Source organism: Cherax quadricarinatus, chromosome 62, assembly GCF_038502225.1.
Source record: "Cherax quadricarinatus isolate ZL_2023a chromosome 62, ASM3850222v1, whole genome shotgun sequence".
In the NCBI taxonomy this organism is placed as follows: Eukaryota; Metazoa; Arthropoda; class Malacostraca; order Decapoda; family Parastacidae; genus Cherax; species Cherax quadricarinatus.
The window spans coordinates 5,049,780-5,193,958 of NC_091353.1; the positions used below are offsets into that span (position 1 = coordinate 5,049,780).

A 144,179-nucleotide genomic window follows, 5' to 3' on the forward strand; every position below is an offset into this window, starting at 1 on the left:
CCGAGGCAACGCGACCACCGAGGCAAAGCGACCACCGAGGCAAAGCGACCACCGAGGCAAAGCGACCACCGAGGCAGGGCGACCACCGAGGCAAAGTGACCACCGAGGCAAAGCGACCACCGAGGCAAAGCGAGCACCGAGGCAAAGTGACCACCGAGGCAAAGCGACCACCGAGGCAAAGCGAGCACCGAGGCAAAGCGAGCACCGAGGCAAAGCGACCACCGAGGCAAAGCGAGCACCGAGGCAAAGCGAGCACCGAGGCAAAGCGACCACCGAGGCAAAGCGACCACCGAGGCAAAGCGACCACCGAGGCAAAGCGACCACCGAGGCAGGGCAAAGATGAAACTCAAGATAATTACCCACCATGAAGGCAGGAAGTCCACTAATATGTATTTACTTACTTTCCAACAATGGTATTTAGTTACAGTAATTATTTCTTAATTTACTTATTCAGTGACAGTAGTTATTAATTTACCAATTTATTTATCATATCATATTAACATTTGGGTTATGGCAGGTTTGTCAGAACATAACCCAAACGTAAGTTGAGGAGTACTTGTATTCATATAAATAAAAGGAGTTTTAAAAAGACTGACCCAATCATAATACATATTGCTTTGAAATTGGGTCCTTCTTTTTAAAACACCCTGTGTTATATTCAATTAGTGTTAGGGATAAAAAAAAACTCGGAATACAGAGTACATCCAGTAATTATTTCTTCCTGGTTTCACTCTTAAGGAGACTTATTGTAAAATCTTCACAAACTTCATCATCGGAAATTTTCCTGGTGGGAATTTCATCAAGGTTCATATTTAACAGCATTCCGCTATAAAAATCGGCATCATTCAATTCAGCGACTGGGGCCAAATTTTCCAGAGATGAAACCTCTGCACGACATCCAGTGGTAGTCCCGGGGTTGTTGGTGGAGCAACTTGCCAGGGCGCGGGTCTCTTGTGTCATGTAGTCTGTGATCCAGTGTTCATTGTTTAGTCTATTCATGTGCTTCCTGGTCTTCTGGCTTAATCTGTTGGACAAGTGTTGGCTTGGAGTCGGAATGGCGGGGTTGAAGCGCATTTCTGATGGATCATAATCCTCAAAGAGATCCTCAATTGATCTGGTGGAGAAAAAGGAGAGGTAAATAAATGGTCAATATTCTTGTGAAGATTAAATTTATTTTGAACACGAATAGGAATTTTTTTTTAAGACACTGGCAGTCTCCCACCGAAGCAGTGATCAGAAAAAGAAGAAACACTTTCATCTTCTTACAATTAGTAATGTATACAGGAGACAGGGTTACTTGCCCCTTGCTCCCAGCATTTTAGTCACCTCTTACGACATACATGGATGACAGAGGAAGAATTTTGCTCCACTTCCCCATGGAGAAAAAAAATTGGAATTATGCTGGGTAACAAGACACAGATGCAACTAATGTGACATCTTATTGTGGTAATGTTTTGCTCTCCAGGAGCTTTGTTAAGCTGTTACAAACAATACAGCTTTGTTAAGCTGTTACAAACAATACAGCTTTGTTAAGCTGTTACAAACAATACATCTTTGTTAAGCTGTTACAAAAAATACAGCTTTGTTAAGCTGTTACAAACAATACAGCTTTGTTAAGCTGTTACAAACAATACAGCTTTGTTAAGCTGTACTGTTTGTAACACCTCAACAAAGCTCTTTTTACCCACCATTTTGTCAATAATTCTACCATTATTTCCAAATAGAAATTTTGCATAGAAAAGAGACTGTTGGGTGAGCATCATGGATGGGACAAGTAAATGAGGAGAGCATTCTAAGTGAAAGTAAGAGAGCATTCTAATAGTGAAAGTGAGAGAGCATTCTAAGAGTGAAGGTGAGAGAGCTTATCCCATCAGATAAGCCCTTTCAAAGATGTGCAATGGCAGATTACGTCAAGGCCTGGTCTAAGCGGGTGGTAAGGTCAATAAAAATCAAAAATCAATTTCATCACAAACTTCCCACTACCTGAGTCATGGCATTCATAATTTCAAACAATTCAGTGTGTTCTCACCTCTTAGTAAGAGTATAGGGCAAGGTATAGTCACCCTGGAGGGGTGCTCCACGCACTACATGCTCGGACATCTGCCGTACGGTGCTGTGGTAGTGTCGCTGAAATGAGACACATGACATTAATACTGCAATCCAGGATGAATTTTTTTTTTTTAACACATCAGCCATCTCTCATTGTGGCAGGGTGACCCAAAAAAGGAGAAACACTTTCATCATCACTCACTCCATCACTGTCTTGCCAGAGGTACTGATACTACAGCTCAAAACTGCAAATATCCCCACCTTTCCTTCAGAGTGCAAACACTGTACTTCCCACCTCCAGGACTCAAGTCCAGCTAACTGGTTTCCCTGAATTCCTTCATAAATGTTACCTTGCTCATACTCCAACAACACATCAAGACATAAAAACTGCTTGCTTCCACTCACTCCTATCTAACACGCTCACACAAGTCAGAACTTACCATCAGGTAATGAAGTTCCCATAAGGAGGAGGCAGAGGCATTACAATGCTCTGGATCTTCTATCTCAGGTGAGAAAACACCGCTTGTTCCCTCCGAGTCTGTTTCTAGCAAGGTCTCAGTGCTGGGGTGGACCTAAAAGGCAAGAATAAAGTTACAATACGGTGGTAGGAACAAAATACAGTTGTGACGTGGCAATTGTCCAGTGCAGACTAAAATGTCACTAAGTTTCCTCTCTTAGGAACAGGTTATTTGTAATAGGTAATTAACAAATTACACTTCTCGTTTAGTATGAGTTTGCGGCTGTAGAATCAAGAGGAACACATACTTGACTAATTCTTGAGTATGCAAAGCAACCACTGTGAAAAAATTGTGAACTTTCAAGTGATTTCGTGATTTTTCACATTATCAACAACCTTTAAAAATAAGAGAACAGCAGAAGGCTTATAAGGTTGCGATATCACCTCACATACGACCTTTCACCTGAGCTAGTATGATATAGGTGGGACTGTCAGGATACACGTCAAGTGAAATTCACCAAGGACCTGTCACGCATAGCTTAAACTTCTCACAAATTCTATTAATTGTAAATGAATCAGCATGGAAACCTCACTATTCAAACAAAACAAAATATGAGAAGGTTGGCAGATATGCATCCAGACTAGTCATGAGCTGAGAGGACTGTGCTATGAGCATGAGACTGAATGAGCCACTCTCCTGGCCTTGGAGGAATGCCAATACAGGTACTCGACTTACAATGGGGTTACATCAAATGGGGTTAATTCAAAAAATCCTATCGAATATGAATATGATGTGCTAAATAAAAAAATCAATAAATAACTACTGTCATTGAGTAAGAAAATAAAGAAATAATTACTATAACTAAATACCAGTACTGAAAAGTAAATGAATAAATACAAGTTACAGACTTGCTGCCTTCGTAGATTTCGTCTCCAAAGTACATACAGTGGAACTTCGGTTTTCATATGCCCTAGTTTGTATGTAAAACTATAGTTTTTTTTTTTTTCAACAAGTCGGCCATCTTCCACCGAGGTAGGGCGACCCAAAAAGGAAGAAAATCCCCAAAAAGAAATTACTTTCATCATCATTCAACACTTTCACCTCACTCACACGTAATCACTGTTTTTGCAGAGGTGCTCAGAATACAACAGTTTAGAAGCATATACGTATAAAGATACACAACACATCCCTCCAAACTTCCAATAACCCAAACCCCTCCTTTAGAGTGCAGGCATTGTACTTCCCATTTCCAGTACTCAAGTCCAGCTATATAAAAATAACAGGTTTCCCTGAATCCATTCACTAAATATTACCCTGCTCACAGTCCAACAGCTCGTCAGGTCCCAAATACCATTCATCTCCATTCACTCCTATCTAACACGCTCATGCATGCTTGCTGGAAGTCCAAGCCCCTCGCCCACATAACCTTTACCCCCTCCCTCCAACTTTTTCGAGGACGACCGTACCCCGCTTTCCTTCCCCTACAGATTTATACGCTCTCCATGTCATTCTACTTTGATCCATTCTCTCTAAATGACCAAACCACCTCAACAACCCCTCTTCAGCCCTCTGACTAATACTTATATTAACTCCACACCTTCTAATTTCCACACTCCGAATTCTCTGCATAATATTTACACCGCACATTGCCCTTAGCCAGGACACCTCCACCGCCTCCATGTTGCAGCATTTACAACCCAAGCTTCACACCCATATAAGAGTGTTGGTACCACTATACTTTCATACATTCCCTTCTTGGCCTCCAAAGATAATGTTTTTTGACTCGACATATACCTCAATGCACAACTCACCTTTTTTTCTTCATCAATTCTATGGTTAATCTCATCCTTCATAAATCCATCCGCCTACCTACTTGCTGCTTGGTGAATAGGAACAGCAGGTGTCTTTAGGAAACACGCTGCAATGTTTCCACCCATTCTGGGGATCAAACAATGGACACTCAGTGTGAACTACTAACTGAGTTATGGGAACAAAATCCTTACCAGCAAAATGCTACGAAGAACAGCGAGAGAGGCGATGGTGCCACTGTGGAGGAGGGTGAGGCTGAGTGAAGCAATACGTTTACTGAAGGCTTGAACACGCACCAGACTAACTCGCTTGTGTCGCTCCACCAGCATTTGTTTCACAGACTCCAGGGCAGATAAGACGTCATTATGGTTTGTGCCTGTTAGGTTGAAAAATGGATAAAATACCAACAGGTTGATAAGACATATGTGTAAGTTAGGTATCTTTATTCCCAAACATTTCGCCTACACAGTAGGCTCCTTCAGACGAATACAGCCTCTCCTCACTTAGCGATGAATTTGTTTACCGACGTGGTCTTAGGAAGAGAACTCCATCATTAAGTGAAGAGAGGCTGGACAGAAAAGCTGGCAAAGGCAGTAGAGATGTGAAGATGATGTAATCAGTCCAACACCCTTGGTGACATAGTTTTGGTTCAGACTCGGAACAAAATATTTTCTCCAGGCTGAGGGACTGACCACCTCAGTGCATAATTTGTGTAATAATAAGTTCTGTATAATTTCCTACAAATGAGGTTGATAAAAAGGCACAACATACAAACCTGCACTCAACTCGAACATGTTGGCATACAAGTATTTGTAGAATCTGTGTGGGTCAAGGGTGAGCACCTCTCCCTGACCAGAGAGAATGGTAAACACCACCTGGATGCAATGCAGAGACTCACGGAACTTGAGGGTATCTTCAGCCATCAGCTCTCCCAGAACATTGAGTAAGTCCGCAAAGAATTCTATGTTGATCAGGTGTGCAAATCTGCCAAAGGAGGAATTTTTTTTTTAAATACACGTTGGACGTCTCCCATCGAGGCAGGATGATACCTTTACCTTTGATGAGTTGCGAGGGTTTTTCTACTCCTGGATTCCGGCCATGGACCAGGCTTGTCTAGTGCTTACCTGGTCAACCAGGATGCTGCTGTTGGTGACCTGCTGCCCCACATATCCATCACAGCCTGGTTGGTACACAGTAGGTTGGTAGACAGCAACCACCCAGGGACGTACTACCGTCCTGCCGAGTGAGTGTAAATAAAGAAACTTATGATGATGTTTCAGTCCAACTTAGACCATTGGTTAGTTAATGGTCCAAGCTGGACCAGACATCGTCATGAGTTTCATTTTCCCGTGTGCGGGTTATTTGTGTATTGTTCCAGTCACGGTATTGTGCCTTTTCATTCTTTCTGAGAATTTTAATTATACCAGTCCTCATGGTGGATCAGGGCCTGATCAACCAGTCTGTTACTACCATACACTTGAGGGTAAAACAATTTAAATACACCAGCTGTGGCCAGCAGTAACAGCCTGGTTGACCAGGCAAGCACCAGACAAGCCTGGTCCATGGCCAGGCTCCAGGAGTAGATAGACTCTCGCAATTCAGTCAAAGGTACAAGAAGGTCCCGCTTATACAGCAGATTAAGTTCCAGGTTACTGCTGTACACCAAAAATCACTGTAAAGTGAAACATAGACTTTTTTAACTTTCAAATGCATATAAAAGCCGGATAACGTATTTACACTATTATATATATTAACCCTTTGAGGGTCCGTCCCGTAGATCTACGGCTTTACGTTCAGGGTCCAAACCGTAGATCTACGTCATGAGCTCAGCTCACTCTGATAAACTGTGAGTGGTACATTTGGGCCTAGATATGAGAGAATACATCTATGTGATATGTGTGCACCACATAAAACAGATCCTGCAGCACGCTGTGTATGAGAGAAAAAAACTGAAATCATGATTTTTCGATTAAAACAGCGACTTTGCAGTGTTTTTTCGTATGTTTTTTATAGCTCTATTTGCGATTGCTTGGTCTCATTTGATAGAATGGAAGACATATTACAGAAATAAAGATGATTTTGATTGGTTTTAGCACTGGAAATGGCTTGAAACTAAGCTCAAAGTAGCAGAAATGTTAAATTTTTGCCGATATTCAAGAGTAAACAAACGACCTCACACGTCTAATACATGTCAGCTGGTGGGTCTAATATACATTCACAAATATGGTGATGATATTTATACAATTATTACAGTATTGCATAACAGTAAATCTTCTATTTTTTGGTGTGAATAAAAATTCATTATGTGAATAAAAAATCAAAATGGAATTTATTTGTAAAGCCTCAAAACGTAACTAATGAACAGAGAAAATGTTAGTTTAGTTCCAGGAATACCTACATTGTTTATTCTGGACCCTATTTTGAAATTGGAATATTTTGAACTTTGTGTAAAATTGGCCAAATTAACAATTTCTGATCACTTTATTTTGTAGTTGAAACAGTTGACTTGGTGATTTCTTGTGCTCAATCGATAGAATAGAAGTAATACTAGTGAAATAGCTAAGAATTTGGTTGACTGGAATAATGTAATTGGCCTAAAATGGGAGTCAAAGTCAGCAAAATCGCTGATTCGTAAATATCGCTGACACATCAAAATTCGCGAGAGCATAATTTCGTCAATTTTCCATCAAATTTCGTACTTTTTGTTTTATTACCTTCACAAAAAGATTCTCTACCATTTCACAAGAAAAAATAACAATTTTTTTTTTTTTAAATTCTTGGACACTGGGGCACCACTTCAGATTTGGGCCTTGGACCCTGAAGGGGTTAAGTCAGCAGTATAGTTAGGCCTAAAAAATGCATATACAATACATACATTACTTACCTTAAAGTATCTTCGTCCTTAGCTCCGAGTGAGTGGTGAATATATTTACTGTAGGAAGTCTTGAATAAATAAAGACTGGGTATAACTGAAAACTGCTGCATTAGCATAACACCATCAAGCAAAGTGCTGTAAAGCAGTGACCTTCTTTGTAAGATATACATATGAAATGGAACAAAATAGAGGATGAAGCTGCAAAGTGTGCAGTTAACTACTTTGCAAAACCTTCCAGAACAAATGCAGTTACTTTGCAAGACCTTCCAGGATGATTGCAGTTACATACTTTGCAAGACCTTCCAGGATTACTGCAGTTATATACTTTGCAAGACCTTCCAGGATGATTGCAGTTACATACTTTGCAAGACCTTCCAGGATGATTGCAGTTACTTACTTTGCAAGACCTTCCAGGATGATTGCAGTTACTTTGCAAGACCTTCCAGGATGATTGCAGTTACTTACTTTGCAAGACCTTCCAGGATGACTCCCATGAGTTTATTATTGGTTCGCCTCTTTAACACATGGATAAACAAGCCAAACACCAACTGAATCACGCTAGTGTGGTGAGTCTTGCGGATTTTTGTCTCCTTCTCTTTGTGTATTCCCTTCATCTTCTCCTCTAGCTTTCTCTTCTTACGGAAAATCTGAAAGAGATTATCAAGAGTACTGTTACTAACACTGGAGAAATAATACATAATTTTTGTAACAAGCTGACTGTTTCCCACAAAGACAGGGTGACCTGAAAAAGAAATGCTTTCACCCATCATTCATACTGCTGTCTTGCCAGAGGCATGTAGATACAACAGTTTAGACGTCCTCCAAACAGCAAATATTCTAAACCCGTCCTTTCGAGTGCAGGCACTGTACTTACCACCTCCAGGACTCAAGTCCAGCATGATACAATGTTTGTACAGAGATGAGTGACATTTGGTTGAGCATGCAGAGAAACCATAGTTATGCAGAACATTTATGGTGTGACATATAAACATGATGGAAAAACACAGACAAATGCAGTACAATGTGATCTTTTATTGACGTTTCACCCATATATGCTTTATTGACACTTCACCCACATAGTAGGCTTTATTGAAGTTTCACCCACATAGTATTCTTTACTGACAAGATTTCACCCACCTAAATTTGCAACCTGATAAAGCTCACTATAAGGGCAAGACGTACTCAATAAATGGCTGCATTATATTAAATTTGTATTTTTACATTAGCCTCTCAGGCATTTTAGGGCTGGCTTGCTGTGGGTCCACAACCCCACACATGTTCTGTGGTTTATAGCACACATTAAATTTAAGTTAAGTTCTCGAGGTTTGAGTAGGTGGCATTAGTAATATGGTTGCTCCTCGACTTACGATGGTTCGACTTACAATATTTCAACCTTACAATGTAGGAAAAGCAATTACTTTGGAGATGGAAATTAAGATAGTTATCCAGCATGAAGGCGACAAGTCCGTAACTGTATTCCTTTATTTACTCTTCAATACTGGTATTCAGTTGGTTATAGTAATTATTTATATACTCAAGTGACAGTAGTTATTTATTTATTTATCTATCATATCATATTTATATTCAATTTATAATAACTTCAACTTGAGATGAGTTTGTTGGAACGTAACCCCCACTGTAGGTCGAGCAGAGCATGTACTGCAATCACAACACCAACCTTAGCCTCCTTGATGGATTTCTTGGGTCGATTCTTCTCTGCAAGCTTTTTTAAAAGCTTCTCGGTATGGGTTAGTTTGCGTTTGGCAGTGAGGTTGGCTTCTATATCGACGTCTATACTCTGGGCCTCCTTGACCCTCAGCACCAGCAACACCTTGAGCACCTCAGGCCGCACCCGGAACGACAGGCCTCGCACGTACCTGTCAATCTGCTGCACCACCTGGCAACCAAGACTATATTTAGCTGAGCTGCACAAACAACTAAATACAGCTAGGTTGCGATTAGTGTGAATGACAAATCCCGTGAGGCGGTCGCATTATTTGAATTTGCATTGTTCAAATATGTAATTTTTGCACACAGTTTAAAGAGTTTAGGAGAAAAACTAGCACTGATTTATTTTGCAATAAATTGAAATTAGCACTGTTTGAATTATACATAATTTTTGCACATGATTTGAAGAGTTTAGGGGAAAAAATTAGCACTAATTTTTGAATCAAATTGAAACTTGCACTACTTGAATTAGTATATATAATTTTTAAGCACAATTTAAAGAATTTGAGGAAAAACAAGCAATGATTAATTTCGCACAAAACTGAAATTTACACTGTTCAAACTCGCACTAATAAAGACCTGACTGCAGTTTGAATTATGGGGAAGCACTCAATGCACAGAGATCATACAACACCAGGGAAATGGAAAGCAATCATGTTTGATCTAAGGGAAAGGTGGCTGCCCTTGCTGGGATCACCAGGTCTTCACTGACATCAAGGCAACACTTGTTAGGAAGTCATTCTAGAAATCTTAATTATCAATTAATTTTTTCACAATTCGATATCTTGTTATCAATAGGAATTAATAACCTATTATCTTTTTTAATTTATCAAATGGTTGGAGAAAACTTGTATAAATATCATAATGTAAAACTTAGTAATTTATTATTATTACTCTTTTTTCTTTCAACAAACCGGCTATCTCCCACCAAGGCAGGTTAACCCAAAAAAAGAAGAAACACTTTCATCATCATTCACTCCATCACTGTCTTGCCAGCAGCACACCTACACTACAGTTGAAGGAGAGATATTATCTTCACAAAATTATTTTGAACACACACTTAAGATGCATAGAGCAAAAGCGACTAACTTCCAAAGAGATGCGACCATCTTTATCTGCCTTGAAGAGCTGGGCGAGGTAACTGGTGACCAATGAGCATATTTCATCATCGACGTGGTTGAGGTAAGGCACAAAAGCACGGATGATGTTGCTGGTAAAGTTGAAGTGGCTGTGTTGCGTCAGTAAGCTCCCAAAACACTTAAGTGCCACCATTACCATATGCTGCCAAGGAATAAAATAAAGTGGACGTAAGAATAGAGGAACACTGCAGCAGGCCTACTGGCCCAAACTAGGCAGGTGACTGATGGAAAAGTGTTGGTGACCTGTAAACCAACCACTCCCACCCACCCACTTATCTAACCTTTTCCCAAAGCTACTCAAGAACTGTCCAATCTCTTTTTAACCCTTTCCAGGTCCAGACCCAAAATCTGAAACATGTCTACAGGGTCTAAGAATTTAAAAAACAAAATTATTATTTTTTCTTATGAAATGCTAAAGAATCTTTTTCTGAAGGTAATAAAAAAAAAGTTTGAAATTTGATGGAAAATTGACGAAATTATGTTCTTGGGAATTTTGATGTGTCAGCGATATTTACGCATCGGCAATTTTGCCGACTTTGACTCCCATTTTAAGCCAATTACATTATTCCAGTCGACCAAATTCTTAGCCATTGCGTTAGCATTACTTCTATTTTATCGACTGAGTACAAGAAATCACCAAGTCAACTGTTTCAACTACCCAATAAAGTGATCGGAAATTGGTAATTTGGCCAATTTAACACAAAGTTCAAAATATTCCTATTTCAAAATAGGGTCCAGAATAAACAATGCAGGCATTCCTGGCACTAAATTAACATTTCCTCTGTTCATTAGTTACGTTTTCAGGCTTTACTAATAAATTCCATTTTGATTTTTTATTCACATGATGAATTTTTATTCAAACCATAGTTCTACGCCGTGAGCTCAGCTCACTCAGATAAGCTGTGAGTGGTAAATTTGGGCCTAGATATGAGAGAATACATCTGTGTGGTAAGTGTATTAGCCTCTATTACCCTACTCGGAAGTTTCTTCCACACATCAACAATTCTGTTTGCAAACCAGTATCTAAGTCCTTTCTAAATCTAAATTTATCCAACTTAAACCCATTCTATACGCATTACTTCACCGCTTCACAAAGCCAATATTACATTCAGCATTTTAGACAAAACACAAACAACCTGCACACAGAAGACTCAAACTTACAACGACATTTTGGTCCAATTTGGAATAGTGGCTAGTACTGTGTTACTAGTTATTGGTCCAGGCCGAGCCAAAATGTCACTGCAGTTTCTTTCTCCAAAATTTTAATTTAGTATATGTATTCAAAGGTACACATGATGAAATCAAGTATTTAACTAAATGAGCAAATGAAAGTCTTAGATACAAAAAATTATAAGTTTTACAGCTCAAAATCATCACAATATCAAAATAAAATTACAGTACTGATAGTTCACATACTAGCAAAAAACATCCTTCTAGATACATTTAAAATAACTATAAATTTCTAAAAGCCACAAATATATTTAGTCTGCCAAATGATTTAAGTCTTAATATACACACTCAGGTACACAGGTGTTCCTCAACTTAAGTTGGGGTTACGTTTTGACAAATCCATAGGTAAAAATATTTTAAGTCAAATATGAATGCATGATAAGTAAATAAATAAGACTGTCACTGAATAAGTAAACAAATAATTACTGTAACTTAATATCAGTAACGAAAAGTAAATAAATACAAGTTACAGACTTGCCACCTTCATGCTGGGTAATTTTCCTAAGTTTTATCTCCAAAGTAATTTGCTCTGGCACCATCATAAAGTCGAAATATTGTAAGTTGAACCCCCATTGTGGAGGAGCACCTGTATGCCGATATAAGTCAAGACATACCTTAATTGCTGGATTTTTACCACCTGTCTTCATCTTCTCTCTCCTCTTCTCTGATTTCAACATATCTTCCAGACCTTTAAGGTAGAGCTGGTAGGCTGATAACATTTGGTTTTCATAAAAATACATCTTCTTTGTTACTTTCTTTACTGAAACATAAACAAAATACCTATATCCATATTGCTGTAAAAAATTATTATTGTATACAAAGTTTAATTTTTTACTGAAAATAAAACTCACTACAACTTCAACAGTGTAATAATGTTGGTATTGCAACTGCTCAACAAAGCTCCTGGAGAGCCAAGCGTTGCCACAATGAAATGTTGCATTAGTTGCACGTGTCCTTTTACATAACAATAATTTTTTTTTTTTTTTTTTTTTTTTTTTCAACAAGTCGGCCGTCTCCCACCGAGGCAGGGTGACCCAAAAAAGAAAGAAAATCCCCAAAAAGAAAATACTTTCATCATCATTCAACACTTTCACCACACTCGCACATTATCACTGTTTTTGCAGAGGTGCTCAGAATACAACAGTCTAGAAGCATAAACATATAAAGATACACAACATATCCCTCCAAACTGCCAATATAACTAACAATAATAATAACCTTTATTTCTACAAGTACATGTACAAAGTATACAGACTATTGCTGACATCAATGACATACTACTATATAGAAAGCCCTTTGTTATACAGAGCATTTTGGGTAAATTAGGTCAATTTTGTCCCCAGGATGTGACCTATATCAGTTTACTAACACTAGGGTACCTATTTTACTGCTGGGTAAATGTGGACAGCAGGTGTCTTGAAACCCATCCTATTGTTTCCACCCGTACTGGGGATCAAACCACAGACTTCAGTGTGAGCTGAGTAGTGTGCTAGCAAGCCAGTAGGCCTGCTGCAGTGCTACTTCTTTTTTTATGTATGGCTGTGAGCTGACAATGCTGGAAAACACACAATGTGCACCGAGGGAGACCTATGATTGTTATCACAACTTACGAACATGATGCATTATCCAGTACAGTAAACCCTCACTATAATGCATTAATAGGAAAGATTCTCCGAGTGCCCACTAAATCAGAAATCCTTTAAAAATATTCCGATTAGCCAGACTTGAATCCTGGAGGTGGGAAGTATAATGCCTGCACTGTAAAGGAAGGGTTAGAGATATTTAATATTGGAGGGACAACTAACCTGTCATATCTGTGTACCTCTGGCAAGACAGTGATAGTGTGAATGATGGTGAAAGCTTCTTTTTTAAGTTATCTAACCTAAGTGGAAGATGGCCCAAGCGTTAAAGAAAAAAATATGCATGAGTATTTCTCAAAACAGTACAAATGATGAACAAACTGTTGCACTTCATCTGTGGTTGTCTACTGAAGATGGCACTAATTACAATGCTATAAAAGACAGTCGTCATTCTTACATTTCCTCTCCATGTCGTGGGCGACGATGTAATATGAGGGGATAATGCTGTGGAAGACCTCCAGCAGGCTGAGAGCTGCGTACTTCTTGACAGTGACTGCAACATCTGGGTCAGACTCGTCCATGAAGTTCACTAAACTGGACAGCCCAGACAACTGAAAATATGACAACACAAGAACATAAGGAGCACTGCAGCAGGCCCACTGGCCCACGCTAGGCAGGCCCAAGTCACCTACTGGCCCAAGCTAGTCAGATCCAAGTCACACCCACTCACATACACAAAGTGAAAGTGTATAAACTAAGGGAGGAGGAAGTTCGGGTGAGATATAAGCAACTATTGGCAGTAAGGTAGCATCAAGTATGAGTAGTGGGGGCAGCAAGGTGGCAGCAAGTATGAGTAGTAGGGGGGGCAGGTTGAAGAGGGTTGGAATAGTTTTAAAAATGCAGTATTAGAATGTGGGGCAGAAGTTTGTGGTTATAGGAAGGTGGGTGCAGGAGGAAAGAGGAGTGATTGGTGGAATGATGAAGTAAAGGGTGTGATAAAAGAGAAAAAGGTAGCTTATGAGAGGTTTTTACAAAGCAGAAGTGTTATAAGAAGAGCAGAGTATATGGAGAGTAAAAGAAAGGTGAAGAGAATGGTGAGAGAGTGCAAAAGGAGAGCAGATGATAGAGTGGGAGAGGCACTGTCAAGAAATTTTAATGAAAATAAGAAAAAATTTTGGAGTGAGTTAAACAGGTTAAGAAAGCCTAGGGAAAGTATGGGGAGTTAGTAGATGGGGAGATGGAGGTTTTAGGTAGATGGCGAGAATATTTTGAGGAACTTTTAAATGTTGAGGAAGAAAGGGAGGTGGTAATTTCATGCACTGGCCAGGCAGGTATACCATCTTTTAGGAGTGAAGAAGAGCAGAATGTAAGTGTGGGGGAGGTACGTGAGGCATTACGTAGAATGAAAGGGGGTAAAGCAGCTGGAACTGATGGGATCATCACAGAAATGTTAAAAGCAGGGGGGATATAGTGTTAGAGTGGTTGGTACTTTTGTTTAATAAATGTATGAAAGAGGGGAAGGTACCTAGGGATTGGCGGAGAGCACGTATAGTCCCTTTATATAAAGGGAAAGGGGACAAAAGATATTGTAAAAATTATAGAGGAATAAGTTTACTGAGTATACCAGGAAAAGTGTACGGTAGGGTTATAATTGAAAGAATTAGAGGTAAGACAGAATGTAGGATTGCAGATGAGGAAGGAGGTTTCACAGTGGGTAGGGGATGTGTAGATCAAGTGTTTACATTGAAGCATATATGTGAACAGTATTTAGATAAAGGTAGGGAAGTTTTATTCCATTTATGGATTTAGAAAAGGCATATCATAGAGTGGATAGAGGAGCAATGTGGCAGATGTTGCAAGTATATGGAATAGGTGGTACGTTACTAAATGCTGTTAAGAGTTTTTAAGAGGATAGTGAGGCTCAGGTTAGGGTGTGTAGAAGAGAGGGAGAATACTTCCCAGTAAAAGTAGGTCTTAGACAGGGATGTGTAATGTCACCATGGCTGTTTAATATATTTATAGATGGGGTTGTAAAAGAAGTAAATGCTAGGGTGTTCGGGAGAGGAGTGGGATTAAATTATGGGGAATCAAATTCAAAATGGGAATTGACACAGTTACTTTTTGCTGATGATACTGTGCTTATGGGAGATTCTAAAGAAAAATTGCAAAGGTTAGTGGATGAGTTTGGGAATGTGTGTAAAGGTAGAAAGTTGAAAGTGAACATAGAAAGGAGTAAGGTGATGAGGGTATCAAATGATTTAAATAAAGAAAAATTGGATATCAAATTGGGGAGGAGGAGTATGGAAGAAGTGAATGTTTTCAGATACTTGGGAGTTGACGTGTCGGCGGATGGATTTATGAAGGATGAGGTTAATCATAGAATTGATGAGGGAAAAAAGGTGAGTGGTGCATTGAGGTATATGTGGAGTCAAAAAACGTTATCTATGGAGGCAAAGAAGGGAATGTATGAAAGTATAGTAGTACCAACACTCTTATATGGGTGTGAAGCTTGGGTGGTAAATGCAGCAGCGAGGAGACGGTTGGAGGCAGTGGAGATGTCCTGTCTAAGGGCAATGTGTGGTGTAAATATTATGAAGAAAATTCGGAGTGTGGAAATTAGGAGAAGGTGTGGAGTTAATAAAAGTATTAGTCAGAGGGCAGAAGAGGGGTTGTTGAGGTGGTTTGGTCATTTAGAGAGAATGGATCAAAGTAGAATGACATGGAAAGCATATAAATCTATAGGGGAAGGAAGGCGAGGTAGGGGTCGTCCTCGAAAGGGTTGAAGAGAGGGGGTAAAGGAGGTTTTGTGGGCAAGGGGCTTGGACTTCCAGCAAGCGTGCGTGAGCGTGTTAGATAGGAGTGAATGGAGACAAATGGTACTTGGGACCTGACGATCTGTTGGAGTGTGAGCAGGGTAATATTTAGTGAAGGGATTCAGGGAAACCGGTTATTTTCATATAGTCGGACTTGAGTCTTGGAAATGGGAAGAACAATGCCTGGACTTTAAAGGAGGGGTTTGGGATATTGGCAGTTTGGAGGGATGTGTTGTGTATCTTTATACGTATATGCTTCTAAACTGTTGTATTCTGAGCACCTCTGCAAAAGCAGTGATAATGTGTGAGTGTGGTGAAAGTGTTGAATGATGATGAAAGTATTTTCTTTTTGGGGATTTTCTTTCTTTTTTGGGTCACCCTGCCTCGGTGAGAGACGGCCGACTTGTTGAAAAAAAAAAAATATATATAAATAAAGGTTAATGGATGAGTTTGGGAGTGTGTGTAAAGGTAGAAAGTTGAGAGTGAACATAGAAAAGAGTAAGGTGATGAGGGTATCAAATGATTTAAATAAAGAAAAATTGGATATCAAATTGAGGAGGAGGAGTATGGAAGAGGTGAATGTTTTCAGATACTTGGGAGTTGATGTGTCGGCGGATGGATTTATGAAGGATGAGGTTAATCATAGAATTGATGAGGGAAAAAAGGTGAGTGGTGCGTTGAGGTATATGTGGAGTCAAAAAAACGTTATCTATGGAGGCAAAGAAGGGAATGTAAGAAAGTATAGTAGTACCAACACTCTTATATGGGTATGAAGCTTGGGTTGTGAATGCAGCAGCGAGGAGACGGTTGGAGGCAGTGGAGATGTCCTGTCTAAGGGCAATGTGTGGTGTAAATATTATGCAGAAAATTCGGAGTGTGGAAATTAGGAGAAGGTGTGGAGTTAAACCTTTGAGGGTTTCTGCCGTACTAGAACGGCTTACAACCCAGGGTTTTTTTTGACGTAATAGTATGCCTAAATTCTAGCGCCCTCAAATCTAGTGGGAGAAAACTGGTAGGCCTACATATGAAAGAATGGGTCTATGTTGTCAATGTGTGCAGTATAAAAAAAAATCCTGCAGCACACAGTGCATAATGAGGAAAAAAAGACTTTGACCGTGTTTTTGGAATAAAACAGCGACTTTGCACTGTATTTTCGTATGTTATTTATTGTTGTATTCTAGTTTTCTTGGTCTCATTTTATAGAATGGAAGACATATTACAGAAATTGAGATGATTTTGACTGATTTTACAATGAAAAGTGCCTTGAAATTGAGCTCAAAGTAGCGGAAATGTTCGATTTTTACCAAAGTTCAAAAGTAAACAAATCATGCCAAGCGTCCAATACACGTCAACTGATGAGTTTAATATTCTTTCACAAGTGCGCTGATATTATTTATACCATTTTTGCACTAATGCAGTAGTCTGCATAACAGTAAATCTTCTATTTTTTGTAAGAATAAAAATTGAAAGTGGAAAGCCAAAGAAATATAAGAGGGGCCTAGAGATGTGACTAACGAACAAAGAACTTGTTATTTTAGCGCCAGGAATGTCTTTCTTGTTTATTCTGGACCCTATTCGGAAATTGGCATCTTTGAAATTTGTGTGAAATTGGCAAAATTGCTAAATTCTGACCACTTTATTGGATAGTTGAAATCAGTAAATGGGTGGTTTCTTGTACTCATTTGATACAAAAAATAGAATTCTAGCGAAATAGTTATGATTTTTGTCAACTAGTACATTGGAATTGGCCAAAAATAGAGCTCAAAGTGGGCAAAATCACCGATGCATAAACATCGTCAAGACCGCTAACTTCGCGAGAGCATAATTCCCTAAGTTTTCCATCAAATTTCATACTTTTGGTGTCATTATGATCGGGAAAAGATTCTCTATCTTTTCATAAGAATTTTTTTTTTTTTTGAAATTTGGCCGACCCTGAGAACAAGTCTTGGTGAGGGCCTGTCGACCCTCAAAGGGTTAATAAAAGTATTAGTCAGAGGGCTGAAGAGGGGTTGTTAAGGTGGTTTGGTCATTTAGAGAGAATGGATCAAAGTAAAATGACATGGAGAGCATTTAAATCTGTAGGAGAAGGAAGACGGATCAGGGGTCGTCCTCGAAAAGGTTGGAAGGAAGGGGTAAGGGAGGTTTTGTGGGCGAGGGGCTTGGACTTCCAGCAGGCGTGCATGAGCGTGTTCGATAGTGAATGGAGACGAATGGTATTTGGGACCTGTCGATCTGTTGGAGTGTGAGCAGGGTAATATTTAGTGAAGGGATTCAGGGAAACCAGTTATTTTTATATAGCCGGACTTGAGTCCTGGAAATGGGAAGTACAATGCCCACACTTTAAAGGAGGGGTTTTGGGATATTAGCAGTTTGGAGGGATATGTTGTGTATCTTTATACGTATATGCTTCTAAACTGTTGTATCCTGAGCACCTCTACAAAAACAGTGATTATGTGTGAGTGAGGTGAAAGTGTTGAATGATGATGAAAGTATTTTCTTTTTGGGGATTTTCTTTCTTTTTGGGTCACCTTGCCTCGGTGGGAGATGGCCGACTTGTTAAAAAAAAAAAAAATTTATTTATTTTCAACAAGTCGGCCGTCTCCCACCGAGGCAGGGTGACCCAAAAAAGAAAGAAAATCCCCAAAAAGAAAATACTTTCACCATCATTCAACACTTTCACCTCACCCACACATAATCACTGTTCTTGCAGAGGTGCTCAGAACACAACAGCTTAGAAGTATATACGTATTAAGATACACAACATATCCTTTCCAAACTGCCAATATCCCGAACCTCTCCTTTAGAGTGCAGGCATTGTACTTCCCATTTCCAGGACTCAAGTCCGGCTATATAAAAATAACAGGTCCAAGTTGTACAATTAACTAGTCACACACAAGCCTTTCTAGCTCCCTTTGCTTTGCACTTGTTTGTAGCTAGTTAATGGTCTAAGTTGGACTGTAATGTTATCATATGTTTCAGTCTCCTGTGAGCGGGTTATTTGTGTACTGTTGTGCCTTTTTATTCTTCTTGTAAATAAGACAACATTCAGTTTACGTCATACTGGCATATTTACATACTTGTCAGTGTATCCTACCATCAGTCAGTCTCTGAGGGACTGATTACCTCAGGATTTGTATACAGTTCTACAGGCTTCTCATTATGTCCCTGAATTGCACTAATAAAGCCACTGGATGGCAAAACGTCTACAAATAAAAATACCCAGATGTTGCACATGTGCCTAATTCTTCATATTATAGATTTATTTTACATTTCTCCTTAATTACAATAAGCCACTGGGCAAATATCATGCCAAAAGCCCAACAGGAATTATTCTGCACAAGTTGTATAACATTACAACGCGATTTTAAGACTGATCCCAGTTATAAATACAGTGGACCCCCGGTTTACGATATTATTTCATTCCAGAAGTATGTTCAGGTGCCAGTACTGAATGAATTTGTTCCCATAAGGAATATTGTGAATTAGATTAGTCCATTTCAGACCCCCAAACATACACGTACAAACGCACTTACATAAATACACTTACATAATTGGTCGCATTGGGAGGTGATCGTAAAGCGGGGGTCCACTGTACATTGGAACCTCTACTTGCGGCTTTAATCTGTTCTGTGACCTTGCTCGCAACTGGCTTTGATCGCAACTGGCTTTGCTCGTTTGCAGAGTCAATTTTCCTCATTTAAATTAACTGAAATGCAATTAATCCCTTCCAGTGGAATTCTGTACTTCAACAATTTCCTTAATATCAACTCTACGGCTTATTTATCTATCACAGTTAATCTAATATGACATAACAAACAATATAAATAACATAGAAACCTGATATATACTCTAGAATGAATTAAATATGTCATTATATATGTGGCAGAATAGGTGGCCAACGAGAGTTTGTCTGGAGACAGTACAAAATACTCCTTGAATATTTTGCTATATAATATAATATAGTTTATATGGGCATGATACATAGTTGTACAAGGAATTATAGTAGTTGGGTGTACATGCCAACTGTCAATATCATTGATGGCAGCTATTGTAAGGTGAATTGTTGCCTATGGGGACGTGCTGGCATACCTGGCTGCAATCTTTGTCTCTTGGTCTGTTATGATTATCATTGAAGACAAATTTCAACTACTCTGTATGCAGAGCATTATGGGCAGGATTAAAATTAACTTAAGATTAAACTAAGCAATGATAGATTCAGTGGTAAAAATTATAGTAAACAATTTACAATAAGGAGTACAAATGGGTAATTTAAACAATGAAATCTGAACATTTCAATTATGAAGCTTTATAGTCGTACAAATTTGTAGCATTACAGTGTATAATATAACAAAATGATCAATTTACTATATGTAGTCATACAATTTATTAATCCAATTAAATTGAATAAAATCAACGATTTGTAGTAAAGAAACAGCTCATATGGTCATTAGATGAGTTACTGTGCATTCAAGAGAATAGATTATTCTATTAGGTAATGCAAATAAAAACATAGTTTGATAGGGGCACGGGTTATACATTTATGAAATACAGTTATTCAATATTTATTGACCTTTGTGCATTTAATTATGGGGTTCTGAGGCTAGTAAAGTAACAGTGTTTAATGATATTTTGAGGCAGTAGAAAGTGTTTTGTTAATTTTGTAGGTGGGTTTTGGGTGAGTAAGTGGTTTTTAAGAAGAGTCTTGAACTGATAAACAGATAGTGCTTCTTTTGTATTCACAGGTAATGATTCCAAATTTTTGGGCCTTTTATGTGCATTGAGTTTTTACTTAGTGTGAGATGGACACGGGGAATATAAAAGAGTGATCTGTGTCTTGTGTTATGGTCGTGTGTTCTGTTGAGGTTGGTAAGGAGAAGTTTGAGGGGAGGGTTTATATCTGAGTTTAGTGTTCTATGTATGTAGTAGGCACAATAATAAGTATGGATGTTTTGTATGGTAAGTTTAGAATTATGAATATTGTTGGAGTATGCTGCCTGGAGGGGGAATTTGTTATCATTCTGACTGCAGCCTTTTGAGTTATTAATGGTCTGAGATGATTTATTGTTGTTGAGTTCCATGCACAGATTCCATAGGTGAGATAGGGGTAAATAAGTGAGTGATATAAGGCAAGGAGAGCTGATTGTGGAACACAGTACCATATCTTTGATAGTATGCCTACGGTCTTGGAGATTTTCTTGGAAATTTGTTGTACGTGTGTTTGAAATTTGAGTCTATTATCAAGGTGGATTCCTAAGAATTTTCCCTCTGTGAGCTTTGTGACAGATGAACTGTTTATCATTATGTTAAGCAGAACATTTGTAGTCTTGTTCCCAAACATCAGTGGAAAGACCAGCAGACAGACTAGTAAATAAATAGAAAGATGATTCATTAAGATTACAATTAAATGACCCCATTAATTAACACAGTTTATTTAGTACAATTATCATACATATTGTAAATTAGAATAACCCATAAAAGTCAAATAAAGTGACTTATTTCCATTAAACAGGTAAATAATAAGATATCTGTAAATAAGAAAAAAACACCGATGGAAAGACCAATTGACAGACTGGTGAACAAATAAATAGAAGGATAACTTATGAAGATTACAATAACCCCTTAATTAAACAGATAAATAGAGATATCTGTAGACAGACAGATAATAAAAAAAGTCCATGTTAAGATGAGTAGACAGACTAGTTAACAAATAAAAGATAACTTATAGTGATTGCAAAGAAAAAAACAGTTGCAGTGCATGGCACATTGCTTACCCTCTCCTCCGGTTCAACCAGGAAATTGGCAGCCAGACACCCAATCTTGATTTTCTTCTCCTCCAGCTTCTGTTGTCGCTCAACCAGAAAATCCACAGTGGATTTCACTTTTAGCTTGGTTTCATGTTCTGTTTTATCCTCCTCCATGACCTCTCCCTCTTCGGTCACTTCTGTGAATATTATTTGATACAGAGATAGGACAAAGTAAAGCGCATACAGGCATACATCACTAATATGACAGGTTAGGTTCCGAACCACCGCCGTAATGCAAATATTCCCTTAAAATGAACTGTACCCTCTTTTTCACTTGCCAGGGCACATAAAACCTATAAACATGTTTATACTATTATTTATTGAGTGCACAATAGCTCGAGTCCTAGGTAGTAGGTTGGTAGACAGCAACTGCCCAGGGAGGTACAACCGTCCTGCCAGGTGAGTGTAAAATGGAAACCTGTAATTGTTTTACATGATCGTAGGATTGCTGGTGTCCATTTTTCTGTCTCATAAACATGCAAGATTTTAGGTACATCTTCCTACTTCTACTTACACTTAGGTCACACTACACATACATGTACAAGCATATATATACACACCCCTCTGGGTTTTCTTACTAGTTCTTGCTCTTGTTTATTTCCTCTTACCTCCATGGGGAAGTGGAACAGAATTCTTCCTCCTTAAGCCATGCGTGTCGTAAGAGGCGACTAAAATGCCGGGAGCAAGGGGCTAGTAATCTCTTCTCCTGTATATATTACTAAATTTAAAAGGAGAAACTTTCGTTTTTCTTTTTGGGCCACCCCACCTCGGTGGGATACGGCCGGTTTGTTGAAAGAAGAAAGAAGAAATAGCATGAGGCCTAAAAAAAAGATGCAAAAGTAAAAATAATAAATGAAAATATTTGAAAATTGATGAAAACAATAAAGATCAATATAAATAAAAAGTGCCATGCATGTCATAAGATGCAAATAAAATGCCAAAAGCAAGGGGCTAGTAACCCCTTCTCCTCTGTAAATTAAAAAATTATAAAGAAAAAAAACTTTGTTTTTCTTTTTAGGTCACATTACCTCACACTTCCATATGGGCTCTTTAGTTTTCTTTCCAGAAAGATAATTTCATCTTTTTCCAGGTGGATCACCACTCTTTAGTACCGGAGAAATGTGATCATCATTCAAGAACAAAAAGGCACAACACCGTGACTGGAGAACTCACAAATAACTTGCACATAGGAAACACAACCTTACGACAATATTTCAGTACAAGTTGGACCGAAGCTTCTCTCCTATGTGCGGATTATTTGTGTATGAATCAGACCATTGTATCAAGCAATGTTTGATAATCCAGAGCCTGTGTACTTACCTTCCATATCTGTGTATCGTGAGATAATGCCTTTATCAGTCTTCACAGGAAGAAGCTTTCTCATATTTTTCATATAACTGTCTTTATCAAAGCTTCGTTCCTCATCCTCGATTGATTCGATGCTGTCGCCTCTTTGCCCATCTTCTGTTGCCTCGTGTTTCCTCTTCTTTCCTTCTCTGCAAACAAAGATTAAAAATTATGGGAATGTGGTTCTTCCCATTTACATGAGAATATGTGACTAAAAGACACCAATACAGGCACTTCTCAACTTACAATGGTTTGACTTACAAAATTTTCATTTTACGATGCTGCAAAAGCAATTACTTTGGAGACAGAACTTAAGATGAACATCCAGCATGAAGGCGGCAAATCCACAATTTGCATTCATTTACTGACTTTTCAATACTGGTATTTAGTTAGTTACTGTAATTACCTTTTTATTTACTTATTCAGTAACAGTAGTTATTTATTTACTTATTTATTTAGGGGTAGGGGTCGGCCTAGGAAAGGTTGGAGGGAGGGGGTAAAGGAGGTTTCGTGTGCGAGGGGCTTGGACTTCCAGCAGGCATGCGTGAGCGTGTTTGATAGGAGTGGATGGAGACTTGACGTGCTGTTGGAGTGTGAGCAAAGTAACATTTATGAAGGGGTTCAGGGAAACCGGCAGGCCAGACTTGAGTCCTGGAGATGGGAAGTACAGTGTCTGCACTCTGAAGGAGGGGTGTTAATGTTGCAGTTTAAAAACTGTAGTGTAAAGCACCCTTCTGGCAAGACAGTGATGGAGTGAATGATGGTGAAAGTTTTTCTTTTTCGGGCCACCCTGCCTTGGTGGGAATCGGCCAGTGTGATAATAAAATAAAATAAAAATGTCATGTTCATATTCAATTTAGGATATTTTCTGACGCATGACGCATTCGTCAGAACGTAACCCCATCATAAGTTGAGCAATACCTGTACCATATTTTTATTTTTGTATTCAAAGGAGTAGTAACAACTCACAGGGGTCACACAGCACCTGGCAGTGTGAGATAATAGATATGACCTGCTTTACCTCTACCTTCAATATACCTTTGATGAGTTCCAAGAGTTTTTCTACTCCCAGAGCCCAGCCATGGGCCAGGTTGTAAAGTTATTTCACAATAACACTACCATACAACACATTATCATCTACATTTCAGTGACAGAATATTACAATTATGATCTGCAGTCCATGCTATAATACAAAATTACTCTATTTTGAGCTTTAAAATAAAAAACAATTATATGATGATGGTGTTTTAGGCTTAAATTTGCTAGTCACTGTTATATGAACACAAAGAGTAATAGTAAACAGAGTAAACTCTGAGGCAGCTACAGTGAAAAGCTCTGTTCCACAAGGCACAGTACTCGCTCCCATCCTGTTCTTCATCCTCATATCTGACATAGACAGAGACGTTAGGTAATATGACATTTTATTGTGGCAACGTTTCGCTCTCCAGGAGCTTTATCAAGCTGTTATCAAGCTCCTGGAGGGCAAAACATTGCCACAATAAAATGTCACATTAGTTGCACTTGTGTCCTTATACCTAATATATTACTGATAATTCCCAGGGAGGTACTACCATCTCGCCAAGTGAGTGTAAAACAAAAGCCTGTAATTGTTTTACACAATGGTAGGATTGCTGGTGTCTTTTTTTCTGTCTCATAAACATGCAAGAGTTCAGGTACATCTTGCTACTTCTACTACACTTACATCACACTACACATGCACGTACAAGCGTATATATACACACCCCTCTGGGTTTTATTCTATTTTCTTACTAGTTCTTGTGTATTTCCTCTTATCTCCATGGGAAGTGGAACAGAATTCTTCCTCCGTAAGCCATGCGCGTGGTAAGAGACGACTAAAATGCCGGGAGCAAGAGGCTAGTAACCCCTTCTCTTGTATATATTACTAAATGTTGAAGGAGAAACTTTCGTTTTTCATCTTAGGCTACCCTGCCTCGGTGGGATACGGCCGGTGTTGAAAGAAAAAAAGAAAGAATTGTGGGTAATTCTACCAACATTAATAGAAAGAGATGTAAGCCACAGCTTACATCTCTGCTACTAAACCTACAGGCAAGCCATGCTGTACAGCACTTCACCTTATGGTGTTTTGCTAATACATACAATGATTTTCAGTTATACCCATTCAGACTTCTTACAATAAATATATTCACCATTCACTATAAGCTAAGAATGAAAATATTTTAAGGTAAGTAATGTGTGTACTGTATATGCATTTGTTAGGCCTAGCTCTATTGCTCATTTAATATATGATAGTGTAAACATGTTATAAGGCTTTTATATGTACAGTGGACCCCCGCATAACGATTACCTCCGAATGTGACCAATTATGTAAGTGTATTTATGTAAGTGCGTTTGTATGTGTATGTTTGGGGGTCTGAAATGGACTAATCTACTTTAAAATATTCCTTATGGGAACAAATTCGGTCAGTACTGGCACCTGAACTTCTGGAGTGAAAAAATATCGTTAACCGGGGGTCCACTGTATTTGAAAGTGAAAAAGGTCTATGTTTTGCTTTATAGTGATTTTTGCTTTACAGCGGCTGTATAAGCAGGGCCCTCCTGTACAGCAGTAGCCCAGAACCTTACCTCCTTTATGTAAGTTTAAATTTTTTTAAGCAACTGCATAAGGCAAACTGCAAAATACACTAAATACGGTATGTATGGCCTGTTCATCAGCAAGCACAGATACGTGTTGAGTTTAAAGTGTAGAGAAGAGCACTGGCGACTAAGATAAGTCATTGATATATACTGCAACACCATGGGAAAATGGAGAAAAATCCTTCATCTGTAAACCATGCATGTCATAAGAGGAGACTAAAATGCCAGTAGTAAGGGGCTAGTAACCCCCTTCTGTATAAATTATTAAATGCAACAAGATGAAAAACCTTACAAGAAGATTTCTTCTTTCCCAGGTCACCCAGCCAGTGTGTTAAAAAAAAGAAAATAATATTGCCAGAGTACAGTGGACCCCCGCATAACGATGGCATCGCATAGCGATTTTTCCGCATAACGATTACTTTTATCGCAAAATTTTTGCCGCGCATACCGATTAAAAACCCGCATACCGATTTTCGTCCGAGACGCGTCCAATGTGCCCTCAGCCAGCCTCACATGTGCCGCTCCGTCCCATTGTTTACCAGCCAGCCTCCGCGGTAACATCCAAGCATACACTCGGAATATTTCGTATTATTACAGTATTTTCGGTGCTGTTTCTGGAAAATAAGTGACCATGGGCCCCAAGAAAGCTTCTAGTGCCAACCCTGTGGTAAAAAGGGTGAGAATTAGTATGGAAATTAAGAAAGATTTTGAAGGGTTTGGGGCTAACCCTGAGAAGCCTATGCCAGTTGTGGAATCCATTGTGCCTACTTCAAAGATTAAGGAAATGTGTGCAGAGTGGGTTGAACTGCAAACCTTTATAGATGAAAATCACCCTGACACAGCTGTTGCAAGCCGTGCTTGTGACTATTTCAATGACAATGTTATGGCCCATTTTAGGAAAGTCTTGAAGGAACGGGAGGTACAGAGCTCTATGGACAGATTTGTTGTGCGACAGAGGTCCAGTGACTCTCAAGCTGGTCCTAGTGGCATTAAAAGAAGAAGGGAAGTAACCCCAGAAAAGGACTTGCTACCTCAAGTCCTAATGGAAGGGGATTCCCCTTCTAAACAGTAAGAAGATAATGCTCTCCCCTCCTCCCATCCCATCAATCATCACCAGATCTTCAATAAAAGTAAGTGTCATGTAATTGTGCATGCCTTTTTCAGTTTGTGTGTATTAAAATTAACATTTCATGTGGTAAAAAAAAATTTTTTTCATACTTTTGGGCGTCTTGCACGGATTAATTTTATTTCCATTATTTCTTATGGGGAAAATTCATTCGCATAACGATTATTTCGCATAACGATGAGCCCTCTTGCACGGATTAAAATCGTTAACCGGGGGTCCACTGTATAGTCGCAGCTTTGTTACTCACGTCTTGACTAGGTAGTCGAGATCTTCAGGGTCCATCATATCCATCATCTCCTCTCCTGCAACACAAAATGTTTATTTGAATTTTATAAACATTGAATAGCTACTAAAAGTGTAAACAGCTCATGACTTCAAAATTTGGAGATGAAGCTTAAGATGAACCATTATAAAGTCATTTCAAATTCCATCTCCATATTGTGTGTCAGTTGTAAATTGTTCCAGCCATGATATTGTGACATTTTCTTCATCACAACCAACACCATTATATATCTCAAATGTATATTCCAAGTGTATATCCTAAGTGTATATCCTAAAGTGAAGGTCCAGCTTTTATTCCGTAACACTTGGAATTTTAACCCTTTGACTGTCGCAACCCCCAATCCTGAGGTGTCTCCTGGTGTCGCAAAATTTAAAAAAAAAAAATTATTTTTTCTTATGAAATGATAGAGAATCTTTTCCCGATGGTAATGACACCAAAAAAACGAAATTTGATGGAAAACTGACGGAATTATGCTCTCGCGAAGTTAGCGACCTCGGCGATATTTACAAATCGGCGATTTCGCCCACTTTGAGCCCTATTTTCGGCTAATTCCGTTGTTCCAGTCGACCAAACTCATAGCTATTTCTTTAGAACTCCATTTTTTCTATCGATTGAGTACAAGAAGCTGCCCATTTACTGATTTCAACTACCCAATAATGTGGTCAGAAATTTGCAATTTGGCCAATTTCACGAAAATTAAAAAATATGACAATTTCAAAATAAGGTCCAGAATGAACAATGCAGACATTCCTGGCTCTAAAATAACATTTTCTTTGTTCATCAGTCATGTCTCCAGGCCTCTCTGATATTACTCTTGCTTTCTATTTTGAATTTTTATTCAAACAAAAAATAGAAGACTTACTATTATGCAGACTACTGCAATACTGCAATAATTGTATAAATAACATCAACCCATTCATGACTGCATATTAGAATGGCTAGTTGGACATTTATTGGACAATGACATCATTTGTTTACTTTTGAACATTGGCAAGAATCAAACATTTGCCCTATTTTGAGCTCCATTTCCAGGTTCTTTTTATAGCAAAATCAATCAAAATCACCTCTATTTCTATAATATGTTTTCCATTCTATCAAATGAGACCAAGACAACGAGAATGCAACCATAAATACTATATGAAAATAGACCACAAAGTCGGCATTTTAATTAAAAAAAACGGTCAGTTTTTTTTCTCATTATGCACTGCGTGCTCCAGGATTTTTTTTATATGGTGCACACTGACCACACAGACCCATTCTCTCACATGTGGGCCTACCAGCTTTCTCCTGCTTGATTTGAAGCCGCTAGAATTTATGAGTATATATACGTCAAACACGGTACCTCGTAAGACGTATATATACGGCCGCGACAGTCAAAGGGTTAATCCGACTATTGGAAAAAAACCCTAAAGGGAACTAGGGAACCAGGGAATTAGATCTGTGCTCCGGTTCCCTGAATTATGCCTGAATACCTTCCATACCCCCTCCACATGTACTGTATAATCCTATGAGTTTAGCGCTCCCCCATGATTATAATAATAATAATATTGGAAAGAAAACAAATTACACAAGCATATGATAATTGAGTTATATATCACACTAAAAAAATATAAAATATTGAAGGGAGAAGATACACTGGGATGTCAGAATTAAGCCTTTTTTGACATATGCATACAGTAATACAGTGGTAACTCGAGTTTCATACAGCTCCCAACTCGAACAATTATGTAAGTGTATTACTGTAAGTGCTTTTGTAAGTGTATTTTTGGGGGTCTGAAACAGACTAATCTAATTTACATTATTCCTTATGGGAACAAATTCATTCAGTAACGGCACTCGAACAGCCTTCTGGAACGAATTATGGCCAAAACTCAGGATACCACTGTACAAACACATGCGTATCTAATAAAGTTGTCCCGTACCCTAAACTGGTGTACGCTATGGTTCTTTGAACAATTTTCACTGACAAAGTGCATTGTTAAGTCACAACCTTTGGTCCAGGAAGGACCAAAACATTGTCATAAGGTACCTCTCCTAAGTGCAAGTTTTATTTTGTGCATTATTGAAGCCAAGGTATTGTGGTTTTTTATACTATGCAATATCATAAAAAAAGACAAAACTAAGCTTGTTATTACAAGTATATCTTGGACCTACTGGCCTATACTAGGTAGGTCTATCTCAAAATCAATCCTTCCCACCCACGTATCTGTCCAATCTTTTCCCAAAACAAGTCAAGAGAATGCTTCAGTACCTCAGGTACCAAACAAACCCAGCCTCTTTCCCAAAGCTGGGTTGGTAGTGCACTCAGCTCACACACCGAGGTCCGTGGTTCAATCCCCGGTACAGGTGGAAACATTAGAATGCATTTTCTTAAGACACCTGCTGTCCCTGTTCACCTAGCAGTAAAATGGGTACCTGTGTGTAAGTGGACTGGTGTGGGTTGCATCATGGGGACAAAATTAACTCAATTTACGGGAAATGCTCTCCATAACGAGGGGTTTTCTATATAGTAGGATGTCACTGATGTCAGCTCTGGTCTGTATAAGTTGTACCTGTGGAAATAAAGATTATTATTATTATTATAGCACCTGAGACTTCTCGAGTGAGAGGGTAAATTTCTTTCTCCGATGCATAAAGTTCCTTCCGTCTATTGGCCCTCTTCTTATTGGCCCATATCTCAGCGTTCTTCTCCTGTCTTCTGGCCTTTCTCTCCTCTTTCCTCTTCTTCGCTTGCGCTTCTGTGAGTATTCCACGCTTGGCCATTTTGGCCTTGCGAATGTTCGAGGCCTTGGCCAACGAAAGGCCCTTTTTCTTGGCCTTTTTGGCAAGTCTACTCGCACGTTTCTGTGAAGAAGGAAGAAAATATTAAGGAAAGCTGAAACGTGAGCGTCACATCAACTGTCTACCAGTGTCACCAAAATATTTTGCATATTGTAGACTTCTGGCAAAAAATGCATATATTGTACACCTTTATGAGAATGAATCAATCATAAACAAATAAAATATAATAATATATACGTGTGTGTGTGTGTATATATATATATATATATATATATATATATATATATATATATATATATATATATATATATATATATATATAGTAGTACCAACACTCTTATATGGATGTGAAGCTTGGGTGGTAAATGCAGCAGCGAGGAGACGGTTGGAGGCAGTGGAGATGTCCTGTTTAAGGGCAATGTGTGGTGTAAATATTATGCAGAAAATTCGGAGTGTGGAAATTAGGAGAAGGTGTGGAGTTAATAAAAGTATTAGTCAGAGGGCAGAAGAGGGGTTGTTGAGGTGGTTTGGTCATTTAGAGAGAATGGATCAAAGTAGAATGACATGGAAAGCATATAAATCTACAGGGGAAGGAAGGCGGGGTAGGGGTCGTCCTCGAAAGGGTTGGAAAGAGGGGGTAAAGGAGGTTTTGTGGGCAAGGGGCTTGGACTTCCAGCAAGCGTGCGTGAGCGTGTTAGATAGGAGTGAATGGAGACGAATGATACTTGGGACCTGACGAGCTGTTGGAGTGTGAGCAGGGTAATATTTAGTGAAGGCATTCAGGGAAACCGGTTATTTTATATAACCGGACTTGAGTCCTGGAAATGGGAAGTACAATGTTGTCTGCACTCTAAATGCGGAGTTTGTGATATTGGCAGTTTGGAGGGATATATTGTGTATCTTTATACGTATATACTTCTAAACTGTTGTGTTCTGAGCACCTCTGCTAAAACAGTGATTATGTGTGAGTGACGAGTGAGGTGAAAGTGTTGAATGATGACGAAAGTGGGTCACCCTGCCTCGGTGGGTCACCCTGCCTCGGTGGGTCACCCTGCCTCGGTGGGTCACCCTGCCTCGGTGGGTCACCCTGCCTCGGTGGGTCACCCTGCCTCGGTGGGTCACCCTGCCTCGGTGGGTCACCCTGCCTCGGTGGGTCACCCTGCCTCGGTGGGTCACCCTGCCTCGGTGGGTCACCCTGCCTCGGTGGGTCACCCTGCCTCGGTGGGTCACCCTGCCTCGGTGGGTCACCCTGCCTCGGTGGGTCACCCTGCCTCGGTGGGTCACCCTGCCTCGGTGGGTCACCCTGCCTCGGTGGGTCACCCTGCCTCGGTGGGTCACCCTGCCTCGGTGGGTCACCCTGCCTCGGTGGGTCACCCTGCCTCGGTGGGTCACCCTGCCTCGGTGGGTCACCCTGCCTCGGTGGGTCACCCTGCCTCGGTGGGAGACGGCCTTGTTGAAAAAAAAATATATATATACATATATTATATATATATATATATATATATATATATATATATATATATATATATATATATATATATATATATATATATACAGCAAAGTAAAATAAGGTAATTAAGTTTATTTAGGTACATGTAAACATATAACAATTATCACACATAGTTTAACATATTATATATAATTTACCCCACCAGGACAACCTCAAAAATCCCCCCAAAAAAGTATAACAATAAGTGACATTTGCCTGACTCACCGCCATCTTTAAGTGTCCTGGTGACCTCAACAACCTTCCCTGGATCACTCAGTCTTCTCTCCTACAATAAACGTCGAATATAATGATAATTATACAGCGTCGAGTGTTAAAACTGAGGAAGAGCGGCTACACGTGCAGGTTTTTTACTCTTGAAAATTTTCCTTGGTGGTGGCTGGAGATAATTATGACGTCATTGTGAATTCATTACTTGCCATAACCTGCGGGATATTATTTATAATCACGTCGTAAATAATTAATATTAATTACAGGAGTGTATATCTTTATATATATAAAATTTAAAAGTCGTAAGCTTGTGTTTTTTTAGGTTAGTTGTGGGTTTTAATGTCCAGAGAATTATAAAAGGTTAATGTAAGGTATCACTCTAGTCTCCTGCTAACACTCAGGAAATATTAATAACATCTTATTTATTTCAAGGATTATGTGTATAAATATTTACTAACAATGGAGACTTTAAAATTTATATTATTAGATTCAAATATGATGGAGAACAGACGTTCACTCTAGTGAACATCTACACTCCGTCTTATATAAATATTTAATATAAATTATAAAACTCTTGAACGTTTATATTCATGCTAGCTTCATCGTAAGTAAACATTTATACACACAATCCTTGAATTATTAAACAATTAACAAACTTTATTTCTTCCAGCAGTATATAAAAAAATCTAGTTTTATATGTAATAAAATATTGTTAAACACAAGAGAAAGTCACTAATATGCAGAATATTTCTGGTAGATTAATATTAATGCTTACAAACTACTCAATAATAATAATAATAATAATAATAATAATAATAATAATAATAATAATAATAATAATAATAATAATAATAATAATAATAACAATAATAATAATAATAATAATAATAATAATAATAATAATAATAATAATAATAACAATAACAACAATAATAATAATAATAATAATAATAATAATAATAATAATAATAATAATAATAATAATAATAATAATAATAATAATAATAATAATAATAATAATAATAATAATAATAATAATAATAATAATAATAACAATAATAATAATAATAATAATAATAATAATAATAATAATAATAACAATAACAATAATAATAATAATAATAATAATAATAATAATAATAATAATAATAATAATAATAATAATAATAATAATAATATTTCTACAAGTATTTAACTTATACAGACATCAATGACTTACTAATATATAGAAAGCCACTTTTATGCAGAATATTTCTGACACATTAAGTCAGGAATTAGACATCGTCACGTAGGTTATTTAGGCATTAAAAATAATACATACAAGGAGACAACATTTCTTTAAGGCTTTTAATATTTCCTGAGTATTAACAGGAAGCTAGTGTGACATTATTACATTATTCTGAAGATTAGTACATGGGCTTTATGCACAACCAAATGTCACCCATTTCTGTACAGTCATTGGCTAAAGCTCCCGCTTCACACACGGAGGGCCCGGGTTCGATTCCCGGCGGGTGGAAACATTTCGACACGTTTCCTTACACCTGTTGTCCTGTTCACCTAGCAGCAAATAGGTACCTGGGTGTTAGTGGACTGGTGTGGGTCGCATCCTGGGGGACAAGATTAAGGACCCCAATGGAAATAAGTTAGACAGTCCTCTATGATACACTGACTTTCGTGGGTTATCCTGGGTGGCTAACCCTCCGGGGTTAAAAATTCGAACGAAATCTTATCCTATCTTCTCTTTCCGGGGCGTTTGTCCTCATATAGTCTGCTGTCAGCTATTTTTTTTTTTTTAAGTCTTAGAGAAAGCCTGTTTGTTGACTCAGCGAGTGAGACCTCTGGTTGTAGTGGTGTTTAGGCCTCTGGTTAACTTCACCGAAGGATTTTTGGACTGGCCTTGGTGGAGGACGCCTCACTATATTCCTGCCTTGAACATCAGCGACGGATTTATAATTTCTCTCATCCCATGGCGGTTGTTGTCTTTATTCCTCTGGAAATTGGTCTGGGAGCCATCCGTCACCTCCTAGGTCAAAATAAAAACTGTTGTTGTTGACTCAGCTGAGGGTATTTGTAGGGGAACTCGCCTAAATGTAGTTGCAGTGTTATAATAATAATAATCTTTATTCTACAAGTACATATACAACTTATACCGGCCTAGCTGACATCAGTGACATATTTCTATAGAGAAAGCTTTTGCTATGCAGAGTATTTCGGGCAAATTAGGTCAGTTTCGTCCCCACGATGCTGACCACACTACGGACAGCAGGTGTCTTATTTATTTATTTATTTATTTATTTATTTATTTATTTATTATCAATTTGAGCACACATACAGAGGTACAAAAAAATACAGATAAGAGCAGCATGCCAAAGCCACTTATACTATGCATAGCATTACGGGCTGGCTTAAAATTAACTTAAGATTAACTAAGCAATGATGAAGTCAGTGATAAAACATTAATGTAAACAGATAACTATAAAGCACAAGTGAGTATTACAAAGACAGGTCATATGGTTGCATTCAGTCATATGAAGGATTCTGTTAGGTAGTGTATTTAAAAAATAATAAAGTTAGATTCGGTTTTAGGTTTAACATTTATGTGATATAATTGTGAGAAACATTTAAGGCTAAAGAAGTATTTCCTAACACCCTGCGACACATCTGGCTTCTACTAGTACAATGTCTACCTTCCTAAATCTTTTACTCACCTACTTGCAGACTTCTTGCTCATTCTTAGTGAACTCTCCTTTTTTCTTCAGCCTTATTACCTGTACTTTCACAGATATCTTCCTTCATTTGTGACTGTACATCAACTTTGGCTCAGATTTGACTTCTGATGCTATGTCACTCTCAAATTGTTGTTCAGTCCCTCTCTCTCATCATTTCTGACTCTTTTGCTCACTTCCCCATTCTCCAGCATTCTTTCAGTATTTTCCCATATTCTTTCACTTTGCATTTTAACCTCCGTCGATCGCTTACTCAACCATGGGTTCACACTGCTCTAACTCAACCATGGGTTCACACTGCTCTAACTCAACCATGGGTTCACACTGCTCTAACGCAACCATGGGTTCACACTGCTCTAACTCAACCATGGGTTCACACTGCTCTAACGCAACCATGGGCTCACACTGCTCTTACTCAACCATGGGTTCACACTGCTCTAACTCAACCATGGGTTCACACTGCTCTAACTCAACCATGGGTTCACACTGCTCTAACTCAACCATGGGTTCACACTGCTCTAACTCAACCATGGGTTCACACTGCTCTAACTCAACCATGGGTTCACACTGCTCTAACTCAACCATGGGTTCACACTGCTCTAACTCAACCATGGGTTCACACTGCTCTAACTTAACCATGGGTTCACACTGCTCTTACTCAACCATGGGTTCACACTGCTCTAACTCAACCATGGGTTCACACTGCTCTAACTTAACCATGGGTTCACACTGCTCTAACTCAACCATGGGTTCACACTGCTCTAACTCAACCATGGGTTCACACTGCTCTAACTCAACCATGGGTTCACACTGCTCTAACTCAACCATGGGTTCACACTGCTCTAACTCAACCATGGGTTCACACTGCTCTTACTCAACCATGGGTTCACACTGCTCTTACTCAACCATGGGTTCACACTGCTCTTACTCAACCATGGGTTCACACTGCTCTTACTCAACCATGGGTTCACACTGCTCTTACTCAACCATGGGTTCACACTGCTCTTACTCAACCATGGGTTCACACTGCTCTTACTCAACCATGGGTTCACACTGCTCTAACTCAACCATGGGTTCACACTGCTCTTACTCAACCATGGGTTCACACTGCTCTTACTCAACCATGGGTTCACACTGCTCTAACTTAACCATGGGTTCACACTGCTCTTACTCAACCATGGGTTCACACTGCTCTAACTTAACCATGGGTTCACACTGCTCTAACTCAACCATGGGTTCACACTGCTCTTAATCAACCATTGGTTCACACTGCTCTTAGTCAACCATGGGTTCACACTGCTCTTACTCAACCATGGGCTCACACTGCTCTTAGTCAACCATGGGTTCACACTGCTCTTAGTCAACCATGGGCTCACACTGCTCTTAGTCAACCATGGGTTCACACTGCTCTTAGTCAACCATGGGCTCACACTGCTCTTAGTCAACCATGGGTTCACACTGCTCTTAGTCAACCATGGGTTCACACTGCTCTTAGTCAACCATGGGCTCACACTGCTCTTAGTCAACCATGGGTTCACACTGCTCTTAGTCAACCATGGGTTCACACTGCTCTTACTCAACCATGGGCTCACACTGCTCTTACTCAACCATGGGTTCACACTGCTCTTAGTCAACCATGGGTTCACACTGCTCTTACTCAACCATGGGCTCACACTGCTCTTAGTCAACCATGGGTTCACACTGCTCTTAGTCAACCATGGGTTCACACTGCTCTAACTTAACCATGGGTTCACACTGCTCTTACTCAACCATGGGTTCACACTGCTCTTACTCAACCATGGGTTCACACTGCTCTTACTCAACCATGGGTTCACACTGCTCTTACTCAACCATGGGTTCACACTGCTCTAACTTAACCATGGGTTCACACTGCTCTTACTCAACCATGGGTTCACACTGCTCTAACTTAACCATGGGTTCACACTGCTCTAACTCAATCATGGGTTCACACTGCTCTTAATCAACCATGGGTTCACACTGCTCTTAATCAACCATGGGTTCACACTGCTCTTAGTCAACCATGGGTTCACACTGCTCTTAGTCAACCATGGGTTCACACTGCTCTTAGTCAACCATGGGTTCACACTGCTCTTAGTCAACCATGGGTTCACACTGCTCTTGTCTGTATTTCTGCTTCTGGTTATGAATTTTTCTTCTATTTCCATATATTCGTTTGCTGCCGTTCCATCTAGCTCTCTTTCCCTTGCCACTTTGCATAGAAATTGCCTCAGTGCCTGAATGAATTGAGGCACAGGTACACATAAGTATATTTATCATACATAATGTAAATTACCCACCAGGATAACTCAGAAAAGTCAGACCGCGTGACTTATTTTTACTGGAGGTCCTCGTAGTTTGTCCCTTCCTTCACACTTGTATTTCTCTCCACATTCCATTCCACAAGGTAATCGAACCTCAGTTCTCCATTGTCACTAGATCCGAGGAGCCTCTAATATTCAATGCCCCCTACATCAGAGTCACTTTGCGTGAACACAAGGTCTAACCTCATTGGTTTCCTTAGTTTTTTGGGGCTTAGGCAAATGGGGAAAGGTTTCCATTTGACTTACCTAAGGCACTTATTATTCCCATCCTACATCAGAACAAAAGGTCCAGTCTCGCTCGATTGTTAGTGCACTCTTCTCATACATTAAGGTCTGTGGTTCAATCCCTGGTATGGTTGGAAAACATTAGGACGAGTTTCCTATAGACACCTTATATCCAGTGTTCACACATCAGTAAAATGGGTACCTGGGTGTTAATAGACTGGTGTGGGTCGCATCCGGGGACAAAATTAATCTAATTTGCGGGAAATGCTCTGCATAACAAGGAACTCTCTATATAGTAGCATCATTGATGTCAGCTATGATCTGTGTACCTTGTACATGTACTTGTAGAAATAAAAGATTATTATTATTATAATTTGCTGGGGTACCAGCAAGTGAGCGAGGTATCCCTCTGACCTAACTAAGAGAAATGGGAACAATAAGTTCCGTAAAGGAACTTATTGTTCCTTGACAACTTTATAATTCCTGCTCATACAGTGACAAAATATTATTTTCTGGTCTCCCGGGCTGTATAGCCCTTGTGGTTTAGCGCTTCTTTTTGATTATAATAATAAATTCTGGTCTCCTGGAAGGAAGGTTCAATAAGATGTAAGTCTTGATGGCCCTTAACAACCTCAACAACAACAACAACAGCAAGTGTTGTCGTTAGGATTCAGAAAACCTCCAAGGAAACCTAACTACGTGTCCTGAAGAAGGAACCTAACTACGTGTCCTGAAGAAGGAACCTAACTACGTGTCCTGAAGAAGGAACCTAACTACGTGTCCTGAAGAAGGAACCTAACAACGTGTCCTGAAGAAGGAACCTAACAACGTGTCCTGAAGAAGGAACCTAACAACGTGTCCTGAAGAAGGAACCTAACAACGTGTCCTGAAGAAGGAACCTAACAACGTGTCCTGAAGAAGGAACCTAACAACGTGTCCTGAAGAAGGAACCTAACTACGTGTCCTGAAGGAACCTAACAACGTGTCCTGAAGAAGGAACCTAACAACGTGTCCTGAAGAAGGAACCTAACAACGTGTCCTGAAGGAACCTAACAACGTGTCCTGAAGAAGGAACCTAACAACGTGTCCTGAAGAAGGAACCTAACAACGTGTCCTGAAGAAGGAACCTAACTACGTGTCCTGAAGGAACCTAACTACGTGTCCTGAAGAAGGAACCTAACAACGTGTCCTGAAGAAGGAACCTAACAACGTGTCCTGAAGAAGGAACCTAACAACGTGTCCTGAAGAAGGAACCTAACAACGTGTCCTGAAGAAGGAACCTAACAACGTGTCCTGAAGAAGGAACCTAACAACGTGTCCTGAAGAAGGAACCTAACAACGTGTCCTGAAGAAGGAACCTAACTACGTGTCCTGAAGAAGGAACCTAACAACGTGTCCTGAAGAAGGAACCTAACAACGTGTCCTGAAGAAGGAACCTAACAACGTGTCCTGAAGAAGGAACCTAACAACGTGTCCTGAAGGAACCTAACAACGTGTCCTGAAGAAGGAACCTAACAACGTGTCCTGAAGAAGGAACCTAACAACGTGTCCTGAAGAAGGAACCTAACTACGTGTCCTGAAGGAACCTAACAACGTGTCCTGAAGAAGGAACCTAACAACGTGTCCTGAAGAAGGAACCTAACAACGTGTCCTGAAGAAGGAACCTAACAACATGTCCTGAAGAAGGAACCTAACAACGTGTCCTGAAGAAGGAACCTATCAACGTGTCCTGAAGAAGGAACCTAACAACGTGTCCTGAAGAAGGAACCTAACAACGTGTCCTGAAGAAGAAACCTAACAACGTGTCCTGAAGAAGGAACCTAACAACGTGTCCTGAAGAAGGAACCTAACAACGTGTCCTGAAGAAGAAACCTAACAACGTGTCCTGAAGAAGGAACCTAACAACGTGTCCTGAAGAAGGAACCTATCAACGTGTCCTGAAGAAGGAACCTAACAACGTGTCCTGAAGAAGGAACCTATCAACGTGTCCTGAAGAAGGAACCTAACAACGTGTCCTGAAGAAGGAACCTATCAACGTGTCCTGAAGAAGGAACCTATCAACGTGTCCTGAAGAAGGAACCTATCAACGTGTCCTGAAGAAGGAACCTATCAACGTGTCCTGAAGAAGGAACCTATCAACGTGTCCTGAAGAAGGAACCTATCAACGTGTCCTGAAGAAGGAACCTATCAACGTGTCCTGAAGAAGGAACCTATCAACGTGTCCTGAAGAAGGAACCTAACAACGTGTCCTGAAGAAGGAACCTATCAACGTGTCCTGAAGAAGGAACCTAACAACGTGTCCTGAAGAAGGAACCTATCAACGTGGCTTGAAGAAGGAACCTATCAACGTGGCTTGAAGAAGGAACCTATCAACGTGTCCTGAAGAAGGAACCTATCAACGTGTCCTGAAGAAGGAACCTATCAACGTGTCCTGAAGAAGGAACCTATCAACGTGTCCTGAAGAAGGAACCTATCAACGTGTCCTGAAGAAGGAACCTAACAACGTGTCCTGAAGAAGGAACCTATCAACGTGTCCTGAAGAAGGAACCTATCAACGTGTCCTGAAGAAGGAACCTAACAACGTGTCCTGAAGAAGGAACCTATCAACGTGTCCTGAAGAAGGAACCTAACAACGTGTCCTGAAGAAGGAACCTATCAACGTGGCTTGAAGAAGGAACCTATCAACGTGTCCTGAAGAAGGAACCTATCAACGTGTCCTGAAGAAGGAACCTATCAACGTGTCCTGAAGAAGGAACCTATCAACGTGTCCTGAAGAAGGAACCTATCAACGTGTCCTGAAGAAGGAACCTATCAACGTGTCCTGAAGAAGGAACCTATCAACGTGTCCTGAAGAAGGAACCTATCAACGTGTCCTGAAGAAGGAACCCTGAGGTTCACAATGGTGTTAGGTCTACCCAAAATACTAGTATAATAAAATACTAGTATAATTTGATGGTTCCATTATGGAATATCATAGACCTAAAGGTACAACTGCTATAATTTTTATTTCTTATAATTTTAATTGCAATAATTCTTGTAATTTATATAATTAAATTGCTGTAATTCTTGTAACTGCTGTAATTCTTATAATTGCTATAATTCTTATAATTGCTATAATTCTTATAATTGCTATAATTCTTATAATTGCTATAATTCTTATAATTGCTATAATTCTTATAATTGCTATAATTCTTATAATTGCTATAATTCTTATAATTGCTATAATTCTTATAATTGCTGTAATTCTTATAATTGCTATAATTCTTATAAATGCTATAATTCTTATAATTGCTGTAATTCTTATAATTGCTATAATTCTTATAATTGCTGTAATTCTTATAATTGCTATAATTCTTATAATTGCTATAATTCTTATAATTGCTATAATTCTTATAATTGCTATAATTCTTATAATTGCTGTAATTCTTATAAATGCTATAATTCATATAATTGCTATGATTATTATAATTATTATAATTGGTATAATTATCATCATTGCTATAATTTCATTAATTCCTATAATTTTGTCCTGGGAGTATGATTAATATATTTTATTTACTTTTTTTTTTTTTAGCATGAAGAGGAAATATCAGATTTGAAACTCTCATTAAAAAAAAAGGTTTGAAATGTATCTTTAATTTCATAATTAATAATACGCAGTTTTTTTTATACGTATGAATGATTTTTATTTTATATTGTGTATTTGGTTTTATCTAGGCTCTCTCGATAAAGATAAAAATTATTTTACTTAGCCCGTAAACGGTCCAAATGTATATATACGTTTTTTCAACATTTGAAAATATGTAAAACAAGTAGATCTTCTTTTTGTTTTTTTACATTTGAAAATGTGTACAAAAACTTTGATTTATTTTTTTTTTGTTATATTTGAAAATATGTAAGAAAAACGTAGATCTACTTTTGTAGCGCTACACATGTGAATGTAGATCTGCTTGGAATGTTTACGGGTTAAATACAGTGGTACCTTGAGTTACGAACTTAATTCGTTCCAGAAGGCTGTTTGAGTGCCGATACTGAATGAATTTTTTCCCATGAGGAATAATGTAATTTAGATTAGTCCGTTTCAGACCCCCAAAAATACACTTACAAAAGCACTTAAAAAATACACTTGCTTAATTGTTCGAGTTGAGAGCTGTTTGAAACTTGAGGCACCACTGTATATAATTGCATGTATACATACATGTGTACACAGTTAAATTTACAAACTAGCACTGGTTTGGTAACAGAGTTGTTGATGAGTGGAATAAACTCCCGAGTACAGTCATAGAAGCTAAGATGTCGTGTAGTTTTAAAAATAGGTTAGATAAATACGCGAGTGGGTGTGGGTGAGTGTGATTTGGACCTGACTAGCTTGTGCTACTAGGTTAGATGCTTTGCTCCTTCCTTAAGTGGATGTGACCTGACTTGACTAGGTTGGGTCATTGGCTTAAGCTGGTAGGAGACTTGGACCTGCCTCGCATGGGCCAGTAAGCCTGCTGCAGTGTTCCTTCTTTCTTATGTTCTTCACATGTTCATAAGTACAGGTACTCCACACTTAATGATTGAGTTCTATTCCTACGACTAGGTCATTAAGCAAATTGGTTGATAAGCGAGGAGCCGCCCCTTGTACAGCCTCTCCTCACTTAGCGATGTACTCGTTTACCAATGTCTTGGACTTATGATGGGCTCTCTGACCAGTATTTATACCTAAATAATGTATATTAGAGCTGATTTCCTCTGTTCTGTTTATTTCAATATACAGTACACTAATGTATAAACATTTAAAAATATAACAAAAATCTTATAAATGTTGCAAAGGTAACATTAAAACAATATCAAAGATGGTTGACACAAACCCACTACTGTTATAGTATGCTCCTCACTTAGTGATGAATTCATTTCAAGACGTGGTCTTAAGAACGGAATTCTGTCGTTAAGTGAGGAGAGGCTGTATTTCAAGCATACTGTACTGGTAGTGGGTTTGTGTCAGCCATCTTTACATATTGTTGTATACAGTACACTGACTGTACTGTATACAGTATACTGACTACTGTATACAGTATACTGACTGCACTGTATACAGTACACTGACTGTACTGTATACAGTATACTGACTGTACTGTATACAGTATACTGACTGTACTGTATACAGTATACTGACTGTACTGTATACAGTATACTGACTGTACTGTATACAGTATACTGACTGTACTGTATACAGTATACTGACTGTACTGTATACAGTATACTGACTGTACTGTATACAGTATACTGACTGTACTGTATACAGTATACTGACTGTACTGTATACAGTATACTGACTGTACTGTATACAGTATACTGACTGTACTGTATACAGTATACTGACTGTACTGTATACAGTATACTGACTGTACTGTATACAGTATACTGACTGTACTGTATACAGTATACTGACTGTACTGTATACAGTATACTGACTGTACTGTATACAGTATACTGACTGTACTGTATACAGTATACTGACTGTACTGTATACAGTATACTGACTGTACTGTATACAGTATACTGACTGTACTGTATACAGTATACTGACTGTACTGTATACAGTATACTGACTGTACTGTATACAGTATACTGACTGTACTGTATACAGTATACTGACTGTACTGTATACAGTATACTGACTGTACTGTATACAGTACACTGACTGTACTGTATACAGTATACTGACTGTACTGTATACAGTACACTGACTGTACTGTATACAGTACACTGACTGTACTGTATACAGTACACTGACTGTACTGTATACAGTATACAGTACACTGACTGTACTGTATACAGTATACTGACTGTACTGTATACAGTATACTGACTGTACTGTATACAGTATACTGACTGTACTGTATACAGTACACTGACTGTACTGTATACAGTATACTGACTGTACTGTATACAGTATACTGACTGTACTGTATACAGTACACTGACTGTACTGTATACAGTATACTGACTGTACTGTATACAGTATACTGACTGTACTGTATACAGTACACTGACTGTACTGTATACAGTATACTGACTGTACTGTATACAGTATACTGACTGTACTGTATACAGTACACTGACTGTACTGTATACAGTACACTGACTGTACTGTATACAGTACACTGACTGTACTGTATACAGTACACTGACTGTACTGTATACAGTACACTGACTGTACTGTATACAGTATACTGACTGTACTGTATACAGTATACTGACTGTACTGTATACAGTACACTGACTGTACTGTATACAGTACACTGACTGTACTGTATACAGTATACTGACTACTGTATACAGTATACTGACTGTACTGTATATATACAGTACACTGACTGTACTGTATACAGTACACTGACTGTACTGTATACAGTACACTGATTGTACTGTATACAGTATACTGACTGTACTGTATACAGTACACTGACTGTACTGTATACAGTACACTGATTGTACTGTATACAGTACACTGACTGTACTGTATACAGTACACTGTACTGTATACAGTACACTGACTGTACTGTATACAGTACACTGACTGTACTGTATACAGTATACTGACTGTACTGTATACAGTATACTGACTGTACTGTATATATACAGTACACTGACTGTACTGTATACAGTACACTGACTGTACTGTATACAGTACACTGACTGTACTGTATACAGTACACTGACTGTACTGTATACAGTACACTGATTGTACTGTATACAGTATACTGACTGTACTGTATACAGTACACTGACTGTACTGTATACAGTACACTGATTGTACTGTATACAGTACACTGACTGTACTGTATACAGTACACTGTACTGTATACAGTACACTGACTGTACTGTATACAGTACACTGACTGTACTGTATACAGTATACTGACTGTACTGTATACAGTATACTGACTGTACTGTATATATACAGTACACTGACTGTACTGTATACAGTACACTGACTGTACTGTATACAGTACACTGATTGTACTGTATACAGTATACTGACTGTACTGTATACTGTACACTGTACTGTATACAGTATACTGACTGTACTGTATACAGTATACTAACTGTACTGTATACAGTACACTGACTGTACTGTATACAGTACACTGACTGTACTGTATACAGTACACTGACTGTACTGTATACAGTATACTGACTGTACTGTATACAGTACACTGACTATACTGTATACAGTACACTGACTGTACTGTATACAGTATACTGACTGGTCGGAGAGCTGGTCATAAGTCTGAGCAGTCGTTAAACAGGTAAATTGTTAAGGAAGGAGTGCCTGTAGTAAGTAAATTTATTTAGGTACAGGTACACACAAGTACGATTATCATACATAGTTTAACGTATGTGTAAATTAACCACAAGGATAACCCAAGGAAGGAAGCATGCCCAGTATTTGTATTTGTGCCAGGGATTGAACTCTGGACCCTCAGTATGTTACCTATAATTAATGTTTAACAAACTGTTACTTGGTTGTTAGGTGTTATTAAGTAAGTTTACTTAGATATGGGTACACATAAGTGCAGTTATCATACAGTGTAAATTTCCCCTCAGGATAACAAAAAAGTCAGACTTATTTCCACAGTACCTTTGTAATAGCCTTTTTCAGGAGCGGTTCACTGATGTCAAGAGAAATTGCCTTTAATTCGAAGAATTTGAGCTACCTTTCCTTTTCTTGGGTCAAACCTGATGACATATTCCTCAGTTGCAGTATAAGAACATTAGAATAAAGGAGCACTGCAGCAGGCCTACTGGCTCATGTATAGTGATATCTTTGATTAAATATTTTTTAGAACAATTGATTCCCATTCTCTTTTTTCCCCCCACCTATTTTTCCCCCACCCATTTTTTAAATTGCCATTTTCTCTTATTTTTCAAGTGATGCCATTCACAAGCGACCACCCACCCGTGCCTGCAGCAACTGCGACAGAGTTCCAATGGAATCGACAGAAAGTGCATGCCCTAATCAGCAAGGTTGAGGAATTCTTTGAGGATTTTTATGACCCATCCAAAAAGAAGAAATCCATTTGGAGCAATGTGGCACAGCGGATGCAGGAAGAAGGCTACAACTGTACTGGCAGTGAGTGCGATAAAAAGTGGAGGAATCTCAAGGTGTGTTGGCTGCTGGGGTACCTGTTGGAACCTCAGGGAATTTTTAGCCAAATCTTTCATGCCAATAATTTAAGCTGTGTTTAATTGGTGCTGGTTATTTTACTCATGTTTTTCTTAGCTTTTCTTTGTTAGTGGTTTCTTTGCTTTTATTGTGTATGTTGTATATTATTACTATTTTTGTTATTAAGAGCGCTGACCAGCCTCAATCAATACACAAATGAAATTACATTTCGGAGGGGCATATTGCAGCATAGTCAGTTTATATGTAGCGAGGGGAACCTCCACATTCATAAATGCTGTTGAACTATATGAATTAATTCTTGCAATTTCTTTGAGATTAAGAGCAGATGCACTGACTGCCATCTGATCCACAGGCCACGTACGTGAAGGTCCTACAGAAGCAAATTCATGGGGATAACAGCTACAGGTTCGAATATTTTGATGCACTCCACCACATCCTTGGGAAGGAGATTGATCCTCTTGGAATGAGAGACCAAGTGTGAGTGTTCCCTCTTTATTTCTTTCTGCAGTATACAAAATGTAATTTACTTGTAATAAAATATGTAGTACAGTATTTTTAAGCACAAACAAGAGCTTCTAGCATGCGGGACATTTTGGGCAGTTGGGTTAAAATTTTTTTTTAAAATTACCTATTGTTAAAAGTATCTGATAAATAAAGAACAAAAAGGCACAACCCTGTGACTGGAACAATACACAAATATCCCTCACCTTCACGTGTTAGTGTGGCTTGTTAATTGTCCGAGTCTGACCAAAATGTCATCACAAGCTTCTCTCTCCTATACCTGGGTTATTTGTGTATTAAGTTGCCTGTTCATGAATTGGTTAACAATGGAGATAGGTTAATTCAAATTGTTAGACTAAATTACCCTTACCTTGATTAATTAATACTGTAGTATTTAATTTTGATCTTGGCCTAGACAAGACCATGCAGAAACTGACAAACTGTAATATAAAGATGAATAATGAACAAATGATGATATCTGAGTATCCGGTGAATATTTTCCTGACTTAGCTCACACATTGAGGTCCATGGTTTGATCTCCGGTATGGGTGGCAACATGTGTTTCCTTAAGACACCTGCTGTCCATGTTCACCTAGCAGTAAAATAGATACCTGGGTATTAGTCACCTTACACCTGCTATCACTGTTCACCTAGCAGTAAAATAGGAACCTGGGTGTGGGTCACACCCTGGGGACAAAATTGACCTAATTTTCGGGAAATTATTTGCATATCAAGTGACTGTAGTAGTATGTCATTAATGTCAGCTATGGTCTGTATACCTTGTACATGTACGTACTTGTAGAAATAAAGATTATTGTTATTTTTTTTTCATCAAACCGGCCGTTTCCACTGAGGCGGGGCAGCCCAAAAAGAAAAACAAAAGTTTCTCTTTTTAAAGTTAGTAATATATACAGGAGAAGGGGTTACTAGCCCCTTGCTACCGGCATTTTAGTCGACTCTTACGACACGCATGGCTTACAGAGGAAGAATTCTGTTCCACTTCCCCATGGAGAATTATTATTATTTTTATTATTATTATTATTATTATTATGTATTATTATTTTCAGGAAAACTAGTGGCACAGCAGCATCATTGAATGACAGAGCTTCTCCTACACACTACACTGATCTTACTGCTGGTGGTGAGTGTGTGGGTGGAAGTCAGAGTGGGGGAGTGGGTGGAAATTAGAGGAAGGGAAAAGAAAGAAAGGGTGAGAGAGAAAGTGAAAGAGAGTACAGTAGAAAGTGAGTTAGGATTATTTTGACAACAACAGTTTACTTTAAGTTTATTTTAAGGTTAGTTCGCTCTAATGAGTTTGCTTTAAGTCATGACTTGAAAAAAAATATAAATTCTCTCTTTAGAGAAGAATGTCAGTGCTTTATGACCCTTGGGGGTTCATTGCTTAGTTTTTATTGTAATAAAATAGTAATAATTATGGAGAAGAAATTTGAACCAGTAAAGGCTTTTCCTATTATATATATATCTTGATCTTCATTGCTATTGACAATATAGGAGGGCCTCACTTATACAGCAGGCTGGAGTCTGGACTTCTGCTGTAAAGTGAGACATAGACTTCTCTTCCACTTTCAAATGCATATAAAAGCCTGATACTGTGTTTGCACTATCATATATTAAGTGAGCAATTGAACCAGACCTAAAATATGCATATACAGTACACACATTACTTGCCTTAAAATGTTTTCATTCTTTGCTTATAGTGAATGGTGAATATATTTATTGTAGGAAGTCTGAATCAATGAAAATGGGTGTAATTGAAAATCGCTGTATTAGCGAAACACCATAAAGTGAAGTGGTGTAAAGCGGCACCCTCCAGTGTTATATTATCACAGAGATGGGTGTCATTTGTTGTGCATGCAGAAAGCCCATGGTTATGCAGAGCACTTTAGCCACATGTCACAACTGACTGGGTACACAGAGACCTGCAAAACACCTGGAAACCTCCCCAGAGCTGACTGGATATATCCACATGCAGCATCACGTCGGCGATCAAAAAAATTTTGGATTCAGAGCTCTTCGAATATTGGAATTTTGAATAAGGGATAGTCAGCTTGAACTCTCAAGACTGAGGGACTGATCACCTCAAAATTACTCTCCAGAGGGAGCTGGACAGATACCTACAGTCAGTGCTGGACCAGCCAGGCTGTGGTTTGTATGTTGGACTATGTGCGGCCAGCAGTAACAGCCTCGTTGATCAAGCCCTGATGCACCAGGAGGCCTGGTCATGGAATGGGCCATGGGCATTGATAGCCAGAGTACCCTCCAGGTAGTGTTATATTGCCCTGTATTCGAATGAAGACTTGTGCAGGCACAAATGTTGCAACAACAATGGTTCATAAATGTGGCAGCTGTCAGATTCATCAACTTTTCATTACTGTATAGTTGTAATATAAAACCAGTAAGATAGTGTATCACAAATGCTGCAAAAGAAATGAAGACGTATCAAGGTATTCGAGGTGTCCCATAGCTGGGTTGGTAGCGCATTCAGCTCACACGCTGAGGTCCGTGGTTCAATCCCCGGTACAGGTGGAAACATTAGGATGTGTTTCCTTAAGATACCTGCTGGCCATGTTCACCTAAGAGTAAAATAGGTACCTGGGTGTTAGTGGACTGGCATGGGTTGCATCCTGGGGACAAAATTTACCTAATTTGTTTAAAAAATTCAGCATAACAAGGGACTTTCTATATAGTAGTATGTCATTGATATCAGCTATGGTCTGTATACATTGTACATGTACTTGTGGAAATATAGATTATTATTATTATTATTAAGGCTAGATTTAGCCTTGAAAATATTAAATAATAACCTCTGTATGTGTAGCCCTCATAGTCTCTCTCATTTTTTATATTCCTTATTGCCCAGGTGATGAGAAACATGACTTGGTCACACACAGGAGGTTCCTTGATGCCAGTGAGGGGCTCTTGATCCAGGGAACTGAACCTGTACTCTTCCTCAGATTGAACCTGAACACCTTCCATTTATCCAGGCACTTGATGACCCATAAGGGTTTAGCTCTCCTATCAGTGTATGCTAATAATAATAATAATAATAATAATAATAATAATAATAATAATAATAATGAAATCAGTCATATAAAATCTTTATTTATAAAAGCTTTACAGGCATAGGGATTTTACACAAGAGTAGTACTTATTTGTCCATAGTTGTACATAAGTATTATACCTTGATGGGCATCAGCCCATCAAGGCTGAATAAGCAAACAAACGCAAATTCAGTACTGGAGAAACCAGGGGCATGTACACCAGGGGGACATACCAGGTAGTACACCACCAGTGGTACTAATGAAACACAAATCGAGACAAAACATCCCACTTGGTAATTCCTGCTTCATATTTGCAAATATACAGGGTTTGAAATCAAATAAAAATGACAAATTTAGTTATGTCAGTGGGCTCCTGACAGAAGTGAATGCCATGTTCGGAACATTTACAGAAACACATACAAGGGATTCTAGGCATTAAAGTTGAAAATAGGAATTTGGTAATTATCCTAGTATACAAACCACCATCGGCAACTGCTGAGGCATTCACAGATCAGCTAAGGAAGATATATAGCTATCTGGATAGGCTAGAAAATCCTACACCAAATATTTTACTCCTTGGAGATTTAAATCTCCCTCATGTAAAATGGAAGATGGCACAACGTAATGTTATACCAGAAATATCCCCGGGAAGCACCCTTGCTCAACAGGTACATACCAGGGAACTAATGAGGCTTTGTGAAAAGTACTCTTTAAACCAACAGGTAATTGATTCCACCAGAAATGAAAATACCCTGGATTTGATATTCACAAACAACGAGAAACTGATCAGAGACATGACAGTTTCCAAAACTATTTACTCTGATCGTAACATCATAGAGGTTCAAACTAGTATTAACTCAGGGGTAGGAAACTGCATCACTAAAGTTAGAGACGGGATGTTCAGTAAGTTTAAATTTAACAACCATAGAATTAACTGGGAAAAAATAAACCAAGAGCTACCAGACATACCCTGGGAATCAGACATGAGTGAAGTAATTCCCCACCAGTGCCTAGAGAAGCTGAATACAGAAGCATACAAAGTATGTATGAAATATGTACCATTGAGGAAACCCAGAAGAAGATCAGATATAGAGAGAGAGCATAGGAGTTACTGAACTGCTTAAAAACACAAATATGCTACAACAGAGGAAAGACAGACTTAGCAGAGATCACTGAATTAGAGCAAAAACTTAGAATGTCATACCTCACAGAAGAAGTACAAAGGGAACAAAGGGCCATACAGGATATTGCAAGGAACCCAAAATATTTCTATTCCTATGCAAAATCCAAGCTAAGAACTACCTGTAGAATTGGACCACTACTGAGAGGAGACTCGTATACTGACGATGAACAGGAAATGAGTGAAATCCTAAAAGATCAGTATGAGCCGGTGTTCAGCAACCCACTAAATGACAGCAAGGTAGAAAATGCAGAAATATTTTTCACTCCAGAAGAAGGCCGCACGGACCAACTAACTGACATTAGTACAAATCTCATAGATTTCAAAAAAGAAATGGAAAACATGCCAATTAACTCAGCACCTGGACCAGATTCATGAAATGCTCTATTTATAAAGAAGTGCAAAGTACCACTAGCACGAGCCCTCAGTATTCTTTAGAGAAAGAGCTTAGATCTAGGTGAAATACCAGAGGCCTTAAGAGTGCAGACATAGCTCCTTTGCATAAGGGAGGTAGTAGAGCACTAGCTAAAAATTACAGACCAGTAGCCCTAACCTCTCACATCATAAAAATCTTCGAAAGAGTGATGAGACGGCAGGTTACAAATTTCATGGACCAGCACAACCAACATAACCCAAACCAGCATCGTTTTAGAGCAGGACGATTATGTCTGTCACAGCTGCTGAACCATTATGACAATTATGCAGGCACTGGAAGACAACCAAAATGCAGATGTGATTTACACAGATTTTGCAAAGGCATTTGACAAATGTGATCATGGAGTGATAGCACACAAAATGAAGCATTACGGGGAAGGTAGGCAGATGGATTTTCGGTTTCCTAACACACAGAACACAAAAATTAGTAGTGAACAGGGCAAGATCCAGCATCAGCGAGGTCAAAAGCTCAGTGCCCCAAGGCACTGTCCTGGCACCTCTGCTGTTCGTCATCCTCATAGCAGACATAGACAAAAACACCCGGCACACTTTTGTATCATCATTTGCAGATGACACTAAAATAAGCATGAAAGTCAGTACGGTAGAGGACACTGAAAAAGTACAGGAAGACATAAACAGGGTTTTCCAGTGGACGGTGGAGAACAACATGACGTTCAATGGTGATAAGTTCCAGCTGCTTAGGTATGGAAAGAATGAAGAACTCAAAAGGAGCACTATATACAAAACTCAAGAGGGTCACCAAATAGAACGTAAGGAACACGTAAAAGACCTGGGAATAATTACGTCAGCAGACCTTTCTTTTAAAGACCATAACAAGACAAAGATCACGACAGCCAGGAAGATGACAGGGTGGGTATTGAGACCTTTCAAAACAAGGGAAATAATGCCGATGGTGACACTTTTCAAATCGCTAGTGCTCCCTCACTTAGAATATTGCTCAGTGCTGACGGCCCCGTTCAAGGCAGGAGAAATATCGGAGCGGGAACAAATACTACAGAGATCGTTTACGGCTCACATTGAACCAGTAAAGCACCTAAACTACTGGGAACACCTGCAAGTCTTGAACATGTACTCATTGGAGCAGAGGATTTAATAATATATACCTGGAAGGTACTTGAGGGCTTGGTCCCAAATCTGCACACTGCCATAACAACATACTGGAGTGAGAGATATGGGAGGAAGTGTAAAATAAACCCAGTGAGGAGCAAGGGTGTGGTGGGGACAATAAGGGAACACTGTATCAACATCCGGGGTCCCAGACTTTTCAACATCTTACCAGAAGATATCAGAAACACTGCTGGAACAAGTGTAGAAACCTTCAAGAGGAAGTTAGACAAGTATCTTCACCAGGTGCCAGATCAACCATGCTGTGATGAATATGTGGGGCAGCGGGCCTCCAGCAGCAACAGCCTGGTTGACCAAGCAAGCACCACACGAGCCTGGCCCATGGCCGGGCTCAGAGAGTAGATAAACTCTCGAAACTCTTCAAAGGTATATCTAAGGTAAGGTAAGGCTTAGTGTTGTACATTGTACATATTTATAATAGGAGTTGAACATTAGTCATGTACAAAAAATGTGGTACACTGGAGTGTACACCTACTAACAAGTTTTTATTTTTTCAGCCGATGATTTTGTCTGGACCGATTCAATTGTACATCTGTTGTTGGACTTTATTCAGGAGCGTCGTGATGCCTTCAACTCTCCTTCATCCAGAGTTGATGATGTGTGGGAGGTTAGTGGTTCGTAGTAACTGTTGAAGGATTTGTTAACTTTATCCTGTAAGTACCTAGGTTTCTTGGAGGTGGGAAGTACAGTGGCTGTACTCTGAAGGATGGGTGGGGATGTTGCAGTCCTGGAGGTGGGAAGTATAGTGGCTGTACTCTGAAGGATGGGTGAGGATGTTGCAGTCCTGGAGGTGGGAAGTATAGTGGCTGTACTCTGAAGGATGGGTGAGGATGTTACAGTCCTGGAGGTGGGAATTACAGTGGCTGTACTCTGAAGGATGGGTGAGGATGTTGCAGTCCTGGAGGTGGGAATTACAGTGGCTGTACTCTGAAGGATGGGTGAGGATGTTGCAGTCCTGGAGGTGGGAATTACAGTGGCTGTACTCGGAAGGATGGGTGGGGATGTTGCAGTCCTGGAGGTGGGAAGTATAGTGGCTGTACTCCGAAGGATGGGTGAGGATGTTGCAGTCCTGGAGGTGGGAATTACAGTGGCTGTACTCTGAAGGATGGGTGAGGATGTTGCAGTCCTGGAGGTGGGAACTACAGTGGCTGTACTCTGAAGGATGGGTGAGGATGTTGCAATCTTGGAGGTGGGAAGTACAGTGGCTGTACTCTGAAGGATGGGTGAGGATGTTGCAGTCCTGGAGGTGGGAAGTACAGTGACTGTACTCTGAAGGATGGGTGAGGATGTTGCAGTCCTGGAGGTGGGAAGTACAGTGACTGTACTCTGAAGAATGGGTGAGGATGTTGCAGTCCTGGAGGTGGGAAGTACAGTGACTGTACTCTGAAGGATGGGTGAGGATGTTGTAGTCCTGGAGGTGGGAAGTGCAGTGGCTGTACTCTGAAGGATGGGTGGGGATGTTGCAATCTTGGAGGTGGGAAGTACAGTGGCTGTACTCTGAAGGATGAGTGAGGATGATACAGTCCTGGAGGTGGGAAGTACAGTACCAGCACTCTGAAGGATGAGTGAGGATGATACAGTCCTGGAGGTGGGAAGTACAGTGGCTGTACTCTGAAGGATGGGTGAGGATGTTGCAGTCCTGGAGGTGGGAAGTACAGTGGCTGTACTCTGAAGGATGGGTGAGGATGTTGCAGTCCTGGAGGTGGGAATTACAGTGGCTGTACTCTGAAGGATGGGTGAGGATGTTGCAGTCCTGGAGGTGGGAAGTACAGTGGCTGTACTCTGAAGGATGTGGTGAGGATGTTGCAGTCCTGGAGGTGGGAAGTACAGTGGCTGTACTCTGAAGGATGTGGTGAGGATGTTGCAGTCCTGGAGGTGGGAAGTACAGTGGCTGTACTCTGAAGGATGTGGTGAGGATGTTGCAGTCCTGGAGGTGGGAAGTACAGTGACTGTACTCTGAAGGATGTGGTGAGGATGTTGCAGTCCTGGAGGTGGGAAGTACAGTGACTGTACTCTGAAGGATGTGGTGAGGATGTTGCAGTCCTGGAGGTGGGAAGTATAGTGGCTGTACTCTGAAGGATGTGGTGAGGATGTTGCAGTCCTGGAGGTGGGAAGTACAGTGACTGTACTCTGAAGGATGTGGTGAGGATGTTGCAGTCCTGGAGGTGGGAAGTACAGTGACTGTACTCTGAAGGATGTGGTGAGGATGTTGTAGTCCTGGAGGTGGGAAGTACAGTGACTGTACTCTGAAGGATGTGGTGAGGATGTTGCAGTCCTGGAGGTGGGAAGTACAGTGGCTGTACTCTGAAGGATGTGGTGAGGATGTTGCAGTCCTGGAGGTGGGAAGTACAGTGACTGTACTCTGAAGGATGTGGTGAGGATGTTGCAGTCCTGGAGGTGGGAAGTACAGTGACTGTACTCTGAAGGATGTGGTGAGGATGTTGCAGTCCTGGAGGTGGGAAGTACAGTGACTGTACTCTGAAGGATGTGGTGAGGATGTTACAGTCCTGGAGGTGGGAAGTACAGTGACTGTACTCTGAAGGATGTGGTGAGGATGTTGCAGTCCTGGAGGTGGGAAGTACAGTGGCTGTACTCTGAAGGATGTGGTGAGGATGTTGCAGTCCTGGAGGTGGGAAGTACAGTGACTGTACTCTGAAGGATGTGGTGAGGATGTTACAGTCCTGGAGGTGGGAAGTACAGTGACTGTACTCTGAAGGATGTGGTGAGGATGTTGCAGTCCTGGAGGTGGGAAGTACAGTGGCTGTACTCTGAAGGATGTGGTGAGGATGTTGCAGTCCTGGAGGTGGGAAGTACAGTGGCTGTACTCTGAAGGATGGGTGAGGATGTTGCAGTCCTGGAGGTGGGAAGTACAGTGACTGTACTCTGAAGGATGTGGTGAGGATGTTGCAGTCCTGGAGGTGGGAAGTACAGTGGCTGTACTCTGAAGGATGTGGTGAGGATGTTGCAGTCCTGGAGGTGGGAAGTACAGTGGCTGTACTCTGAAGGATGGGTGGGGATGTTGCAGTCCTGGAGGTGGGAAGTACAGTGACTGTACTTTGAAGGATGGGTGGGGATGTTGCAGTCCTGGAGGTGGGAAGTACAGTGGCTGTACTCTGAAGGATGGGTGGGGATGTTGCAGTCCTGGAGGTGGGAAGTACAGTGGCTGTACTCTGAAGGATGGGTGGGGATGTTGCAGTCCTGGAGGTGGGAGTACAGTGACTGTACTCTGAAGGATGGGTGGGGGTGTTGCAGTCCTGGAGGTGTGAGTACAGTGACTGTACTCTGAAGGATGGGTGGGGGTGTTGCAGTCCTGGAGTTGTGAGTACAGTGACTGTACTCTGAAGGATGGGTGGGGATGCTGCAGTCCTGGAGGTGGGAAGTGCAGTGGCTGTACTCTGAAGGATGGGTGGGGATGTTGCAGTCCTGGAGGTGGGAAGTGCAGTGGCTGTACTCTGAAGGATGGGTGAGGATGTTGCAGTCCTGGAGGTGGGAAGTACAGTGGCTGTACTCTGAAGGATGGGTGGGGATGTTGCAGTCCTGGAGGTGGGAAGTACAGTGGCTGTACTCTGAAGGATGGGTGGGGATGTTGCAGTCCTGGAGGTGGGAAGTGCAGTGGCTGTACTCTGAAGGATGGGTGGGGATGTTGCAGTCCTGGAGGTGGGAAGTACAGTGGCTGTACTCTGAAGGATGGGTGGGGATGTTGCAGTCCTGGAGGTGGGAAGTATAGTGGCTGTACTCTGAAGGATGGGTGAGGATGTTGCAGTCCTGGAGGTGGGAAGTGCAGTGGCTGTACTCTGAAGAATGGGTGAGGATGTTGCAGTCCTGGAGGTGGGAAGTACAGTGGCTGTACTCTGAAGAATGGGTGAGGATGTTGCAGTCCTGGAGGTGGGAAGTACAGTGGCTGTACTCTGAAGGATGGGTGAGGATGTTGTAGTCCTGGAGGTGGGAAGTACAGTGGCTGTACTCTGAAGGATGGGTGAGGATGTTGCAGTCCTGGAGGTGGGAATTACAGTGGCTGTACTCTGAAGGATGGGTGAGGATGTTGTAGTCCTGGAGGTGGGAAGTACAGTGGCTGTACTCTGAAGGATGGGTGAGGATGTTGCAGTCCTGGAGGTGGGAATTACAGTGGCTGTACTCTGAAGGATGGGTGAGGATGTTGCAGTTCTGGAGGTGGGAATTGCAGTGGCTGTACTCTGAAGGATGGGTGAGGATGTTGCAGTCCTGGAGGTGGGAAGTACAGTGGCTGTACTCTGAAGGATGGGTGAGGATGTTGCAGTCCTGGAGGTGGGAATTACAGTGACTGTACTCTGAAGGATGGGTGAGGATGTTACAGTCCTGGAGGTGGGAAGTACAGTGACTGTACTCTGAAGGATGGGTGAGGATGTTACAGTCCTGGAGGTGGGAAGTACAGTGGCTGTACTCTGAAGGATGGGTGAGGATGTTGCAGTCCTGGAGGTGGGAATTACAGTGGCTGTACTCTGAAGGATGGGTGAGGATGTTGCAGTCCTGGAGGTGGGAATTACAGTGGCTGTACTCTGAAGGATGTGGTGAGGATGTTACAGTCCTGGAGGTGGGAATTACAGTGACTGTACTCTGAAGGATGGGTGAGGATGTTGCAGTCCTGGAGGTGGGAAGTACAGTGGCTGTACTCTGAAGGATGGGTGAGGATGTTGCAGTCCTGGAGGTGGGAAGTACAGTGGCTGTACTCTGAAGGATGGGTGAGGATGTTGCAGTCCTGGAGGTGGGAAGTACAGTGGCTGTACTCTGAAGGATGGGTGAGGATGTTGCAGTCCTGGAGGTGGGAAGTACAGTGACTGTACTCTGAAGGATGGGTGAGGATGTTGCAGTCCTGGAGGTGGGAAGTACAGTGGCTGTACTCTGAAGGATGGGTGAGGATGTTGCAGTCCTGGAGGTGGGAAGTACAGTGGCTGTACTCTGAAGGATGGGTGAGGATGTTGCAGTCCTGGAGGTGGGAAGTACAGTGGCTGTACTCTGAAGGATGGGTGAGGATGTTGCAGTCCTGGAGGTGGGAAGTACAGTGGCTGTACTCTGAAGGATGGGTGAGGATGTTGCAGTCCTGGAGGTGGGAAGTACAGTGGCTGTACTCTGAAGGATGGGTGAGGATGTTGCAGTCCTGGAGGTGGGAAGTACAGTGGCTGTACTCTGAAGGATGGGTGAGGATGTTGCAGTCCTGGAGGTGGGAAGTACAGTGGCTGTACTCTGAAGGATGGGTGAGGATGTTACAGTCCTGGAGGTGGGAAGTACAGTGGCTGTACTCTGAAGGATGGGTGAGGATGTTGCAGTCCTGGAGGTGGGAAGTACAGTGGCTGTACTCTGAAGGATGGGTGAGGATGTTACAGTCCTGGAGGTGGGAAGTACAGTGACTGTACTCTGAAGGATGGGTGAGGATGTTGCAGTCCTGGAGGTGGGAAGTACAGTGGCTGTACTCTGAAGGATGGGTGAGGATGTTGCAGTCCTGGAGGTGGGAAGTACAGTGGCTGTACTCTGAAGGATGGGTGAGGATGTTACAGTCCTGGAGGTGGGAAGTACAGTGACTGTACTCTGAAGGATGTGGTGAGGATGTTACAGTCCTGGAGGTGGGAAGTACAGTGGCTGTACTCTGAAGGATGTGGTGAGGATGTTACAGTCCTGGAGGTGGGAAGTACAGTGACTGTACTCTGAAGGATGGGTGAGGATGTTGCAGTCCTGGAGGTGGGAAGTACAGTGGCTGTACTCTGAAGGATGGGTGAGGATGTTGCAGTCCTGGAGGTGGGAAGTACAGTGGCTGTACTCTGAAGGATGGGTGAGGATGTTACAGTCCTGGAGGTGGGAAGTACAGTGACTGTACTCTGAAGGATGTGGTGAGGATGTTACAGTCCTGGAGGTGGGAAGTACAGTGGCTGTACTCTGAAGGATGTGGTGAGGATGTTACAGTCCTGGAGGTGGGAAGTACAGTGGCTGTACTCTGAAGGATGTGGTGAGGATGTTACAGTCCTGGAGGTGGGAAGTACAGTGGCTGTACTCTGAAGGATGTGGTGAGGATGTTGCAGTCCTGGAGGTGGGAAGTACAGTGGCTGTACTCTGAAGGATGAGTGAGGATGATACAGTCCTGGAGGTGGGAAGTACAGTGGCTGTACTCTGAAGGATGGGTGAGGATGTTGCAGTCCTGGAGGTGGGAAGTACAGTGGCTGTACTCTGAAGGATGGGTGAGGATGTTACAGTCCTGGAGGTGGGAAGTACAGTGGCTGTACTCTGAAGGATGGGTGGGGATGTTACAGTCCTGGAGGTGGGAAGTACAGTGACTGTACTCTGAAGGATGGGTGAGGATGTTACAGTCCTGGAGGTGGGAAGTACAGTGGCTGTACTCTGAAGGATGGGTGAGGATGTTACAGTCCTGGAGGTGGGAAGTACAGTGGCTGTACTCTGAAGGATGGGTGAGGATGTTGCAGTCCTGGAGGTGGGAAGTACAGTGGCTGTACTCTGAAGGATGGGTGAGGATGTTGCAGTCCTGGAGGTGGGAAGTACAGTGGCTGTACTCTGAAGGATGGGTGAGGATGTTGCAGTCCTGGAGGTGGGAAGTACAGTGGCTGTACTCTGAAGGATGGGTGGGGATGTTACAGTCCTGGAGGTGGGAAGTACAGTGGCTGTACTCTGAAGGATGGGTGAGGATGTTGCAGTCCTGGAGGTGGGAAGTACAGTGGCTGTACTCTGAAGGATGGGTGAGGATGTTGCAGTCCTGGAGGTGGGAAGTACAGTGGCTGTACTTTGAAGGATGGGTGAGGATGTTGCAGTCCTGGAGGTGGGAAGTACAGTGGCTGTACTTTGAAGGATGGGTGAGGATGTTGCAGTCCTGGAGGTGGGAAGTACAGTGGCTGTACTCTGAAGGATGGGTGAGGATGTTACAGTCCTGGAGGTGGGAAGTACAGTGGCTGTACTCTGAAGGATGTGGTGAGGATGTTACAGTCCTGGAGGTGGGAAGTACAGTGACTGTACTCTGAAGGATGGGTGAGGATGTTACAGTCCTGGAGGTGGGAAGTACAGTGGCTGTACTCTGAAGGATGTGGTGAGGATGTTACAGTCCTGGAGGTGGGAAGTACAGTGGCTGTACTCTGAAGGATGTGGTGAGGATGTTACAGTCCTGGAGGTGGGAAGTACAGTGGCTGTACTCTGAAGGATGTGGTGAGGATGTTGCAGTCCTGGAGGTGGGAAGTACAGTGACTGTACTCTGAAGGATGGGTGAGGATGTTGCAGTCCTGGAGGTGGGAAGTACAGTGGCTGTACTCTGAAGGATGGGTGAGGATGTTGCAGTCCTGGAGGTGGGAAGTACAGTGGCTGTACTCTGAAGGATGGGTGGGGATGTTACAGTCCTGGAGGTGGGAAGTACAGTGGCTGTACTCTGAAGGATGGGTGAGGATGTTACAGTCCTGGAGGTGGGAAGTACAGTGACTGTACTCTGAATTATTAAACATTCATGGCATATAAACATTGCATGTTTTTATATACTATGCAACGTGTTTCTTTGGGCCCATGGTGGCACTGAATATACAACCACAAAAAACAATGGATTATAATGAAAAGTTTGGATAAATGCAGAGTCTTGCTCACTCAACGAGAGAGACAGCCAGACTGACTCACGAATGCGGCATCCTTGCTCCACTCACCCAGAGACACAGCCAAACTGACTCATGAATGCGGCATCCCTGCTACACTCACCCAGATCCAGACTGACTCACGAATACGGCATCCCTGCTACACTCACCCAGAGACACAGCCGGACTGACTCAGGAATATGGCATCCCTGCTACACTCACCAAGAGACACAGGCAAACTGACTCACGAATATTGCATCCCTGCTACACTCACCAAGAGACACAGCCAGACTGACTGACGAATACGGCATCCCTGCTACACTCACCCAGAAACACAGCCAGACTGACTCATGAATATGGCATCCCTGCTACACTCACCCAGAGACAGCCAGACTGACTCACGAATACAGCATCCCTGCTGCACTCACCCAGAAACACAGCCAGACTGACTCACGAATATGGCATCCCTGGTACACTCACCCAGAAACACAGCCAGACTGATTCACAAATACAGCATCAATGCTACACTTGCCCAGAGACAGAGCCAGACTGACTCACAAATGTGGCATCCCTGCTACACTCACCCAGAAACACAGCCAGACTGACTCACGAATACAGCATCCCTGCTACACTCACCAAGAGACACAGCCAGACTGACTCATGAATATGGTATCCCTGCTACACTCACCCAGAGACACAGCCAGACTGACTCATGAATGCGGCATCCCTGCTACGCTCACCCAATAACACAGCCAGACTGACTCACGAATACAGCATCCCTGCTACACTCACCAAGAGACACAGCCAGACTGACTCACGAATACTGCACCCCTGCTACACTCACCAAGAGACACAGCCAGACTGACTCACGACCACGGTATCCCTGCTACACTCCCCGCCTTCCTGCTACACTCCCTGCCTTCCTGCTACACTCCCTGCCTTCCTGCTACACTGCCTGCTTCCTACTACTCTGCCTTACTGTTACACTCCTTGCATGCCTGCTAAACTCTCTGCATGCCTGCTACACTCCCTGCCTTCCTACTACACTCCCTGCCTTCCTGCTACAATCCTTGCATGCCTGCTACACTCCCTGCATGCCTGCTATGCTCCTTGCATGCCTGCTACACTCCCTGCATGCCTGCTATGCTCCCTGCCTTCCTGCTACACTCCCTGCATTCTGCTACACTCAATGCATGCCTGCCACACTCCCTGCATGCCTGCTACACTCCCTGCATTCCTGCTACACTCCCTGCATTCCTGCTACACTACCTGCATGTCTGCTACACTCCCTGCATGCCTGCTACACTCCCTGCATGCCTGCTACACTCCCTGCATGCCTGCTACACTTCCTGCCTTCCTGCTACAATCCCTGACTGCCTGCTACACTTCCTGCATTCCTGTTACACTCCCTGCATTCCTGCTACACTCCCTGCATGTCTGCTATACTCCCTGCATTCCTGCTACTCTCTCTGCATGCCCACTATACACTCTCTGCATTCCTGCTACACTCCCTGCATGCCTGCTGCACTCCCTACAAGCCTGTTACTCTCCCTACAAACCTGTTACTCTCCCTGCATGCCTGCTATATACTCCCTGCATGTCTGCTACGCTCCCTGCATTTCTGCTACACTCCCTGCATTCCTGCTACACTCCCTGCATGTCTGCTACACTCCCTGCATGACTGCTACACTTCCTGCCTTCCTGCTACATTCCCTGCCAGCCTGCTACACTTATTTCCTTCCTGCTACACTCCCTACAAGCCTGCTACACTCCCTGCCTTCCTGCTACATTTTCTGCATTCCTGTTACACTCCCTGCCTTCCTGCTACACTCCCTGCCTGCCTCCTACACTTCTTGCCTTCCTGCTACACTCCCTACAAGCCTGCTATACTCCCTGCCTTCCTGCTACACTTCCTGCATTCCTGTTACACTCCCTGCATTCCTGCTACACTCACTACATGCCTGTTACACTCCCTGTATGCCTGCTACACTCCCTGTCTTCCTGGTACACTCCTTCATGCCTGCTACACTCCCTGCTTGTTTGCTTCACTCACTGCCATCCTGCAACACTTCCTGCATGTCTGCTACACTCCCTGCATGCCTGCTACACTCCCTGCATGCCTGCTACACTTCCTGCCTTCCTGCTACAATCCCTGGCTGCCTGCTACACTTCCTGCATTCCTGCTACACTCCCTGCATGTCTGCTATACTCCCTGCATTCCTGCTACTCTCCCTGCATGCCCACTATACACTCCCTGCATTCCTGCTACACTCCCTGCATGCCTGCTGCACTCCCTACAAGCCTGCTACACTCCCTGCCTTCCTGCTACACTCGCTGCATGCCTGTTACTCTCCCTGCATGCCTGCTATACACTCCCTGCATGTCTGCTACACTCCCTGCATTCCTGCTACACTCCCTGCATTCCTGCTACACTCCCTGCATGTCTGCTACACTCCCTGCATGCCTGCTACACTTTCTGCCTTCCTGCTACATTCCCTGCCAGCCTGCTACACTTCTTGCCTTCCTGCTACACTCCCTACAAGCCTGCTACACTCCCTGCCTTCCTGCTACATTTTCTGCATTCCTGTTACACTCCCTGCCTTCCTGCTACACTCCCTGCCTGCCTGCTACACTTCTTGCCTTCCTGCTACACTTCTTGCCTTCCTGCTACACTCCCTACAAGCCTGCTACACTCCCTGCCTTCCTGCTACACTTCCTGCATTCCTGTTACACTCTCTGCATTCCTGCTACACTCCCTACATGCCTGTTACACTCCCTGCATGCCTGCTACACTCCCTGTCTTCCTGGTACACTCCTTCATGCCTGCTACACTCCCTGCATGCCTGCTACACTCCCTGTCTTCCTGCTACACTCTCTGCATGCCTGCTACACTCCCTGCCTTCCTGCTACACTCCCTCATGCCTGCTACACTCCCTGCCTTCCTGCTACACTCCCTCATGCCTGCTACACTCCCTGCATGCCTGCTACACTCCCTGCCTTCCTGCTGCACTCCCTGTATGCCTGCTCCACTCCCTGCCTTCCTGCTTCACTCCCTGTATGCCTGCTACACTCCGTGCATGCCTGCTACACTCCCTGCCTTCCTGCTGCACTCCCTGTATGCCTGCTCCACTCCCTGCCTTCCTGCTGCACTCCCTGTATGCCTGCTCCACTCCCTGCCTTCCTGCTTCACTCCCTGTATGCCTGCTACACTCCGTGCATGCCTGCTACACTCCCTGCCTTCCTGCTTCACTCCCTGTATGCCTGCTGCACTCCATGCCTGCTACACTCCCTGCCTTCCTGCTTCACTCCCTGTATGCCTGCTACACTCCCTGCTACACTCCTTACCTCTATGACTGCCTGCCTTGAATTCTATCGTGTTTCTCACTTTCTTTACCAAAGGAACTTTACTAGGAACTTTCTTTGGGGCCATGGTTACTTATTTTGCAGTTGCACTTAATGAATAACCACCAAAAAAATGGATTATAGCAAAATGTTAGGATGAATGAGCGGAAGCTTCCTCACTCGCCCAGAGACACAGCCAGACTGACTCAGGAACTCGTGAGCGGCTGGGGTTGACGCATCCAGTACAGCCGATAAGCGAAATAATGCCCAATAACCGGAAGTCGAAAAACTGGCCGATAACCAAGCTGGCCGATAAGTGGAATGGCCGATAACCGAGGGTCCACCGTACAGGCTTTCAATTTACACTCATGTAGCAGGATGGTAGTACCTCCCTGGGAGGTTGCTGTCTACCAACCTTCTACCTAGAACACACATTACTTACCTAAAAATATTTTCATCCTAAGCGTTTAGTGAGTGGTGAATATATTTTTTGTAGGAAGTCTGAATAAATGAGAAATGGGTATACGTAATTGAAATCTCTTGTATTAGCGATATGCTGCAAAGTGAAGCGCTGTACAGAGGAGCCTGCTTGTATGTACACTGAGAGCTTATTTTAATCCCTATTTCTGTTTTATTCGGTGGATTGTTAACAGATATATCTTGCTACTTCTACTTACAATTAGGTCACACTACACTGGCATGCACATGCATATACACGTATGTACATACATCTAGGTTTTTCTTCTTTTTTCTAAATAGCTCTTGTTCTTCTTTATTTCCTTTGTTGTCCATGGGGAAGTGGAAAAGACTCTTTCCTCTGTAAGCCATGCGTGTCGTATGAGGCGACTAAAATGCTGGGAGCAATGGGCTAGTAACCCCTTCTCCTGTAGACATTTACTTAAAAAGAGAAGAAAAACTTTATAAAACTGGGATGCTTGAATGTGCGTGGATCTAGTGCAGATGACACGAAAGAAATGATTGCTGATGTTATGAATGAAAAGAAGCTGGATGTCCTGGCCCTAAGTGAAACAAAGCTGAAGGGGGTAGGCAAGTTTTAGTGGGGAGAAATAAATGGGATTAAGTTGAGAGTATTTGAGAGAGTTAGAGCTAAGGAAGAGGTAGCAGTAATGTTGAAGGATCAGTTATGGGAGGAGAAGAGGGGATATAAATGTGTAAATTCAAGGATTATGTGGATTAAAATAAGGGTTGGATGCAAAAAGTGGGTCATAATAAGCATGTATGCACCTGGAGTAGAGAGGAGTGTAGAGGAGAGAGAGAAGTTTTGGGAGATGTTAAGTGAATGTATAGGAACCTTTGAGCCAAGCGAGAGAGTAATTGTGGCAGGGGACCTAAATGCTAAAGTAGGAGAAACTTTTAGAGAGGATGTGGTAGATAAGTTTGGGGTGGCAGGTGTAAATGATAATGGGAGTCCTTTATTGGACTTTGTATAGAAAGGGGTTTAGTTATAGGTAATACATATTTTAAGAAAAAGAGGATAAATAAGTATATGTACAAGATATGATGTAGGGCGTAATGACAGTAGTTTGTTGGACTGTGTATTGGTAGATAAAAGACTGTTGAGTAGACTTCAGGATGTACATGTTTATAGAGGGGCCACAGATATATCAGATCACTTTTTAGTTGTAGCTACAGTGAGAGTAAAAGGTAGATGGGATACAAGGAAAATAGAAGCGTCAAGTAAGAGAGAGGTGAAGGTTTATAAACTAAAAGAGGAGGCAGCGGATGGGTCTATGAAAGATGAGGTGAATCATAGAATTGATGAGGGGAAAAGGGTGAGCGGTGCACTTAGGAGTCTGGGGAGACAAAGAACTTTGTCCTTGGAGGCAAAGAGGGGAATGTATGAGAGTTTAGTTTTACCAACGCTCTTATAGTTTTACCAACGCTCTTATATAGGTGTGAAGCATGGGTGATGAATGTTGCAGCGAGGAGAAGGCTGGAGGCAGTGGAGATGTCATGTCTGAGGGCAATGTGTGGTGTGAATATAATGCAGAGAATTCTTAGTTTGGAAGTTAGGAGGAGGTGCGGGATTACCAAAACTGTTGTCCAGAGGGCTGAGGAAGGGTTGTTGAGGTGGTTTGGACATGTAGAGAGAATGGAGCGAAACAGAATGACTTCAAGAGTGTATCAGTCTGTAGTGGAAGGAAGGCGAGGTAGGGGTCGGCCTAGGAAAGGTTGGAGGGAGGGGGTAAAGGAGGTTTTGTGTGCGAGGGGCTTGGACTTCCAGCGGGCATGCGTGAGCATGTTTGATAGGAGTGAATGGAGACAAATGGTTTTTAATACTTGACGTGCTGTTGGAGTGTGAGCAAAGTAACATTTATGAAGGGATTCAGGGAAACCGGCAGGCCAGACTTGAGTCCTGGAGATGGGAAGAACATTGCCTGCACTCTGAAGGAGGGGTGTTAATGTTGCAATTTAAAAACTGTAGTGTAAAGCACCCTTCTGGCAAGGCAGTGATGGAGTGAATGATGGTGAAAGTTTTTCTTTTTCGGGCCACCCTACCTTGGTGGGAATTGGCCAGTGTGTTAATAATAAAAAAAAAAAAACTATTGGAGGATAGATGGCCTAGTGAGAATATAGGCAATGGGGCTGAAGATGTATAGAGTAGGTTTAAAAATGTAGTGTTAGAGTGTTCAGCAGAAGTTTGTGGTTACAGGAAAGTGGGTGCAGGAGGGAAGAAGAGCGATTGGTGGAATGATGATGTAAAGAGAGTAGTAAGGGAGAAAAAGTTAGCATATGAGAGGTTTTTACAAAGTAGAAGTGATGCAAGGAGGGAAGAGTATATGGAGAGAAAAAGAGAGGTTAAGAGAGTGGTGAAGCAATGTAAAAAGAGAGCAAATGAGAGAGTGGGTGAGATGTTATCAACAAATTTTGTTGAAAATAAGAAAACGTTTTGGAGTGAGATTAACAAGTTGGGGAAGCCTAGGGAACAAATGGATTTGTCAGTTAAAAATAGGAGAGGAGAGTTATTAAATGGAGAGTTAGAGGTATTTGGAAGATGGAGGGAATATTTTGAGGAATTGTTAAATGTTGATGAAGATAGGGAAGCTGTGATTTCGTGTATAGGGCAAGGAGGAATAACATCTCATAGGAGTGAGGAAGAGCCAGTTGTGAGTGTGGGGGAAGTTCGTGAGGCAGTGGGTAGAATGAAAAGGGGTAAGACAGCTGGGATTAATGGGATAAAGATAGAAATGTTAAAAGCAGGTGGGGATATAGTTTTGGAGTGGTTGGTGCTATTATTTAATAAATGTATGGAAAAGGGTAAGGTACCTAGGGATTGGCAGAGAGCATGCATAGTTCCTTTGTATAAAGGCAAAGGAGATAAACGAGAGTGCAAAAATTATAGGGGGATAAGTCTGTTGAGTATACCTGGTAAAGTGTATGGTAGAGTTATTATTGAGAGAATTAAGAGTAAGATGGAGAGTAGGATAGCAGAGGAAGAAGGAGGCTTTAGGAAAGGTAGGGGGTGTGTAGACCAGGTGTTTACAGTGAAACATATAGATGAACAGTATTTAGATAAGGCTAAAGAGGTTTTTGTGGCATTTATGGATTTGGAAAAGGCATATGACAGGGTGAATAGGGAGGCAATGTGGCAGATGTTGCAGGTGTATGGTATAGGAGGTAGGTTACTGAATGCAGTGAAGAGCTTTTACGAGGATAGTGAGGCTCAGGTTAGAGTATGTAGGAAAGAGGGAGATTATTTCCCAGTAAAAGTAGGCCTTAGGCAAGAATGTGTGATGTCACCGTGGTTGTTCAATATATTTATAGATGGGGTTGTAAGAGAAGAGAATGCGAGGGTCTTGGCAAGAGGTGTGGAGCTAAAAGATGAAGAATCAAACACAAAGTGGGAGTTGTCACAGTTGGATTTTTGCTGATGACACTGTGCTCTTGGGAGATTCTGAAGAGAAGTTGCAGAGGTTGGTGGATGAATTTGGTAGGGTATGTAAAAGAAGAAAAAAGTGAATATAGGAAAGGGTAAGGTTATGAGGATAGCAAAAAGATTAGGGGACGAAAAATTGGATATCAGATTGGAGGGAGAGAGTATGGAGGAGGTGAATGTACTATTCAGATATTTGGGAGTGGACGTGTCAGCAGATGGATCGATGAAAGATGAGGTGCCTCATAGAATTGATGAAGGGAAAAGGGTCAGCGGTGCATTTAGGAGTCTGTGGAGACAAAGAACTTTGTCCTTGGAGGCAAAGAGGGGAATGTATGAGAGTATAGTTTTACCAATGCTCTTATATGGGTGTGAAGCATGGGTGATGAATGTTGCAGCGAGGAGAAGGCTGGGGGCAGTGGAGATGTCATGTCTGAGGGTGATGTGTGGTGTGAATATAATGCCAAGAATTCGTAGTTTGGAAGTTAGGAGGAGGTGCGGGATTGCCAAAACTGTTGTCCAGAGGGCTGAGGAAGGGTTGTCGAGTGTATAAATCTGTAGTGGAGGGAAGGCGGGGTAGGGGTCAGCCTAGGAAAGGTTGGAGGGAGGGGGTAAAGGAGGTTTTGTGTGCGAGGGGCTTGGACTTCCAGCAGGCATGCGTGAGCGTATTTGATAAGAGTGAATGGAGACAAATGGTTTTTAATACTTGATGTGGTGTTGGAGTGTGAGCAAAGTAACATTTATGAAGGGGTTCAGGGAAACCGGCAGGCCGGACTTGAGTCCTGGAGATGGGAAGTACAGTGTCTGCACTCTGAAGGACGGGTGTTAATGTTGCAGTTTTATAACTGTAGTGTAAAGCACCCTTCTGGCAAGACAGTGATGGAGTGAATGATGGTGAAAGTTTTTCTTTTTCGGGCCACCCTACCTTGGTGGGAATTGGCTGATGTGTTAATAAAAAAATAATTGTGTTTTATTCTTGTATTTTTTCTCAAACAGGAAATTGCGCAGCAGATGGCACTAGAGGGTCATGACGTGCACAGTGCCCAGTGCCAACACAAGTGGTTCCTACTGCAGAAAGACTTCCAGTACCACCAAGCCGAGGCTGATGCCACGGGTTCAGTCTCTCTCTGGTCCTTCTATACTCGAGTCCGAGACATGAAAAACACCATCAACATTTCAACAAATGGTAATTACAGATCCTTCTTGACTCACCATGGGGTTACATTCCGACAAACCCATTTTAGGTCAAAAATATTGAAAGTCGAAAACTAACATATGCTAAAAAATAAGTAAATAAATGCTACTGTCAATAAATAAGTACATAAACTATTAATTACTGTAACCAACTAAATATCAGTTTTCAAACATAAAAAAATTGTATTCACATTATGGATTTGCCGCCTTACTGGGTAATTTTGTTTTAAATTTCATCTCCAAAGTACATGTAATTGCTTTTTCACCATCGTAAAGTTTAAATATTGCAGTTGAACCAGAGTAAGTCAAGGTGCACAAGTGATAATAATTGACAACTCTCTTCCCAACTGTGCCTAGTATACATTCCCAGGTACCTTCTTCCTGTCTGTTCCTAGGATACATTCCCAGGTGCTTTCTTCCTGTCTGTTCCTAGTATACATTCCCAGGTACTTTCTTCCTGTCTGTTCCTAGGATACATTCCCAGGTACCTTCTTCCTGTCTGTTATTAGGATACATTCCCAGGTATTTTCTTCCTGTCTGTTCCTAGGATACATTCCCAGGTGCTTTCTTCCTGTCTGTTCCTAGGATACATTCCCAGGTACCTTCTTCCTGTCTGTTATTAGGATACATTCCCAGGTACTTTCTTCCTGTCTGTTCCTAGTATACATTCCCAGGTACCTTCTTCCTGTCTGTTCCTAGGATACATTCCCAGGTACTTTCTTCCTGTCTGTTCCTAGGATACATTCCCAGGTGCTTTCTTCCTGTCTGTTCTTAGGATATATTCCTAGGTACCTTCTTCCTGTCTGTTCCTAGGATACATTCCCAGGTTTCTTCCTGTCTGTTCCTAGGATATATTCCTAGGTACCTTCTTCCTGTCTGTTCCTAGGATACATTCCCAGGTACTTTCTTCCTGTCTGTTCCTAGGATATATTCCTAGGTACCTTCTTCCTGTCTGTTCCTAGGATACATTCCCAGGTACTTTCTTCCTGTCTGTTCCTAGGATATATTCCTAGGTACCTTCTTCCTGTCTGTTCCTAGGATATATTCCCAGGTACCTTCTTCCAGTCTTCCTAGGATACATTCCCAGGTACCTACTTCCCATCTGTTCCTAGTATACATTCCCAGGTACCCTCTTCCTGTCTGTTCCTAGTATACATTCCCAGGTACCTTCTTCCTGGATGTTCCTAGTATACATTCCCAGGTACCTTCTTCCTGTCTGTTCCTAGTATACATTCCCAGGTACCTTCTTCCTGTCTGTTCCTAGTATACATTCCCATGTACCTTCTTCCTGTCTGTTCCTAGTATACATTCCCAGGTACCTTCTTCCTGTCTGTTCCTAGTATACATTCCCATGTACCTTCTTCCTGTCTGTTCCTAGTATACATTCCCAGGTACCTTCTTCTTGTCTGTTCCTAGTATACATTCCCAGGTACCTTCTTCCTGTCTGTTCCTAGTATACATTCCCAGGTATCTTCTTCCTGTCTGTTTCTAGTATATATTCCCATGTACCTTCTTCCTGTCTGTTCCTAGGATACATTCTCAGGTACCTTCTTCCTGTCTGTTCCTAATATATTTTCCCAGGTACCTTCTTCCTGTCTATTCCTAGGATATATTCCCAGGTACCTTCTTCCCGTCTGTTCCTAGTATACATTTCCAGGTATCTTCTTCCTGTCTGTTTCTAGTATATATTCCCAAGTACAGTGGTCCCCCGCTTTTCGTAGTTCCCGGCAATCGTAAATTTCGCCAATCATAGGGGTATTTTCGTATAAACATGGACTCGCTTTTCATAGGTTGACTCGCGAGTCATAGTTCATCCGGGACGCGTACCCACGGCGTGAGCCGGGGCGGCAGCCAGTCTGGCATTGTTTACCAGTGAGCGAAGGTCCCCTCACGTGCTCCAGCGAAATATTTCATAATATTCCATTTATTTTAGTGCTTGCAAGTACTAAATAAGCTGCCATGGCTCCAAAGAAAGCTCCTAGTGCCAAGCCTGTGGTAAAGAAGGTGAGAAATACGATTGAATTTAAGAAAACCATCATTGAACAATATGAAAGTGGTACAAGTGTGGCTGAACTGTCCAGGATGTATAAGAAACCCTACACAACCTTATGTTCCATAGTGGCCAAGAAAAAGGAAATAAAGGACGCTGTTGTTGCAAAGGGAGTAACTATGCTGACAAAAATGAGATCACCAGTACTGGAAGAGGTTGAGAAGTTATTATTGGTGTGGATAAATGAGAAACAATTAGCAGGAGATACTCTTATGACATCGTTTATTTGTGAAAAGGCTAGGCAGTTGCATGAAGATTTGGTAAAGAAATTGCCTGCAAATAGTGGTGACGTGAGTGAATTTAAGGCCAGCAAAGGCTGGTTTGAGAGATTTAAGAACCATACTGGCATACACAGTGTGGTAAGGCATGGTGAGGCTGCCAGTTCGGACCACAAGGCAGCTGAAAAATATGTGCATGAATTCCAGGAGTACATAGAGGCTGAAGGACTGAAACCTGAACAAGTGTTCAATTGTGACGAAACAGGCCTCGTTTGGAAGAAAATGCCAAAGAGGACCTTCATTACACAAGAGGAAAAGGCAATGCCAGGACACAAGCCTATGAAAGACAGGCTGACGCTAATGTTCTGTGCTAATGCTAGTGGGGATTTCAAAGTGAAGCCATTACTAGTGTACCATTCTGAAAATCCCAGAGTGTTCAGGAAAAACAATGTTATGAAGAGTAAATTGTGTGTGTTTTGGAAATCTAATAGTAAGGCATGGGTCACGAGGGAAATTTTCGTTGAGTGGTTCAATGAAGTGTTTGGCCCTAGTGTGAAGAAGTATCTCCTGGAAAAGAAATTGGATCTCAAGTGCCTGCTAGTAATGGACAATGCACCTGCTCATCCTCCAAACTTGGATGACCTAATTTTCGAGGAGTTTGGGTTCATCACAGTAAAGTTCTTGCCCCCGAATACCACTCCTCTCCTCCAACCCATGGACCAGCAGGTTATTGCAAACTTTAAAAAACTCTACACAAAAGCAATGTTTCACAGGTGCTTGATTGTGACCACAGACACTCACTTGACCCTAAGGGAATTTTGGAGAGAACACTTCAGCATCCTCCATTGCATAACCCTTATAGGTATGGCTTGGGAGGGAGTGACTACCAGGACTTTGAACTCTGCCTGGAGAAAATTTTGGCCAGATTGTGTTGACAAGAGGGATTTTGAAGGATTTGGGACTGACCCTAATTAGCCTATGTCTGTTGTAAAATCAATTGTGGCACTGGGGAGTTCTATGGGGTTGGATGTGAGTTTGGAGGATGGGGAAGAATTGGTGGAAGACCACAATGAAGAGCTCACCACTGAGGAGCTGCAAGAGCTTCAGCAGGAAGAGCAACACATCGCAGCTCAGAATCTTGCTGCAGAGGAGGAGGAAGAGAGATGGAAGAAGGTGCCTTCTTCAGAAATTAAAGAGATTTTTACTATGTGGGGTAAGATGGAAAGCTTTATGGAGAAACATCACCTTAACAAGGTTGTTGCAAGCCATATTGGCAACATGTACAGTGACAAAGTCTTGGGCCATTTTAGGGAAGTGTTAAAGAGACGCCAGAAACAGAGCTCTCTCCACAGTTATTTTGTGAGACAGGACTCCAGTGACTCTCAAGGTGGTCCTAGTGGCATTAAGAAACAGAGAAGAGAAGCAACCCCAGAAAAGCAAATGGTACCTGAGGTGTTGATGGAAGGGGATTCCCCTTCCAAACTGTAAACAATCCAATCTCTCTCCTCCTCCAGTCTCCCATACACTAAGAAGAATCTCCAATAAAGGTAAGTGTTATGCTGTTAATGTTTCATTCATCATTTCCCATTGTATTGTTTATGTACTACATGTATATTTCATGTTAAAAATTTTTTTGTTTTAATACTTCTGGGTGTCAGGAACGGATTAATTGTATTTACATTATTTCTTATGGGGAAAATTGATTCGTAAATTGTAAATTTCGTTTATAGTAACGGCTCCAGGAACGGGTTAATTACGAAAAACGAGGGACCACTGTACCTTCTTCCTGTCTGTTCCTAGGTTATATTCCCAGGTACCTTCTTCCTGTCTGTTCCTAGGATACATTCTCAGGTACCTTCTTCCTGTCTGTTCCTAGGATACATTCTCAGGTACCTTCTTCCTGTCTGTTCCTAGGATACATTCTCAGGTACCTTCTTTCTGTCTGTTCCTAGGATATATTCCCAGGTACCTTCTTCCTGTCTGTTCCTAGTATACATTCCCAGGTACCTTCTTCCTGTCTGTTCCTAGGATACATTCTCAGGTACCTTCTTTCTGTCTGTTCCTAGGATATATTCCCAGGTACCTTCTTCCTGTCTGTTTCTAGGATATATTCCCAGGTACATTCTTCCTGTTTCTAGGATATATTCCTAGGTACCTTCTTCCTGTCTGTTTCTAGGATATATTCCCAGGTACATTCTTCCTGTCTTCCTAGGATACATTCCCAGGTACCTTCTTCCCATCTGTTCCTAGTATACATTCCCAGGTACCCTCTTCCTGTCTGTTCCAAGTATACATTCCCATGTACCTTCTTCCTGTCTGTTCCTAGTATACATTCCCAGGTACCTTCTTCCTATCTGTTCCTAGTATACATTCCCAGGTACCTTCTTCCTGTCTGTTCGTAGTATACATTCCCAGGTATCTTCTTCCTGTCTGTTCCTAGTATACATTCCCAGGTACCTTCTTCCTGTCTGTTCCAAGTATACATTCCCAGGTACCTTCTTCCTGTCTGTTCCTAGTATACATTCCCAGGTACCTTCTTCCTGTCTGTTCCTAGGATATATTCCTAGGTACCTTCTTCCTGTCTATTTCTAGGATATATTCCCAGGTACCTTTTCCTCTCTGTTCCTAGGATATATTCCTAGGTACCTTCTTCCCATCTGTTCCTAGTACAGTGGTCCCTCGTTTTTCGTATACATCCTGGACAGTTCAGCCACATTTGTACCACTTTCATATTGTTCAATGATGGTTTTCTTAAATTCAATCGTATTTCTCACCTTCTTTACCACAGATTTGGCACTAGGAGCTTTCTTTGGAGCCATGGTAGCTTATTTAGTACTTGCAAGCACTAAAATAAATGGAATATTATGAAATATTTCGCTGGAACACGTGAGGGGACCTTCGCTCACTGGTAAACAATGCCAGACTGGCTGCCGCCCTGGCTCACGCCGTGGGTACGCGTCCTGGATGAACTACGACTCGCGAGTCAATCTATGAAAAGCGAGTCCATGTTTATACGAAAATACCCCTATGATTGGTGAAATTTACGATTGCCGGGAACTACGAAAAGCGGGGGACCACTGTATATATTTCCAGGTACCTTCTTCCTGTCTGTAATTAGTATACATTCCCAGGTACTCTCTTCCTGTCTGTTCCTAGTATACATTCCTAGGTACCTTCTTCCTATCTGTTCCTAGTATACATTCCCAGGTACCTTCTTCCTGTCTGTTCCTAGTATACATTCCCAGGTACCTTCTTCCTGTCTGTTCCTAGGATTCATTCCCAGGTATCTTCTTCCTGTCTGTTCCTAGCATACATTTTCAGGTACCTTCTTCCAGCCTGTTTCTAGTATACATTCCCAGGCACTTTCTTCCTGTTTGTTCCTAGTATAAATTACCTTCATTTTCATTGAAGGGAGAAAATATCATTTTTATCTTATTAGTAACTTAGTAATGTCCTAAAATCATGAATTTTTACATTTATTTAATTCTTATTTAGTAAAATAATGATTTATTTTTACATAAGTATGAAACTAATTGTTGATTTACTCTCTAATAATATGATGATCTTAACTAACAAAAAAAGGCACAATACCGTGACTGGAACGATACACAAATAACCCACACATAGAAGAGTCGAGCTTATGACGACGTTTCGGTCAGACTTGGACCATTTACAAAGTTTGTCTTCATAAGCTCCTCTCTTCTATGTGCAGGTTATTTATGTATGATCTTCTGTAATTTACATATTAGCAGTAAACTGTATACATATTGTATATATGATTTATCAAGACTAAGGTGCTAAATACCTTCTTCAACACTGAGGGACTGATTGTCTTATTCTCTGCTGTCTCTAGTTTCAACACATTCAAGGTTCAGGGACTGATTAGGTACCTTATCATCTACTATTTCTAGTTTCCTAGAGAAGAGTCCCATCATCTGTATTAATAATACACATTTTGTTATATTAATTTGCAGTTGGATTCTCCACAATTAACAGACACTTGAAAAAGGTCTATGTTATTTTTCTTTACAGTTGCAAAAGAGTGTAAATTATTATTAGGAGATAGCAGTGTTCCAGGTCCTACTAGAAGCTGGGACACAGGAAGGCAGCCTGGGTCTAAAACACCCGTGAAAGGAGGTGAACATCGTGCAGCTCAAAACAGGAGCATATTAGACCGAGTGCAACAGCTGGAGGTCAACTTAGGCATCGATCGTCGTTTGCAGCAGCTGGAGTCCAGAATAGAGTCCAACAATCAGCAGCGTAACACCCACAGACAGACTAATAATGTTCTCAAGCAGATTTTGTCAGAATTGCGCAGGATCAATAACATTTTAGAACAGCAGGCCAGCTCTCAGACCAACCAGGAAGTCCGAACAACTGTCCAACATCAACACCAGTATGATCAACGCCCGGGTAGCCCAGGGCAAGGAATTATAATTGTTGAAGCGTATTCTGACCAACTCTAAATAATGTGTACACGTATTAAATCTACTGGAGTAATTTCATCTTTTGCAGCATTAACAGGTAATTATGGTACATCATCCAGTTAGCCAGACTTGAGTCCTGGAGTTGGGAAGTACAGTGCCTGCACTCTGAAGGAAGGGTGAAGATATGTTGCAGTTTTTGAACTGTAGTATTTGCACAACTCTGGCAAGACAGTGGAGTGAGTGATGATGAAAATATTTCTCCTTTTTTGGGTCACCCTGCCTTGGTGGGAAACTGCCAATGTGGTAAAAAAAAATCTGTTCACTAAGTTAACTACAGTATTCCTCAGAATATTGAGATTCAGTTTTTATCCTTGGATATGACATTCTGTACTATAAATGGGATATTGGCAGTTTAGAGGGATATGTTACATATCTTTATATATGCTTCTAAGCTGTTGTATCTGGGCGCCTCTGCAAAGACAGTGATTATGTATGAGTGAGGTGAAAGTGTTGAATGATGATGAAAGTACAGTGGAACCTTGACTTACGAGTGCCCCAACATACAAGTTTTTTGAGATACAAGCCGTCAATCGGTCGATTTTTTGCTCTGAGTTACGAGCCAGCTCCCCCCCACTTCCCCCTCAACCCAAAACCTAGACACCTCTCTTGTTTATCTATGATTTCATGCTTTAATTCCATGGAAATCATTCTCTTTGTCTTACCAGCACTGTCCTTTACAATTACAGTGGTCCCTCGTTTTTCATAATTAATCCGTTCCTGGAGCCGTTACTATAAACGAAATTTACGATTTACGAATCAATTTTCCCCATAAGAAATAATGTAAATACAATTAATCCGTTCCTGACACCCAGAAGTATTAAAACAAAAAAATTTTTAACATGAAATATACATGTAGTACATAAACAATACAATGGGAAATGATGAATGAAACATTAACAGCATAACACTTACCTTTATTGGAGATTCTTCTTAGTGTATGGGAGACTGGAGGAGGAGAGAGAGTGGATTGTTTATAGTTTGGAAGGGGAATCCCCTTCCATCCACACCTCAGGTACCATTTGCTTTTCTGGGGTTGCTTCTCTTCTCTGTTTCTTAATGCCACTAGGACCACCTTGAGAGTCACTGGAGTCCTGTCTCACAAAATAACTGTGGAGAGAGAGCTCTGTTTCTGGCGTCTCTTTAACACTTCCCTAAAATGGCCCAAGACTTTTGTCACTGTACATGTTGCCAACCTGGCTTGCAACAACCTTGTTAGGGTGATGTTTCTCCATAAAGCTTTCCATCTTACCCCACATAGTAAAAATCTCTTTAATTTCTGAAGAAGGCACCTTCTTCCATCTCTCTTCCTCCTCCTCTGCAGCAAGATTCTGAGCTGCGATGTGTTGCTCTTCCTGCTGAAGCTCTTGCAGCTCCTCAGTGGTGAGCTCTTCATTGTGGTCTTCCACCAATTCTTCCACATCCTCCAAACTCACATCCAACCCCATAGAACTCCCCAGTGCCACAATTGATTTTACAACAGACATAGGCTCATTAGGGTCAGTCCCAAATCCTTCAAAATCCCTCTTGTCGACACAATCTGGCCACAGTTTTCTCCAGGCAGAGTTCAAAGTCCTGGTAGTCACTCCCTCCCAAGCCATACCTATAAGGGTTATGCAGTGGAGGATGCTGAAGTGTTCTCTCCAAAATTCTCTTAGGGTCAAGTGAGTGTCTGTGGTCACAGTCAAGCACCTGTGAAACATTGCTTTTGTGTAGAGTTTTTTAAAGTTTGCAATAACCTTCAGGTCCATGGGTTGGAGGAGAGGAGTGGTATTCGGGGGCAAGAACTTTACTGTGATGAACCCAAACTCCTCGAAAATTAGGTCATCCAAGTTTGGAGGATGAGCAGGTGCATTGTCCATTACTAGCAGGCACTTGAGATCCAATTTCTTTTCCAGGAGATACTCCTTCACACTAGGGCCAAACACTTCATTGAACCACTCGACGAAAATTTCCCTCGTGACCCATGCCTTACTATTAGATTTCCAAAACACACAATTTACTCTTCATAACATTGTTTTTCCTGAACACTCTGGGATTTTTCAGAATGGTACACTAGTAATGGCTTCACTTTGAAATCCCCACTAGCATTAGCACAGAACATTAGCGTCAGCCTGTCTTTCATAGGCTTGTGTCCTGGCATTGCCTTTTCCTCTTGTGTAATGAAGGTCCTCTTTGGCATTTTCTTCCAAAAGAGGCCTGTTTCGTCACAATTGAACACTTGTTCAGGTTTCAGTCCTTCAGCCTCTATGTACTCCTGGAATTCATGCACATATTTTTCAGCCGCCTTGTGGTCCGAACTGGCAGCCTCACCATGCCTTACCACACTGTGTATGCCAGTACGGTTCTTAAATCTCTCAAACCAGCCTTTGCTGGCCTTAAATTCACTCACATCACCACTATTTGCAGGCAATTTCTTTACCAAATCTTCATGCAACTGCCTAGCCTTTTCACAAATAATCGAAGTCATAAGAGTATCTCCTGCTAATTGTTTCTCATTTATCCACACCAATAATAACTTCTCAACCTCTTCCAGTACTGGTGATCTCATTTTTGTCAGCATAGTTACTCCCTTTGCAACAACAGCGTCCTTTATTTCCTTTTTCGTGGCCACTATGGAACATAAGGTTGTGTAGGGTTTCTTATACATCCTGGACAGTTCGGCCACACTTGTACCACTTTCATATTGTTCAATGATGGTTTTCTTAAATTCAATCGTATTTCTCACCTTCTTTACCACAGGCTTGGCACTAGGAGCTTTCTTTGGAGCCATGGCAGCTTATTTAGTACTTGCAAGCACTAAAATAAATGAAATATTATGAAATATATCGCTGGAGCACGTGAGGGGACCTTCGCTCACTGGTAAACAATGCCAGACTGGCTGCCGCCCCGGCTCACGCCGTGGGTACGCGTCTCAGACGAACTACGACTCGCGAGTCAACCTATGAAAAGCGAGTCCATGTTTATACGAAAATACCCCTATGATTGGTGAAATTTACGATTGCCGGGAACTACGAAAAGCGGGGGACCACTGTACTTTCTTAGGACCCATGGTTAGAAAAGCAAAATTTGACAAAGTGACTGTCAAAAATGTAAGCAAATCAGGAGAGAACTGCTCCCACTGTGATGTAAACACTGCACTGAGTTGACTTCGTTCTGAAGCTCTCATTGTTATAATAATGTATTATTATTATTAATTTAGGGAACTGAAGCCCCTCACCAGCATCAAGGTTCTTTGATGCTGGTGAGGGGCTCTTGATCTAGGGAATTGGATATGTGCTCTAGTTCCCTAAGTTAATAATAATAATAATAATAATAATAATAATAATAAAAATGGAAATCATCATCTTTTTCTTCTCAGCACTGTCCTTTACACTTACTTTCTTAGGACCCATGGTTAGAAATTTGGCCAAATGACTGTCAAAAATGTAAGCCAATCAGGAAAGAACTGCTCCCACAGCGAGGTAAACAGTGCACTGAGCTGACTTTGTTCTGAAGCTCTCGTTCTTATAATATTGTATTATTATTATTATTAATTTAGGGAACTGAAGCTCTATCGATATTGTAATAATTATTATAATATTACTATTGATAATTTAGGGAACTGAAGCTCTATCGTTATTGTAATAATTATTATAATTATTACTATTGATAATTTAGGGAACTGAAGCTCTATTGTTATTGTAATAATTATTATAATTATTACTATTGATAATTTAGGGAACTGAAGCTCTATCGTTATTGTAATAATTATTATAATATTACTATTGATAATTTAGGGAACTGAAGCTCTATTGTTATTGTAATAATTATTATAATTATTACTATTGATAATTTAGGGAACTGAAGCTCTATCGTTATTGTAATAATTATTATAATATTACTATTGATAATTTAGGGAACTGAAGCTCTATTGTTATTGTAATAATTATTATAATTATTACTATTGATAATTTAGGGAACTGAAGCTCTATCGTTATTGTAATAATTATTATAATATTACTATTGATAATTTAGGGAACTGAAGCTCTATTGTTATTGTAATAATTATTATAATTATTACTATTGATAATTTAGGGAACTGAAGCTCTATCGTTATTGTAATAATTATTATAATTATTACTATTGATAATTTAGGGAACTGAAGCTCTATCGTTATTGTAATAATTATTATAATTATTACTATTGATAATTTAGGGAACTGAAGCTCTGTCATTATAATTATTATTATTATTATTTTTATTATTATTATTATTAATATTATTAATAATGTAGAGAACTTGAGCACATATCCAGTTCCTTACATCAAGAGCCCCTTACCAGCATCAAGGTTCCTTGACACTGGTGAGGGGCTCTTGATCTTGGGAATTGGATATATGCTCTTGTTCCTAAATTAATAATAATAATAGTAATAATAATAATAATAATGACAGAGCTTCAGTTCTCTAAATTATCAATAATAATAATTATTATTATTGCAATGATGATAGAGCTTGTTCCCTAAATTAATAGTAATAACAATAATTATTATAACAATAGAGCTTTAGTTCCCTAAATTATCAATAATTATAATAATTATTATTATTATTTTACAATAACGATAGAGCTTCAGTTCCCCAAATTAATAATAATAATAATAATAATAATAATGTACATAATACGTACGTAATAATAATTCAAAATCCTGCCGCTAGATTTGAATTACAATTTTGACAGTCATTTTGCCAAGTTTTGCTTTCTAACCATGGGTCCTAAGAAAATAAGTGTAAAGGACAGTGCTGAGAAGAAAAAGATTATGATTTCCATGGAATTAACGCATGAAATCATAGATAAACATATGCAAGGCGCATGAGTTGTGGATTTAGCCAGACAGTACTAGCGCAGTACATCTAATATATGTACCCCTCAAGGAAGGTTCTTTTATGTTGGTGAGAGGCTCTTGATTAAGGGAATTGGGTCTGTGCTCCAGTTCCTCGAATTAAGACTGAATGCCTTCCACATCTCCCCCCCCCCAGGCGCTGTATAATCCTTCCCCTTGATTATAATAATAATAATAATTTACTATATGTACAATACTAAAGCAGCAGGAGTCGTTAAAGGCTGTAGTGCCAGCCAAGGGTGTTACAATAACGTCTAAGCTGCGAACCTCTGTCCGTGAAAAGATGGAGAAGTTGCTGCTGACGTGGTTGAGAGAGAAGCAGCTCGCAGGAGATACCGTATCAGTTATGTTCAGTGATTAAACAAAACAAATTGTATCAGTTATGTTCAATGTGTAAGTACATATACAGTGGATCCCCGGTTTACGATCAGCTCCCAATGCGACCAATTATGTAAATGTATTTATGTAAGTGCGTTTGTATGTGTATGTTTGGGGGTCTGAAATGGACTAATCTAATTCACAATATTCCTTATGGGAACAAATTTGGTCAGTACTGGCACCTGAACATACTTCTGGAATGAAATAATATCGTAAACCGGGGGTCCACTGTACACTTTATATAAACAGTTTATTATTTCTTATTTATTATTTCTTTATTATTTCTTTACTTTTAAATGTTAAGGAAGAAAGAGAGGCAGTAATTTCATGCACTGGTCAGGGAGGTATACCATCTTTTAGGAGTGAAGAAGAGCAGAATGTAAGTGTGGGGGAGGTACGTGAGGCATTACGTAGAATGAAAGGGGGTAAAGCAGCTGGAACTGATGGGATCATGACAGAAATGTTAAAAGCAGGGGGGGATATAGTGTTGGAGTGGTTGGTACTTTTGTTTAATAAATGTATGAAAGAGGGGAAGGTACCTAGGGATTGGCGGAGAGCATGTATAGTCCCTTTATATAAAGGGAAAGGGGACAAAAGAGACTGTAAAAATTATAGAGGAATAAGTTTACTGAGTGTACCAGGAAAAGTGTACGGTAGGGTTATAATTGAAAGAATTAGAGGTAAGACAGAATGTAGGATTGTGGATGAGCAAGGAGGTTTCAGAGTGGGTAGGGGATGTGTAGATCAAGTGTTTACATTGAAGCATATATGTAAACAGTATTTGGATAAAGGTAGGTAAGTTTTTATTGCATTTATGGATTTAGAAAAGGTATATGATAGAGTGGATAGGGGAGAAATATGGCAGATGTTGCAAGTATATGGAATAGGTGGTAAGTTATTAAATGCTGTAAAGAGTTTTTATGAGGATAGTGAGATAGTGAGAGAGTAATTGTGGTAGGGGACTTGAATGCTAAAGTAGGAGAAACTTTTAGAGAGGGTGTGGTAGGTAAGTTTGGGGTGCCAGGTGTAAATGATAATGGGAGCCCTTTGATTGAACTTTGTATAGAAAGGGGTTTAGTTATAGGTAATACATATTTTAAGAAAAAGAGGATAAATAAGTATACACGATATGATGTAGGGCGAAATGACAGTAGTTTGTTGGATTATGTATTGGTAGATAAAAGACTGTTGAGTAGACTTCAGGATGTACATGTTTATAGAGGGGCCACAGATATATCAGATCACTTTCTAGTTGTAGCTACACTGAGAGTAAAAGGTAGATGGGATACAAGGAGAATAGAAGCATCAGGGAAGAGAGAGGTAAAGGTTTATAAACTAAAAGAGGAGGCAGTTAGGGTAAGATATAAACAGCTATTGGAGGATAGATGGGCTAATGAGAGCATAGGCAATGGGGTCGAAGAGGTATGGGGTAGGTTTAAAAATGTAGTGTTAGAGTGTTCAGCAGAAGTTTGTGGTTACAGGAAAGTGGGTGCAGGAGGGAAGAGGAGCGATTGGTGGAATGATGATGTAAAGAGAGTAGTAAGGGAGAAAAAGTTAGCATATGAGAAGTTTTTACAAAGTAGAAGTGATGCAAGGAGGGAAGAGTATATGGAGAAAAAGAGAGAAGTTAAGAGAGTGGTGAAGCAATGTAAAAAGAGAGCAAATGAGAGAGTGGGTGAGATGTTATCAACAAATTTTGTTGAAAATAAGAAAAAGTTTTGGAGTGAGATTAACAAGTTAAGAAAGCCTAGAGAACAAATGGATTTGTCAGTTAAAAATAGGAGAGGAGAGTTATTAAATGGAGAGTTAGAGGTATTGGGAAGATGGAAGGAATATTTTGAGGAATTGTTAAATGTTGATGAAGATAGGGAAGCTGTGATTTCGTGTATAGGGCAAGGAGGAATAACATCTTGTAGGAGTGAGGAAGAGTCAGTTGTGAGTGTGGGGGAAGTTCGTGAGGCAGTAGGTAAAATGAAAGGGGGTAAGGCAGCCGGGATTGATGGGATAAAGATAGAAATGTTAAAAGCAGGTGGGGATATAGTTTTGGAGTGGTTGGTGCAATTATTTAATAAATGTATGGAAGAGGGTAAGGTACCTAGGGATTGGCAGAGAGCATGCATAGTTCCTTTGTATAAAGGCAAAGGGGATAAAAGAGAGTGCAAAAATTATAGGGGGATAAGTCTGTTGAGTGTACCTGGTAAAGTGTATGGTAGAGTTATAATTGAAAGAATTAAGAGTAAGACGGAGAATAGGATAGCAGATGAACAAGGAGGCTTTAGGAAAGGTAGGGGGTGTGTGGACCAGGTGTTTACAGTGAAACATATAAGTGAACAGTATTTAGATAAGGCTAAAGAGGTCTTTGTGGCATTTATGGATTTGGAAAAGGCGTATGACAGGGGGGATAGGGGGGCAATGTGGCAGATGTTGCAAGTGTATGGTGTAGGAGGTAGGTTACTGAAAGCAGTGAAGAGTTTTTACGAGGATAGTGAGGCTCAAGTTAGAGTATGTAGGAAAGAGGGGAATTTTTTCCCAGTAAAAGTAGGCCTTAGACAAGGATGTGTGATGTCACCGTGGTTGTTTAATATATTTATAGATGGGGTTGTAAGAGAAGTAAATGCGAGGGTCTTGGCAAGAGGCGTGGAGTTAAAAGATAAAGAATCACACACAAAGTGGGAGTTGTCACAGCTGCTCTTTGCTGATGACACTGTGCTCTTGGGAGATTCTGAAGAGAAGTTGCAGAGATTGGTGGATGAATTTGGTAGGGTGTGCAAAAGAAGAAAATTAAAGGTGAATACAGGAAAGAGTAAGGTTATGAGGATAACAAAAAGATTAGGTGATGAAAGATTGAATATCAGATTGGAGGGAGAGAGTATGGAGGAGGTGAACGTATTCAGATATTTGGGAGTGGACGTGTCAGCGGATGGGTCTATGAAAGATGAGGTGAATCATAGAATTGATGAGGGAAAAAGAGTGAGTGGTGCACTTAGGAGTCTGTGGAGACAAAGAACTTTGTCCTTGGAGGCAAAGAGGGGAATGTATGAGAGTATAGTTTTACCAACGCTCTTATATGGGTGTGAAGCGTGGGTGATGAATGTTGCAGCGAGGAGAAGGCTGGAGGCAGTGGAGATGTCATGTCTGAGGGCAATGTGTGGTGTGAATATAATGCAGAGAATTCGTAGTTTGGAAGTTAGGAGGAGGTGCGGGATTACCAAAACTGTTGTCCAGAGGGCTGAGGAAGGGTTGTTGAGGTGGTTCGGACATGTAGAGAGAATGGAGCGAAACAGAATGACTTCAAGAGTGTATCAGTCTGTAGTGGAAGGAAGGCGGGGTAGGGGTCGGCCTAGGAAGGGTTGGAGGGAGGGGGTAAAGGAGGTTTTGTGTGCGAGGGGCTTGGACTTCCAGCAGGCATGCGTGAGCGTGTTTGATAGGAGTGAATGGAGACAAATGGTTTTTAATACTTGACGTGCTGTTGGAGTGTGAGCAAAGTAACATTTATGAAGGGATTCAGGGAAACCGGCAGGCCGGACTTGAGTCCTGGAGATGGGAAGTACAGTGCCTGCACTCTGAAGGAGGGGTGTTAATGTTGCAGTTTAAAAACTGTAGTGTAAAGCACCCTTCTGGCAAGACAGTGATGGAGTGAATGATGGTGAAAGTTTTTCTTTTTCGGGCCACCCTGCCTTGGTGGGAATCGGCCGGTGTGATAATAAAAAAAAAAATAGTGAGGCTCAGGTTAGGGTGTGTAGAAGAGAGGGAGACTACTTCCTGGTAAAAGTAGGTCTTAGACAGGGATGTGTAATGTCACCATGGTTGTTTAATATATTTATAGATGGGGTTGTAAAGGAAGTAAATGCTAGGGTGTTCGGGAGAGGGGTGGGATTAAATTTTGGGGAATTAAATTCAAAATGGGAATTGACACAGTTACTTTTTGCTGATGATACTGTGCTTATGGGAGAGTCTAAAGAAAAATTGCAAAGGTTAGTGGATGAGTTTGGGAATGTGTGTAAAGGTAGAAAGTTGAAAGTGAACAAAGAAAAGAGTAAGGTGATGAGGGTATCAAATGATTTAGATAAAGAAAAATTGGATATCAAATTGGGGAGGAGGAGTATGGAAAAAGTGAATGTTTTCAGATACTTGGGAGTTGACGTGTCGGCGGATGGATTTATGAAGGATGAGGTTAATCATAGAATTGATGAGGGAAAAAAGGTGAGTGGTGCGTTGAGGTATATGTGGAGTCAAAAAACGTTATCTATGGAGGCAAAGAAGGGAATGTATGAAAGTATAGTAGTACCAACACTCTTATATGGGTGTGAAGCTTGGGTGGTAAATGCAGCAGCGAGGAGACGGTTGGAGGCAGTGGAGATGTCCTGTTTAAGGGCAATGTGTGGTGTAAATATTATGCAGAAAATTCGGAGTGTGGAAATTAGGAAAAGGTGTGGAGTTAATAAAAGTATTAGTCAGAGGGCAGAAAAGGGGTTGTTGAGGTGGTTTGGTCATTTAGAGAGAATGGATCAAAGTAGAATGACATGGAAAGCATATAAATCTATAGGGGAAGGAAGGCGTGGTAGGGGTCATTCTCGAAAGGGTTGGAGAGAGGGGGTAAAGGAGGTTTTGTGGGCAAGGGGCTTGGACTTCCAGCAAGCGTGCCTGAGCGTGTTAGATAGGAGTGAATGGAGACGAATGGAACTTGGGACCTGACGATCTATTGAGTGTGAGCAGGGTAATATTTGGTGAAGGGATTCAGGGAAACCGGTTATTTTCATATAGTCGGACTTGAGTCCTAATTTCCCCGGTCATTGTATGACCATGTGGGTTTAGAGCTTCCCATGTGATTGTAATAATTTTCTACTGATATTATTCTGCCAGTTTCAGTATCTTTAGCAATTTTTTTATAGATTTATAAAAAAAGGCTTCCACATTTCTGCAACTTTGTCATTTCTTTGTGTGGATTTCAGACATATTCATGCAGACTTTTGTTTTACATTTCTGCAGTTTCATAAAATTTCCTCTGTGTTTCTTTAGATCTTAAATTTGACTCAAATTTTTTGATGATTTGTCTGTACATACTTTTTTTTTTGTTAGTTTTCTGTAAATTTCTAAAAAGCTTCAGATTTTTTATATTTGTGCACTTTTCAGGTAATTTTTTACTTGGCACAAATGGACTGACATAAGAGATAGTAAAACAGAAGATAAGAATCAAGTATATGTCTTCCCACAACCAACACTGTCTTCAGCAGACCAACATGTAAGTGTACAAGAGATATACACAATACTTTACAGAGATAAGGCCACTTGACTGTAGTCACTTGGACTAAGCAGGTACAGGAAGGCCCTGTATATACAGTATCTTCTTGTCAGTGTTCCACATTTTCATTGGCTTTCAATTGAGCCATTGTTCATTATGTTCGGGGCTTTCATCGCTTTTCTGCCAATTTTGCACGACAGTTGCATTTTAGATGCATTTGACAGTAAAGAAAAATGCTCTTTTCCACCTGCTGGTGATTTTCGCTTACCATACGGGGTCGGAAACCTAAGAGTCATACAAACGGGGCCCTTCTGTAGTAGGCTGGTAGACAGCAATCATCCAGGCAGGCACCATCCTTCTCTCAGTCCTGTAGTAGGCTGGTAGACAGCAATCACCCAGGCAGGCACCATCCTTCTCTCAGTCCTGTAGTAGGCTGGTAGACAGCAACCATCCAGGCAGGTACCATCCTTCTCTCAGTCCTGTAGTAGGCTGGTAGACAGCAATCATCCAGGCAGGCACCATCCTTCTCAGTCCTGTAGTAGGCTGGTAGACAGAAATCATCCAGGCAGGTACCATCCTTCTCTCAGTCCTGTAGTAGGCTAGTAGACAGCAATCATCCAGGCAGGCACCATCCTTCTCTCAGTCCTGTAGTAGGCTGGTAGACAGCAACCATCCAGGCAGGTACCATCCTTCTCTCAGTCCCATAGTAGGCTGTTAGACAGCAATCATCCAGGTAGGTACCATCCTTCTCTCAGTTCTGTAGTAGGCTGGTCGACGGCAATCATCCAGGCAGGTACCATCCTTCGCAGTCCTGTAGTAGGCTGGTAGACAGCATCCATCCAGGCAGGTACCATCCTTCTCTCAGTTGAGTGTATAATTAAAATCTTAATTTTTTAACTGAAATTCAAATTCTCTTTCACAAATACATAAAATAAGATGTAAATCTTACAGACTTCAACTTACATTCAGTATACACAAACCTTTTCTTTCCTGTGTTTCTTAATAAGTCTCAATTCTTTAATATTTCCTTTCCACCCTCAAGACCTGGTCTGACAGCAGGTCATCACCTGACCTGTGACTTGCACTCTCCACTATACATACTGTGCATTCTTGTTCTCGTGTATCAAGGAGTCCAGGACTGAAGCATCTCTAATGAAGATATTTTAAGTGTATGCACTTATGTCCTTTCATCCACACAACAGTTCAGCTATTTACCAGCCTCTCCAAAAACCCTAACCATATTTACTAGGGAGTTGGTTTCATTGTATCTATTACAAAATGCTTGTGCAAGTTCAAAATCCTTGAATCTATGATTGCTTCACAACTGAATTTCATCATCATACAAGGCCAGGAGAAGCTTGATGTTATGATTACCCTTATTGCCTTTAAGCCCTTCCTTCCTGCACCTACTTTGGTGCCTGTCCTTTTCCTTCATGTGTTGTCAAGTGGGCCTTAATTTGTACAGTATTCTGAATCTCATATACACTTTGCATGTAAGGTAATCAAACAATAAAAAAGCTTTACCAGGTTTATTTAATACACACATTGCAGGCACACAGCAAAAAAAAAAAAACTTCATGGCTTGTCCTGGATTGGTCCCAACAGCGAGAAAATGAAGAGAACGAGAAGACAGGTCAGGTGAAGAAATATCCAGGAGACAGGTCACAAGAGGAGGTGAGAAGGTCAGATCAACTCAAGTACATTCTGAAAACTAGAGCACTTGACAATATATTGATCAAGATTGGCAGGCATCAACAGAAACCCTAATGGGACCAAGATACAAGTGAAGACTATTGCAAGAACCAGTTCAGCAAGACTGTCTACAGAGGTTAGAAAAGTGACAGTATTGGCAGAGAACGAGCTTGTGGGACAGCTGTGATCTACAACAAAATAAGTATTCAGTGTCAAAGAAAACTACTTCTCTTGTCTCTTTACAGACTATGACCCATAAAAGTTTAGTGCTTTTTTTTAACAGTATAGTAGCATTTAAGTCACAAAGGAAGTAGCCAGGTTGACCAACATACAATATTGATAGGAAAAGTATTAGTTTGTCAAACTAATGCTTTTCCTAAGTTAAAAATTTAGAGAGCAGGTGAGATTTTGTAGATTAGAAATATAGGAAAGACAAAATACCAGTTTTCACAGAAGTGAGTTTTGGAGAAAAGACAGTTTGTTCAGCATGGGAGTCAGAAGAGTTTATGAAATTGGGAGAAATGCAAAGAATATACTACAAGGAGTGATAAATTCAGTCAATAAACTGAGGATCACAGATGCAGAGGACTGGATGTCAAACAATAGTGAATATACATGCCGCAGTGGTAAAAAAAAAAAAAAAAAAAAAAAAAACTTGCAATGTTGATTACTTTTTGTCTAAGTTTTGCTTGCTAGGAGCTTTATATCCTCAGTGTACATAACTGGACCAAGTAAAGATTTATAAAGGTAGCAATAAAAATAAGACATTGTACAAGGCAAAGTAAAGTTGATTAATAAAAACTGTACATAAATAAAACACAAGTGATGCCTGTGTTTTGAAACCTCAATACAACAACTAACAATACTTCGGAAACAATGAGGGGCTCTTGATCTAGGGAATTGTAGCCTGCATTAAGTCTAAATGCCTTCCATGCCCCCCCCCCCCCAAACACAAGCCCTACGTAATCCGTACGAGTTCAGCGTTACCTGGTAACAATAATACTCAGCACCACCTGTATATTTTCTGACATCTTCCATAATAATGAAAACACCAGAAATCACTGTTTTCAAGCGTCCAGCAATTTTTGGACGTTAAAAGAAACTTTCTATAAACGAGAAACTCGCATGATGGAACTGTCTGGTTCATCATTTACTTCCCAACAACAGTGCAGCCGAGTACATATCAAAACCCCTTTTTTATGGCCTGAAATGGTCCCTTTCTGCCTTTTTCAGCACATATTCTTCATTAGCCTAAAACAAAGTATCCGTGGAGTGATTTTAAGCAATATTGAAAATCTACCCAAAATCTCCTAAAATTGTAAGTGTTTTTTTGGGAGTGAAAAATTTTTTCTCTAGAAATTGGTAACTGCTGTCATAGAACAGTTTGGTTGATCAACTGCTTCCCACTCACCAATGAAGAAAACTCCTGTACTGTATATATAATTTCCATTCAAAGTTGGAAACATTTTGACGAGAACCATGGCCTGAATGATTCATATCTACCTTTTCAGTCAAGATTCTTTATCTGCATAAAACAAGTTACCCATTACCCTTTGACTGTCACAAACCCCTTTCTGAAACTCATTCTATGTCGAAAAATGTTTTGAAAAAAAAAAAAAAAAAAAAAAAAAATTCTTATGAAATGATAATCTTTTCCCGAAGGTAATGACACCAAAAGTACGAAATTTGATCGAAAACTTACGGAATTACACTCCCGCGAAGTTAGCAATCTCGGCAATATATACGCATCGGCAATTTCGCTGACTTTGAGCCCTATTTTCGGCCAATTCCATTGTTCCAGTCGACCGAATTCATAGCTATTTCTTTAGAACTCCATCCATTTTTTCTATCAACTGAGTACAAGAAACCGCCCATTTACCAATTTCAACTACTCAATAAAGTGGTCAGAAATTGGCAATTTGGCCAATTTCACACAAATTAAAAAAGATGCCAATTTCAAAATAGGGTCCAGAATAAACAATGGCACTAAAATACCATATCCTCTGTTCATTAGTCACGTCTCTAGGCCCCTCTTATATTACTCTTGCTTTCTATTTTTATTCACTGTTATGCAGTCTACTGCATTATTGTAAAAATGGTGTAAATAATATCAATGCACTAGTGAAAGAATATTAGACTCACCAGTTGACATGTATTGGACGTGTGGTGTGATTTGCTTACTCTTGAACATTGGTAAAAATCGAACATTTCCGCTACTTTGAGCTCAATTTCAAGGTCGTTTTCCTTGTGAAACTAATCAAAATCATCTCTATTTCTATAATATATTTACCATTCTATCAAATGAGACCAAGAAAACGAGAATACAACCATAAATACTATATGAAAATACCTCTCAAAGTCGGCATTTTAATCCAAAAACATGGTTGGAGTTTTTTCTCATTATGCAGTGCATGCTGCAGGATTTTTCTTATACAGTGCACACTGACCACACAGACCCATTTTCTCACATGTGGGCCTACCAGCTTTCTCCTGCTTGATTTGAAGCCGCTAGAATTATTGACTCTATATACGTACTAGTATATATACGTCCGAAACACTGGCTCGTAAGGCATATGTATACGGCCAAAACAGTCAAAGGGTTAAGCAATGTTGAAAACCCTCTGAGTTTTCCTAAGCCTATAGTCCAGCATTTTTTTTGGGGGGGGGGGGGGGGGGTGAAAAACTTTTCTCTAGATATTGGAAACTGGCATGACTTGTTTCTCTCGTCAATTACATCCCATAAACGTGAACTGAAAAGGGTAAACAGATCATCTCATACAGGTATTCCCATCAAAACTATTCTAACTTTGAATGGAAGTTATATATGCAGGAGTTTTTGCATTTGTGGGAAGCAAATGATCAACAAAATTGTTCTATGATAACAGTTTCCAATTTGTAAAGAGAAAATTTTGCCCCCCCAAAAAAACACTGAACTATATATAGCCTTATAATTTTAGGAGATTTTGGGTGGATTTTCAGTATTGCTTAAAATCACTCCATGGGTACTCTGTTTTAGGCTAATGAAGAATATGTACTGAAAAAGGCAGAAATAGGCCATTTCAGGCCATACCAAGAGGGCTTTCGTATGTACTCAGCTACACTGCTGTTGGAAAGTACAGTCTATATAATACAAGTTTAATGAGTAACTGCAGTACCTGGTGTATAAGGTGTTTACATTATTCTTTGTAAATCTTTCCAGAAAATATACATTACTGAAACTTCAGGGAATTTGTGCACTCATACTAGGGAGCACAAGCAACCACATTGCTCATGAGATTTATTGTAGCTGTCAGGATCACCTCGTGAAATGGATCAATGCATGAATAGTTATCAAGAAAACTAATCTATGCAATAGGAATTGTTTAGAAGTATTCCTCATAGTATTCACTGATACAACTGCCAAAACAGTGGCAGTTTCAAAATTTATAAAATATTATAAAGAATAACAGACCTCACAACGTGGTGATTTACTGACAACCCTGTTATATCTATGATTTATCTTCCCTTTTAGAACCCTATTGTCAAATATCTGCTTGTACAATGCTACTGTTAAATATCTTTGCTGTTATATTTACGTTCAGTCCTCATCCTTACATCTCACTGTTCACTATACACATCTTTACTATGTTTGGTCATGTACACTGAGGTTTGATGAAGATTTTGGCAAGTGAAATGTTGCCTAAAAACGAAATAAAATTATTGGGAATTTTTATATCTTTCTACTATGTCACTGTGCATGGACCGTTTACTGCCAATGACATGATTAGTGCCTATGACCTATTTTGTCAGCTGGCAAAATAGGTCAAAAGGGGCTAGTCAAACCAATACTATGAGGATGTCAATACACAGTGGGCAGGTATATTTACTACTTTTGTTACCATGCTTCATTATCATGTGATCTTACTTTCTCCACGTCCTGTGTCTGTGATCCTCAATTTCTGGACTCTTAAAATTTTCACTCTTTGCAGTTTATTCTTTCACCTTGGCTATCCTCCCACTAAGATAAACAATGCCTACTCCCATGCTAAAACAAACTTCCCTTTCTCCTAAGTCCATTCTGCAAAAACTTCTGTATATTGCCTTCTCTATACACTCATACCCTGCTCTACATCAGTAATTGGTTCCAAGAGCCATGACGTAACCCAGTTTTTGACCTAATGCCTTAAAATGACGACAATAACCGTAAAACTAGTGTAAATAACTCGCGAAAGAATACATCGCTAAACTTAAAGAACACTAAGGAACACATTTTTGTCATATTATATAAAGAATAATAAACACAATTAAAAACTCTTATTTACCGTGTGATTTGCCCTTAAAAATGACTTAAGTATGAGGGAAAAATACCTTACAATTAGCGTAAACAACTTGCGAAAGAATATAGCTCTCGTTAAGCCATTAAAAAATGCCTTTTAATCATATTTAACTTATCTTCCATGATAACGATATTATGCTTGGAATCACTAGCATTATCCTTCTTAGGACCCATGGTTAACACAGACACAGTAAAGGAATAATTACAGAAATAACAGTGAAAGGCAAAGCCAGCACACGCTCGCTGCATGGGCAAAAATGCATATGGCATCACCCTCGTTCTGACCGAGAACTAGCAGCAACACTGCCACAAACATCTGTTTGCAATTTTTCAATGTAAATAATTTATTGTATACATATATTTTTATATTTTTATTGTATTTTAAATTGTGTAGCTTCTTTTATCTTTTATTGTTAATTTTTGTGTGTTTTATTTACTTTAAATATATTTTTAAGCAAAACTTTATTTATTTCTTGTCCTTTTATCATGACATTGCTGAGTGACATAATGATATTCACTGAACTGAAATTTACTCTAGAAAAGTGGCATAAAGGCAAATTTAATATATTAAACTTACATTTTCTCAAATTAATACCCATGGCAGTAATCTATGAATGCTTTCAGTACCTACTCCATTTAATGCTCTTATCCTCTCCAATGCATTAATAAAACCGACTGCTCCTATTTTGACAGACTTAAAGAACATTATTATATTAAAAACAAGCAGAAAACTCATATGGGTCATACAATTAAAGAACACAAGAGAAGTGTTCCCCTCTAGGACACTAACAAAGTTATTTGTCATGTTAAGAGATCATAGCCGTCCCATAAGCTGTCCTCTGCCTAAACTATCCTCTTTCTTGGCTTCATGGACACTATCTTGTTGAATTAGCTCTAATATATAGCATTCCACATGTGAATCTTGGTCCCACTTTTATTTCTTACTGTTGATGCCTGTCTCTACCAATATATTGTCAAGTGATCTAATCTTCAGAACACTTGATTTGATCTAACCTTGACCTTCTCACCTCTACTCATGACCTATCTTCTAGGATTTTCTTCGCTTGACCTGTCTTCCAACTTTCACCTCACCACTTAACCTGTTGTTCTTGAAGTTTCATAACCTGACCTATCTTCTGGTTCTCTCCTCATTTTCTTGCTTCATTGTGCCTTGACATTGGATCAGGATTAACCAAAATATCTATTTCCTCTCTCTAGTGTGGATTATTTGTGAAGACTGGCAAAGCTGATACAGAAACGGAGAGAGACTGGTGTGGGGCTGCCATATTAACCTGCAAGTAGAAAATGAGACATTAATAATCTGCACTAACTGATTTTTTTTAGGTCATGTGGAGGGAACAAGTGATAAGGATTTCAAGAAATGGGGGGAGATATGAATAAATGGAGATACTAGTTTGGCAGAGGATGAGCTTGCGGAGCAGCTGTGATCTATGACAACTACCTCTCTTGTGTCTCTTTATAGACTATAACTCAATACAAGTTTAGTACATGTTTTTTTATACAATACAGTAGCATTTAAGTCTCAGAAAGGGAGTAGCCAGGGTGACCAACATACAGTATTGACAGGAAATGTATTAATTTGACAAAGTGTAAGTTTAATATCCAGAGATCAGGTGTTAAGATTTGGTGCATTAGCAATATAGGGAAGACAAAGTACCAGAGTTTTTACAGAAGTGAGCATTGGAGAGAAGACAAGTTTGTTCAGCATGGGAGTCAGAAGAGTTTATGAAACTGGGAGAAAAGCAAAGAATATACTACAAGGAGTGATAAATTCAGTCAATAAACTGAGGATCACAGATGCAGAGGACTGGATGTCAAACAATAGTGAATATACATGCCACAGTGGTAAAAAAACCCTGCAATGTTGATTAATTTTTGGCTAAGTTTTGCTGTATGACCCTTGTGGGTTTAGCATTTAGTTTTGATTGTAATAATAATAATAATAAGCTAAGTTTTGCCCGCCAGGAACTTTATAATAAATTGTCAGTGTACATAACAGGACAGAGTAAAGATCTATGAAGAAAACATATGCACTTAATATGTCCAAGCATAAAGGTAGCAATAAAAATAAGACTAATTGTACAAGGAAATGAAATGAAAACTATACATAAATAAAACATACTTAAGTGATACCTGTGTTTTGAAACCTCAGTACTACGACTAACAATACTTCGAAAATGGTGAGGGGCTCTTGATATAGGGAATTTGATCTGTGATTCAATTCCCCGAGTAAAGCCTGAATGCCTTCCATCCCCCCCCCTAAACATGTGCTGTATAATCCCTACAAGTGTATTATTATTATAATCGAAAAGAAGCGCTAAACCTACAAGGTCATACAGTGCAGCCTATGGGTGTAGCACTCCCTCATAACAATAATACTCAGCACCTCCTGTATATTTTCTGACATGCTTCATAATGAAAATGCCAGAAATCACTGTTTTCAATTGTCCAGTATTTTTTGGATGCTTAAAAAACTTTCTGGCATGATGGAACTGTCTGGTTGATCAGTTACTTCCCACAAACATGTACTGCACTTACCAACAAGAGTGTAGTTGAGTACATACCAAAACCCTCTTGTTATGGCCTGAAATGGCCTATTTATACCTTTCTCAATGCATATTCTTCATCAGCCCAAAATAGAGTACCTGTGGAGTGATTTTAAGCAATACTGAATATTTTTTTTATCTAGAAAATGGAAACTGCTGTCATAGAACAGTTTAGTTGATCAACTGCTTTCCACAAATGCAAAAAAACTCCTGCATACTTAACTTCTATTCAAAGTTAGCCCCTCAAGGAAGGTTCCTTGATGTTGGTGAGGGGCTCTTGATTTAGGGAATTGGATCTGTGCTCCAGTTCCCCGAATTAAGCCTGAATGCCTTCCACATCCCCTTCCCCCAGGCGCTGTATAATCCTCCGGGTTTAGCGCTTCCCCCTTGATTATAATAATAATATTCAAAGTTAGAATAGTTTTGACAAGAACCATGGCCTGAGTGATTCTTATCTACCTTTTTAGTCAATATTCTTTATCTGCATTAAGCAAGTTGCCCATGGAGTGATACTAAGCAATACTGAAAACCCTCTTGAGTTTTCCTAAGCCTATAGTCCAGCATTTTTTGGGGGAGTGAAAAACTTTTCTCTAGATATTGAAAACTGGCATGACTGAATTGTTTCTCTCGTCAATTACATCCCATAAACGTGAACTGAAAAGAGTAAACAGATCATCTCGTGCAAGTATTCTCATCAAAACTATTCTAACTTTGAATGGAAGTTATATATGCAGGAGTTTTTGTATTTGTGGGGAGCAAATGATCAACCAAACTGTTCTAAGACAACAGTTTCTAATTTCTAGAGAAAAAAATCTTCACCCCCCCAAAAAAAACACCGAACAAAATTTGTGCACTCATACTAGGGAGCACAAGCAACCACAATGCTCATGAGATTTATTGTAGTTGTCAGGATAAGTAAGTAAGTAAGTAAGTAAGTTTATTCAGGTATACACAAATACAGTTACATAGAATTATCATACATAGCAGCATATGTGTAGAGAACCTAGGATAACCCAAAAAAGTCAGACAGAGTGACTTATTTCCATTGGGGTCCTTTTACCTTATTATTATAGTATAAAGGTTATAATGGATCAATGCATGAATAGTTATCAAGGAAACTAATCTATGCAGTAAGAATTGTTTAGAATCATTCCTCATAGTATTCTCTGGCACAACTGCCAAAACAGCGGCAGTTTCAACAGTTATAAAATATTATTACGAGGAATAACAGACCCAACAGTGTAGCTCTTCACTTATATATAGGTTCACTTTTATCCATGGTTTCAGGTATCCATGGTAGGCCATGGTACATATCCCCTGCAGATACGGGGGATGGGGGGGTTACTGTAAAATTATCATACATAGTGTAAATTACCCACCAGGATAACCCCAAAAAAGTCAAAATGCTTATATTTATTATGGTTCCTAGATATTTCCACCGAGGATAAATCCGAAGGTTCATTCAATAAATTAATATATTGAATCTTAATGCTTACTTTCAGCTCATTTAAAAGGCATCAAAAACTAACTATGCTCACCAATATTTGCTATCATATTTGCAGTCTATACTAGTAACACTCCACTTACTAAATTTATTTTGGTACAGGTACTGTGGTACACATCAGTACAATTATACTACATAGTTTAACATAAAACCCCAACGAAAATAAATCACTTGTACTTTTTTTGGCTGTTGTATAAGTTTATTCAGGTATACACATATATAGTTACATAGATTATCATACATAGCAGCATAATGTACATGTAAAGAACCAGGGATAACCCAAAAAAAGTCAAAGTGACTAATTTCCCTTGGGGTTCTTTTTGTGGCAAGTAATTTACACACGTTATTATTAATGCATCCATGAACGAGTCGTTTTTAGGCAAGTATCAATACTGTGACTTGCTGGGGATCAAACGCTCAGCAATAATGATAATATTATATATACACACAAAACAGCCACGAGGGGGAGTTGAATGATAGCTCTAGCCATTTCGTGTTGCAATCAACACATCATCAGAAGCCTGCAATGGTACCCCGTGGCCTGGTGGCTAAAGTTCTCACTTCACATGGTGATGTCTGGGTTCGATTCCTAACGAGGGTAGAGACATTGGACATGTTTCCTTACACAGGTTGTCTATGTTCACCCATCAGTAAAATGGGTACCTGGGTGTCAGTGGTGTGGTATGAGTTGCATCCTGGGTATTAATGCACTAGTGTGGGTCGCATCCTGGGTGTTTGTGGACTGGTGTGGGTCGCATCCTGGGTGTTAGTGGACTGGTGTGGGTTGCATCCTGGGTGTTAGTGGATTGGTGTGGGTCGCATCCTGGGTGTTTGTGGACTGGTGTGGATAAGTTTATTCAGGTATACACAAATACAGTTACATAGATTATCATACATAGCAGCATATGTGTACAGAACCTGGGATAATCCAAAAAAGTCAGACAGAGTGACTTACAGTGGACCCCCGGTATTCGATGGCATCGGTATTCGATGGCATCGGTATTCGATAAATCTGGTATTCGATGCATTATACCGCAAAAAATTTTCCTCGGTATTCGATACGATTCATACGAGACCTGTCCACATGTGGCCTGAACTGCCCCTTGTGTGCCAGTGTTTACAAGCCAGCCAGTGTGCGCGCATCTAAGGATACATTCGGTACATTCCATATTATCCATATTATCACTGTGTTTGGTGCTTGTTTCTGCAAAATAAGTCACCACGGGCCCCAAGAAAGCTTCTAGTGCCAACCCTGTGGTAAAAAGAGTGAGAATTAGTATGGAAATTAAGAAAGATTTTGAAGGGTTTGGGGCTAACCCTGAGAAGCCTATACCAGTTGTGGAATACATTGTGCCTACTTCAAAAATTAAGGAAATATGTGCACAGTAGGTTGAAGTGCAAACCTTTATGGATGAAAATCACCCTAACACAGCTATTACAATGACAATATTGTGGCCCATTTTAGACAAATCGTAAAGGAACGGGAGGTACAGAGCTCTATGGACAAATTTGTTGTGCGACAGAGGTCTAGTGACTCTCAAGCTGGTCCTAGTGGCATTAAAAGAAGAAGGGAAGTAACCCTGGAAAAGGACTTGCTACCTCAAGTCCTAATGGAAGGGGATTCCCCTTCTAAACACTAACACCTCTCCCCTCCTTCCATCCCATCAATCATCACCAGATCTTCATTAAAGGTAAGTGTCAATTATTTTGTTGTTATTGTAATTATTCTATTGCATTAAACTTAATATTTCATGTTGTAAAATTTTTTTTTTCATACTTTTGGGTGTCTTGCACGGATTAATTTGATTTTCATTATTTCGTATGAGGAAAATTGATTCGGTTTTCGATATTATCGGTATTCGATGAGCTCTCAGGAACGGATTAATATCGAATACCGGGGGTCCACTGTATTTCCATTGAGGTCCTTTTACCTTATTATTATAATATAAAGGTTATAATATCTTATTATTATTATTATTCTATAATGAAGATAACATCTTATTATCATACTAAAAAGACTATCTACTACACGAGGGTCATTAAGACTATCTACAATACGAGGGTCATTACTAGGAATAAGGTAAAATTACACGTGTGTTAGCTAAAAAATAAAAAATCATTCCCCTCCCTTTCTGTAGCTACATTCATCAGACACCTTTTGGCACTCTTCTTGAACTGGTTCATGCTATGACTGGCTTTGACATGTGCAGGCAGTCTGTTCCATTCCTTTATTGCTGTACAATAAAAGGTGTTTGAAGCCTGGCCACTGACTGTGGGTACTACAAAGTTGTGTTCTCTCCCCCTAGTACTATGATTGCTTTGGTTCCCAACTTTGACAAAATTGACAGTAAGATATTCTGGACACTGTGAGCAATTTTATAAACATGATTTAGCTTTAGTTGTTTTACTCTGTCAGTAAGTAAGTAAGCTGATTCAGGTATACACAAATACAGTTACATAGAATTATCATACATAGCAGCATATGTGTAGAGAACCTGGGATAACCCAAAAAAGTAAGACAGAGTGACTTATTTCCATTGGGGTCCTCCTGTCTTCAACATTTAGCATATCCAATCATTGTAATTCATCCTGGCCTACATGCTCTCCTGGACCCAGCCCCAGGATGAATCTTACTCTTTTGTTCTGGGTGATTTGCAGTCTATCTTTCAGTTTTTTTTTGTCAAGGCAGAGTACCATGAAGAGCAAGCATAGTCCATATGACATTGTATAAGAGCTAGACATGGGGTCCTGCGAGCCTCAGTAGGTAGACACTGTGTTTGTCTATAAAGGAACTTCAGTCTGGCATTCGCTTTCTTTACTACACTGTTCCCCATCAATTCTCCTGACATGCATGGGTCAAAGGGGATTCCCAGATATTTTACTGAGGAAACTGAAGTGATGGGCTCCCCATTATACTGGACATTAAAATTACAGTGGACCCCCGCCTTACGATATTAATCCGTTCCTGAGAGCTCATCGTAAGCCGAAATTATCGTTAGCCGAATTAATTTTCCCCATAAGAAATAATGGAAATCAAATTAATCCGTTCCTGACACCCCCAAAGTATGAAAAAAAAAAAAAATTTTACCACATGAAATATTAACCCGTAAACGGTCCAAGCAGATCTTCGTTCACATGTGTACTGCTACAAAAGTAGATCTACGTTTTTTTTTACATATTTTCAAATATAACAAAAAAAAAAAGGTAGATCAGTTTTTTTACACATTTTCAAATGTAAAAAAAAACAAAAAGAAGATCTACTTTTTTTACATATTTTCAAATGTTGAAAAAACGTATATATACATTTGGACCGTTTACGGGTTAATTTTAATACACACAAACTGAAGAAGACATGCACAATTACTACTCTACTAAGAATAGAATACATGACAATTATCTTTATTGAAGATCTGGTGATGATTGATGGGATGGGAGGAGGGGAGAGAGTGGAAGTTATTGTTTAGAAGGGGAATCCCCTTCCATTAGGACTTGAGGTAGCAAGTCCTTTTCCGGGGTTACTTCCCTTCTTCTTTTAATGCCACTAGGACCAGCTTGAGAGTCACTGGACCTCTGTCGCACAACAAATCTGTCCATAGAGCTCTGTACCTCCTGTTCCTTTAAGACTTTCCTAAAATGGGCCATAACATTGTCATTGTACAGGTTGCCAACACGGCTTGCAGTAGCTGTGTCAGGGTGATTTTCATCCGTAATGGCTTGCAGTTCAACCCACTTTGCACACATTTCCTTAACCCTTAAACGGTCCAAACGTATTTATACGTTCACGTGCGTAGCATCCCAAATGTATAAATACGTTTTCTTTGTCATTCATTCAACATTGCCACGATAAGCCTGAGTCACCTAGACATGAGCGTATGGGTGTGCGCACTCACTGTGCGCCATATTAAAATAATTGGGGATGCCTGGGTACCATATGCTCTTTTTTCCTATTAAAAAAAAAGATTTTTTTTCTCAAAAAAAAATTGGGGCGCTACGCGAGTGAACATATATATACGTTTGGACCGTTTAAGGGTTAATTTCTTTTTTAATTCCATACTAATTCTCGCCCTTTTTACCACAGGGATGGTACTAGAAGCTTTCTTGGGGTCCATGGTGGCTTATTTTGCAGTTACAAGCACTAAAAATACTGGGATAATGTGAAATGTGCTGAATGCATGCGTAGATGCGACCACACTGGCTGGCTTGTAAACACTGGTGCTGAGGCCACACATGGGACGCGTCCCGGACGAATCACATAAGGTGAATTTTTTATCGTGAGGCGAGGCAAAATTTTTGCGTTCAAATGCTTCGTATGGCGGATTTAATGTAATGTGAAGGTGTAATGATAGTTTGTTGTCTACTAACCATTTGCTGCAGGACTCCAGTTCCAGTGTTAATACATTAGCTATATCTTGTGGGTCTTTACCTGACACAAACAGAGCACTGTCATCTGTATACTGTAGGAGTTTGCACTTGATACTGATAAGCATGTCGTTAACATAGCATAAGAATAATAAGGGACCCAGAATACTACCTTGGGGAACTCCACATGCTATCAGCAGGGGTTCTGATTCCGTTTTGTTGATTTTGACAATTTGTCTCCTGTTGCTAAGGTAGGACTTAAACCAGTCTACGGAACCTATACTGATAGCTTGAAGTTTCTTACATAATATATTGTGGTTGACAGTATCGAAGGCCTTTTGCAGGTCTAGGGTTACCATACCTATGAGGTTCCCCATCGACATCTCAGTTCTCAGGTAATCCATCAGATTAATTAGGGAGGTGTCGGTTGAGTAAGATCTTCTAAAGCCCGACTGATAGCTATGAAGAATGTTGTTGTTATCAAGATACTTAACTACTTGAGAGTACACCGCCCTCTCTAGAATTTTGGATATTATACTGAGTATACTAACAGGCCTATAGTTGCTTACATCAGGCCTACTATTTTCCTTGAAGATAGGAGTAACTCTGGCCTCCTTCAACCCCTCTGGTACGGTATTAGTGGTTATGGACAAATTTATTATGTGAGCAATAGGGATTGATAGTTCAGAAGCACCATCTTTTAGGAACTTAGGCGGGATGTTATCCAGACCTGTGCTCTTAGTTGGGTTTAACCTGCTTAGTTCTTTTTGAGGAAAGTCATGAGATACACTTACTAGTTGACAACTCTTCGAGGTTACCCCTTTATTGGTATAGTATGTTTGAAACTTATCTGAGTCTGTTTTAAAGGTAGTTGATGCAGCTGGTAGTTTACTTACTAGTGTTGATGCAACAGATGTGTAATAAGAATTAAAACAATTTGCCACCTTAGATGTTTCGTGGCACACTTCGTTATCGATAGTGGGTACTATGTTAGACCTATCTACTGGCTTATGGCTATACTACCCCAACTGTTTTAGTTGTTGCCAGAGCTTCCTGGGGTTATGCTTATACTCCTCAATTTTTGAGCAATAGTGCTTTGCCTTTGCTCCTTTTATAAGTCTCTGTACTCTGTTCCTCACCCTTTGGAATTCATTTAGTGCTGCAATATCCTGTCTATTTGCTTTAAATCTTTTTAGCAGCTGGTCTCTGAATTTCATATTATCTAATATCTCAGTATTCATCCAGGGTTCAGTTCTTCGTTTAATCCTAACCTCTTTAACTGGTGCAATATTATCAAGGATGGTAGTGAACATTGTTTTGAATTTTTCCCAGGCATCGTTTACGTCCGTGCAACTTGTTATCTCTGTCCAGTCACAATTGTGTAGCCTATTTACCAGTGTTTCTTTACTGTAGTTTCTAGTTGACCTCATTTTTATTGTCCTGTGTAGGCCTATCCTATTCCTAGTGATTTTCCTGGTGCAGTAAATGATGAAATGATCACTAAGACCTGTGGTAATGACGCCTGACTGACTATGTTCTCAGAGTGGTTACAAAGTATGTGGTCAATTAAAATGGCTGAGAACTGTGTGATCCGGGTTGGTGTATTAATTAGTTGAGTGTAACTATTTAAACCTAGAATTTGCTTATACCTTTCGCATAGCCCGTTATTTTGCTGCTGAAAACAGATATTGAAGTCGCCCAGTATTATTGTCTCGCAACTGTTTTCAAGTCCGGACAAGACTCTGGAAAAGTCTTCTAAGAACTGGTCCTGGGTGGGTGGGCAGTAACTAGTTCCTACTAAGATGGGTTTGGTCTTGGGAAGCAGCACTTCAAACCATAGAATCTCCAGAGTACTGTTATTTAAATCAGGTCTTGGGTGTGGTGTGGGTCACATCCTGGGTGCTAGTGGACTGGTGTGGGTCACATTCTGGGTGTTAGTGGACTGGTGTGGGTCACATTCTGGGTGTTAGTGGACTGGTGTGGGTCACATCCTGGGCATTAGTGGACTGGTGTGGGTTGCATCCTGGGTGTTAGTGGACTGGTGTGGGTCACATCCTGGGTGTTAGTGGACTGGTGTGGGTCACATCCTGGGTGTTAGTGGACTGGTGTGGGTCACATTCTGGGTGTTAGTGGACTGGTGTGGGTCACATTCTGGGTGTTAGTGGACTGGTGTGGGTCACATTCTGGGTGTTAGTGGACTGGTGTGGGTCACATCCTGGGCATTAGTGGACTGGTGTGGGTTGCATCCTGGGTGTTAGTGGACTGGTGTGGGTCACATTCTGGGTGTTAGTGGACTGGTGTGGGTCACATCCTGGGCATTAGTGGACTGGTGTGGGTTGCATCCTGGGTGTTAGTGGACTGGTGTGGGTCACATCCTGGGTGTTAGTGCTCCGGGTTTTCTCGTGTTTTCACGGTCGCTCTTACGTGCTAGAACTTTAATTTGTGCCATCAATCCTATACGATACATCCCTCTAGCGCCTGGAACCAATCTTGGGCGGAAAACATTATATACTGAGTCAAAAAAGAAAATTAGTGTGCACTACCTAGCAGAGTTTACTGCCAGAGGGGAATCATAGGCCTAGTGTGCCATGTGCAAAATAATAATAATAGAACTTTTCTTTGTCAGAGGAAAGAAAGTCTTCCTGATAACATTGTGTGTACATAGTGTATAGTGTATACTACAGTGGCTCCCTAGCATATAGACGATAAAGGCTAAAGTGTCATTTGAAAACAGGTGAATTTGTAAATGAAGTGATAAGCCTATAGAGGCAGGTGCCAGTAGTCGCCAGAAACTTACCACAGTGGTCAGCTGTTTTAATAATCTACCTGGCCTGCTAGTGTACTCGCATATAATATAGTGATACCAGTGAATAGCAGAATACAGTGCTGTAGTAGCAACTAACCAGTATTATAATAGTACTTAGTGGAGTGGAGTGACTTTCATTAGTTTCTTTTTTCTTGAAATACCAGACGTATACTGTGAATTTCATATAACCTGTAGTTACCAGCGGTCGCAATATACACAGCAAGAAGCAAATATTACTAAAGAAAAAGTGCGTCTTTCCTCCAAAATTTCCACCAGTCATCTATAGTGATAATACAGATATAGCATTTATTGTGGTGGAGACGGAAAACACCTAGAAAAGCTATATACAGTGATCGATAAACAAGGGTTGAGGCTCGACCGTTCGTCACTGTAGGAGCTGCCAACAATCACCGGTTCTTCAACACGCAAGTTATACTTTTGTATCAATCAAATCACATATTACTCGGGTAGATAATTTCCAGTAGATCCTTCATGTGTTAGCCCAAATCACCGACCAGTATGTTTTAAATAAGTGACCAACTGATCAGATCAGACTGGTTCCAAACCCTTGACTGGTCGAACCCTCGACTGGTCCGAACCCTTGACCGGTTTCAAACGGATTCGTTGGACAATAAAGCAGACTGTAAACGGATGGAGTGTAGTCAAAGATAAGATAAAACCAATATTGCAAACTAGAAATACCACAGGAAATAGCAAACAAGAGGACTCCACTAGCAATAGTGAGGATATATTACCAAAAACAACTGGTGGGAGCTCCTTTGTTGGTGCTAGGGAGGATAGGAATAAGACAGGTAAACATGCACCAACAGGGAATACAGTCACAGAAACCCAAGGCATACGGAAACCAAGCCTGTGCACATACTATGCACTTGGTATCTGCAGACATGGGAAATCTGGAAAAACAGATGGGACGTGCAACTATGACCACCCTAGAAAATGCCGTGCCCATATGACAACAGTAAAATGCAAACTCCCTTCCTGTAAGCTTTTCCACCCTGAAATGTGTCCCTCTTCAGTACAGGAAAGACTGTGCTATAACTTAAATTGCCAGGCACACCATCTAAAGGGGACAAAAAGATACAAAACATCCAGGCCATGGGAAAACCTGGGTAGCCACAGCCACCCAAGAGGGAGAGGTTTTTTAGTGCCAGGAAGGAAAAAAAACTGGCAGGAAATGGCAGAAATCGTACACCATATCCAGTCATTCCTGGAGTGGAACCACAGTCGATGGCCTCCACTCCAAACCAACAGATACAGATACTAATGCTGGAAAAAAAATCCCCCCCCAGTACCAACAATACCACCAGTCCGATGACATTTTTCTTTGCAAATATACAGGGTCTAAAGCCAGCAACAAACAAAATACCTTTCATCCGTGGACTGCTTGCAGAGGCAAAGGCAATGTTCGCGGCTTTCACTGAGACCTACATAAAGGATCACTTGGACAATGAAATATAGATCCCAGGTTACAACCTATACAGATGCGACAGAGTGAACACGCAAAGGGGGGGGGGGGTTGGCCTGTACATTGCAGTCACTTGTTTGCACAGAACTGCTTAATGCCTCAAATGATGTAGTGGAAGTTTTAGCAGTAAAGATCGAGAACCAAAACCTAGTCATTGTGGTAGTCTACAAGCCTCCGGATGCAACATCCCAGCAATTCCAAGAACAGCAAAAATTGACCACTGTCTGGAAAATCTGCCAGCTCCTGCACCCAACATCTTGCTCCTGGGGGATTTCAACTTAAGGCACCTAAAATGGAGGAATATAGCAAATAATATTGTTGCAGTAATAACACCAGGAGGCAGCTCTGATGAAAACTCGCACTCACATGAGCTTTTAAATCTCTGCACAAAATTCAATTTAACCCAGCAAATAATAGAGCCTACTAGACTGGAGAATACACTAGACCTCATCTTCACTAACAATGATGATCTGATACGAAATGTCACCATATCAAAAACAATATACTCAGATCACAATATAATTGAGGTTCAGACATGTATGCGCGGAGCCCCAGACCGACATAATGAGATTAGTCACGAAGGAGCATTCACCAAATTCAACTTCAATAACAAAAACATAAAGTGGGACCAAGTAAACCAAGTCCTAACCGATATAAGCTGGGAAGATATACTAAGCAACACAGACCCCAACTTATGCCTAGAAGAGATTAACTCAGTGGCACTCGATGTATGCACAAGACTTATTCCTCTAAGAAAAAGGAGGAGTAGATGTAAAATAGAAAGAGACAGGCGCTCCCTTTACAGGCGACGGAAAAGAATAACAGAGCGGCTAAAAGAGGTCAAAATATCTGAAATGCGTAGGGAGACACTGGTCAGAGAAATAGCAAGCATCGAACTTAAGCTAAAGGAATCTTATAGGAGTCAGGAATCGCGGGAAGAACTAAAAGCCATAAATGAAATCAAAAGAAACCCGAAGTATTTCTTTTCCTATGCCAAATCAAAGTCGAGAACAACGTCCAGTATTGGGCCCCTACTTAAACAAGATGGGTCCTACACAGATGACAGCAAGGAAATGAGTGAGCTACTCAAGTCCCAATATGACTCAGTTTTTAGCAAGCCGCAAACCAACCTGAGAGTCGAAGATCAAAATTAATTTTTTATGAGAGAGCCACAGAATTTGGTTAACACAAGCCTATCTGATGTTATCCTGATGCCAAATGACTTCGAACAGGCGATAAATGACATGCCCATGCACTCTGCCCCAGGGCCAGACTCATGGAACTCCGTGTTCATCAAGAACTGCAAGAAGCCCCTATCACGAGCCTTTTCCATCCTATGGAGAGGGAGCATGGACACGGGGGTTGTCCCACAGTTACTAAAAACAACAGACATAGCCCCACTCCACAAAGGGGGCAGTAAAGTAACAGCAAAGAACTACAGACCGATAGCACTAACATCCCATATCATAAAAATCTTTGAAAGGGTCCTAAGAAGCAAGATCACCACCCATCTAGAAACCCATCAGTTACACAACCCAGGGCAACATGGGTTTAGAACAGGTCGCTCCTGTCTGTCTCAACTATTGGATCACTACGACAAGGTCCTAGATGCACTAGAAGGCAAAAAGAATGCAGATGTAATATATACAGACTTTGCAAAAGCCTTCGACAAGTGTGACCATGGCGTAATAGCGCACAAAATGCGTGCTAAAGGAATAACAGGAAAAGTCGGTCGATGGATCTATAATTTCCTCACTAACAGAACACAGAGAAATAGTCAACAGAGTAAAGTCCGAGGCAGGCACGGTGAAAAGCTCTGTTCCACAAGGCACAGTACTCGCTCCCATCTTGTTCCTCATCCTCATATCCGACATAGACAAGGATGTCAGCCACAGCACCGTGTCTTCCTTTGCAGATGACACCTGAATCTGGATGACAGTGTCTTCCATTGCAGACACTGCAAGGCTCCAGGCGGACATCAACCAAATCTTTCAGTGGGCTGCAGAAAACAATATGAAGTTCAACGATGAGAAATTTCAATTACTCAGATATGGTAAACAGGAGGAAATTAAATCTTCATCAGAGTACAAAACAAATTCAGGCCACAAAATAGAGCGAAACACCAACGTCAAAGACCTGGGAGTGATCATGTCGGAGGATCTCACCTTCAAGGACCATAACATTGTATCAATCGCATCTGCTAGAAAAATGACAGGATGGATAATGAGAACCTTCAAAACTAGGGAGGCCAAGCCCATGATGACACTCTTCAGGTCACTTGTTTTATCTAGGCTGGAATATTGCTGCACACTAACAGCACCTTTCAAGGCAGGTGAAATTGCTGACCTAGAAAATGTACAGAGAACCTTCATGGCGCGCATAACGGAGATAAAACACCTCAATTACTGGGAGCACTTGAGGTTCCTAAACCTGTATTCCCTGGAATGCAGGCGGGAGAGATACATGATTATATACACCTGGAAAATCCTAGAGGGACTAGTACCGAACTTGCATACGAAAATCACTCACTACGAAGGCAAAAGACTTGGCAGACGATGCAACATCCCCCCAATGAAAAGCAGGGGTGTCTCTAGCACGTTAAGAGACCATACAATAAGTGTCAGGGGCCCGAGACTGTTCAACTGCCTCCCAGCATACATAAGGGGGATTACCAACAGACCCCTGGCAGTCTTCAAGCTGGCACTGGACAAGCATCTAAAGTCGGTGCCTGACCAGCCTGGCTGTGGCTCGTACGTTGGTTTGCGTGCAGCCAAGAGTAACAGTATGGTTGATCAGGCTCTGATCCACCAGGAGGCCTGGTCACAGACCGGGCCGCGGGGGCGTTGACCCCCGGAACTCTCTCCAGGTAAACTGGTGTGGGTCACATCCTGGGTGTTAGTGGACTGGTATGAGTCACATCCTGGGCATTAGTGGACTGGTGTGGGTCACATCCTGGGCGTTAGTGGACTGGTGTGGGTCACATCCTGGGCGTTAGTGGACTGGTGTGGGTCACATCCTGGGCGTTAGTGGACTGGTGTGGGTCGCATCCTGGGTATTAGTGGACTGGTGTGGGTCACATCCTGGGCATTAGTGGACTGGTGTGGGTCACATCCTGGGTGTTAGTGGACTGGTGTGGGTCACATCCTGGGTGTTAGTGGACTGGTGTGGGTCACATCCTGGGTGTTAGTGGACTGGTGTGGGTCACATCCTGGGTGTTAGTGGACTGGTGTAGGTCACATCCTGGGTATTAGTGCACTGGTGTGGGTCACATCCTGGGCGTTAGTGGACTGGTATGGTTCACATCCTGGGTGTTAGTGGACTGGTGTGGGTCACATCCTGGGTGTTAGTGGACTGTTATGAGTCACATCCTGGGTGTTAGTGGACTGGTGTGGGTCACATCCTAGGTGTTAGTGGACTGGTGTGGGTCACATTCTGGGTGTTAGTGGACTGGTGTGGGTCACATCCTGGGTGTTAGTGGACTGGTGTGGGTCACATCCTGGGTTAGTGGACTGGTATGAGTCACATCCTGGGTGTTAGTGGACTGGTGTGGGTCACATCCTGGGTGTTAGTAGACTGGTGTGGGTCACATCCTGGGTGTTAGTGGACTGGTGTGAGTCACATCCTGGGTGTTAGTGGACTGGTGTGGGTCACATCCTGGGTGTTAGTGGACTGGTGTAGGTCACATCCTGGGTGTTAGTGGACTGGTGTAGGTCACATCCTGGGTATTAGTGCACTGGTGTGGGTCACATCCTGGGCGTTAGTGGACTGGTGTGGGTCACATCCTGGGTGTTAGTGGACTGGTGTGGGTCACATCCTGGGTGTTAGTGGACTGGTGTGGGTCACATCCTGGGTGTTAGTGGACTGGTATGAGTCACATCCTGGGTGTTAGTGGACTGGTGTGGGTCACATCCTTGGGTGTTAGTGGACTGGTGTGGGTCACATCCTCGGTGTTAGTGGACTGGTGTGGGTCACATCCTGGGTGTTAGTGGACTGGTGTGGGTCACATCCTGGGTGTTAGTGGACTGGTGTGGGTCACATCCTGGGTGTTAGTGGACTGGTGTGGGTCACATCCTGGGTGTTAGTGGACTGGTGTGGGTCACATCATGGATGTTAGTGGACTGGTGTGGGTCACATCCTGGGTGTTAGTGGACTGGTGTGCGTCACATCCTGGGTGTTAGTGCACTGGTATGAGTCACATCCTGGGTGTTAGTGGACTGGAGTGGGTCACATCCTGGGTGTTAGTGGACTGGTCTGGGTCACATCCTGGGTGTTAGTGGACTGGTGTGGGTCATATACTGGGTGTTAGTGGATTGGTGTGGGTCACATCCTGGGTGTTAGTGGACTGGTGTGGGTCACATCCTGGGTGTTAGAGAACTGGTGTGGGTCACATCCTGGGTGTTAGTGGACTGGTGTGGGTCACATCCTGGGTGTTAGTGGACTGGTGTGGGTCACATCCTGGGTGTTAGTGGACTGGTATGAGTCACATCCTGGGTGTTAGTGGACTGGTGTGGGTCACATCCTGGGTGTTAATGGACTGGTATGAGTCACATCCTGGGTGTTTGTGGACTGGTGTGGGTCACATCCTGGGTGTTAGTGGACTGGTGTGGGTCACATCCTGGGTGTTAGTGGACTGGTGTGGGTCACATCCTGGGTGTTAGTGGACTGGTGTGGGTAACATCCTGGGTGTTAGTGGACTGGTGTGGGTAACATCCTGGGTGTTAGTGGACTGGTGTGAGTCACATCCTGGGTGTTTGTGGACTGGTGTGGGTCACATCCTGGGTGTTAGTGGACTGGTGTGGGTCACATCCTGGGTGTTAGTGGACTGGTGTGGGTCACATCCTGGGTGTTAGTGGACTGGTGTGGGTCACATCCTGGGTGTTAGTGGACTGGTGTGGGTCACATCCTGGGTGTTAGTGGACTGGTGTGGGTCACATCCTGGGTGTTAGTGGACTGGTGTGAGTCACATCCTGGGTGTTAGTGGACTGGTGTGGGTCACATCCTGGGTGTTAGTGGACTAGTGTGGGTCACATCCTGGGTGTTAGTGGACTGGTGTGGGTCACATCCTGGGTGTTAGTGGACTGGTGTGGGTCACATCCTGGGTGTTAGTGGACTGGTGTGGGTCACATCCTGGGTGTTAGTGGACTGGTGGGGGTCACATCCTGGGTATTAGTGGACTGGTGTGGGTCACATCCTGGGTGTTAGTGGACTGGTGTGCGTCATATCCTAGGTGTTAGTGCACTGGTGAGGGTCACATCCTGGGTGTTACTGGACTGGTGGGAGTCACATCCTGGGTGTTAGTGGACTGGTGTGGGTCACATCCTGGGTGTTAGTGGACTGGTGTGAGTCACATCCTGGGTGTTAGTGAACTGGTGTGGGTCACATCCTGGGTGTTAGGTGACTTGTGTGGGTCACATCCTGGGTGTTAGTGGACTGGTGTGGGTCACATCCTGGGTGTTAGTAGACTGGTGTGAGTCACATCCTGGGTGTTAGTAGACTGGTGTGAGTCACATCCTGGGTGTTAGTGGACTGGTGTGGGTCACATCCTGGGTGTTAGTGGACTGGTGTATGTCACATCCTGGGTGTTAGTGGACTGGTGTGGGTCACATCCTGGGTGTTAGTGGACTGGTGTGGGTCACATCCTGGGTGTTAGTGGACTGGTGTGGGTCACATCCTGGGTGTTAGTGGACTGGTATGGGTCACATCCTGGGTGTTAGTGGACTGGTGTGGGTCACATCCTGGGTGTTAGTGGACTGGTGTGGATCACATCCTGGGTGTTAGTGGACTGGTGTGGGTCACATCCTGGGTGTTAGTGGACTGGTGTGGGTCACATCCTGGGTGTTAGTGGACTGGTGTGAGTCACATCCTGGGTGTTAGTGGACTGGTGTGGGTCACATCCTGGGTGTTAGTGGACTGGTGTATGTCACATCCTGGGTGTTAGTGGACTGGTGTGGGTCACATCCTGGGTGTTAGTGGACTGGTGTGGGTCACATCCTGGGTGTTAGTGGACTGGTGTGGGTCACATCCTGGGTGTTAGTGGACTGGTATGGGTCACATCCTGGGTGTTAGTGGACTGGTGTGGGTCACATCCTAGGTGTTAGTGGACTGGTGTGGGTCACATCCTGGGTGTTAGTGGACTGGTGTGGGTCACATCCTGGGTGTTAGTGGACTGGTGTGGGTCACATCCTGGGTGTTAGTGGACTGGTGTGGGTCACATCCTGGGTGTTAGTGGGCTGGTGTGGGTCACATCCTGGGTGTTAGTGGACTGGTGTGGGTCACATCCTAGGTGTTAGTGGACTGGTGTGGGTCACATCCTGGGTGTTAGTGGACTGGTGTGAGTCACATCCTGGGTGTTAGTGGACTGGTGTGGGTCACATCCTGGGTGTTAGTGGACTGGTGTGGGTCACATCCTGGGTGTTAGTGGACTGGTGTGGGTCACATCCTGGGTGTTAGTGGACTGGTGTGGGTCACATCCTGGGTGTTAGTGGACTAGTGTGGGTCACATCCTGGGTGTTAGTGGACTGGTGTGGGTCACATCCTGGGTGTTAGTGGACTGGTGTGAGTCACATCCTGGGTTTTAGTGGACTGGTGTGGGTCACATCCTGGGTTTTAGTGGACTGGTGTGGGTCACATCCTGGGTGTTAGTGGACTGGTGTATGTCACATCCTGGGTGTTAGTGGACTGGTGTGGGTCACATCCTGGGTGTTAGTGGACTGGTGTGGGTCACATCCTGGGTGTTAGTGGACTGGTGTGGGTCACATCCTGGGTGTTAGTGGACTGGTATGGGTCACATCCTGGGTGTTAGTGGACTGGTGTGGGTCACATCCTGGGTGTTAGTGGACTGGTGTGGGTCACATCCTGGGTGTTAGTGGACTGGTGTGGGTCACATCCTGGGTGTTAGTGGACTGGTGTGGGTCACATCCTGGGTGTTAGTGGACTGGTGTGGGTCACATCCTGGGCGTTAGTGGACTGGTGTGAGTCACATCCTGGGTGTTAGTGGACTGGTGTGGGTCACATCCTGGGTGTTAGTGGACTGGTGTATGTCACATCCTGGGTGTTAGTGGACTGGTGTGGGTCACATCCTGGGTGTTAGTGGACTGGTGTGGGTCACATCCTGGGTGTTAGTGGACTGGTGTGGGTCACATCCTGGGTGTTAGTGGACTGGTATGGGTCACATCCTGGGTGTTAGTGGACTGGTGTGGGTCACATCCTAGGTGTTAGTGGACTGGTGTGGGTCACATCCTGGGTGTTAGTGGACTGGTGTGGGTCACATCCTGGGTGTTAGTGGACTGGTGTGGGTCACATCCTGGGTGTTAGTGGACTGGTGTGGGTCACATCCTGGGTGTTAGTGGACTGGTGTGGGTCACATCCTGGGTGTTAGTGGACTGGTGTGGGTCACATCCTAGGTGTTAGTGGACTGGTGTGGGTCACATCCTGGGTGTTAGTGGACTGGTGTGAGTCACATCCTGGGTGTTAGTGGACTGGTGTGGGTCACATCCTGGGTGTTAGTGGACTGGTGTGGGTCACATCCTGGGTGTTAGTGGACTGGTGTGGGTCACATCCTGGGTGTTAGTGGACTGGTGTGGGTCACATCCTGGGTGTTAGTGGACTGGTGTGGGTCACATCCTGGGTGTTAGTGGACTAGTGTGGGTCACATCCTGGGTGTTAGTGGACTGGTGTGGGTCACATCCTGGGTGTTAGTGGACTGGTGTGGGTCACATCCTGGGTGTTAGTGGACTGGTGTGAGTCACATCCTGGGTGTTAGTGGACTGGTGTATGTCACATCCTGGGTGTTAGTGGACTGGTGTGGGTCACATCCTGGGTGTTAGTGGACTGGTGTGGGTCACATCCTGGGTGTTAGTGGACTGGTGTGGGTCACATCCTGGGTGTTAGTGGACTGGTATGGGTCACATCCTGGGTGTTAGTGGACTGGTGTGGGTCACATCCTGGGTGTTAGTGGACTGGTGTGGGTCACATCCTGGGTGTTAGTGGACTGGTGTGGGTCACATCCTGGGTGTTAGTGGACTGGTGTGGGTCACATCCTGGGTGTTAGTGGACTGGTGTGGGTCACATCCTGGGCGTTAGTGGACTGGTGTGAGTCACATCCTGGGTGTTAGTGGACTGGTGTGGGTCACATCCTGGGTGTTAGTGGACTGGTGTATGTCACATCCTGGGTGTTAGTGGACTGGTGTGGGTCACATCCTTGGTGTTAGTGGACTGGTGTGGGTCACATCCTGGGTGTTAGTGGACTGGTGTGGGTCACATCCTGGGTGTTAGTGGACTGGTGTGGGTCACATCCTGGGTGTTAGTGGACTGGTGTGGGTCACATCCTGGGTGTTAGTGGACTGGTGTGGGTCACATCCTGGGTGTTAGTGGACTGGTATGGGTCACATCCTGGGTGTTAGTGGACTGGTGTGGGTCACATCCTGGGTGTTAGTGGACTGGTGTGGGTCACATCCTGGGTGTTAGTGGACTGGTGTGGGTCACATCCTGGGTGTTAGTGGACTGGTGTGGGTCACATCCTGGGTGTTAGTGGACTGGTGTGTTTCACATCCTGGGTGTTAGTGGACTGGTGTGAGTCACATCCTGGGTGTTAGTGGACTGGTGTGGGTCACATCCTGGGTGTTAGTGGACTGGTGTATGTCACATCCTGGGTGTTAGTGGACTGGTGTGGGTCACATCCTGGGTGTTAGTGGACTGGTGTGGGTCACATCCTGGGTGTTAGTGGACTGGTGTGGGTCACATCCTGGGTGTTAGTGGACTGGTATGGGTCACATCCTGGGTGTTAGTGGACTGGTGTGGGTCACATCCTAGGTGTTAGTGGACTGGTGTGGGTCACATCCTGGGTGTTAGTGGACTGGTGTGGGTCACATCCTGGGTGTTAGTGGACTGGTGTGGGTCACATCCTGGGTGTTAGTGGACTGGTGTGGGTCACATCCTGGGTGTTAGTGGACTGGTGTGGGTCACATCCTGGGTGTTAGTGGACTGGTGTGGGTCACATCCTAGGTGTTAGTGGACTGGTGTGGGTCACATCCTGGGTGTTAGTGGACTGGTGTGAGTCACATCCTGGGTGTTAGTGGACTGGTGTGGGTCACATCCTGGGTGTTAGTGGACTGGTGTGGGTCACATCCTGGGTGTTAGTGGACTGGTGTGGGTCACATCCTGGGTGTTAGTGGACTGGTGTGGGTCACATCCTGGGTGTTAGTGGACTGGTGTGGGTCACATCCTGGGTGTTAGTGGACTAGTGTGGGTCACATCCTGGGTGTTAGTGGACTGGTGTGGGTCACATCCTGGGTGTTAGTGGACTGGTGTGGGTCACATCCTGGGTGTTAGTGGACTGGTGTGAGTCACATCCTGGGTGTTAGTGGACTGGTGTATGTCACATCCTGGGTGTTAGTGGACTGGTGTGGGTCACATCCTGGGTGTTAGTGGACTGGTGTGGGTCACATCCTGGGTGTTAGTGGACTGGTGTGGGTCACATCCTGGGTGTTAGTGGACTGGTATGGGTCACATCCTGGGTGTTAGTGGACTGGTGTGGGTCACATCCTGGGTGTTAGTGGACTGGTGTGGGTCACATCCTGGGTGTTAGTGGACTGGTGTGGGTCACATCCTGGGTGTTAGTGGACTGGTGTGGGTCACATCCTGGGTGTTAGTGGACTGGTGTGGGTCACATCCTGGGCGTTAGTGGACTGGTGTGAGTCACATCCTGGGTGTTAGTGGACTGGTGTGGGTCACATCCTGGGTGTTAGTGGACTGGTGTATGTCACATCCTGGGTGTTAGTGGACTGGTGTGGGTCACATCCTTGGTGTTAGTGGACTGGTGTGGGTCACATCCTGGGTGTTAGTGGACTGGTGTGGGTCACATCCTGGGTGTTAGTGGACTGGTATGGGTCACATCCTGGGTGTTAGTGGACTGGTGTGGGTCACATCCTAGGTGTTAGTGGACTGGTGTGGGTCACATCCTGGGTGTTAGTGGACTGGTGTGGGTCACATCCTGGGTGTTAGTGGACTGGTGTGGGTCACATCCTGGGTGTTAGTGGACTGGTGTGGGTCACATCCTGGGTGTTAGTGGACTGGTGTGGGTCACATCCTGGGTGTTAGTGGACTGGTGTGGGTCACATCCTGGGTGTTAGTGGACTGGTGTGGGTCACATCCTGGGTGTTAGTGGACTGGTGTGGGTCACATCCTGGGTGTTAGTGGACTGGTGTGGGTCACATCCTGGGTGTTAGTGGACTGGTGTGGGTCACATCGTGGGTGTTAGTGGACTGGTGTGGGTCACATCCTGGAGACACAACAAGTAACTGTATACAGTAGTATGTCACTGGTGTGAGCTATGGTCTGTATAAGTTGTATCACCTTCAGGTAGTAAATACACCATTATTATTACATAAAAAGGGCAAGTCCAATGACAAAACCACTGCAAAAAAAAAAATCCATGTGTACTGAACGTGAATACAACGTGAATACAACTCACTAGGGAGGAGAGACGTGCGTGCGCCTCCCACCACGTCTACCTGAGTACTGAGGCCCAGTGGCTGGTGTTGTGGGGATATAAGGGATATGACAGCTCTCTTACTTCCTTAATTTTTCACATTTATGCTCTGTTTTTAAAGTGAATTTATGAGTTTGTGTTTTTTTTTTTTTTGCGTTTATAGGGGAAGCGGTAAAGCGGCAGGGGCCATGCCGCTTTAGCGCCTCCTGCCTGGGGAAATAGCAGGATAAGCTTATCCTGCCTGGGGAAATGGCAGGATAAGCTTATCCTGCCTGGGGAAATGGCAGGATAAGCTGGTAATTAGTATAAGACAATTGTAAGCATCCAAAATTGCTTAGAATTGTACCTAAATATAGATATTTACTTCACTTTCTTATTGACTGACTCGCTGACTGAATTACTGACTGACTGACTAAATTACTGATTTATTAAATTACTGATTCACTCACAGGCTTACTGACTGAATTGCTGACTGACTTATTGGCTGAATTATTGACTCACTGAATTACTGACATATTTACTTACCAGGTAAGATAAGAAAAGATAAGATTTCGTTCAGATTTTTAACCCCGGAGGGTTAGCAACCAAGGATAACCCATGGAAGTCAGTGCGTCAGCGAGGACTGTCTTATTCCCATTGTGGTCCTCATCTTGTCCTCCAGGATGCCACCCACACCAGCCGACTAACACACAGGTACCTACTTACTGCTAGGTGAACAGGACAACAGGTGTATGGAAACGCATCGAAATGTTTCCACCCCACCGGGAATCGAACCCGGGACCTAAGCGTGTGAAGAGAGCTTTGCCAGCCAGGCTACGGGAAAGATCAATTGCTGACTCCGAGGGAAAGGAGCTCAAATTCCCTGGTTCAAGAGCTCTCTGTCAACCTCTAGATAGTGATTGTAGATGACAGGTTGCAAAGCTCTTTGGATCATGTCAGTACTGAGATGGTGTTATTATTATTTTTATTGTTGTTGTTGTTAGTAGTAGTAGTAGTAGTATTAGTAGTGGTAGTAGTAGTAGTAGTAGTAGTAGTAGTAGTAGTAGTAGTAGTGGTAGTAGTAGTAGTAGTAGTAGTAGTAGTAGTAGCAGTAGCAGCAGCAGCAGCAGCAGTAGTAGTAATAGTAGTAGTAGTAGTAACAGTAGTAGTAGTAGTAGTAATAGTAGTAGTAGTAATAGTAGTAGTAATAGTAGTAATAGTCTTATCTATATGTCTATCATGTACCATGTGTCTTATCTGTCTACATGTCTATCATTAATACAATAACAGTAAGTACACAAACATTTTCAAAGTAGTCACGTGGTGTGGCGTCCGGAGGCCAGCGTCCCTGAAGCGACGAGAGGCCGTACCACTACATATACACAGAGACAATAATACACCTCTCAGTGTATACATATCCCGCACCCAGGGGCATATCTACTATGAAACTATTGACGTTTAAGCTTGAGGGCCCCTAATCCCGGAGGTGCCCTAGAAGCGACCTCAATCCACATTGCTTAAAAATTCTGGGTCTACTGCTTGAGAAGGGGTTGTGAAGGGCCCCCATAACAGTTCAAGCTTCAGGGGCCCCAAAAATGTATGTCCCCTACTGCCCTCACCTGAAGTAAACCGAAAGTCGTATGTCTTACTAGTCTAAGGGTCTGAGACGCTAGTCAGGTCTCCTTACTGGGTAATGAAGCAAAGTCACAAATTTTGGGTGCAAATCTGGCGTCAGTTGGTCAAATTCAACTCGATAAGACTTTTTTTCTTCTTCGTAAGTCTGGCGTCAGTTTCAGCTATTTTCACCCCCTGGAAAGTTTGAAATTATTTATTTATATCCAGGATAATAAAGCAAAGTTTTGCTCGTAACTTTATTTATAAATATCACATGTGTTTTATGAAAATAACAACAATAACAACATGACAGTTTCGTTGTCGAGAGAGACAGAGATAGAAATAGAGAGAGAGACAGAGAGACAGAAACAGAGAGAGAGACAGAGACAGAAAACGAGACAGAGAAGAATAATAAAGGGGATACTATTAAAAAGTTTTTTTTTTTTAGCTCGGGAAGGTTAAAGGGGGGAAAATACAGACAAGCGGCAGAAACAACAGCTAATAAGAAGAGGAGGAAATTAAGAGGCGAGTGAAGAGGAGAAGCACAACATGAAGTAGCAGAGTGTAAAAGTCTGACAAAGAATTGGAAGATGGTGAAAAGACAGACAACTTTACATTGCTGATCTTATGACATTGTCGCATCTCTCGTACGGAAATAAAATCTTCAAACAATGGCTCTCTCTCTCTTTGACTATTATTATTTGACTATTATACTAATAATAGTCTTCCAGAGGACAATTTAGATTGCTGTTTTAACAGTTGTTACGAAATAATAAAAAAAAATGATATAATAGTCTTCCTGTAGACTTACAACTTACTTAACAAGGATTTATACTAAAATTTAATATATTTAAATCTTTAATTCCCACAAATAAATCTCTTTCCACAACACAAATTAATATGAACAATCCCTTAAAATAAGAAAAAAAATCATAAGAATATAAGACAGGAAGAGCACTACAGGAGGCCTACTGGCCCACACCAGGCAGGTCCTTCTCAGACCCAAACCCACTAACATAAAAATTTGTCAGGCTCGTTGAAACCTATATATAACAATTACTTCATAAAACAGACGATACTTCTCCTACCATCTTCACAGTGATGTTCTCCAGTATATTGTTCACACCAACAATGATGTTCTCCAGTATATTGTTCACACCAACAATGATCTTCTCCAGTATATTGTTCACACCAACAATGATCTTCTCCAGTATATTGTTCACACCAACAATGATCTTCTCCAGTATATTGTTCACACCAACAATGATCTTCTCCAGTATATTGTTCACACCAACAATCATTACATAACAATAATAACAAAACAATAATTATTGTTTTAATTACAGAAAAGTTTCTTATGAATTTAGAAAAATCTGTCAGCAATATAAAGACGTCAATATATATATATATATATATATATATATATATATATATATATATATATATATATATATATATATATATATATATATATATATATACATATATATATATATATATATATATATATATACATAATTATCATAGCACGAAGGCATAGCACACAACAGTAAGTCATATATGGACAAAGTATATGTATATTCATTTATATATACTGTATTTATAATATTTCCTCAAGCAGGCGTGTGTGTGTATTATATATATATATATATATATATATATATATATATATATATATATATATATATATATATATATATATATATTATGGGTACAAACATACATAGATACATGAGCACTGAGGTGCAGGAAATAGCAGTATCAATCAACACTTAGTTATTAAAGTCCTATAAACAATATTACATCGGCAGTAGTTTTAGCAAAACTATATATATATATATATATATATATATATATATATATATATATATATATATATATATATATATATATATATATATATATATATATATATATATATATATATATATATATATATATTACCTATCCTTATTACTAAACAATTGCTTTCTTTTTTTTTTAATGAATAGCAAGATTTTTTTGGGGGGCTAACTTAAAAATAAAAAAAACAGCGTTCTGACCCCCCTCCTCCCCACCTTCTCGCAAAAATTGTGCCACAAAATTTTCGCAAAAAAAAAAAATCTTCGGTTTAAGTTCCTTAAGCAAAATATATAAAGTTGATTAAATAAGAGAAGAAAAAAGAACAATAACAGAACTAACATTGCTATCATAATTGTAATAATAGTAATAACAATTAATTAATAATAAGAGTACTACTATTAACACTAAATAATAATAGTAATGAGAATATTAACAACAATAGGGAATGTGAGAAACAAGTGAACAGAGAACAACGAGAAACAAGTGAACAGAGAACAATGAGAAACAAGTGAACAGAGAACAATGAGAAACAAGTGAACAATAAGAAACAAGTGAGCAGAGAACAATGAGAAACAAGTGAACAGAGAACAATGAGAAACAAGTGAACAGAGAACAATGAGAAACAAGTGAACAGAGAACAATGAGAAACAAGTGAACAGAGAACAATGAGAAACAAGTGAACAGAGAACAATGAGAAACAAGTGAACAGAGAACAATGAGAAACAAGTGAACAATAAGAAACAAGTGAGCAGAGAACAATGAGAAACAAGTAAACAGAGAACAATGAGAAACACGTGAACAGAGAACAATGAGAAACAAGTAAACAGAGAACAATGAGAAACAAGTGAACAGAGAACAATGAGAAACAAGTGAACAGAGAACAATGAAAAACAAGTGAACAGAGAACAATGAGAAACAAGTGAACAGAGAACAATGAGAAACAAGTGAACAAAGAACTTTGAGAAGCAAGTGAACAGAGGTAATGAGAAACAAGTGAACAAGGAGCAATGAGAAACAAGTGAACAGAGAACAATGAGAAACAAGTGAACAGAGAACAATGAGAAACAAGTGAACAGAGAACAATGAGAAACAAGTGAACAGAAAACAATGAGACACAAGTGAACAGAGAACAATAAGAAACAAGTGAACAGTGAACAATAAGAAACAAGTGAACAGTGAACAATGAGAAACAAGCGAACAGAGAACAATGAGAAACAAGTAAACAGAGAACAATGAGAAACAAGTGAACAGGGAACAATGAGAAACAAGTGAACAGAGAACAATGAGAAACAAGTGAACAGAGAACAATGAGAAACAAGTGAATAGATAACAATGAGAAACAAGTGAACACAGAACATTGAGAAACAAGTGAATATAGGTAATGAGAAACAAGTGAACATTGAACAATGAGAAACAAGTGAACAGAGAACAATGAGAAACAAGTGAACAGAGAACAATGAGAAACAAGTGAACAGAGAACAATGAGAAACAAGTGAACAGAGAACAATGAGAAACAAGTGGACAGAGAACAATGAGAAACAAGTGAACAGAGAACAATGAGAAACAAGTGAACAGAGAACAATGAGAAACAAGTGAACAGAGAACAATGAGAAACAAGTGAACAATAAGAAACAAGTGAGCAGAGAACAATGAGAAACAAGTAAACAGAGAACAATGAGAAACAAGTGAACAGAGAACAATGAAAAACAAGTGAACAGAGAACAATGAGAAACAAGTGAACAGAGAACAATGAGAAACAAGTGAACAAAGAACTTTGAGAAACAAGTGAACAGAGGTAATGAGAAACAAGTGAACAAGGAGCAATGAGAAACAAGTGAACAAAGAACAATGAGAAACAAGTGAACAGAGAACAATGAGAAACAAGTGAACAGAGAACAATGAGAAACAAGTGAACAGAAAACAATGAAACACAAGTGAACAGAGAACAATAAGAAACAAGTGAACAGTGAACAATAAGAAACAAGTGAACAGTGAACAATGAGAAACAAGCGAACAGAGAACAATGAGAAACAAGTAAACAGAGAACAATGAGAAACAAGTGAACAGGGAACAATGAGAAACAAGTGAACAGAGAACAATGAGAAACAAGTGAACAGAGAACAATGAGAAACAAGTGAACAGGGAACAATGAGAAACAAGTGAACAGAGAACAATGAGAAACAAGTGAACAGAGAACAATGAGAAACAAGTGAATAGATAACAATGAGAAACAAGTGAACACAGAACATTGAAAAACAAGTGAATATAGGTAATGAGAAACAAGTGAACATTGAACAATGAGAAACAAGTGAACAGAGAACAATGAGAAACAAGTGAACAGAGAACAATGAGAAACAAGTGAACAGAGATCAATGAGAAACAAGTGAACAGAGAACAATGAGAAACAAGTGAACAGAGAACAATGAGAAACAAGTGAACAGAGAACAATGAGAAACAAGTGAACAGAGAACAATGAGAAACAAGTGAACAGAGAACAATGAGAAACAAGTGAACAGAGAACAATGAGAAACAAGTGAACAGAGAACAATGAGAAACAAGTGAACAATAAGAAACAAGTGAGCAGAGAACAATGAGAAACAAGTAAACAGAGAACAATGAGAAACACGTGAACAGAGAACAATGAGAAACAAGTGAACAGTGAACAATAAGAAACAAGTGAACAGTGAACAATAAGAAACAAGTGAACAGTGAACAATAAGAAACAAGTGAACAGAGAACAATAAGAAACAAGTGAACAGTGAACAATAAGAAACAAGTGAACAGAGAACAATGAGAAAAGTGAACAGAGAACAATGAGAAACAAGTGAACAGAGAACAATGAGAAAAGTGAACAGAGAACAATGAGGAACAAGTGAACAGAGAACAATGAGAAAAGTGAACAGAGAACAATAAGAAACAAGTGAACAGAGAACAATGAGAAAAGTGAACAGAGAACAATGAGAAAAGTGAACAGAGAACAATGAGAAAAGTGAACAGAGAACAATAAGAAACAAATGAACAGAGAACAATGAGACACAAGTGAACAGAGGTAATGATAAACAAGTAAACAGAGGTAATGAGAAACAAGTAAACAGAGGTAATGAGAAACAAGTAAACAGAGGTAATGATAAACAAGTAAACAGAGGTAATGAGAAACAAGTGAACAATGAGACACACATTATATCTCATTTAACTTCCCACAACAACAAGATCAGTCAAGTATTTTACTGACGGTAAATATGTCAGGAAGGTTTTAATAAGCCTTAGACTGTATACTAGAGTATACTCTGTATACTAGAGTATATTCTATACTAGAGTATACTTTGTATACTAGAGTATGCTCTGTATACTAGAGTATATTCTATACTAGAGTATACTTTGTATACTAGAGTATACTCTGTATACTAGAGTATATTCTATACTAGAGTATACTTTGTATACTAGAGTATACTCTGTATACTAGAGTATATTCTATACTAGAGTATACTTTGTATACTAGAGTATACTCTGTATACTAGAGTATATTCTATACTAGAGTATACTTTGTATACTAGAGTATGCTCTGTATACTAGAGTATATTCTATACTAGAGTATACTTTGTATACTAGAGTATACTTTGTATACTAGAGTATGCTCTGTATACTAGAGTACACTTTGTATATTAGAGTACACTCTGTATACCAGAGTATACTCTGTATAGTAGAGTATACTTTGTATACTAGAGTATATTCTGTATACTATATTCTATATACTACAGTATACTCTGTATACCAGATTATACTCAGTATACCAGGATATACTGTGCATACCAGGATATACTGTGCATACCAGGATATACTGTGCATACCAGGAAATACTGTGCATACCAGGATATACTGTGCATACCAGGATATACTGTGCATACCAGGATATACTGTGCATACCAGGATATACTGTGCATACCAGGATATACTCAGGGGGAAGTGTAGGGTAGGGGTATATATGTATGTATATATATATATATATATACAATATTAACGCATATTCCACCTTTCTCTCGTCAAGTATATTCTTCATATGTGTACATACAGATATGCACAAATGTATAGAAAGGTACACATGAATATTATGTACACACATAATTAGGCATACACGCGTATATATATATATATATATATATATATATATATATATATATATATATATATATATATATATATATATATATATATATATATATGGATGATATATATATATAATGTACATTCGTGTCAAATTACTATCACTCTAATATTTATTCATAATATAAACTATTTTGGTATCGTTGGTGATGAATAAGATAAAATACCTTTATCGGAGTGTTTGTGTGTATGTTGCAGCCCTTTCATGCAGTCTGATACACAGAGGATGGAGTAGTTGAAGACTTGGTCACATGTGGGCGGGGCCCAAATGTGACCTTGTCTCAGTCACCTGGGGCGATACATTCAACTGCCAGACTTCTCCACTGGCTGCAGTGTAAGTCCCAGACCTCTATATATTAGACTGAATGTATAGGTCTTCTTACCCAGGTGGGTTATCTCTCCCTCGAATGTACTCAGGTGTTGCCCACGCTCCATTAATGAAGTTATCGGTATTGTATACCTTCAATCGTAATTAACATTTTATCACTATTAACTTGGGAGTAGATGAATGGCCGTATATATCTTAAAATGCACAGGAAATTACAACATTTGGATACACCCGGATATAGAGGGTAGGCATTAGGTGGTTCATATACCTGATTAACTAATTAATGTATAAGTGAGCTAATGTGGAACGCAGGACACTGATGCACAGATCCTGCATAGTCATTAACGGATTATTCAGATGTTTAATGCAATATCTGGACAATCTTCTAGCTTGACCCCGGCTAGTTAGATGTGTATCTAGAGGCAACATAGCACCAGTAAGACGCTGATTACTGGGTGGGTCAGACCCGTGTCTGGTGACGCTTTGTCTGGCCTCCTGACGTTCAAAAATGAACGAAGAGGTCATTGTTTATGATATAATGTTTAATTTTTAAAGTGGTGGGATGGTAAGCCAGTGGCAGGTCTCGGTCAGATGACCAAAAGCTCCAGCTGTGGGTCATCATATGACTAAGACCAGTGTCAGGAAACACTTGTCCTGTTTACTAATGAACCTTACCTATTTATACCCGACACTGGTATACCAGTATTACTACTGGTGTACTGGTACACCAGTATCACTACCGGTGTACTGGTACACCAGTATCACTACCGGTGTACTGGTACACCAGTATCACTACCGGTGTACTGGTACACCAGTATCACTACCGGTGTACTGGTACACCAGTATCACTACCGGTGTATTGGTACACCAGTATCACTACCGGTGTATTGGTACACCAGTATCACTACCGGTGTACTGGTACACCAGTATCACTACCGGTGTACTGGTACACCAGTATCACTACCGGTGTACTGGTACACCAGTATCACTACCGGTGTACTGGTACACCAGTATCACTACTGGTGTACTGGTACCCCAGTATCACTACCGGTGTACTGGTACACCAGTATCACTACCGGTGTACTGGTACACCAGTATCACTACCGGTGTACTGGTACACCAGTATCACTACCGGTGTACTGGTACACCAGTATCACTACCGGTGTACTGGTACACCAGTATCACTACCGGTGTACTGGTACACCAGTATCACTACCGGTGTACTGGTACACCAGTATCACTACTGGTGTACTGGTACACCAGTATCACTACTGGTGTACTGGTACCCCAGTATCACTACCGGTGTACTGGTACACCAGTATCACTACCGGTGTACTGGTACACCAGTATCACTACCGGTGTACTGGTACACCAGTATCACTACCGGTGTACTGGTACACCAGTATCACTACTGGTGTACTGGTACACCAGTATCACTACTGGTGTACTGGTACCCAAGTATCACTACCGGTGTACTGGTACACCAGTATCACTACTGGTGTACTGGTACACCAGTATCACTACTAGTGTACTGGTACACCAGTATCACTACTGGTGTACTGGTACATCAGTATCACTACCGGTGTACTGGTACACCAGTATCACTACCGGTGTACTGGTACACCAGTATCACTACCGGTGTACTGGTACACCAGTATCACTACCGGTGTACTGGTACACCAGTATCACTACTGGTGTACTGGTACACCAGTATCACTACTGGTGTACTGGTACACCAGTATCACTACTGGTGTACTGGTACCCCAGTATCACTACCGGTATACTGGTACCCCAGTATCACTACCGGTGTACTGGTACACCAGTATCACTACTGGTGTACTGGTACACCAGTATCACTACTGGTGTACTGGTACCCCAGTATCACTACCGGTGTACTGGTACACCAGTATCACTACCGGTGTACTGGTACACCAGTATCACTACCGGTGTACTGGTACACCAGTATCACTACCGGTGTACTGGTACACCAGTATCACTACCGGTGTACTGGTACCCCAGTATCACTACCGGTGTACTGGTACACCAGTATCACTACCGGTGTACTGGTACACCAGTATCACTACCGGTGTACTGGTACCCCAGTATCACTACCGGTGTACTGGTACCCCAGTATCACTACCGGTGTACTGGTACCCCAGTATCACTACCGGTGTACTGGTACACCAGTATCACTACCGGTGTACTGGTACCCCAGTATCACTACCGGTGTACTGGTACCCCAGTATCACTACCGGTGTACTGGTACACCAGTATCACTACCGGTGTACTGGTACCCCAGTATCACTACCGGTGTACTGGTACACCAGTATCACTACCGGTGTACTGGTACACCAGTATCACTACCGGTGTACTGGTACCCCAGTATCACTACCGGTGTACTGGTACACCAGTATCACTACCGGTGTACTGGTACACCAGTATCACTACCGGTGTACTGGTACCCCAGTATCACTACCGGTGTACTGGTACACCAGTATCACTACCGGTGTACTGGTACACCAGTATCAGTACTGGTGTACTGGTACCCCAGTATCACTACCGGTGTACTGGTACACCAGTATCACTACCGGTGTACTGGTACACCAGTATCACTACCGGTGTACTGGTACACCAGTATCACTACCGGTGTACTGGTACACCAGTATCTAGCCACTGGCAGCAGCAGAAGAAAATTGTGTGTGTGTGTGTGTGTGTGTGTGTGTGTGTGTGTGTGTGTGTGTGTCTTAAAATTCAATTAACAGATCAAGTTTAATAACAATGTTGAATAATTTGCATCAAAACACTGAACTTTCTATTTACGTCCCCACAAAAACTCACTTGGATTCAAAATTTTGATTATATCTCAATTACGTTATATTTACAAATATTTCGCCACAAGGCTTTCTAATTAATTTTTATATTTTCTAATAGGTAATTACTCTTAATGTGAGAAAAATAACTTAGAAAATACACGAGTTTTTGAGTCGGTATCAGACTTAAGACTTCTAAAATCTGACCTGAAATGTGCGTCAAATATATTACAAAAATCTAATTTTTATTAGGTCTCGCTTCACACACGGAGGACCCGGGTTCGATTCCCGGTGTGGTGAAAATATTTCGACGTGTTTCTGTACACTTGTTGTCATGTTCACCTAGCAGTAAGTAGGTACCTGGGTGTTAGTGGACTGGTGTGGGTGGCATCCTGGGGGACAAGACTGAAGGACCACAATGGGAATAACACAGACAGTCCTTGATGACGCACTGACTGTCATGGGTTATCCTGGGTTGTTAACCCTCCGGGGTTAAAAATCCGAACGAAATCTTAACTGTATATATCATAAAGTGTAAATTCTGTTTTATCTATATGAAGACAGACACAAAAATCTTGACCCCCTTTTTTTTTTGTCTGGTCAAAAATACGAAAAATGTTTTTACTATCGTTAAAAAAAAATTTTTGTAAGGTGAAAATCCATATAAAAAGTTGAGGAAAATGTACAATGCGAACACTGTCAAAGTACCACACTTGGATCCACTTCCAGGACAGCGTGAAGCAAGTTTCTATACCACAAGACGGGCAGCCAGCAGCAACTTCACTCTGGCTGTACCCTTCTCCAGAACATCACTCCATCTGAGATCATACATACCCAGGATGACTCGAGTATGGAACACATTCGTACAGCATAATGATATCAACGAGATAAAGTCAGTTGATCAAATGAAAATGCTGGCCCACAGATGGCTCCAACTTCATCCTGTTCCGTACTTGTATGTCTCATAACAATAAAAATGCTTTCAAATGAGCTGACGTAGGTAACAGCTCTTAGCTTGTCAATAAAGTTAGGGATCCTTAACCTGTAAATAGCTTGTCAATAAAGTTAGGAATCCTTAACCTGTAAATAACTTGTCAATAAAGTTAGGAATCCTTAACCTGTAAATAACTTGTCAATAAAGTTAGGAATTCTTAACCTGTAAACAACTTGCCAATAAAGTTAGGAATCCTTAACCTGTAAATAGCTTGTCAATAAAGTTAGGAATCCTTAACCTGTAAATAACTTGCCAATAAAGTTAGGAATCCTTAACCTGTAAATAACTTGTCAATAAAGTTAGGAATTCTTAACCTGTAAATAACTTGCCAATAAAGTTAGGAATTCTTAACCTGTAAATAACTTGCCAATAAAGTTAGGAATTCTTAACTATTATTATTATTTATTATTAAATATTCGCCGGTATTCTCCCGGCCCGGGCCTTTTCCAAGTGGTGGCCCGGCTTTGGCTCCCTCTTTAGGGAGTGTCTGAGACCTAAGTCTCCCATGGGAGGAGGCACAAGTACCTCCTCATCTTCGGGACCAACTGTCCCCAGGCCTAGCCACAAGCTAGGCCTCTCTGGTCTGCCATCCCCACCCCAAGGGGGCTAATGGGAATGACAGTCTTGTGAGCTGTAAGCTCGGGCTCAGGCACCTACCCTACCCTAGAAGAGTTAGGCATGGTGTCGATCTTAACTAACCTAGTTAAACACTGTGTAAAAAATATGTTTTTGAAGAGTATTTGATACAGCATTATACTGCAAGGATAATTATTCCTGTTTATAATAATAATAATAATAATAATAATAATAATAATAATAATAATAATAATAATAATAATAATAATAATAATAATGCTGAACAGAAGTCATCATGACAGGAAATTCGAAATATATTTTAAATCAACAAAATCGCTTATTTTTTTTTTTAATTTTTAAGATAATATTGAAGTGAGACCTTCCTGATCAACGTCTCATATTCTGTATCAAAGAAACTGTCTAAGTTACTTTAGCTTTGTTGAATATGCTACACTTAAAAAAATATATTTAAGTGTTTTTCATACTATCTATATATATATATATATATATATATATATATATATATATATATATATATATATATATATATATATATATATATATATATATATATATCAATCGCCAATTATACGTTCGCCCAGAATAAATTTCACTAATGAATAAGGACGCATATAGGATCAAAGCTTGTATCAGATCAGCTTAACCACATTAACATACACAGGGGGCCAGGAGCTGTGACTTAACCCCTGAAAATTCATATAGGTGAGTACACATACAATAGGTTAGTGTGTGTATGGCTGGCAAGATACACCCCGGATACTGTATTATTATTATTATTATTATTATTATTATTATTATTATTATTATTATTGTTATTATTATTATTATTATTATTATTATTATTATTATTATTATTATTATTATTATTATTATTGTTCACAAAAGTTCTTGAGAAGTCTAGTGAAAGTAAAATACAGGGTATAGTTGGTATCTTGTCTCACTCACACAGTGTTCTATATTTTACCTCAGCTGTGTTGAGTTCCTGGACGCAATCAAGTGGATTACTGAAGTGTAAAGTCAGGAATATCACTTGACACAACTACATACCTTCTCTCGCCTGCCACAAACTATGGCATATCCCAGGATTTTTGGTATATTCAGTAATAACCTACATGAAGACACAAACTCAGGAGGTTGATTGGTCTGTATATTTGGACCCTCTTCTGGGGTCCTCACTTCACGTGTCTTGTTAATAGAGCAGGTTTTAAGATGCCACCAAAAAAGCTTATTTTGTAATGCAACATTCGCTGAGAAAAATTACTCGTCAAAAACAACACGTGAGCTAAAATATGCGAGACAAGCCACAGGGGATGGAAATTATCAGCTCAGGATCTTTCAAAGGTCTCCGTGCGTCTTCAGGAGCTATGCAATGTTACAACAGTAGCAACAGGTAGACTGAGGGGAAGGTTGCTCAAGAGGGAAGGTAGTGTGTTGACGCCTGTTTCTTCCTCCCCAGAATATATATATATATATATATATATATATATATATATATATATATATATATATATATATATATATATATAATGTAACACAGTTGAGAAGTTACAACGTGTCAGGTATTTTGTATTTCTTTAAGATTGATCAAAAGAATATAACTTTTCTTTTGTTGTGACTGAAGCCAAAAATGTTGCAGGGTTCCCTGCAAGTGTTGCAGGGTTCCCTGCAACACCTTCACTCACACACCTTTCATCTTACCTTACGTATTATCAGCCACGACAAAGCTACTACCCAGCTGGGGTTAAATAATTGTCTATGTTAATTGAGGTTACCCTGAAGACACAACACACACACACACACACACACACACACACACACACACACACACACACACACACACACAATTCCACTCACACAGTGTACTCTTAATAATTTCTCCACCAGGAATTGGAGAAATCTTTCAGGTCCGTTACCCCATCCACCAAAATCTAGCTTAATCTTTGCAATAGATAAGTCAACTGCAGATATATATCCAGATGTACTGCTGTAAACTCTTTTGGGTCCTACTTCCTAGGTTTTCTGTGTACCTATATATTTTTACACTATCCTTCACACCATGGATATGGGATGTATAATAAACTAGCCACGTCGGTGGCAAAATCTAAATCTAATCTCAGTTTAGGTATACAATGGAAACATACACGACACACACACACACACACACACATACACACACACACACACACACACACACACACACACACACACACACACACACACACACACACACACACAAGAGGAAAACAGTAAGTTGAAATAAGTATCTATCTACCTCAACCACATAGTTATATCTTACTAAGTATATTAAAAGCGTTTTTATTTCCCATTTTTTATTATCTGTAACCCAAGTAAGGTTGTCAGCCATCCAGGTTGTCAGCCATCCAGGTTGTGAGACATCCAGGTTGTCAGACATCCAGGTTGTCAGCCATCCAGGTTGTGAGACATCTAGGTTGTGAGACATCCAGGTTGTCAGACATCCAGGTTGTCAGACATCCAGGTTGTCAGACATCCAGGTTGTCAGACATCCAGGTTGTGAGACATCCAGGTTGTGAGACATCCAGGTTGTGAGACATCCAGGTTGTGAGACATCCAGGTTGTCAGCCATCCAGGTTGTCAGCCATCCAGGTTGTCAGACATCCAGGTTGTTAGCCATCCAGGTTGTCAGCCATCCAGGTAGTCAGACATCCAGGTTGTCAGCTATCCAGGTTGTCAGCCATCCAGGTTGTCAGCCATCCAGGTTGTCAGCCATCCAGGTTGTCAGACATCCAGGTTGTTAGCCATCCAGGTTGTCAGACATCCAGGTTGTCAGCCATCCACGTTGTCAGCCATCCAGGTTGTCAGCCATCCAGGTTGTCATCTCAGTAGTAGTACCAGTTCCTAGTAACCAGTTACCAGTAACCAGTGTACCAGTAGATGACTCACTACCAACCGTCTGTGTGAATCATTGACTGTATTCATATTGCTGCTGACCATAGCAGGATTTCAAACACCCTCACCCGTAGGCACTCATGAGTCAGTCAAGATAGGGAGCAGAGAGAGGCAGGTCGGCTGTTGGTGCCTTCCCATACTTTCCGTTATATTATACGTACTACCAGCCTACGTGAGTATTCTTACCCCATCCGCATTTCGAAAACCCACATGACAAATGGTGGCAGCGGTGGGATAGTGGAACGAACCAATAAGAAAGTACTTGATGTCTTGAGAGCCACTCTCAATCTCAACAGTGAAACTTGGGATGAAGTTATACCTGATGTGCAGTGTGCTATAAATTCTGCTTACAATGTTTCTATAGGTGACACTCCACATTATGCATTGTATGGTGTAGATAAACGTTTGCCTTATGAGTTGCTATATTCTAATCCGAAACCAAATTACAACCCTGATGATTTCATAGCAACTCGTACCAGCTTAGCTCAAAGTGTTTTTAGAAGAATCCGTGAAACACTTCATAAATAAACAGCAGAATTTACAAGAGTCGCAAACACTCGAGCAAAGCCATCCAAAATCAAAGTAGGTTCGAGAGTTATGCTGACTAACTTTAACAAAACGTCTGCAATGCCTAAGCTTGATCAAAAGTTTGTTGGTCCTTATCGAGTAGTTGAACATATCACTGGTAATAAGTATAAGGTTAGAGAAATTAGTACTGGTCAGTATAAAGAATCGCATTTAGATCATATGAAGTTAGTATGTGATGATAATGATGTTCCAACCCAGACTAATGTGACAGACTCTGACAATCCTCCTGATCCTGTACTCTCTTCCTCTGATACTCAGTCAGACGATCAACCTGAATGTCGTTATTCCCTACGTACACGACAGGTATTGAGAAATCCTCAAGTATCATTTGTTACTTCCAATTCAGATTTGCCTCAAATACAGCATGAGTTAGCCAGTGCAACAGAGTTTGATCCTCCCAGAGATGACACCCATTCTGCATATATCAATCTCACCCTAGCAGAGTTGGGGTTAAATGTAAATAACCTGTATAGATGAATAATTACAGTATCAACTTATCAGTGTTCAAGAATTTTTTTGTGTGTGTTCACGTTCTCTCCGAATTCTGAGAGTTAACAGTCTAGATTTGAGTGCACCGAAACTGCCTTTCTGTTAAACACTTCTTTCTTTGCATATATTCCTTCCTCAGAATCCGTAGATCACATGAATACAGATCGATCGATCAAATTTTTTTTATCACTTCTATTGTGTAATCTCAACGTTGAGTCTCATTCGATGAATTGTGCTATATTATACCTTGTATTGCATTACAGTTTCAGTTACGTAAGCTTCCATTCCAATATTCTACTTATGTATGTTATAATGTTCAATTGTTGTGTACTTTGACATTGTATAGAATCAGCCCAAGCCGTACACCTGCCGTCTCTAGTTTGTATTAGTTGTATGTCGGGACGACATACGTTAGCGTCGCCGAGCTCTCAGTAGTAGTACCAGTTCCTAGTAACCAGTTACCAGTAACCAGTGTACCAGTAGATGACTCACAACCAACCGTCTGTGTGAATCATTGACTGTATTCACATTGCTGCTGACCATAGCAGGATTTCAAACACCCTCACCCGTAGGCACTCATGAGTCAGTCAAGATAGGGAGCAGAGAGAGGCAGGTCGGCTGTTGGTGCCTTCCCATACTTTCCGTTATATTATACGTACTACCAGCCTACATAAGTATTCTTACCCCATCCGCATTTCGAAAACCCACATGACAGTCAGCCATCCAGGTTGTCAGACATCCAGGTTGTCAGACATCCAGGTTGTCAGCCATCCAGGTTGTCAGCCATTCAGGTTGTCAGACATCCATGTTGTTAGCCATCCAGGTTGTCAGCCATCCAGGTAGTCAGACATCCAGGCTGTCAGCTATCCAGGTTGTCAGCCATCCAGGTTGTGAGACATCCAGGTTGTGAGACATCCAGGTTGTCAGACATCCAGGTTGTCAGCCATCCAGGTTGTCAGACATCCAGGTTGTCAGCCATCCAGGTTGTCAGACATCCAGGTTGTCAGCTATCCAGGTTGTCAGACATCCAGGTTGTCAGCCATCCAGGTTGTCAGCCATCCAGGTTGTCAGCCATCCAGGTTGTCAGACATCCAGGTTGTCAGACATCCAGGTTGTCAGACATCCAGGTTGTCAGACATCCAGGTTGTCAGCCATTCAGGTTGTCAGACATCCAGGTTGTCAGCCATCCAGGTTGTCAGCCATCCAGGTTGTCAGACATCCAGGTTGTCAGACATCCAGGTTGTCAGACATCCAGGTTGTCAGACATCCAGGTTGTCAGCCATCCAGGTTGTCAGACATCCATGCTGTCAGACATCCAGGTTGTCAGACATCCAGGTTGTCAGACATCTATGTTGTCAGACATCCATGTTGTCAGACATCTAGGTTGTCAGACATCAATGTTGTCAGACATCCAGGTTGTCAGACATCCAGGTTGTCAGACATCCAGGTTGTCAGACATCCAGGTTGTCAGCCATCCAGGTTGTCAGCCATCCAGAATGTCAGCCATCCAGGTTGTCAGTGGTCAGTTTGATGGTGTTGCGGTCAGTTAATGGTACTAGTGGTCAGATAATGGTGCTAGTGGTCAGTTAATGGTGCTAGTGGTCAGTTAATGGTGCTAGTGGTCAGTTAATGGTGCTAGTGGTCAGTTAATGATATTAGCGGTCAGCTGAATGGTGCTAGTAGTTAATTAATAGTGTTATCAGTTAATGGTATTAGTGACCACTGTTAGTGGTGTCAGCAGTCACTGACCACTATTAGTGGTATCAGCAGTCACTGACCACTGTTAGTGGTGTCAGCAGTCACTGACCACTATTAGTGGTTTCAGCAGTCACTGACCACTGTTAGTGGTGTCAGCAGTCACTGACCACTGTTAGTGGTGTCAGCAGTCACTGACCACTGTTAATGGGCAGGAGACAGATCGTAGGAGGACTGATGCTGGAAGTCAGGTGTGATAACCCAGCATCACTTCTGTGTGTTACAAGTCAGGTGTTACAAGTCTGGTGTTACAAGTCTGGTGTTGCAAGTCTGGTGTTACAAGTCTGGTGTTACAAGTCAGGTGTTACAAGTCTGGTGTTACAAGTCTGGTGTTACAAGTCTGGTGTTACAAGTCTGGTGTTACAAGTCAGGTGTTACAAGTCTGGTGTTACAAGTCAGGTGTTACAAGTCTGGTGTTACAAGTCTGGTGTTACAAGTCTGGTGTTACAAGTCTGGTGTTACAAGTCAGGTGTTACAAGTCTGGTGTTACAAGTCTGGTGTTACAAGTCTGGTGTTACAAGTCACAATGCTACAAGTCACAATGTTACAAGTCACAATGTTACAAGTCTGGTGTTACAAGTCTGGTGTTACAAGTCTGGTGTTACAAGTCTGGTGTTACAAGTCTGGTGTTACAAGTCTGGTGTTACAAGTCACAATGTTACAAGTCACAATGTTGCAAGTCACAATGTTACAAGTCACAATGTTGCAAGTCACAATGTTACAAGTCACAATGTTACAAGTCACAATGTTACAAGTCACAATGTTACAAGTCACAATGTTACAAGTCACAATGTTACAAGTCACAATGTTACAAGTCACAATGTTATAAGTCACAATGTTACAAGTCACAATGTTATAAGTCACAATGTTACAAGTCACAATGTTACAAGTCACAATGTTACAAGTCACAATGTTACAAGTCACAATGTTACAAGTCACAATGTTACAAGTCACAATGTTATAAGTCACAATGTTACAAGTCACAATGTTATAAGTCACAATGTTACAAGTCACAATGTTACAAGTCACAATGTTACAAGTCACAATGTTACAAGTCACAATGTTACAAGTCAAAATGTTACAAGTCACAATGTTACAAGTCACAATGTTATAAGTCACAATGTTACAAGTCACAATGTTACAAGTCACAATGTTACAAGTCACAATGTTACAAGTCACAATGTTACAAGTCACAATGTTACAAGTCACAATGTTACAAGTCACAATGTTACAAGTCACAATGATACAAGTCACAATGTTACAAGTCACAATGTTACAAGTCACAATGTTACAAGTCACAATGTTACAAGTCACAATGTTACAAGTCACAATGATACAAGTCACAATGTTACAAGTCACAATGTTACAAGTCACAATGTTACAAGTCACAATGTTACAAGTCACAATGATACAAGTCACAATGTTACAAGTCACAATGTTACAAGTCACAATGTTACAAGTCACAATGTTACAAGTCACAATGATACAAGTCACAATGTTACAAGTCACAATGTTACAAGTCACAATGTACCATAATTTATTTTTACAATACATAAAAATTACTATAAATCCCACTGTATCGAAAATTAAAAAAAAAAAACGTGTAAAAAAATATAATTTAATAAATTATAAAAAAATTTCTATATTTTTTTAGACTTTAGAAATGACTGGCTTATTATTATCATATAATTATGCGCTAAACCCATACGGGCGTGGTTTAGTGTGGATATTGGTGGTTGGGTAATGACGCCTCACACCGTCATAAATGATGACCACACTGTAGTATGTGGTCGGCAGGTGTGGCGCATACGACGGTTTACGTGTGGCCAGCAGTAATAGCCCGATTGATCGGGCTCTGATCCACCGCGAGGCCTGGGACCGGGCCGCAGGGGCGCTGACCCCCCGGTAACGCCAAGATAGTAAATGAGTCGGTCACCTGGGCCAGGGACCACCTGCCGTCAATGTTCACCTAGCGGTAAGTAGGTACCTGGGTGTTAGCCGACTGGTGTGGGTCGCATCCTGGGACAAAATTAACCTAATTTGCCCGAAATGCTCTGAATAACCAGGGACTTTCTATATAGTATATTATTATTATTATTAGGTGGTCACTGGTCACCTGGACAAGTGACCACAGGTGGTCACTGGTCACCTGGACAAGTGACCACAGGTGGTCACTGGTCACCTGGACAAGTGACCACAGGTGGTCACTGGTCACCTGGACAAGTGACCACAGGTGGTCACTGGCCACCTGGACAAGCGACCACAGGCGGTCCTCCTCCGCAGTAGCTTACATTTGACCTGGGTTGACTTGTAAAACCTACATGACCTGGATAGCGAGAACCTGGCAAGGGTCGTGAAAACAACTAGTACACCCCTATAGAACAGCAGAGTCCATATCGACCGCCAGGTAAATATGGCTCTCAAGCACACGTAAGAAACACAAGAACTTCAGAAAAATAATCAATATTCACAAAATTCGCATCCCTTCTCGGTATTATGCGTAAATCTCACACTATTCCTTGTCTTTACTGTTTTTCACTTGTTCTTACGACTTTGATGACCACTTTTGGGTTCCATATTCTTCTTCATTTCTGTAGCAGCTTACAGTATTTTCTGGTACAAATTTTTAGACTCTGCTCAGTATTTAGTATCATATATATATATTGCGAGGCTTCTTTTGACCCTCCAATAAGATGGTATATGATGACTGAGTCTGGTGTCAGTGTATTGTCCTGAGGATCGTTAAGCAGCAGCAGGAGAGAGGAAACACTTGTTCTGTTTCCTGACAAATCTTACCTAGCCTAACCTGAAGACCAGCGTCAGGAAACACTTGTCTTGTTTCCTGACAAATCTTACCTAGCCTAACCTGAAGACCAGCGTCAGGAAACACTTGTCTTGTTTCCTGACAAATCTTACCTAGCCTAACCTGAAGACCAGCGTCAGGAAACACTTGTCCTGTTTCCTGACAAACCTTACCTAACCTAACCTGAAGACCAGCGTCAGGAAACACTTGTCTTGTTTCCTGACAAACCTTACCTAACCTAACCTGAAGACCAGCGTCAGGAAACACTTGTTCTGTTTCCTGACAAACCTTACCTAGCCTAACCTGAAGACCAGCGTCAGGAAACACTTGTCCTGTTTCCTGACAAACCTTACCTAACCTAACCTGAAGACCAGCGTCAGGAAACACTTGTCTTGTTTCCTGACAAACCTTACCTAACCTAACCTGAAGACCAGCGTCAGGAAACACTTGTCCTGTTTCCTGACAAACCTTACCTAACCTAACCTGAAGACCAGCGTCAGGAAACACTTGTCTTGTTTCCTGACAAACCTGACCTAACCTAACCTGAAGACCAGCGTCAGGAAACACTTGTTCTGTTTCCTGACAAACCTTACCTAACCTAACCTGAAGACCAGCGTCAGGAAACACTTGTCTTGTTTCCTGACAAACCTTACCTAACCTAACCTGAAGACCAGCGTCAGGAAACACTTGTTCTGTTTCCTGGCAAACCTGACCTAACCTAAGCAGGAGAGAGAGAGAGAGAGAGAGAGAGAGAGAGAGAGAGGAGAGAGAGAGAGAGAGAGAGGAGGAGAGAGAGAGAGAGAGAGAGGGTGGAGAGAGAGAGGGAGGAGAGAGAGAGAGGGAGGAGAGAGAGAGAGAGATGAGAGAGAGAGAGAGAGAGAGAGAGAGAGAGAGAGGAGAGAGAGAGAGAGAGAGAGAGAGAGAGAGAGAGAGAGAGAAAAGCAGGGAACAGTGGCGGAAGTCTTCCCCAAGAGTAGAATATCTAACACTGAATTCGTACCTACTTTCCTTCCTCCGTTCGCATCGTTCGTGAAATTCACGCACCACACCCTGAAGGACAGCAGTGTCGAGCCTAGGTTTAAGTGGTGCGTACGAAGGACAGAAAGAAAACGAAGATATTTAAAAGAGAAATGATCGCCAACGATATTAGGCCCCAGTAAGCCCTCCCTCCCCCCCACACCAGTGGTACAAAAGAAAATAAAATCATTAGTGGATATGATGCACACTGTTGCCGCCATGATGGTGGTGGACCAGGACACAAACACACATACACATCTAAAGTAATTTAGTGGTTGTGTAACTGTGAAAATAGAAATTACTTTTATTGTCATTATTATATTATTATTGTCATTATTACTATTAGTAGTAGTAATAATAGTAGTAGTAATAGCAGTAGTAGTAATAGCAGTAGTAGTTATAGTAGTAATAGTAGTAGTAGTAATAGTAGTAGTAGTAATAATAGTAGTAGTAATAGTAGTAGTAGTAATAGCAGTAGTAGTTATAGTAGTAATAGTAGTAGTAGTAGTAGTAATAGTAGTAATAGTAGTAGTAGTAATAGTAGTAGTAGTAATAGTAGTAATAGTAGTAGTAGTAATAGTAGTAATAGTAGTAGTAGTAATAGTAGTAATAGTAGTAGTAGTAATAGTAGTAATAGTAGTAATAGTAGTAGTAGTAATAGTAGTAGTAATAGTAGTAGTAGTAATAGTAGTAGTAGTAATAGTAGTAATAGTAGTAGTAGTAATAGTAGTAGTAGTAATAGTAGTAGTAGTAATAGTAGTAGTAGTAATAGTAGTAATAGTAGTAGTAGTAATAGTAGTAAGAGTTACGAGGAAACACTAAACCCGTGGGAGGGGAAGTCATATAGTACCTGAGAAATAATTAATAATCAGGTTACATATTTAATATCTTCCTCTATATATAATACTGACATTCAACAAAGTTACATTCAACAAAGTTACATTCACTATCGGGTCACACTATAATCCCAGAAAAAAAAATTCTGGCCACTTCAGGTATAACTATGAAAAACTAAGCACTTGACGACAATGTCGAAAACCTATGCATCACTCGACAAATATTTATGCAAATTCTTTGACATGCCATATATTTATTTCGCAAGGAAACTCTCATAGTAACTTAATTTATATTTGTCAAATTTCCGTTCCATAAAATTGCTTAATTTGCTTAACATAACCCAGAATTTGCATAGTTATGATTTTGAGACACCATTATTATCGTAATATTAAAGAAAATGGGAATTTGTATCTTAATTAGGATTTACGAGAATGATGAACCAGGAATTTGGTATTTTATTTTTCTTATACAATTCCTGGGAATATTAAAACTGTTGGTAAGATATGGTAAGATGTATAAGTTGTATCGTGTACCTGTATGAGAAAATATATCCTGTATGATAGAGTATGATAGGTAAACCATCCTGTATGATGGAGTATTATAGGTAAACCATCCTGTATGATGAGGTATGATAAGTAAACCATCCAGTATGATGGAGTATGATAGGTAAACCATCCTGTATGATGGAGTATGATAGGTAAACCATCCTGTATGATGGAGTATGATAAGTAAACCATCCAGTATGATGGAGTATGATAGGTAAACCATCCAGTATGATGGAGTATTATAGCCAAATCATCCTGTATGATGAAGTATGATAAGTAAACCATCCAGTATGATGGAGTATGATAGGTAAACCATCCAGTATGATGGAGTATGATAGGTAAACCATCCTGTATGATGGAGTATGATAGGTAAACCATCCTGTATGATGGAGTATTATAGGTAAACTATCCAGTATGATGGAGTATGATAGGTAAACCATCCAGTATGATGAAGTATGATAAGTAAACCATCCAGTATGATGGAGTATGATAGGTAAACCATCCAGTATGATGGAGTATGATAGGTAAACCATCCTGTATGATGGAGTATGATAAGTAAACCATCCAGTATGATGGAGTATGATAGGTAAACCATCCAGTATGATGGAGTATTATAGCCAAATCATCCTGTATGATGAAGTATGATAAGTAAACCATCCAGTATGATGGAGTATGATAGGTAAACCATCCAGTATGATGGAGTATGATAGGTAAACCATCCTGTATGATGGAGTATGATAGGTAAACCATCCTGTATGATGGAGTATGATAGGTAAACCATCCAGTATGATGAGGTATGATAAGTAAACCATCCAGTATGATGGAGTATTATAGGTAAACCATCCAGTATGATGGAGTATTATAGCCAAATCATCCTGTATGATGAAGTATGATAAGTAAACCATCCAGTATGATGGAGTATGATAGGTAAACCATCCAGTATGATGGAGTATGATAGGTAAACCATCCTGTATGATGGAGTATGATAGGTAAACCATCCTGTATGATGGAGTATGATAGGTAAACCATCCAGTATGATGAGGTATGATAAGTAAACCATCCAGTATGATGGAGTATTATAGGTAAACCATCCAGTATGATGGAGTATTATAGCCAAATCATCCTGTATGATGAAGTATGATAAGTAAACCATCCAGTATGATGAGGTATGATAAGTAAACCATCCAGTATGATGGAGTATGATAGGTAAACCATCCAGTATGATGGAGTATTATAGCCAAATCATCCTGTACGATGGAGTATGATAGGTAAACCATCCCATATGATGGAGTATGATAGGTAAACCATCCAGTATGATGGAGTATTATAGGTAAACTATCCAGTATGATGGAGTATGATAGGTAAACCATCCAGTATGATGGAGTATGATAGGTAAACCATCCAGTATGATGGAGTATTATAGGTAAACTATCCAGTATGATGGAGTATGATAGGTAAACCATCCAGTATGATGGAGTATGATATGTAAACCATCCAGTATGATGGAGTATGATAGTTAAACCATCCAGTATGATGGAGTATGATAGGTAAACCATCCCATATGATGGAGTATGATAGGTAAACCATAGAGTATGATGGAGTATGATAGGTAAACCATAGAGTATGATGGAGTATGATATGTAAACCATCCAGTATGATGGAGTATGATAGTTAAACCATCCAGTATGATGGAGTATGATAGTTAAACCATCCAGTATGATGGAGTATGATAGGTAAACCATCCAGTATGATGGAGTATGATAGGTAAACCATCCAGTATGGAGTATGATAGGTAAACCATCCAGTATGATGGAGTATGATAGGTAAACCATCCAGTATGATGGAGTATGATAGGTAAACCATCCAGTATGATGGAGTATGATAGGTAAACCATCCAGTATGATGGAATATGATAGGTAAACCATCCAGTATGGAGTATGATAGGTAAACCATCCAGTATGATGGAGTATGATAGGTAAACCATCCAGTATGATGGAGTATGATAGGTAAACCATCCAGTATGATGGAGTATGATAGGTAAACCATCCAGTATGATGGAGTATGATAGGTAAACCATCCAGTATGATGGAGTATGATAGGTAAACCATCCAGTATGATGGAGTATGATAGGTAAACCATCCAGTATGATGGAGTATGATAGGTAAACCATCCAGTATGATGGAGTATGATAGGTAAACCATCCAGTATGATGGAGTATGATAGGTAAACCATCCTGTATGATGAAGTATGATAGGTAAACCATCCAGTATGATGGAGTATGATAGGTAAACCATCCAGTATGATGGAGTATGATAGGTAAACCATCCAGTATGATGGAGTATGATAGGTAAACCATCCAGTATGATGGAGTATGATAGGTAAACCATCCAGTATGATGGAATATGATAGGTAAACCATCCAGTATGGAGTATGATAGGTAAACCATCCAGTATGATGGAGTATGATAGGTAAATCATCCAGTATGATGGAGTATGATAGGTAAACCATCCAGTATGATGGAGTATGATAGGTAAACCATCCAGTATGATGGAGTATGATAGGTAAACCATCCAGTATGATGGAGTATGATAGGTAAACCATCCAGTATGATGAAGTATGATAGGTAAACCATCCTGTATGATGGAGTATGATAGGTAAACCATCCTGTATGATGGAGTATGATAGGTAAACCATCCTGTATGATGGAGTATGATAGGTAAACCATCCTGTATGATGGAGTATGATAGGTAAACCATCCAGTATGATGGAGTATGATAGGTAAACCATCCAGTATGATGGAGTATGATAGGTAAACCATCCAGTATGATGGAGTATGATAGGTAAACCATCCTGTATGATGGAGTATGATAGGTAAACCATCCTGTATGATGGAGTATGATAGGTAAACCATCCAGTATGATGGAGTATGATAGGTAAACCATCCTGTATGATGGAGTATGATAGGTAAACCATCCTGTATGATGGAGTATGATAGGTAAACCATCCTGTATGATGGAGTATGATAGGTAAACCATCCAGTATGATGGAGTATGATAGGTAAATCATCCTTTATGATGGAGTATGATAGGTAAACCATCCAGTATGATGGAGTATGATAGGTAAACCATCCTGTATGATGGAGTATGATAGGTAAACCATCCTGTATGATGGAGTATGATAGGTAAACCATCCAGTATGATGGAGTATGATAGGTAAACCATCCTTTATGATGGAGTATGATAGGTAAACCATCCAGTATGATGGAGTATGATAGGTAAACCATCCTGTATGATGGAGTATGATAGGTAAACCATCCTGGGTGAAGTAGCATAATAAAATAATGAAGAATTTGATCTAAAATATCCAGAGGTCTCAAATACTTGTATTTATCTGGTATACCAAGAGGGATACTTGACATACCAGGATTGAATAAAGGATACTATGCATCTCAGCGGACATCTTCACATATGAAAAAAGACGCATATAGTTACATGGAGCACCACTCCCACGAGGCCTCCTGGGGCGGGGAAGGTGCCAGAGCCAGAGCTTCTCCCTATGAGCCCCGTGAGGGCGAGGAATGGAGCTAGGCCTGGGGACAGTTGGTCCCTAAAATGAGGGGGTATTTGTACCTCCTCCCATGGCAGACATAGGTCTCACGACACTCTCAAGACAGGGAGCCAAGACCGGGTCACCATCTGGAAAAGACCCGGACCGGGAGTGTACCGGAGAATTAAAGAAAAAAGAGAACAAGGAACCATCCATTACAGTTATTAACGACCCATATCACATAACACATCCATCGTTATCTGACCAACAGTTATACAACACTAACTTCCCAATCGTAATTCTGATCTCAAAGAGAATAATCGTCTCAAACAGAATATTTTAAAATCAGCTCTTAGACAAACTACCATATTTTATTTTATTCTTTTTTTTTACTTGAGTTTACGGTTCGTTCACACCAGAAATGGCATACTAAAAGGGAAAGTAAACTGGCTATGTGTCCCGCCTCCACCATCATCTCAGCAGTGTGAGTACCATACACAATATAAAGTACAGCGTACTGTACACATATTATATATATATATATATATATATATATATATATATATATATATATATATATATATATATATATATATATATATATATATATATATATATATATATATATATATATATCGCTGGGAATGTATATACAGGGTGATGTAAGATTTAGAGCCCTATGTTAAGAGGGTAGGGGAGAGGGGTGGCTCCATCAGGGCTACAGTGACTCGAGTAAACAGTAACACACTACATGAGCATTGTCCTTTGTGTGGATGAGGAGAATACTGGACTGACGTGTTAGATACATCCAGTGCTGGGTGTGGCCGGGGGATTTGGACGGGTGTGTGGGCGGGGGAAGGGGTGGTTATGGGTTGGGATGTGGGTGTTTGTTGTGTAGGAGGTGTGGGTTGTGGGTGTGGAAGAGGATGTTGTGGGTTCTGGGTGTTGTAGGGTGTGGGTGTAGGGTGTGGTTGTGGGTGTAAGGTGTGGATGCTGTCGGGTGTAGGACTGGGTGTTGTGAGGTGTGGGTAGGGGTGTAATTGTGGGTGTGGGAGTGTGGGTATGGATGTGGGTGAGGGTTGGAGTGTGGATTATGGGTTGTTGGTGGGGGTGTGGGTTATGGTTGTAGGTTATGGGTGTGGGTTATGGGTGTGGGTTATGGTTGTGGGTGGGTTGTGGTTTATGGTTGTGGGTGATGGGTGTGGTTGAGAGTGGATCCTCTGCAACCACTGGACACAACTTAGGGTCAAGGATGTGGGTTAAGGAAGTGGGTTACGGTTGTGAACCATGGGTGTGGGTCATGGGTGAGAGTGGATCCTCTACAACCACTGGACACAACTTAGAGTCAAGGATGTGGGTTAAGGTTGTGGGTTACGGTTGTGAACCATGGGTGTGGGTCATGGGTGAGAGTGGATCCTCTACAACCACTAGACACAACTTAGGGTTATACAAACTTGTGTACCCACAGTCGTACAAATACAAGTAATTATTTTGAAGGATCTACCACCTACATCTGTTATTTTTGTTTTTTGAACTCTGCTTACAAAACTCTTTTCTTATATACACTTTTTTTATATTATCAAACCTTTATAATACTGTTTCCATTTCTGCTATTTCTCTTATTTCCATTGATGCTCTGAAATGAGAAAAAACCCATATATTAATTAAATTTTGTTAAGTACATTATAACTCAAAATAATGGAGGGGGTAGTATATATATATATATATATATATATATATATATATATATATATATATATATATATATATATATATATATATATATATATATATATATATATTACTAAAATAAATTGACATACTGACGGGCATTACTCTTTTAAATGTAAATAAAAAGCAAGGAGAGTCCTGACACACACACACACACACACACACACACACACACACACACACACACACACACACACACACACACACATACACACACACACACACACACACACACACACATACACACACACACACACACATACACACACACATACACACACACACACACACATACACACACACACAGACAAGAATAAAACGGATTCATGAAATCCGGATTCTTAGGGATTTACAAGAACGTAAACACAGAGAACAATCTTGACGCACAACACTGGGTATAATTTTATATCTCATGTCCTGTGTTGAGATTTTTACATGTAACACACATTCTATATACATAATATACAACACAGCATACTATATAAATATATATAAATATATATAAATATATATATATATATATATATATATATATATATATATATATATATATATATATATATATATATATATATATATATATATATATATATATATATATATAAAGTAATATTTGAAATTAAAAATGCTTAATTGTTTATGGACAGGAAGGTACTAATTATATTTGTGAGTGCTAAACCCGGGGGGAGGAGGCACTGAGGTTCGATCCAGGGAAGAGGAAAGAATGTCCCGAGTTCTCTTGATCAAGAGTCAATAACCAGGTGAAAGAAAGCTCCCTTGTGGAGGGAGAGAAGAGGGAGGGAAGGGAGAGAGGAGGGAGGGAAGGGAGAGAGGAGGGAGGGAAGGGAGAGAGGAGAGAGGGAAGGGAGAGAGGAGGGAGGGAAGGAGGGAGTGAAGGGAGAGAAGAGGGAGGGAAGGGAGAGAGAAGGGAGGGAAGGGAGAGAGGAGGGAGGGAAGGGAGAGAGGAGGGAGGGAAGGAGGGAGTGAAGGGAGAGAAGAGGGAGGGAAGGGAGAGAGAAGGGAGGGAAGGGAGAGAGGAGGGAGGGAAGGGAGTGAGGTGGGAGGGAAGGGAGAGAGGAGGGAGGGAAGGGAGAGAGGAGGGAGGGAAGGGAGAGAGGAGGGAGTGAAGGGAGAGAAGAGGGAGGGAAGGGAGAGAGGAGGGAGGGAAGGGAGAGAGGAGGGAGGGAAGGGAGAGAGGAGGGAGGGAAGGAGGGAGAGAAGAGGGAGGGAAGGGAGAGAGGAGGGAGGGAAGGAGGGAGAGAAGAGGGAGGGAAGGAGGGAGTGAAGGGAGAGAAGAGGGATTATTAATTATTATTACTTCTATTATTATCATTATTTTATTATATTCCATTGCAATTATATTATTATTATTATTATTATTATTATTATTATTATTATTATTATTATTATTATTATATCATGCATTTTTTAACAGTTTCCCAAATTATCAAGTTTTAGCAAAAAGAAAAAAAAAAGTTTAAAAATAGTTATATTAACAAAGTAAAAACAAAAAACCTGAAAAATAAACCCCATGAACTTAAACCACATGAACTTAAACCCACAAAAACCATGAACGAGGGTTATTAAACATTTTCTCTCCAACAATTATAATGGGGAGAGCTAAACCCGTAGGGATTATACTGCTCCTAGGGGGCTGAAATTCAGGGAACTGGAGCACAGATCCAATTCCCCAGATCAAGAGCCTCACACCAGCGTCAAGGACCCCCCCCTGGAGGGCCACACACCAGGTGACTCACAACAGTAATAATACCAGGTAACACCACCGATTATTATTATTATTATTATTAGTATTATTAAAATGATGAGGTTTTAAATACAAAATATAATAATTAGGTAGTGACTTAGGTGCGGCTAATTAGGTTACAGTTTAAAATTTATTTTTGGAAAATGTATATAATTAATATAGTCATGTATAATAGACACTTCAAATATAAATATTATATATATATATATATAT

General features: G+C 41.0%; 2 protein-coding genes and 1 long non-coding RNA gene across 8 annotated transcripts; 1 reads left to right on the forward strand and 2 right to left on the reverse strand.

Moving 5' to 3' along the window:
- Positions 1–692: 692 nt before the first annotated feature.
- Positions 693–31,494, reverse strand: Noc3 (Nucleolar complex protein 3). Its single transcript, XM_053774657.2, has 15 exons — positions 31,353–31,494; positions 29,446–29,701; positions 26,822–26,876; positions 22,806–22,981; positions 21,453–21,622; positions 13,326–13,479; positions 11,903–12,048; positions 10,009–10,200; positions 8,870–9,088; positions 7,657–7,838; positions 5,092–5,300; positions 4,511–4,692; positions 2,490–2,621; positions 2,030–2,127; positions 693–1,114 (listed from the first exon to the last, which is right to left on the reverse strand). The coding sequence occupies exons 1-15, from the start codon at positions 31,356–31,358 to the stop codon at positions 712–714; spliced, it is 2,580 nt and encodes an 859-aa protein (XP_053630632.2). The 5' UTR covers positions 31,359–31,494; the 3' UTR covers positions 693–711.
- A 7,888-nt stretch (positions 31,495–39,382) lies between these two features.
- On the forward strand, positions 39,383–92,588 carry LOC128687285 (uncharacterized). Of its 6 annotated transcripts, none has more exons than XM_070098345.1 (9): positions 39,383–39,633; positions 40,223–40,267; positions 44,570–44,802; positions 45,177–45,301; positions 46,393–46,466; positions 51,646–51,755; positions 66,971–67,160; positions 73,469–73,960; positions 84,311–84,841. In XM_070098345.1, exons 3-8 carry the CDS (start codon positions 44,572–44,574, stop codon positions 73,900–73,902), a joined length of 1,164 nt encoding a protein of 387 aa, XP_069954446.1. In that variant the 5' UTR covers positions 39,383–39,633; positions 40,223–40,267; positions 44,570–44,571; the 3' UTR covers positions 73,903–73,960; positions 84,311–84,841. The 6 variants fall into 6 exon arrangements, with proteins under 6 accessions (XP_069954446.1, XP_069954445.1, XP_053630637.2 ...); XM_070098344.1 differs by lacking the exon at positions 40,223–40,267 and adding an exon at positions 85,971–86,729 and having other exon boundaries at positions 39,400–39,633; positions 84,311–84,419; XM_053774662.2 differs by lacking the exons at positions 40,223–40,267; positions 84,311–84,841 and adding an exon at positions 91,771–92,588 and having other exon boundaries at positions 39,400–39,633.
- LOC138854535 (uncharacterized) lies at positions 85,934–113,692 on the reverse strand. Its single transcript, XR_011393732.1, has 2 exons — positions 113,620–113,692; positions 85,934–91,718 (listed from the first exon to the last, which is right to left on the reverse strand). It is a non-coding gene; the product is annotated as an uncharacterized lncRNA (long non-coding RNA).
- Positions 113,693–144,179: the final 30,487 nt, after the last annotated feature.

Excerpts from the sequence above, each read along its gene's own strand:
- Noc3 (XM_053774657.2), bottom strand. Across the intron at positions 21,623-22,805 it reads ACGATACACAGATATGGAAG|AAGTGACCGAAGAGGGAGAG; the intron begins GTAAGTACACAG and ends TAATATTCACAG. Across the intron at positions 12,049-13,325 it reads CCACGACATGGAGAGGAAAT|TAAAGAAAGTAACAAAGAAG; the intron begins GTAAGAATGACG and ends TTTATGTTTCAG.
- LOC128687285 (XM_053774662.2), top strand. The coding sequence starts at position 39,612 with ATGGAATATCATAGACCTAAAG. Across the intron at positions 51,756-66,970 it reads GAGTTGATGATGTGTGGGAG|GAAATTGCGCAGCAGATGGC; the intron begins GTTAGTGGTTCG and ends TTTCTCAAACAG. Across the intron at positions 67,161-73,468 it reads CATCAACATTTCAACAAATG|TTGCAAAAGAGTGTAAATTA; the intron begins GTAATTACAGAT and ends TTTTCTTTACAG.